We start from the raw sequence: 144,179 nt of genomic DNA, 5'->3' as shown, positions 1-144,179 counted from the left end.
CTATGTCATCATTTGTAGTAGTCTCAGACTCCCTTAGTGCTCTACAGGCTATACGAAAATTTGATACATCTCATCCCCTAGTTCTCCGTATCCAACTTTGGCTACGCCGTATCTCTACCAAACATAAAGATATTGTTTTTTGTTGGGTCCCTGGTCATGTCGACATACAGGGCAATGAACAGGCAGACACTGCTGCGCGGTCAGCAGTACATGACCTACCAATTTCCTATCGAGGTGTCCCATTTCTTGACTATTTTGCTACAATAGCTACCCACCTTCGCACCCGTTGGCAACAACGTTGGTCAACTCTGCTCGGTAACAAACTTCATTCTATTAAACCGAGCATAGGTTACTGGCCGTCTTCTTGTCATCAGTGCCGAGGTTGGGAGACCACTCTCTCCCGCCTTCGCATTGGCCACACTCGTCTTACTCATGGGTATCTCATGGAAAGGCACCCTGCTCCTCTCTGTGAGCAGTGTCAAGTTCCAGTATCGATTAGCCACATTCTGTTAGACTGCCCTCTCTATCAACGAGCACGCAGAATTTACCTCCAACGTCGTCTTCGTTCTACTACTCTCTCTTTACCTTCCCTTCTTGCTGATGGACCCTCCTTTAATCCTGACTCTCTCATTGACTTCTTGACAACGACTGATTTACTCCACAAACTCTGATGATACTTTTCGCACTCCCCTCAGCCCTTTCTAGTTCAGTCTCTTGCTGCCCTTTACCCTTTCACCATCCACTGCCCCGCTGTTATCCGTAACCTATTACTCATTCATCTCCCTTTTGCCACCTGATGCCCTCGCTTCCTTCCTGCCCTGCAGCGCTGTATAGTCCTTGTGGCTTAGCGCTTCTTTTTGATTATAATAATAATAATAATTGTCCCGGGATGCGACCCACACCAGTCGACTAACTCCCAGGTACCCATTTTACTGTTGGGTGAACATAGCCGGTGTAAAGAAACACGCCCAATGTTTCTACCCTCGCTGGGAATCGAACCCAGACCCTCACTTTGTGAAGCGAGAACTTTAGCTACCAGGCCACGGGAGTTTATCGCTAAGTGATGGCACTGGCAAGCGACCTCTTTGATATGCGCCCCAGACTCATCCATGGGTGGTCGTTACCTCGTACCCATCTTGTGGGTAGTAATTACTTCATACCCATACTGTAGACGGTAGTCAAGGAATTACAAAGGCACGTGATGGGTCCAGGGCAGAGACGTCTCCAACATTTGTTTGCTAAGCAGATTATAGTGGTAATGAATTATTTATAAAATTTATTGGATTCACAGCTATATTAATGATGTTAGTCATGAAATCACCGGGTCACCATCTGGAAAAGACCCGGACCGGTATATGTGCCTGCGAATCATTCAGGTCATGAAATCAGTCATATAGTGTAGTTATATGTTTTTATCTGTTATTCACGAGTTATTTACAAAAGGCAAAGTCGATATTTTTTCCAGAATGGCTCGTAATATACCGCCGTGGATAAAATATGTACTTAAACTAAACTTCTTGGACATTTGTGAGCGAGTTGTCTGTTTTTTTTTTCGGTATTCCAGCACATAATGACGCAGGGTGTGACAAAAGTATCTGTGGTAAGGTTTACATTTACCTAGGTTTGTATCAGCTAGTGTTGCAAACTCAGTGAGTTGCTGTTCCTTTACCCCAGCTGAAGCCGGGGAGTAAGTTTATTTAGGTACAGGTATACATAAGTACAACTGTCATACATAGTGACAGTAGTGACATCCTAAAGAGTTTACTGATTTTCTAATAATATTGGTAGAATTACCGACAAGATGCTTGTAACAGCTTGGCAAAACTCCTGGACAGCAAAACGTTTTCACAACACAATATCGCATTAGTTGCACATGTATCCTTATTTCCTGATTTTGTTGGATACACTATAGATATGTGACTCATACTGCATGAGAGAATGATGTTAGTGAACTGGCTGGCTGGTCTCAGTCTCCGAATAACTATCTATATAAGTAAGTTTGTTCAGATATACACAAATACAGTTACATAGATTATCATACATAGCAGCATATGTGTAAAGTACCTAGGATAACCCAAAAAAGTCAGTGACTTATTTCCACGAAACCTAAATAGATCACAATCAAAGCTTCGTCTTCAAGCTGAACGTGATGCCTTAAGCTGTAATGATGCCATAATCACAACATTTTCTTCCACAAATTATGTAAGTTTATGGCTCTGTTCACAATGGACATTCATGCAGCAAAGAACATTTACAGATGACAGGGAACCACTTACAATTAAAGTATCAACTTTAGATACACGGACAATTCACTTCGTTAGGTGGAAACCAAGTTGTTGATGCTTGTACCACTTCTATATAAGAACCATGACTCTACATGACCAGCTGCACCAGTGGGTTCGTGAACAGAGCTATCAACATGATTCGTGGAACTGATGTGACTAAGGAATCAATACAACTTAACGTATCATGTTTAGCTTCAAGAGAAAGCTTTGATTGTGTACTCCTCAAGGAAGGTTCCTTGATGTTGGTGAGGGGCTCTTGATTTAGGGAATTGGATCTGTGCTCCAGTTCCCCGAATTAAGCCTGAATGCCTTCCACATTCCCCCCTCCAGGCGCTGTATAATCCTCCGGGTTTAGCGCTTCACCCTTGATTATAATAATAATTTGATTGTGTTCTACTAAGCTTTTTGGGAGAAAAGTGAGGAATGGCAGTTTGGAGGAGGTAATTTCCCCATGGTGCAGGGAAACATCATTGTTGCCTTTCTTGACATAACTGGTTTATCTGATTCATTGGAAGGTTAGTTTCAGTTTCGACGTTACCCCATACAGGAGGCATATGGCATTAGCCCATACAGTTATATGGAATTAATGTATCTTTTAATTCAGTTGCAGGCATACATAATGAAGAGAAACGTGTTGCAGAACAAGTTATCGGTTCAGCATTTCGCTCTGTGAACAGTTTTGTCAAGTCATGACTTCTCGGGGTGAACACACCCCCTCAAGGAAGGCTCCTTGACGCTGGTGAGGGGCTCTTGATCTAGGGAATTGGATCTGTGCTCCAGTTCCCTGAATTAAGCCTGAATGCCTTCCATCCCCCCATAGGCGCTGTATAATCCTACGGGTTTAGTGCTTCCCCCTTGATTATAATAATAATAATCGGGGTGAACACTGACGAGTCAGTGATCCTGAAAAGTATAAGTCACAATACGATGGCTGGGCCACTTAACAAATAACTCACACTTTAAACTTTGTTCAAAGTTTCCTCTGGAAAGTGTGCGTTATATGTGAGTCAGTGATCCTGATGTGTCTACCCTGTTAGAAAGTCAGTGATCCTGCTGTGTCTATCCTGTTAAAAAGTCAGTGATCCTGCTGTGTATCCTGTTAGAAAGTCAGTGATCCTGCTGTGTCTATCATGTTAGAAAGTCAGCGATCCTGCTGTGTCTATCCTGTTAGAAAGTCAGTGATCCTGCTGTGTCTACCCTGTTAGAAAGTCAGCGATCCTGCTGTGTATATCCTGTTAAAAAGTCAGTGATCCTGCTGTGTCTCTCCTGTTAGAAAGTCAGTGATCCTGCTGTGTCTATCCTGTTAGAAAGTCAGTGATCCTGCTGTGTCTACCCTGTTAGAAAGTCAGTGATCCTGCTGCGTCTGTCCTGTTAGAAAGTCAGTGATCCTGCTGTGTCTATCATGTTAGAAAGTCAGTGATCCTGCTGTGTCTACCCTGTTAGAAAGTCAGTGATCCTGCTGTGTCTATTCTGTTAGAAAGTCAGTGATCCTGCTGTGTCTACCCTGTTAGAAAGTCACGATGCAAACATTAAAAGCTATTGTTATGTCTCCAGTCGACATAACTCTCGTGACTTTACATGGACATGAAGCCTTACGACGTGAAGCCTAAGGTAAACCTGCCTCCCACTTACCCTGACTCACCACCATCTATGGGGACCCAGCCATATCGCCTAGTTATCACAGGATATATACTGAGTATATATGCCGAGTTTCATTTAATCCCTATTTTAGAGATTATAGTATTCTTTTCTAGTGGCGAAAAGGTTATCGTGCAGCCTTCATGACACTCGTGTACTGATAAGTTTTAAACCCCCGTTAACCAACCAACATTCCAGGCCTACTTGGTGCAATCTGGGCGACTGGTTTATTGTGCACTCGCAGCTCATCCTATGAGCGTAGTGCAAAAGAGCAGGATTACAGAGAGCGCAATGGGTCCCCTAGGCATAGTTACATCTTTAAAAATATTGGTCATGGCATATATTACATTTTTTTAAATAGCTCAGTGCCCCAAGGCACTGTCCTGGCACCTCTGCTGTTTCTCATCCTCATAGCAAACAGATAAAAACACTCGTCACACTTTTGTATCATCATCTGCAGATGACACTAAAATAAGCATGAAAGTCACTACGGTAGAGGACACTGAAAAAATTACAGGAAGACATAAGGAGGGTTTACCAGTGGGCAGTGGAGAACAACATGACGTTCAGTGGTGATAAGTTCCAGCTGCTAAGGTATGGAATGAATGAAGAACTCAAAAGGAACACTATATACAAAACTCAAGGGGGGCACCAAATAGAACGAAAGGAATACGTAAAAGACCTGGGAATAATTATGTCAGTTGACCTTTCTGTTAAAGACCATAATCTTAATCTTAAGAAGACAAAGATCACGACAGCCAGGAAGATGACGGGGTGGGTACTGAGAACTTTCAGAACAAGCGAAATAATGCCGATGGTGACACTCTTCAAATCGCTAGTGCTCTCTCATTTATATTATTGCTCAGTGCTGACGGCAATGTTCAAAGCAGGAGAAATATCGGAGCTGGAACAAATACAGAGATCGTTTACGGTTCACATTGAGCCTGTAAAGCACCTTAATTACTGGGACCATCTTCAAGTCATGAACATGTACCTCATTGGAGGGGAGGAGAGATACATGGTAATATATACCTGGAAAGTACTCGAGGGCCTGGTCCCAAATCTGCACACTGCCATAACAACATACTGGAGTGCTCACCAGAATCAGGCTCGTTCTTCCAATTCGGGGGAATTCGAGCGCCCCAGTCAAACCGCCCCATGGTGACGGTAGGTGATAATGAGTACACCATCCCCGTTCACAACTCCTTTGAAGCCTTAAGCAGTCTCGAGAATGACAACCCTGCCGAGGTTGTTGCTTCACATGTCTCTGACACAGATGATTTTGGGGATGGAGTTGAACAAGTCTTTTCTGATGACAATCCACCTTTTTGTTTGCACATAACTTCCAATGCAACCATAGGCCCTATAGTGCAAGCATCTGTTTATAATGCGCCCGTTCAATTGTTCATGGACTCTGGTGCGCAAATCAATATTATTAGGTCTAGTTTGTTTAAGGATAAGAAGTTACGACATGTCCTTCTCGTAGAACCGACTCCTGTGTCCTCCCTTAGTGGAGTATCTGGTTCTCACCTGCGTGTCCGAGGTACGACTGCCCTAACCTTTTCTATCCAAGGTAGAGACTTCACTGTTTCCTTCCTTGTTGTCGACCAGATTACTTTCCCTGGTGACCTTCTACTGGGATTTGCTTCCATGCGAGACTTACGCATTGTGCTCGACCCTTATCGATGGCATGCACAAATTGACGACTTGATCGTTCCATTCTGGGGTTACCAGCTTGGATCAGAAATCTGTTATACTGCTGCAGAGTATGATGTACGGATTAAGTCCTTACAAGCTAATGCATTCTCCAGTAGCGTACCCAAGCGGTCAGGCACTGGTAATTCTGTCACTCCCATCAGTGTTCCACCTATACCTTCAGAATTGCTGGATAGTCCGATGCCTCAAGTGTCCGAGGACGCTCAGATTGCCTTGAGTGCTCAACCTATCCCTGCAATGCCTGCTAGTTCGAGTAGTAGTTTCTCCACAGGGGACGCCTTGTCGGAAAACAATTACTTGCAACTAGTAATGCCATCTCTTGTTGACGTCACATGCCGTCTGCAGAAAGACGTTTCTGTTGCGGCTAGTGCTCTCACTAGAGTGTCTGTAGTTGTTCCTAGTGTTCCAGATGGAGATAACGTCCTAGTTGACAGTGATTCCTGCAAAGTAAAAGGTCTATTTGTTGAACCATCCTTACATGTTGTAAGAGATAGTAAGATCCATTTCTACCTGGCCAACACTTCTGGTCACAGTGTTCGCCTTAGAGCAAATACCAATCTTGTTGACCTTGTTCACTATCCTTACCCTGTTCAGGTAGAGGATGAGTTGTCACCTGACCAGTGGGTCGGTGCTATTTCTGCCGGGGAGACCTCATCCACTTCACTGGATCAATCTATTCCACCAGTTGAGGAGAAAGACTTAGCTCCCACTGACTTCCCAGATGAAGTCAAGCGTTTGTTGACTCTGTTGAACAAACGTCGTAAAGCCATTGCTTTACCAGGTGAGAAGATGGGTATAACGAACTTATTGTCCCATCGTATTCCACTTGAACCTGGTACTAGACCTATCTACATACCTGCGTACAGAATGCCTCATTCACAAGTTGCTGTCGCAGAAGAATTGATCAATCAAATGCTTGATGATGGAGTTATTGCACCTAGCAATTCCCCTTGGAATGCACCATTGATACTAGTACCTAAGAAGGATGGTACTTGGCGTCCAGTAATTGACTTTAGGAAGTTAAACGCAAAAACCATTCCAGATCGCTTTCCACTCCCTGTACTGGGTGATCTTTTACGTAATATTGGAGATAACAAAGTCTTTTCAACCCTAGATTTGTTACAAGGTTTTTGGCAAGTCCCTCTTCACGAGGACAGCCAAGAACTAACTGCATTCTCCACTCCTACAGGTCATTATCACTACCTCCGAATGGCATTTGGATTACGATCTTCCCCTATCACGTTCTCAAGGCTCATGACTAATATCTTTAGAGGTCTCATAGGTAATGCACTTATGGTGTACTTAGATGACGTAATCGTCATGTCTAAAGACGTGGATACACACTTGAAAAGACTTGATGTAGTACTTGGTAAGCTTGAAGAAGCCAATTTAAAGATCAAACTGTCAAAATGTCAATTCTTCAGATCAGAAATTAAGTTTCTTGGTCACGTAGTCACTCCTAGAGGGGTTACGACTGACCAAAGTAAAGTAACTGCAGTACTAAATTTTCCAACTCCCAAAACTGCTGATGCCGTAAGATCCTTTGTGGGCTTAGCAGGTTTTTATAGATCTTTCATTGCCAATTTTTCTTCCATAGCTGCTCCTCTAACTGAGTTGCTTAAGAAAGATGCTCCTTTTGTTTGGACCTTCCGTCAAGAAAGAGCATTCCAAACTCTAAAAGAAAAGCTAACATCTGCTCCAATTTTGAAATTTCCAGATTTTTCTAAGCCTTTCTATCTGACAACTGATGCTAGTTCAATTGGCATAGGTGCCGTACTAGCTCAGAAGACCGATGGCAAGTACAACGCAGTTGCATTTGCTAGCCGAGTCCTTACGAAGGCTGAACGTAATTATACAGTAACTGAGCAAGAAGCTTTAGCAATAGTATGGTCTTTAAAGCACTTCCGAGATATTATTTATCAGTACTCTGTTCATGTCTTGACAGATCATGCTCCACTGATACCCTTATTCCAGAACAAACAACCTACTGGAAGGTTAGCTAGATGGACCTTGACTATCCAAGAGTTCAATCCCACCTTTGAGCATTTACCTGGCAAGTCAAATGTAGTCGCAGATGCCTTATCGCGACATGTTAGTATAGTAACTGCAGACCCTCCATTTAGTGCTGAAGATGTAAAGAATGCTCAACGAACAGATCCCATGTGGTCTGGTGTGATTCGATTCCTGCTCCAGGAAGATCTTATTCTGACTGTGAAGCCACCAGCTCCCATCAGTGACTTTCTCATGAACCAAGAATTACTGTATCGAACAGCCGAGCTGGGTACTCCAAGCAGAAGAGTATACCAGTTAGTAATTCCACAGTCACTAGTGAATGTAGCCTTACAGCTAGTTCACGATGTACCAGGTGTTGCACACCCTGGTATGGATCGTTCAGTAAAACAAGCCAGATTGAAATACTTTTGGCCTCGTATGGCAACTGATATTTCTGAGTATGTTAGGAAATGTAGTGTCTGCATGCAACATAAAGGCAATGCTAATGGTCCTAATCCAATCCAAGTGTATCCAACTACTAGCGAACCTTGGGAAAGAGTTGCGCTAGATTTGTTAACTAATTTCCAATGTTCCCTCCAAGGCAACAAACATCTGTGTGTTATGGTAGACCATTTCACCAGATATTGCGAGTTAGTTCCTATTGCAGACAAGACTGCCGAGACAGTAGCTAAAGCGTTTAAAGAACGCATTATCTGCAGGCATACCACCCCTAAGTCCCTAGTAACAGATAATGGAGGTGAATTCTGTAATGAAATTCTTGAAAATTTGTGTACCTTGTACAAGATCACTAAATCCACCATTGTTCCTCATCATCCTGCCAGCAATGGGTTAGCGGAACGAACCAATAAGAAAGTACTTGATGTCTTGAGAGCCACTATCAATCCCAACAGTGAAACTTGGGATGAAGTTATACCTGATGTGCAGTGTGCTATAAATTCTGCTTACAATGTTTCTATAGGTGACACTCCACATTATGCACTGTATGGTGTAGATAAACGTTTGCCTTATGAGTTGTTATATTCTAATCCGAAACCAAATTACAACCCTGATGATTTCGTAGCAACTCGTACCAGCTTAGCTCAAAGTGTTTTTAGAAGAATCCGTGAAACACTTCATAAATCAACAGCTGAATTCACAAGAGTCGCAAATACTCGAGTAAAGCCATCCAAAATCAAAGTAGGTTCGAGAGTTATGCTGACTAATTTTAACAAAACGTCTGCAATGCCAAAGCTTGATCAAAGGTTTGTTGGTCCTTATCGAGTAGTTGAACATATCACTGGAAATAAGTATAAGGTTAGAGAGATTAGTACTGGTCAGTATAAAGAATCGCATTTGGATCATATGAAGTTAGTATGTGATGATAATGATGTTCCAACCCAGACTAATGTGACAGACTCTGACAATCCTCCTGATCTTCTTCACTTAACGCTACTAGGTCCTCTCTCTCCCTGCTCCATGAGCTTTATCATACCTCGTCTTAAAGCTATGTATGGTTCCTGCCTCCACTACCTCACTTGCTAGACTATTTCACTTCCTGACTGAAGAAATACTTCCTAACATCCCTTTGACTCGTCTGAGTCTTCAACTTCCAAGTGTGACCCCTTGTTTCTGTGTCCCCTCTCTGGAACCTCCTGTCTCTGTCCACCTTGTCTGTTCCACGCAGTATTTTGTATGTCGTTATTATGTCTCCCCTAACCCTCCTGTCCTCCAGTGTCGTGTGTGTGTATGTGTGTGCGCGCGCGTGTGTGTTTGACCTAATTAATGTTTGCATAAATAACTCATTGAGATTGTGACCAGATATGAACATGTAAGTGGTTCATTACCTTTGTAACTTGTTCAGCTGTTAAACTAACTATATGGCCAGTTGTTTGGAGACTTCTGAAGATACTGCCTTGCTTTACTGTAGCAGTGACAAAGTTTTAAAATTCTAGAGATTTTGTTACTTTTTCTATAGATACGTTTTACTATTCTACCTTTCTCAAACTTTCTTAATGATTGTTTTTTAACAATTATGTTTTTAAACTTGTTTGAGCAGCCAAAACTATATTCTACTTTCTTTATTAAATGCAAATTTAGTCAGGTCATCCATTGTAACTTGCTTCCGGAGTCCTATACGAGAGGGAATCCATAAAAGCTTCATTCGATTTTTTTTTTAATAATTTGTGCATATTTGTGTATGGCTTCATAAACAAGCATTTTATATTCAGATTTCAGGCTATTTAGAACAAGTACTGTCTTACTGCAAGAAACCCCTTTCAGTGCCTTAAATATTGTATGGAGAGGGAGCATAGATACAGGGGTAATCCCACAGTCACTAAAAACAACAGACACAGCCCCGCTCCACAAAGGTGGCAGTAAAGCACCTGCATATAATTATAGACCGACAAAACTTGCAAGTCGCTCCTGCCTCTCACAACTACTGGACCGCCATGTCGGTCTTGGATGCACAGGATAAACAACAGGCAGATGTAGACTGGGAAAGCCTTCGACATGTGCGATCATGGCACACAAAATGCTTGATAAACGAATAGCAGGAAAAGTGGGTAGATGGATCTATAACTTCCTGAAAATAGAACCCAAAGAATAATAAACGGTGTAAAGTCAGAGGCGACTACAGTAAAATACTCTGTTCCACAAGGTAAAGTACTATCTCCCATCCTTTTCCTCGTCCTCATAACTGACATAGAGATTTAAGTCACAGCACCGCGTCCTCCTTTGCCGATGATACCAGAATTTTCATGACAGTGTCGTCCATCGAGGATACTGGAAATCTCCAAGTCTTTAAATGGGTTTCAGAAAACAGTGTAAAGTTCAATGAAGACAAAATTCAGTTACTCCGATATGGAAAACTCGAGGAAATAAAAACTGTATCGGAGTATAAAACAAATTCCAACCACACAATAGAACGAAAATTAATGTGAAGGACCTGGGAGTGATGTCAGGAATCTCACTTTCAAAGATCACAACAATGCTTCTACGACATCTGCTAGGAAAATGATAGGATGGATAATGATAACTTTCAAAACTAGGGACGCCAAGCCAGTGATAATTCTCGTCAAATTGCTTGTTCTTTCTAGGCTGGAATGTTGCTGCACACTAACGGCCATTTTCAAGGCAGGCAAAATTGCAGACCTGGAAAATATACAGAGAACTTTCACTGCACTTATAAGCACAATAAAACACCTAAATTACTGGGAACGGAAAATCTTAGAGAGACTAGTTCCAAATCTGCACACGGAAATCGCTCACTACGAAAGCAAAAGACTCTGCAGGCGGTGCAACATCCCCCCTCCCATGAAAAGCAGGGGCGCCATGAGCACGCTAATAGACAACACAGTAAGTGTCAGGGGCCCATACGTAAGTGGGGATTACCAAGTTACCCCTGGCTGTCTTCAAGAGGAAGCCTGACAGGCACCTAATGTCAGTTTACCTTCTCTTCATCAATCCTCTCTTTATTTTCCCTCTCAATATACACTATCCCTGTACCCACCAAACCTTTATCTACTGCATCCGAGTAAGATACAGCTGCATTAATTGTTTATTATTTTTATTTAAACGGTTCGCACCTGATCAGCCGTGCTGTGATTCGTATGTCAGTATGCGTGTAGCCAGCAGCAACAGCCTGGTTGATTAGGCCCTGATCCACCATGAGGCCTGGTCATAGACCGGGCCACGGGGGCGTTGACCCCCGGAACACCCTCCAGGTATACTGGAAGTCATAGTCTGAGAGATCACGCCAAAAGGTGTGTATCGTTGTGTATATATGCGGAATGGATACTTAAATCCCTATTTTAGGGATTGAAGTATTTTTGACTGATGGTGTATATGTTGCACTGCAGCCTTAGTGGTGGTCCTGTGGTGCAGCCCAGGCATTGTTTGACACAGCTCCACACCTGTTTGACACAGCTCCACACCTGTTTGGAAAATTCAAGTGTTGGGTCTGCATAATGCGGTATATTTAATGCTAAAAAGGTCAACAACACGCGCAATAAAACCTCTACAGAACGGCTTATATAACGAAAAACTAATATTTTCCTTAAATGCCACATACTTAATACCGGTTGGCAAAACTGCGCAACATTTGGAAAAACCTATTTTCTGATGAGAAGCTTAATGGATTTCATAATCATATTCATTAGACACAATATATTACGTAGATACTTTCTACCCAACACTTGAATACTTCTGCTGACTTCGGAACTTTTGTCACATATCACTCTTTTGTCCGTAATATGAATTCCAGCTGGAGTAAAGTTTCTCACATTTTGCATTGCATTTTTTCCTGGTTGTGACCCACATTGACCCACTAACACTTAACACTTAACACCCAGGTACCTATAAGTAAGTAAGTAAGTTTATTCAGGTATACACAAATACAGTTACATAGAATTATCATACATAGCAGCATATGTGTAGAGAACCTGGGATAACCCAAAAAAGTCAGACAGTGACTTATTTCCATTGGGGTCCTTACTTATTTCTATTTTTACTGATGGGTGTAAGAAGACTTGCTCGTGCGTTTCCCTTTATGCAAGGAGTGTGGGAGTATTGTGTGTGGGGAGTGTGGGAGTATTGTGTGTGGGAGTATTGTGTGTGGGGAGTGTGGGAGTATTGTGTGTGGGAGTATTGTGTGTGGGAGTATTGTGTGTGGGGAGTGTGGGAGTATTGTGTGTGGGGAGTGTGGGAGTATTGTGTGTGGGGAGTGTGGGAGTATTGTGTGTGGGAGTATTGTGTGTGGGAGTATTGTGTGTGGGGAGTGTGGGAGTATTGTGTGTGGGAGTATTGTGTGTGGGAGTATTGTGTGTGGGGAGTGTGGGAGTATTGTGTGTGGGGAGTGTGGGAGTATTGTGTGCGGGGAGTGTGGGAGTATTGTGTGTGGGGAGTGTGGGAGTATTGTGTGTGGGAGTATTGTGTGTGGGTAGTGTGGGAGTATTGTGTGTGGGAGTATTGTGTGTGGGAGTATTGTGTGTGGGGAGTGTGGGAGTATTGTGTGTGGGGAGTGTGGGAGTATTGTGTGTGGGAGTATTGTGTGTGGGGAGTGTGGGAGTATTGTGTGTGGGGAGTGTGGGAGTATTGTGTGTGGGGAGTGTGGGAGTATTGTGTGCGGGGAGTGTGGGAGTATTGTGTGCGGGGAGTGTGGGAGTATTGTGTGCGGGGAGTGTGGGAGTATTGTGTGTGGGGAGTGTGGGAGTATTGTGTGTGGGGAGTGTGGGAGTATTGTGTGCGGGGAGTGTGGGAGTATTGTGTGTGGGGAGTGTGGGAGTATTGTGTGTGGGGAGTGTGGGAGTATTGTGGGGTGGGGAGGGGAGATGAGTAAGGAGACAGTGGGGAGGTGGAGGAGTTGTGTGGGGAGGAGCATTGAGACGTGTGTGGGGAGTAGGAGCATTGTGTGTGGGGAGGGAACAGTGGGGAGGAGCATTGTGTGTGGGGGTGGGAGCATTAGCGGGGAGGGTGGAGAGATGAGGACAGTGGGGAGGTGGGGAGACATTGTGTGGGGGAGGGGGGAGCATTGTGTGTGGGGAGTGGTGACATTGGGGACATTGTGTGGGGTGGGGAGTGGGAGTATTGTGAGGTGCATGAGGTGGGAATTGTGCAGTGGGGAGTGTGGAGAGCCATTGTGGGTGGGGAGACAGTGGGGTGGGGAGGTATGGGGAGCATTGTGGGACGGGAGTGGGAGCATTGTGTGGGGAGGTGGGAGATCATTGTGGGGTGGGGGAGGAGCATTGTGGGGAGGTGCTGGGGAGGTGGGGAGGAGGCAGTGCGGGGAGGTGGGAGCATCAGTGCGGGGAGGAGACCTCACAGCTGGCTACAAGTCGATATTGCACCAGCATATCGATGCTTCTGTAGCCTTGCACTCCTCTCTACCCCCTCACTTCTCTCACACAGCAAATAATGGATAAGCCAGTGCAGTTGCTCCGGTGTATGGTGTTATGCAATGGATATACAGGAGGTAAAACGTGTGGCGTTTAGTACAGTGACTTAGATAACAATAGTGGGTATCAGCCCCTAAAGGCAGTATGTGCTTCAGTAATTTGTCTGAGATGCTCTTCATAACCAAGGGCTATTGAAAATGTATGAAATAAATATCACCTAATTTTGTAAGAATCTTAAAAATGAAATTTATTTGTTTATTTGACTACCTCTAACAGTACGGATGAAGAGAACCAAGTGCTCTACCACTGATACAACATTAAAAACTGATGCCGCGTTTTCAACATGATCTTAATGTAATAAAGTTGGTAGAATTACCGACAATATGTAAAGTAAAAGGACACAAGTGCAACTAATGTGACATTTATTGTGGCAACGTTTCGCTCTCCAGGAGTTTTATCAAGCCATTACGTAATGGCTTGATAAAACTCCTGGAGAGCGAAACGTTGCCACAATAAATGTCACATTAGTTGCACTTGTGTCCTTTTACTTTACATGATCTTAATGATTCACTGAGAGGATCATCACATAATTAAGACCATCGGCAGATGATTTTTCCCTGACAAATAAATTAACAACTTCCCTAGCTATGGGACTGTCCTCTGCTTCTTCCAAACCCCAGAGTATTTTGTTTTGACCACTCAAGGTGCAGACGCGAATTCACATGGTGTTAAAAGTATATGTCACTTAGATATATGGGTAAAATTAATGGCGATATATTTCTTTCATGGCTCTAAGACGAGATATATTTCTTTCATGGCTCTAAGACGATCCTTTAGTGTCCAGAGCCTGAATGCTGGTCGAGGGGTTTGGATCCAAGGAATTATAAATATCCTCCTTTTCCTCTGAACAAACCTGAATAATTCCCATTCCCATTTAAATCCTGACAAGATCATTTTTTTATAGTTCAGTATACAGGCTAAGAGTTGTCATCCTACTTGACCTCACATAAAGTTTAAAACCGCGCCCCCCACATCCTACAAACACCCAGGTACCTATGTACTGCTGGCTGAACAGGGGACCCAGGTACCTATGTACTGCTGGCTGAACAGGGGACCCAGGTACCTATGTACTGCTGGCTGAACAGGGGACCCAGGTACCTATGCACTGCTGGCTGAACAAGGGACCCAGGTACCCCTGTACTCCTGGCTGAACAGGGGACCCAGGTACCTATGTACTGCTGGCTGAACAGGGGACCCAGGTACCTATGCACTGCTGGCTGAACAAGGGACCCAGGTACCTATGTACTGCTGGCTGAACAGGGGACCCAGGTACCTATGCACTGCTGGCTGAACAAGGGACCCAGGTACCTATGTACTGCTGGCTGAACAGGGGACCCAGGTACCTATGTACTGCTGGCTGAACAAGGGACCCAGGTACCTATGTACTGCTGGCTGAACAGGGAACCCAGGTACCTATGCACTGCTGGCTGAACAAGGGACCCAAGTACCTATGTACTGCTGGCTGAACAAGGGACCCAGGTACCTATGTACTGCTGGCTGAACAGGGGACCCAGGTACCTATGCGCTGCTGGCTGAACAAGGGGGCCAGGTACCTATGTACTGCTGGCTGAACAGGGAACCCAGGTACCTATGCACTGCTGGCTGAACAAGGGACCCAGGTACCTATGTACTGCTGGCTGAACAGGGAACCCAGGTACCTATGCACTGCTGGCTGAACAAGGGAGCCAGGTACCTATGTACTGCTGGCTGAACAAGGGACCCAGGTACCTATGTACTGCTGGCTGAACAGGGAACCCAGGTACCTATGCACTGCTGGCTGAATAAGGGACCCAGGTACCTATGTACTGCTGGCTGAACAGGGGACCCAGGTACCTATGCACTGCTGGCTGAACAAGGGACCCATGTACCTATGTACTGCTGGCTGAACAGGGAACCCAGGTACCTATGCACTGCTGGCTGAATAAGGGACCCAGGTACCTATGTACTGCTGGCTGAACAGGGGACCCAGGTACCTATGCACTGCTGGCTGAACAAGGGACCCATGTACCTATGTACTGCTGGCTGAACAGGGAACCCAGGTACCTATGCACTGCTGGCTGAACAAGGGACCCAGGTACCTATGTACTGCTGGCTGAACAAGGGGCAATAAGTGTGAGGAGATTTAACCGTACGTATCCACCCAGACTTGCAATAACTTCTAATTTATGGTTAAGCAATTGCTGTAACTCAAGAATATGAGACGACGTTACACTTCTTGAGGTTGTTGTTGAAGTTTGTTCAGCTGCGTTCCATGATACTACAACAGTCATTGTGCACAAACAAACAAAAACACAGCAAACAACTTTATTTCTGTAAAGTGGGGTACACTATAAAATTGCCATTGGGGTAATCGACATGTATAAACTATATAACATGATCACCCTTAACAGGTCTTGATAACACTGTTCCATCGTACACAGCCTAGAATAATACAGGCAACTGCAGCTACTTGCTGTATTAAGGAACACAATGCATAGATATTACATGTAGTCAATTACAACAATATACAATGTTTACTAACACAGCCGTAAACGTTACAGTTGTTGTATACATTAGTTAACATACTGGCAGTATCCCACCGAGGTACGTGACCCAAAAAAGAGGAAGCACTTTCACCGTCATTCATTCAGTCACTATCTTGTTAGAAGAGTGTTAACATCACAGTTCATATGGCCCACCGAACTGCAACATCTTCACCCCCATAGTATGCAGGCACTGTTCCTCATCTTCGTATCTGACATAGACAGAGATGTAAGCCATAGCTTCCTGTCTTCCTTTGCAGATGACACCTGAATTTGCATGATGGTGTCATCCATCGAAGACGCTGCAAGACTCCAAGCGGACATAAACCAAATCCTTAAATGGGCCGCAAAAAACAATATGAAGTTAAATGAAGAGAAATTTCAATTACTCCGATATGGAAAACTCGAGGAAATTCAAGCAATATCGGAGTATAAAACAAATTCTAATCACACAATTGAGCAAAAAACTAATGTGAAGGACCTGGGAGTGATAATATCAGAGGAACTCACTTTCTAAGATCACAACAATGTATCTACCACATCTGCTAGAAAAATGATAGGATGGATAATGAGAACCTTGAAAACTAGGGATGCCAAGCCTATGACGATTCTCTTCAAATCGCTTGTTCTTTCTAAGATGGAATATTGCTGTATACTAAGGGCCCCTTTCAAGGCAAGTGAAATTGCAGACCTGGAGAATGTACAGAGAACTTTCACGGCACGTATAAGTACGATAAAGCACCTAAATTACTGGGAACACTTGAAATCCCTTGATTTGTATTCCCTGGAATGCAGGCAAGAGAGATACATGATGATATACATTTGGAAAATCCTAGAGGGACTAGTCCCAAATTTGCACACGAAAATCACTCCCTGCAAAAGCAAACGACTCGGCAGGAGATACAACATTCCCCAAAAGAAAAGCAGGGGCGCCAGGAGTAAGCTAAGAAACAACACAGTAAGTGTCAGGGGCCCAAGATTGTTCAACTGCCTCCCAGCATACATAAGAGGGATTACCAATAGACCCCTGGCTGTTTTTAAGAAGGTGTTGAACAAGCACCTGAAATCAGTACCTGACCAGCCGGGCTGTAGTTCGTACGTCGGTTTGTGTGGGGCCAGCAGTAACAACCTGGTTGATCAGGCCCTGATCCACTGCTAGGCCTGGCCACAGACAGAGCCGCGGGGGCGTTGATCCCCCCGAAACCCTTCCCAGGTATACTCCAGGTAATCATTCCTGTTTTTGTATTTGTTATCTCCTAAATTATATTTGAAAAAATACTGCTTTTAATAAAACTTGATTATTCAAAGTGAATTGAGATTGTTTGTGCTGGAAACTTCTTCCTCTGTAAATATTAAGTCTAATATTGATGGCGTGTTTCATTAGTGTGTGTGTTAGTTAAATCATTAATCCATCCATACCATATACACAGAATTTTTCAGTACAGTATTTACTTGTAGTTAGACCAATCCTAAATTCTTTTTCAAGCACCATAGTTTTTTTTATATTTTGGTATTTTCTACCAAAACATCTCATTTTAAATAGCCCAACGTCTGAATAAATGTGAAAAAAAAGGTCACTTCTATTGGCTTAAACAGCGTCTTTGTCTGCGCCAGGTTGGGTTTAAGGAAACATGGCACAAGTCCTGACATAGACGAGTCCTACCCTCTTTTGGCAGCAGAGTGGGTATCAAGGTGCCACAGTGATACAAGAGATTTGTAAATATGCATGTATAAATAATTTGTGAGCGTCATGTTCAGAGTGGACAAGCGTGGCCCACTTAAAGCTGGCTGCTGCTCCTTGCTGGAGGTGGTGCAGAAGAAGAACTTGCAGGAGAATATGAATTTCATTTTCTTATGAACTCTTCAGAAACGGTCATTATTGTTTCTGTTTACTTTCATGATCAATCATATTCATTCTATAGTAATCTAACTTCATAATCCAAATCAGATTTCGCAAGAGCAAAATATAAATAATAATATACAAACAGAAAAATCGCTTTCTCCTGCCACCGCCATCAAGCCAGTCAAACCTGCCACCTATCTACAAAGGAAAGCGGAAGCCTTGATGCTGACTGGTAAAGGGATCATGATCCAATGAATTGGAGCTGCTCACCACTTAGCTCAAAACTGATTACCTTTGACCCCTATGGGGTTCAGTACTTACCAGTGAATATAATAGTAATAATAATAATGCCGTGAATGATCCAGGAACGCTCATACATATATTAACTGCATATCGACCCACAGTATAACCCCTGGCAGTAAAGAAAACCAAGAGTTAATCCACGTATAACACACTCCTCTGGAGTGATACTGTAATATCTAGACAGAACTGATAAAGCAAATAATATGATAAACCCTTCACGAACCTCTTCAGGAGGCGTTGAAAAGATTTTATTCGGATTAATAACCCAAAATAACCTAAGAATCAATCCAAAGAGGTCCTTTGACCCTCTTCCCCAGGATGTGACCCCCGATAGTCAGTTAACAATAAAGTATCTATCATACTCAGGAAATCCTAATAACACCATTGCGAACAAACCACGGTACGGATGGAGGTTGAACCCATGGATGAATCTTATTTTAGCTGGCCGAGTGGCTTACGCACTGGCCTGGAGTTTTATGACTCGCCATGTGTTCAAGCCCCCACCCATACCGTGGTTTCTAAGGTACCTATTTAGTGCTAGATAATTCTCTTCAAATCGCTTGTTCTCTCCAGGCTGGAATAACTGCCGCCTTCAAGGCAGGAGAAATTGCTAACCTGGAGAGTGTACAAAGAACTTTCACGGTACACATAAGTATGATAAGGCACCTGAATTACTGGGAACGGTTGAAGTCCCTTGATTTATATTCCCTGGAATGCAGGCGACAGAGATACATGATAATATACACTTGAGAAATCCTAGAGGGATTTGTACCAAACTTGTACACGAAAATCACTCCCTATGAAAGCAAAAGACTCGGCAGGAGATGCAGCATTCCCCCAATGAAAAGCTGGGGCACCACGAGTACACTGAGAGACAACAAAATAAGTGTCAGAGGCCCAAGACTGTTCAACTGCCTCCCAGCATACATAAGGGGAATTACCAATAGACTCCTGGCTGTCTTCAAGAAGGCACTTGACAGACACCTAAAGTCAGTGTCTGACCAGCCGGGCTGTGGTTCCTACGTCAATTTGAGTGCGACCAGCAGTGACAGCCTGGTTGATCAGACCCTGATCCATCACGAGGCCTGGTCTCAGACCGGGCCGCGGGGGCTTTGACCCCCGAAACCTTCTCCAGGTATACTCCAGCATAAACGGGTAGTAGGTGTTAGGAGACTCGCCCACGTCTCGTCTCCGCCCAGGGTTGAACCCGAGTCCGCTGGCTGTGAATCGAATGTGCTACCACTGAGAGGGTCATATGAGCAATATCCGCGTCAATTTGTTATTACAGACTAATAAAGTAGCAAAAAGCCAATAGAACATGCAGGCAGGTCCTGCTCACACTGCCTCATCTCCACTCACGGATCTAACTTTTGTTTTGCCCTTGTAAAGCCGCCAAAGTAATTGCTTCAGCGGCGCTACCTGGCAATATGTTTCATTTATCTATTTTTTTTATTATCAAGTCATTGTCGCTGTTCTTTTCTCTCCCCGAGATTAAGATCCTACATGTGTCTTAAAAAAAACTACATTTGCTCCTTTTGTCAACAGAATTATTCATCTATCTTGATCACCCGGGGGTCCGTTGAAATTTATTTGCTGGCCTATTATTGTGGTGTCAGAGAACCTGTTTATATTTATTCCCCCATCTGGGATATTTATGTAAGGCTGTGAATAACAAGCGGCCCAATATTGAGCCTAGTGGAACGCCATTTTGAGAATGGTCCCACCAATTCTGATTTCTTCTCATTAATATAAAATCTCTGCTAGCTATCATTCAACCATAACTCAGTCCAAGAGAGAATTTCTTTTCCAATACAGTGCGCGACAGCTTATATATATATATATATATATATATATATATATATATATATATATATATATATATATATATATATATATATATATATATATATATATATATATATATATATATATATATATATATATATATATATATATGTCGTGCCGAATATGTAAAACTGGTCAATTAGCAAGAACTCATTTAAAATTAAGTCCGTTCTAAAATTTTCTCTTATACGTTTAAAGATATATTTTTTTCATTAATGTTAATGTAAAAATTTTTAATTTTGCACTAAAAGAATCTTAGAAAACTTACCTAACCTTATTATAACAAGAACAATTTATTTTAGCCTAACCCAACTATATATATTTTAGATTTGCTTACAGTAATTTAATACTAAACAAACACAGTGAAATATATTTTTTTCGTTAGGTTCAGAATGATTTTGGCGAAATTATTGCATACACAAATTTTCACTTGTCCTATATGGCAAGATGAGCGTTGCTATTTAAGCCAAGATCGCAAGTTCTGCCTATTCGGCACGACATATATATATATATATATATATATATATATATATCTATATATATCTATATATATCTATATATATATATATATATATATATATATATATAGGTCGTGCCGAATATGTAAAACTGGTCAATTAGCAAGAACTCGTTTAAAATTAAGTCCTTTCTAAAATTTTCTTTTATACGTTTAAAGATATATTTTTTTCATTAATGTTAATGTTAAAAAAATTAATTTTGCATCAAAAGAATCTTAGAAAACTTACCTAACCTTATTATAACAAGAACAATTTATTTTAGTCTAACCCAACTAAATATATTTTAGATTTGTTTACAATAATTTAATACTAAACAAACACAGTGAAATACATTTTTTTTGTTAGGTTCAGAATGATTTTGGCGAAATTAATGCATAAACAAATTTTCGCTTGTCCTATATGGCAAGATGAACGTTGCTATTTAAGCCAAGATCGCAAGTTCTGCCTATTCGGCACGACATATATATGTATATATATATATATATATATATATATATATATATATATATATATATATATATATATATATATATATATATGTCGTGCCGAATAGGCAGAACTTGCGATCTTGGCTTAAATAGCAACGCTCATCTTGCCATATAGGACAAGTGAAAATTTGTGTATGCAATAATTTCGCCAAAATCATTCTGAACCTAACGAAAAAAATATATTTCACTGTGTTTGTTTAGTATTAAATTATTGTAAACAAATCTAAAATATATTTAGTTGGGTTAGGCTAAAATAAATTTTTCTTGTTATAATAAGGTTAGGTAAGTTTTCTAAGTTCCTTTTCGTGCAAAATTATAAATTTTTACATCAACATTAATGAAAAAAATATATCTTAAAACGTATAAGAGAAAATTTTAGAAAGGACTTAATTTTAAATGAGTTCTTGCTAATTGACCAGTTTTACATATTCGGCACGACATATATATATATATATATATATATATATATATATATATATATATATATATATATATATATATATATATATATATATATATATATATATATATATATATATATATATATATATATATATATATATATATATATATATATATATATATATATATATATATATATATATATATATATATATATATATATATATATATAATTTTTATGAGTGGAACCCTATTAAAGTCATTAATGAAATCCGAATAAACAGAGTCATACTTTTTATCACAGTTTTTGAATAGACTGAGACGTACATATAGAATGTCAAATAGACACTTGTTCCTTGTATTGTGTCGCCTGTGTTGTGTCGCAACTCTCCTGTAAAGAGCCTGCACAGTAGAAAGTGTGAATATTTTGTGTTAAGCAAATTTAAACGTTTGAATAAGAGTGGTGTTTGTGGCCTGTAGCTACATGAGTGATTATTTTGAGAGTTGATTTTTGTCGAGTAACAAGACGTTTAAGGTGGTTAGCTGTTGCTTATTCCAATACAGTTACCATAGGTGAGATAGGGATCGATTAGAGAGCAATACAACGTAAGCAGGGATGACTCACGAAATCGTAATGACACGATTGCAAACAAACCATACCACGAGTGGGGTTTGAACCTGCGGTCAGAGACTCTGACCGCGGGTTCAAACCCCGCCCGTGGTATGGTTTGTTTTTTAAGCAGGGATGTTTGGGGGTTATAATAGCGTATTTCTGAGAGAGCGACAGCTGCTTTGGATGTTTTATAGAAATGTTCAGGATGTGTGTGTGTGTTGAATTCTAGTTTGCTCTCCATGTGTATTCCAAAGAATTTACCCACATCCTCAGTTCCCAGACATTATATAGATCCTCTTGTCTGTATTGAAAGTGAGCGTGTTAGTTGTCATCCAAGTAGATATTTCTGCAAGTCCTGTGTTCAGTGTTAAATTGAGTCGTGTCTATATTTGAAGTTACAGAAGTTGTCATCTGCAAACAGAATTGGTCGAAGTCCCTGTGAATGGTCAAGAAGGTCAGAGGACCTTGTGGAACCTCTCTGTTGATCGATCGGGTTGCTAAAGAACCATCATTAATATAATTAATGGTCACATGTTGATGTCTGTCGCTCAAATACGATTTCATGTATGAAAGAGCATGTTCTCTTGTTGGTATAGCACATCCATTTTGATTTCTTTATGGGCTTTGTGAGAGGAATAGTATATCTCCGGGGAAGTCCTTTAGGTATCAAGAGGCAAGTAAGTTTCCGCTTGTTCTAACAACATGTTCATTTTTCCACTATTATTTACATTGTCAATAATTACTATCACATTTGCTTTGTCTGAGGTCTTAGCTGTGCTCACACCTCTGCAACTCAATTATTATACCAACTGAATTAAGGAAAGACCCTAGACTTACGAAGCAGACAAAGCAAATGCGATAGTAATTGTGAACAAAGTAGATTACAATGGAAAAACGAACATGTCATTAGAAAATAAGGGTACTTACGTGCCCCTTGATCCTAACCTGTACTGCTTATTATAGTTATGCTTTTTGTCAATGGATCCGAGGATGCCATGGGTTAGCTATGGGCGCTTAGTTGTCACCTGTTTGGTTTTTAATAGGTAATGTCTATTGAAGAGGTCTTGCACTGTGTAAAGAAATATGTGAACACTAAACTTTAATGTTTTGATAATTGTCAGTCAGAGCTGCTGGCTGCCACTCTGAAGTTATTCATTGATGCCTCATATAGCCTATAGGAGAGTTTATTAGTTTCATGGTGTTATTTTGATAAGTTGGTGATTAGGAAGGTGAGGTAGTGATCAGTAACATTGTAATAATACCTGTTGTTTGAGGAGCTGGAATATTTGTCTGTACGTGGTCAAGCGATGTTGCACTAGTCTGTTATTCGTGTAGGCTTAGTTTTCTTGAGTATTAGTAAGCAAATGTTCCTATTATTAAGAAGTCTGTTACTTGGGGAGTCTCCTTATTGGATGAGGTTGATGTTGAAGTCACCAGGATGTTTCAAGTGATGTTTCATTTTGGATTTTGCTAATTATTGGGTCTTTGAGGCTTTCTTAAGGAGAACGCTAAATCAGTAGGGGTCATACATCGCCCGGGGAAGTGGGAAGTAATCAGATTAGATCTAAGGAAGGGGAAGGTAGCTCCAATTCCTTTGATCAAGAGCCCTTCAGCATCAACAAGTATGATGAAAAGTAGGGGCGCCACGAGTCCATTGAGAGACAACATATTAAGTGTCCGGGGCCCAAGACTGCTCAACTGCCTCCCAGCATACATAAGGGGGATTACCAGGAGACCCCTGGCTGTTTTTAAGAAGACACTGGACAGGCACCTGAAGTCAGTACCTGACTTGCGTGCGGCCAGCAGTAACAGCCTGGTTGTTCAGACTCTGATCCACCAAGAGGCCTGGTCTCAGACCGAGCCGCGGGAGCGTTGACCCCCGAAATCCTCTCAAGGTAAACTCCAGGTAAGTGCTGAAGTCCGATTATCTGCCGAGGACTGTCTACCTTCCTTGATTAAGGTTGTCCAATCAGTTTTTATCATTTAGCTGATAATCAACCAAGTGATAATTTCCTTAGTATCTTCGAGCGTTATTTATAGAAATGCTTTAATCCAGAAACAAAGTTTACATACACTTCGACATGCGCTTTACATACATATTTTTACTTATAAGCGATATTACTATTATTATTACAACCATAATTAAGCAGTAAACCCACTAGGGTCATATAATGCTGCCTTAGAAGGGAGAATCAGCATCCTAGAGTTCCTTCTGCCTCTGCTGAGTGGAAATACCGTGTTATTAATTGTATTCAAATATTGTCCAGATATTGATGAATCAACAACTAATCACATCAGAACTGGTGCAGTCATCAGGGAAGTGAACCTCTAAGCTGTACGTAACCTGCCCCTCAAAGGAGGTTCCTTGATGCTGGTGAGGGGCTCTTGATCCAGGGAACTGGATCTGTGCTCCGGTTCCCTAAATTGAGCCTGAATACCTTCCATCCCACCACATGCGCTGTATAATCCTACGGGTTTAGCGCTTCCCTGTGATTATAATAATAATGTACGTAACCTGAAGTAGCCATGGTTCCATTGTTGTAGTTTTTTGGGGTAAAAGGACATAAGAGCAATTAATAAGACATTTATTACGGCTTATTTAGTTCTCCGAGAACTTTATCAAGCAAATAATAATATGTAGTTTTAGTTCTAGTCTTAATTTAAGTCTGCCAAAAACGGAATTTTTGAGAAAATTTAATTGTGAGGTCTGTCACTCAAAAAAAGAGTAATTTGAACTTAAAACAGTGAGATAATTCAGATAACGTCAGTCTACGTGCGGCCAGCAGTAAGAACCTGGTTGATCAGGCCCTGATCTACCGCGAGGCCTGGTCACAGACCGGGCCGCGGGGGCGTTGACCCCCGAAAACCTCTCCAGGTACACTCCAGGTAATAAGAATACTACTCAGACTAGACCTACTTTTTTTTACCAGGAATAATCGACATTCCGAACTTAATTTAGTTGGACACCGCCTCTAAAACCAGGACGAATGAAATCCCCAGCCAAAGATGAAGATTTTTTTCGGATTATTAATGATGATAGTAACCCAGGAAAACACAATAAAGCTAAACAGAGACTTTATTATAGAGTAATTGACAAATATAAACTATGGAAAGCCCCTTATTATGAAAGACCCACGTCAGGAAAAACCTTTCCTGTTTCCTAACAAACCTACCTAATTATGCAAAGCATTTCGGGTCTTAAATCTAAATTATGATTACTAGTATATGAGAAGAAGAATACTTGGTTTTTATTATATTGGAGGTATTTAGTAATTCAATGAAAAATCTAATTAGTGATATATTAAGGATGAAGCTAGGTACATGAGTTTCAGTAATGCTGGACAAGAACAGGGTTCCTTAATTCTCTCCCCAGGATGCGACCCACGCCAATCCGCTAACACTCGGATACCTACTTAATCCTAGACACGGTCCTTCAGTTATGACCTGAGGCTGCTACCAATTGAGCTGTGCATATTTTAAGCTCAAAATCTGTATCACATGTACGCTTTTTATGAGGATAAATTACCATTTTTATATCATATATACAAAACACGCCACAAACCTCCTGTCATTGATTACAATATATAATGAAAACTGAAACTAGGCAAACTTTTACCTCTTTTATTTACTGATCTATAGGATTACTCTACAAATTAACATAGAAACTGTTTAATATACAAATAATCACGTTAAACTAGTTATGAAATAGCTAGCGTGACGGAATGTATATTTAAAGTTAGCGCCAGGACTCTACTCTAGTTATCCATGGTCAAGGATATTGTCTTCCATCCTCGATACTACGAACTCCTGCTGGGCTCTCATCGTGTCGTGTATTCTTTTAACGGCATTTTATCTGTAATCTATAAACATTTATAAATCTTTTGATGGAGAAGTCATTTATTGTTAGATAAGGATAGCATAAAAAATCGAACGAGTAAATCTAGTGCTAAGTTCCAGCGCCATTTTCCTATTTGTTTGCAGCACTTCGTCATTGGTTCCAACACGATATGCAAAGAGAAAACACTTATTGTGAAATTCAATCAATAGAATGCTATTCGTTAGAGTTAAAATTTAATTTAGGGCCAGATTATCAAGACACGAGGCAAAAATTGGAAAATTATACAGTGAAAACTGCGCAAATAAGAATAACAGGAGTTAGTATTGGTTGTTTTAGAAGACTGCAGCCAAGAGTGGAGAAGCAGTTGACAAGTCTTGGTGAATGGAGCTCTCCACCGGTACCCGATGTAATATAATTGTGACCCAGGGTGGTTTGTAAACTGGGCTACAAGTTTGTTGTTGGTTGTGGAAGCCTCGCGTCTATATGTATGTGCGGTTGCCCCTGGTGACGGGGGTGGTGGCAAGCTGCAGACATTGGGCGCATAGCGAGCAAGCACGCTCTCAAAGTTCCCGTGTCTGGCAAGAACGGCTGTGCTGGTAGTCGTGATCGCGGCGGCCGTCGAGCCAATAAGGGTTCTGGAGGAGGAGGAGGGGCAGGAGGAGGAGGAGGCCCCCGTGCCGACCTGGTAGGCCTACCAGCCTCGACCAACCCGCCAGCGCCGCCCGTCATGAACCACGTCACTGAGCCACCCACCCCTGACAAGGACCTCGAGCTCATGGATACCCAGGAAGGTATAAATTGACTATTTGATGTCCAACAGCTATAATGTAATTTCGTTATGATGACACTTCATCTGTGTCTTCCATAAATTATAACTTTCAGTGTAGGTCCTGATGCCAAGAACCCCAGTGGAAATCAGTCAAATTGACTTTTTGGGTTATTCTAGGTAATTTACACTATGATTATTGTACTTTGGTGTACCTGTGCCTAAATAAACTTACTATGGTCATAGTACAGATATTTGCATTTCTCTATATATTCATTGAGAAGTTTATATATGCACTGATAGTTTACATCTCTCTCTCTCTCTCTTAGGAGTAAATTATTTTCAGTGTTGTGTAGATAAGTAACCTGACAATTCATACTGACCAATGAATTTTGTGCTTGCTGTCATATTTATACTATAATCTTAGATTCTGTTCTAAAATTGTATTTTTCTAATATAGCAATTCATTGAATCACTTTTCTTTTAAAAAAAATTGCACTACTGTATTAATGGGTACTTGCATCAGTATTCAGTTGAAAAGATTGCTGTGTTTTTTCTTAGCTTAATAAATTATGGTCATTTAGTTAGCTTGTCAGATTTCAGCCTAAACATAGGTTACGTAACTTCTATGATATTAAGTGGGTTTTACAGTGGAGACAGATCATAAAGAATAAAAAGGCAGAATACCATGACTGGAACAATACACTGGGGCGTTGACCCCCGAAGCCCTCTCCAGGTATACTGCAGGTAATAACCTGCATGTAGGAGACTGAAATGTATAAAGACATTTCAGTCAAACATAGACTATTAACTAGTCACACATGACCAGTTAATGGTTCAGGTCTTACCAAAATATCGTCATAACTTTGTCTTCTATGTGCAGGTTATTTTTGTATATAGATAATAGCTGATGTCTGCTACTCATCAAATTTTGGTCATTAATTATAGTTTCAACTGTAAAATATTAAATTGGTTTTGTAGTCAAGATTGTATGGCATGCAAATAATTAAAAAATGTAACCAGTCCTAACATAGCTATTATAACCTAACCTAACTTATAGTAGCTTAACCTTGTCCCATTCCATCAATCCTGGCAGGTCTTTGTTTATATTTAGCTGGCAAAAGATTCTCCTCAGTAGTAAGCATTGATTGGCTGAGACATGCTGCATAACCATAATTAATGGTGTTTTTGTTAAAATCTCCCAAAATAACAGTTTGCACAAGAAATATTTATTTTGTGATGTACATAGGTTGCATGTACTATATTGTAAAATGTAAACTAATGCCCGTGTTTTGCCAGGCAGTAGTCTGTAATTATAATCAATTTATATTTTTAATGTATTGGAAAAAAATATCTGGTTAAAAGAAAGAAGGGGAGGAACTCAACCAAACTTAACCTAGATTCTGGCTTATATTCTAGGATAGCTGTTAACCTAGAAGTTAGTTATTTGTTATGAGTTACAACTATGGGGAGGATTTAAAAACAGGATCTCAGTGGCATATATCCTGAGTCCATTAATCTTAAAAAAAAAAAAAGTCTAAATACATTTGTAACAAACCAAAATCATCGATGTGAATCTTAACAGCTTCCATCCACACTCCTGATAATAGTGGCAACTACTGTGGAAATATTTGATAAAAATATGTTAATAAATAATAAATTAATTTTTTTTCACTAAGGAAGTGGCAGGCATTGTTTTGATTTTTAAGGTTTAACAAGTGGCTAAACCTTCCAGCTGGATAACTCACTGCTTTGAACATATCTTGAGAGCTAAGGAATGCATATTCCACTATGCCTTTTGCATAAAAATTATGATACTGCTTGTAGACTTGTTAACCCATGGTAAGGAGGTCAGACGTACATCCAACCATTCCCACTTGTGTATCTGTAACAATAGTAATCATTATTTCTACAAGTACATGTACAACGTATACAGGCCTAGCTGACATCATTGATATACTACTATATAGAAAGCCCCTAGTTATGCAGAGCATTTTGGGCAAATTAGGTCAGTGTTGTCTCCAGGATGCAACCCACACCTGATGGCTAACACCCAGGTACTTATCTACTAGGTGAACAGGGACAGCAGATGTCTTAAGGAAACATGTCCTGATGTTTCCACCTGTACTAGGGATCGAACCACAAACCTCAGTGTGTGAGCTGAGTGCTCTAGTAGTCGAGCTCTGTAGTACATACACTGGTAATTACTTTTTTCATTGTATGTTATTTATCTTGAGAGCTAAGGAATACATATTCCATTATATCTTTAATGTAAAAACTATAACACTGCATGTAGACTTGTTGACCCAGGGAAAAGAGGTCATATGCACATCCAACCATTCCCACTCATGTATCTGTATTAATGAGAATTTTGTAATACATTGGTAATTACTTTTTTCATTGTAGGGTATATTCTAGCGTTTTGTGTACTGTTCGTTACATCAGAAGGCACTGTGAAAAAGCAGTGCATGCTCTACTGTAATTTTTTTTTTTCTGTGTAGGTAAATTACCATCATTGACTATCCTGTACCTGTAGCGTTTGTGTTCAAGATAAAAACAATGTAGGTATATATTAAGCATTATATTTTAAAAGCCCATACTGTGCACAGTATTTTCACAGAGCTAAAGCTAATATGGTAAATCTGTACAAATTTTCATTTAAAAAATTAGTCTGGTTACAGGTATTAGATAATGGAGTACTGAAATGTGTGTCAGTGAGAGGCTACCAATACTGTTCCATGAAGGTAATGTCATAAAATATGGGATGGGTAACAGTGTAAGGGCTATTATATAGTGTACTTTAATTTTATTAATAATGTACAGTATATAATATTGTTAATAGGCAGTGAGTTATGACAGCAATAGGGCTGAAAGTCTCGCAAGACACTAAAGCAATAGCAATGAGCATCATATCCCACCACTGTATCCCTAAATCTGCAGGGTGGTAAAAGTGAGGGCTAAAATAGTTTGGCAATTCTAAGGACAAAACCCTACTCCTGTCTGTATGCCATAAGTGCACATATTTTAATTTTTCAATTATATATTTGTAAATGTTGTAGTAATAAAGCAGTATGGTATGTTTTGCATTTTCCAGTTAAATTATTTTCATTTAAATATTGTTCTAGAGAATTCAGTACCATTAAATGTTTTTATTATTTTTATTTTAGAAGCGTATAATGTATCTGTTTGATAATATCCGTGGATAAGTTTTTTTTGTGTTTCATCTTGACTTTCATTTTTCTTAAATTTTTCTACTAATCAATTGTAATTTAATTACTGCTGTCCCTAATACGTATATTTATTTATTTACAGAGGAAGTGGCAGAAGAGGGTGGAGGGGATGGAGGAGGCGGAGGTGGAGGCGGAGGTGGTGGGGGTGGTGGTGGAGATGATGGAGGAGGGGTAACAATAGCTGAGGGCGGTGAAGAAGAACAAATGAATGGAGATACACAAGAAGTATCCTCCTCAACGACACCACATGACACTGAGATGGACGAAGGTACAATACTACACAAAATGATATCTAAAAGGAAAATTAATTAACTGAATGCTAGATATGAATACAGAGAACTCGTATCTAAAATATATTTTTATATCAGCACCTGTCTCTGTCCCGTTCTTATTTTTGTACAATGCTCTATAATGGGGAGTTGCCTTGGTGGGTTTAATTTCAAGCTTCACACCAGACCTTGCACACAGATATTGCAGGAAACAAATACATTTGCATCAGTGCTACAGCCTTGTCCTAAATTGATGTCAAACCCTAGGGCCAAATTTGATTCGAGTAGGGAGAGTGCAGAAGGAGCAGATGGGTGAATCTTTTTCACACTAATTTTTCTGAGAATAAGAAACAGTTTTGGAGAGAGATTAATAAGATGAGAAAATCTGGGAAGCACATGGGCTTGGCAGTAGAGAATGAGAAATGTGAGATATTATATGGGAAGATGCAGATACTGAGTTTTATAGAGAATCTCAAAAGTTATTAAATTTTAATTAAAGGGAGGTGGTGATTTTGTTCATGGTACAGGGAGGAATGTTAGAAAGAGGTGTGGGCTTAAAAGATAACAAATTTCATATGAAGTGGCATGACTCACGAAATCGTAATGACACGATTGCAAACAAACCATACCACTCTCTGACCGCGGGTTCAAATCCCGCCCGTGGTATGGTTTATGAAGTGGCAGTTTTCATATTATCTTTTCGCCAATGACACGGTTCTTTTGTAAGACTTTGAAGCAAAGTTAAAAAAAAGTTGGTGGAGGAGTTTGAAAAGTATATACAGAACGATATTCAAAGTGAATTATTATTTAAATACACTCTTAGCTGTCTTAGATGTCCTCATTTCAGCTAATTTGCTTTTTTTCTTTCAGTATTATTGGTTCCCTAACACACCTGAATGTATACTATACAATTTTGAATTTAATGGTTATAAAATAGTGATTATATACATAGGTACTGTACTTGATAAACAGTTTTTATATTTTAATGAGCCAATGAGTTTTTTTGTCATATACCAGTATTGTTAGGATCATTATAGAAGATTGCAGTATTTACTTTTAAATGGTGCTGTGTTCAATAAATTTGTCTCATATTTTCATATTATTGCTTATGTTCTCTTCAACAGATGATGCACGCTCAGAAGCAAAATTTCAGTATCGTGTTAAAGATTTCAGCAAGTTGAAGGACACAATGTTGTCACACCCATGTTATGTTCGTAATTTGCCTTGGAAGATTATGGTTATGCCAAGGACCAGTCAGTCTCAAGATCGTCAACCTCAACGATCTCTTGGATTCTTCCTGCAATGCAATGGAGAGTCAGAATCAACCTCTTGGTCGTGCAATGCTGTTGCAGAATTGCGCCTCCTCTCAGTGCGGGAGGGCGTAGCACCATTTACTCGAAGTTAGTGTAAAAGAATAAATTTTTCATGTAAGAACTGCTGCTTTTTAATTTGTTAACAGTGTGAAAAGCTTGAGAAATAGTTAGCTTTAAAGTTACTGATTGTTTTGTTTTTGTGTACCATTCCAGAAATTCAGCACTTATTTTACAGTAAAGAGAATGACTGGGGTTTTTCCCACTTCATGGCATGGAATGAAGTCCTGGACCCAGAGAAAGGATATATCAAAGATGATACAATTACGTTAGAGGTTAGTGCAACTCAGTATGGTTATTATTATTATATATTGGGACATGATTTTAGATAGCTGTGCAGCTTTCCAAGCATCAGATATTGTAATTGTGAATATACTTCCAGGTATGGGTCTCTGCAGATGCTCCACATGGTGTGTCATGGGATAGTAAAAAACATACCGGTTATGTTGGACTCAAGAATCAGGGTGCCACATGTTATATGAACTCCCTCCTTCAAGTTCTTTATTTTACAAGCCAGTTAAGAATGGTAAGTAATTGATAAAAAGTGATTTTAGAAGCCAGCACCTTGACTCATACAGTGTAGTATGGTTGCCAGGCGAGTTATGCATCACAGTTTAAGAACGAGCTACTCTACAGAAATGCAGTTTGCATGAATTTTTTATAATTGTAATTTTCATAATTATGATAAATATTTTTGGTTAAATAATCCTCGAAGTGCAGTAATCTGGATGACAAATAGCCATAAGCTTGTGAGTAGCTTTAAGCAAGGCCTAAAACTTTTCAATTTGTTTTTAATTTTCAATTATTGGATGAAAACGGAAATATAATACTGTATTCTTTGAATACCATAGTGTATTTGATTGTTATTTGTGAAGTTATTTACATTTTTCCCAACTATATTGTTAATCAGTAATGCATAAACTAGAGCAATGCTTTTAACACTTAAAGTTTAAGGCGCCGTGGAGTACAAATATTATATTTTATATATTGTCTGATGTCTTTAATTTTTTTGTCTTTTTTAGAAGAAGCATTAGAGAAAACTCAAGAAAAAAGTTTGGCAGAAATTGGAAGTCATTCAAATTAATGAAAAACATATTATAATTTTTTTTTATTTGGACAGTAACTTCCCTAATATGGGTAGTGTAAAAGTTTTTTGGGCAGTCTTTACTAATAAAGTAATGCATAATAAATTTTTCACTATTCAGAATTCTAAGTCATTTTTGTCCCCAACACACTTACATGGATGTGAAGCTTGGGTTGTGAATGCAGCAGCGAGGAGGAGGTTGGAGGCAGTGGAGATGTTCTGCCTAAGGGCAATGTGTGGTGTAAATATTATGCAGAAAATTCAGAGTGTGGAGTTAACCCTTGAACTGCCCAAATAGATCTATGTTCACATGCTTAATGCTCCAAAAGTAGATCTAAGTTTTTTACACATTTTCAAATGTAAAAAAAAAAAAAAAGTCTACATTTTTTTACATTCAAATGTCGAAAAACGTAGATTTACGTTTGGACAGTTTAAGGGTTAATAAAAGTATTAGTCAGAGGGCTGAAGAGGGGTTGTTGAGGTGGTTTGGTCATTTAGAGAGAATGGATCAAAGTAGAATGACATGGAGAGTGTTTAAATTTGTAGGGGAAGGAAGGCAGGGTAGGGGTCCTCAAAAAGGTTGGAAGGAAGGGGTAAGGGAAGTTTTGTGGGCAAGGGGCTTGGACTTCCAGCAGGTGTGCGTGAGCGTGTTCGATAGGAGTGAATGGAGACGAATGGTATTTGGGACCTGATGATCTGTTGGAGTGTGAACAGGGTAATATTTAGTGAAGGGATTCAGGGAAACCGGTTATTTTTATATAGCCGGACTTGATTCCTGGAAATGGGAAGTATAATGCCTGCATTCTAAAGGAAGGGTTCGGGATATTGGCAGTTTGGAAGGATATGTTGTGTATCTTTATACGTATATGCTTTAAACTGTTGTGTTCTGAGCACCTCTGCAAAAACAGTGATTGTGTGTGAGTGAGTTGAAAGTGTTGAATGATGATGAAAGTATTTTCTTTTTGGGGATTTTCTTTCTTTTTGGGTCACCCTGCCTCGGTGGGAGACGGCCGACTTGTTAAAAAAGAAAAAAAAAATTTTTGTCCCCCAAAAATAAAGTTGGTGGTTTTTGATGAAATAAATTTATGGGTGGCAACCCATAAATGCAAAAATATTGAGGATATGTAGTAAAGGCAATAGTGGGATTACAAAACATATGTTGATGAATGCTTACTGTGAAATTAGTGTCATTTCATTCATTATTTATAGAGATAAATAGGTCAATAACTTATTTTTGAAATTGACAAAAATGGCAGCATCATCCCCTTGCAGGAAAAAATAATCATTTTTATTTTTTTGAGAGTGATTGACATTATTGATGTGTAAAAGTATACAAAAGGAGTGTAGTTCAACTCATCTTGTATAGTATACCCTAGTCACAGCACGTTTTCTCAAGTGGCAATGGGTTAGAGAGACCATAATATTCATATACTATACTTTTACTGTAAAGTGAATATATACACAGCCTCTCCTCACTTAGCGATGTACTTGTTTATCGATGACTTGTACTTAGGACGGACTCTCTGACCAGTATGCACACTTAAATAATGTATATTAGAGCTGATTGCCTCTATTCTGTTTATTACAATATGCAGTACACTGCTGTATTTTTTTTTTTTTTTTTTTTCAACAAGTTGGTCGTCTCCCACCGAGGCAGGGTGACCCAAAAATGAAAGAAAATCCCCAAAAAGAAAATACTTTCATCATCATTCAACACTTAAAAATATACTAAAAATTTTATAAATGGTTCTAAGGTGATATGAAAAATATCAAAGATGGTTGACACAAACCCAGTACCATGGTCTTAGGAATGGAACCCCGTCGTTAAGTGAGGAGAGACTGTACAGTGACATTAAACGGTTGTATCTGGGCACATTGGCAAAGAGAGTGATTATATGTGAATGATGGTGAAAGTTTCTTTCTTGGGTCACCCTGCCTTGGTGGGAGACGGCTGTTGTGTTGAAAAAAAAAGAACTCATTAGCTATGTGGTGAATATCTTCACTTGGTAATATTAAGGAATGGATTTTAGGAGTTTATTACATACCTATATGTAATAGTTTTGTCATGAAAAAACTGATATGCCCTCTGCCCCATTATACTCTCTTCTCTTGTATGCCCACTTCCCCCACCATCACTCCTGTGTCATGCCCACACCTGTGTGCAAGGGGCCTGGACGTGCAAGAGGCACATGTCAGTGTGTTAGGAGTGAATGGCGACAAATGGTTTGTAGGACCTGACAAGCTGTTGGAATGTGAGCAGGGTAATATTTTGTGAAGGGATTCAGGGAAACTGGTTAGCTTGACTTGAGTCCTGGAGGTGGGAAGTACAATGCCTGCACTTTAAAGGAGGGGTTTGAGATATTGGCTGTTTGGAGTGACGTCTAAACTGTCATATCTGGGCACCTCTGCAAAGACAATGAGCATGTGTGAATGATGGCAAAAATGTTGAATGATGGTGAAAGTGTTTCTTTTTTGAGTCACCATGCCTCATTTTAAGATGGCTGGCATGATAAAAAAAAAACCACAGTATATGTATGTATGTACTTATGCAGTATTTTAATAAAGGCATAGGTATATGTAGATAATGAGAGTAATCTTGTTTAATAAATGACACTTTCTTTAGGCTGTTTACAAAATGCCAACTGAAAGTGACGACTCTACCAAGAGTGTGGCATTGGCACTTCAGCGAGTGTTCCATGAACTCCAAACAAGTGACAAACCAGTGGGTACTAAGAAGCTCACCAAATCCTTTGGTTGGGAGACCTTAGATTCCTTCATGCAGCATGATGCTCAAGAATTTTTGAGAGTGGTAAGCTGAACTTTTCCATTAAACTCTTTTAATTAAAGAAAGTTTATCAGAACTCCTCAAAAATGCTTCCTTGACATCAGTGAGAGGCTCTTGCTCCAAGGAATTGCACCTAACTTCCCATTCCTTGGATTAAACTTAATTGTTTCTCGTTGCCCCAGGTGCAGAATGACTCCTAAGGATTTAGTGATCTCCCTCATAAATATATTTATAATAATCATAAACTGTTTGAAAATAGATCAGAAACTATTTGAAAATAGAAACTATATGAAAATTCCAGTTCCTTTAATTTTTCTGTAAATTGAAATATTTTTCCTGTTATCAGTGAGTAGAGTATTTCATATTTCATCTGCATGTTACATCACGTGTGCAGTTGTTTTATTCCTAATGGTAGGATTAATAATTCTTCAAAAAATACAGGTTTGAAAAAGTGTGTGAAATTAGAAACACTTAACCCTTTCACTGTTGGTCCCCTAATATTACGGCTTGCAAGCCAGTGTCAGTCCTGTAATAGTACGCCAAAATTCTAGCGGCTTCCAATCTTGTAGGAGAAAGCTGGTAGGCCTGCATATGAGAGAATGGGTCTTAAGTGGTCAGTGTGCGCAGTATACAAAAAAATCCTGCAGCAAACAGTGCATAATGAGAAAAACTCCTACAGTGTTTTTCGTTTAAAACAGCGACTTTGCGGTGTATTTTCATATGGTATTTATGGTTGCATTCTCGTTTTCTTGGTCTCATTTGATAGAATTGAAGATATATTATAGAAATTGATGATTTTGAATGGTTTACACACTAAAAGTAACTTGAAATTGAGCTCAAAGTCGCAGAAATGTTCAATTTTTACTGATTTTCGAGTAAACAGATCATGTCAGGGGTCCAATACATGTTACTTGGTGGGTCAGATATGCTTTCACAAATGCACTGATATTATTTATACCATTTTTACAGTAATGCAATAGTTTGCATAACAGTAAGTTTTCAATTTTTTGAGTGAATAAAAATTCAAAATGGAAAGCAAGCATAATGTAAGAGAGGCCTGGAAACATTACTAATGAACAGAGAAAATATTTTTTTAGTGCCATGAATGTTTGCATTGTTAATTCTGGACCCTATTTTGAAATTGGCCGTCCTTGAATTGTGTATGAAATTGGCCAAATTACCAATTTCTGATCACTATTGGGTAGTTGAAATTGGTAAATGGGCAGTTTCGTGTGCTCAGTCAGTAGTAGAAGAAAAGGAGTTCTACCGAAATAGCTGTGAATTCAGTCGACTGGAACAATTGAATTGGTCAAAAATAGGGCTCAAGTTTTGCAAAATAGGCGATGCGTAAATATATTCGTAAATATATAGATCGCTAACTCCGTAAGTTTTCCTTCAAACATCATACTTTTGGTATCATTACCATCGGGAAAAGATTCTCTGTCATTTCCTAAGACAAAATAATTTTTTTCTTTAATTCTTCAACACTGAGAGCAAGTTTATGAGCAGGGGTCTCAACAGTGAAAGGGTTAAAAAAAATTGCATGGATTTTATGTATTGCTTGAGTGTGAGTAAGGTAAGGTTTGTGAAGGAATTCAAGGAAACTGGCTAGCAGGACTTAAGTTCTAGAGGTGGGAAATATAGTGTAATCTGAGTGTGAGGTTAGTGCACTTGTTAACCCTTTCGGTGTTCGTGCAACAATACTACACCATGAGCTCAGCTCACTTAGATAAGCTGTGAGCAGTAAATCTGGGTCTAGATGTGAGAAAATGGGTCTGCATGGTAAGTGCACGCTATATAAAAAAATGTTGCAGCATGTGCAAAATGAGAAGAAAGTGTGACTTTTTTTTAGTTTAACCCTTTCAGGGTTTCGGCCGTACTAGTACGGCTTACGTGCTAGGGTCCTTGACGTACTAGTACTCATAAATTCTAGCACCTTTAAATCTAGTGAGAGAAAGCTGGTAGGTCTACATATGAAAGAATGGGTCCATGTGGTCAGTGTGTGCGATATAAAAAAAAATGCTGCAGCACACAGTGCGTAATGAGAAAAAAAAAACTTCGACCGTGTTTTTGGATTAAAACAGCGACTTTGCACTGTATTTTCGTATGGTATTTATTGTTGTATTCTAGTTTTCCTGGTCTCATTTGATAGAATGGAAGACATATTACAGAAATTGAGATGATTTTGACTGGTTTTACAAAGAAAAGTACATACCTTGAAATTGAGCTCATAGTAGCAGAAACGTTTGATTTTTATCAAAGTTTAGAAATAAACAAATCATGCTAAGCGTCCAATACACTTCAACTGGTGAGTCTAATGTTCTTTCACAAGTGTGCCAATATTATTTATACCATTTCTACACTAATGCAGTAGTCTGCATAACAGTAAATCATCTATTTTTTGTGAGAATAAAAATTCAAAATGGAAAGCAAAAGAATGTAAGAGGGGCATTGGGACATGACTAATGAACAGAGGAAATGTTATTTTAGTGCCAGGAATGTCTTTCTTGTTTTTCTGGACCCTATTTGGAAATTGGCATCTTTTGAAATTTGTGTGAAATTGGCAAAATTGCTAAATTCTGACCACCCATCGGTAAATGGGGGGTTTCTTGTACTCATTCGATAGAAAAAAATGGAGTTCTAGCTACATAGGTATGTTTTTTGTTGACTAGTACAGTGGAATTGGCTGAAAATAGGGCTCAAAGTGGGCAAAATCGCCGATGCGTAAACATCGTCGAGACCGCTAAATTCGCGAGAGCATAATTCTGTAAGTTTTCCATCAAAATTCGTACTTTTGCTGTAATTATGATCAGGAAAAGATTCTTTTCATAAGATTTTTTTTTTTTTTTTTTTTTTTTAATTTGGGGGACCCTGAGAACAAGTCTCCGAGGGGGCCTGTGGACCCTGAAAGGGTTAATACAGTGATTTTACGGTGTATTTTTGTATGGCTTTTATGGTTGTATTCTTGCTTTCTTGGTCTCATTTGATAATGGAAGATATATTACAAAAATATAGGTGATTTTGATTGGTTTCAGGACTGAAAATTGTACTCAAAGTAGTGGAAATGTTTGATTTTTGCAGATTTATTATTATTTTATTATCACACTGGCCGATTCCCACCAAGGCAGGGTGGCCCGAAAAAGAAAAACTTTCACCATCATTCACTCCATCACTGTCTTGCCAGAAGGGTACTTTACACTACAGTTTTTAAACTGCAACATTAACACCCCTCCTTCAGAGTGCAGGCACTGTACTTCCCATCTCCAGGACTCAAGTCCGGCCTGCCGGTTTCCCTGAATCCCTTCATAAATGTTACTTTGCTCACACTCCAACAGCACGTCAAGTATTAAAAACCATTTGTCTCCATTCACTCCTATCAAACACGCTCACGCATGCCTGCTGGAAGTCCAAGCCCCTCGCACACAAAACCTCCTTTACCCCCTCCCTCCAACCTTTCCTAGGCCGACCCCTACCCTGCCTTCCTTCCACTACAGACTGATACACTCTTGAAGTCATTCTGTTTCGCTCCATTCTCTCTACATGTCCGAACCACCTCAACAACCCTTCCTCAGCCCTCTGGACAACAGTTTTGGTAATCCCGCACCTCCTCCTAACTTCCAAACTACGAATTCTCTGCATTATATTCACACCACACATTGCTCTCAGACATGACATCTCCACTGCCTCCAGCCTTCTCCTCGCTGCAACATTCATCACCCACGCTTCACACCCATATAAGAGCGTTGGTAAAACTATACTCTCATACATTCCCCTCTTTGCCTCCAAGGACAAAGTTCTTTGTCTCCACAGACTCCTAAGTGCACCACTCACTCTTTTTCCCTCATCAATTCTATGATTCACCTCATCTTTCATAGACCCATCCACTGACACGTCCACTCCCAAATATCTGAATACATTCACCTCCTCCATACTCTCTCCCTCCAATCTGATATTCAATCTTTCATCACCTAATCTTTTTGTTATCCTCATAACCTTACTCTTTCCTGTATTCACCTTTAATTTTCTTCTTTTGCACACCCTACCAAATTCATCCACCAATCTCTGCAACTTCTCTTCAGAATCTCCCAAGAGCACAGTGTCATCAGCAAAGAGCAGCTGTGACAACTCCCACTTTGTGTGTGATTCTTTATCTTTTAACTCCACGCCTCTTGCCAAGACCCTCGCATTTACTTCTCTTACAACCCCATCTATAAATATATTAAACAACCACGGTGACATCACACATCCTTGTCTAAGGCCTACTTTTACTGGGAAAAAATTTCCCTCTTTCCTACATACTCTAACTTGAGCCTCACTATCCTCGTAAAAACTCTTCACTGCTTTCAGTAACCTACCGCCTACACCATACACTTGCAACATCTGCCACATTGCCCCCCTATCCACCCTGTCATACGCCTTTTCCAAATCCATAAATGCCACAAAAACCTCTTTAGCCTTATCTAAATACTGTTCACTTATATGTTTCACTTATATGTTTACAGATATTCAAGAATAAACAAATCACGTCACTCATCCAATACACATCCAACTGGTGGGCCTAATATGCATTCACAAATGCACTGGTATTATTTATACAATTATTGCAATAACAGTAAATCTTCTTTTTTTTATGGCGAATAAAAATTCTTTGCGAAGAAAAAATCAAAATGAAATTCATATGTAAAGCCTGGGAACATAACTAATGAACAGTGGAAATGTTAGTGCAAGGAATGCCTGCACTGTTTATTCTGGGCCCTATTTTGAAATTTGTGTGAAATTGGCCAAATTACCAATTTCTGATCACTTTATTGGATACTTGAAATAGTTGATTGGGCAATTTCTTGGGCTCAGTAGATAAAATGGAAGACATACTAGTGAATTAACTAAGAATTTAGTCTACTGGAATAATGTAATTGGCCTTAAATAGGACTCAGTGGCCAAAATCGTCAATGCATAAATATCGCTACACAGCAAAATTTTCGAAAGCATAATTTTGTCAGTTTTCCATCAAATTTCATACTTTTTGTTTTATTACTTTCAGAAAATGTTTCTCTGCCATTTCATAATAAAATTTGTTTTTGTAAATTCTTGAGGTTGGTAGACAGCAACTGCCTAGGGAGGTTACCTGGAGGTTATTCCGGGGATCAACGCCCCCGCGGCCCGGTCCATGACCAGGCCTCCCGATGGATCAGGGCCTGATCAACTAGGCTTACTGCTGGCCGCACGCAGTCCAACGTACGAGCCACAGCCCGGCTGATCCGGCACTGACTTTAGGTATCTGTCCAGCTCTCTCTTGAAGGCAGCCAGGGGCTTATTGGCAATTCCCCTAATGCTTGATGGGAGGCTGTTGAACAGTTTTGGGCCCCGGACACTTAGGGTGTTTTCCCTTAGTGTACCAATGGCGCCCCTACTTTTTATTGGGGCATTTTGCATCGCCTGCCCAGTCTTTTACTTTCGTAGGGAGTGATTTCTGTGTGCAGATTTGGGACCATTCCTTCCAAGATTTTCCAAGTGTAGATTATGATATATCTCTCCCTCCTGCGTTCCAACGAGTACAAGTCAAGTGCTTCCAAGCGTTCCCAGTAGTTAAGGTGCTTGACAGAACTTACAGGTGCAGTAAAGGATCTCTGCACACTCTCTAGATCTGCGATTTCACCTGCTTTGAATGGAGATGTTAATGTACAGCAGTATTCCAGCCTAGAGAGAACAAGTGATTTGAAAAGGATCATCATTGGCTTGGCATCTCTCGTTTTGAAAGTTCTCATTATCCATCCTATCATTTTCTTTGCACGTGCGATCGTGGCACTGTTGTGATCCTTGAAAGTGAGATCCTCAGACATTACTACTCCCAGGTCCCTTACATTATTTTTTCGCTCTATTGTATGGCCGGAGTCAGTAGTATACTCTGTTCTAGTTATTATCTCCTCCAGTTTTCCATAACGGAGTAGCTGGAATTTGTCCTCATTGAACATCATATTGTTTACCGTTGCCCACTGGAAAACTTTGTTTATATCTTCTTGGAGGTTAACCGCGTCCTCAGCAGATGACAGCCTCATGCAGATCCTAGTATCATCCGCAAAGGATGATACGGTGCTGTGGTGTATATCTCTGTCTATGTCTGATATGAGGATTATGGGTATTAGTGCTATAACTGGGGAATGGGTGTGGCTTAGCACCATGTGGGTGACTAGATAGTTTCGAGTCATCTGTTGTGGTATGGACATTCTGCATTTTTTGATACACTATCTCTTGCTCCCATGTTTTATATATTTTTGGTAGACTATCCAAGAGGTCATCCTTGTTTTCTTGTTTATTTTTATCATTTATTACTCTCCTTAGTACCTTTATGATACCTGCCCAAAGTTCTACATTTTTATTGCACAACCAGAAGCACCTTGCTAGTTCGAGGTCATTTTTTGAGGCTGTATTTAGTCTAGTACAAGAGATATGGTGTTTGGAAGAGCATAGATTGCATGTGATTCTGGATTTCCTTCCAAGGATTTTTTTTACATGTCCCATAGATATGCTGTGCTGACATCCTGTCTGTATCCTACTACACTCTGTATGCCACAGAAGAAAACTGATTTCCACTTTACCTTTCTCTTGCTGGTGCCGGTAATATGCAAGATGTATTTATATGAACCAAGTTTGCAGTATGTGGGTGGTGGTGTAGGGTGGGTGGTGGGTGTAGAGTGGGTGTGAGCTGGGCAGGACTTACCCACACTGCCACACTTCACTATTATTTTATTACTATTATTATTATTATTATTATTATTATTTAAATTCCTTTTATGTAGTACTGTACACTGTTTATCTCAAGGATATACACTGTATTCTTTCAAAATACACTTTTCACTGCGCTATACTGGGATCATTGTTTTATTATTTACACAGCAGCTAGGCCTACACTAACTTTCCCCTACACTTCTAAGGAAAAGATTATTTCCTGTTTAGTAGAGGTAACGGTTGTATGCTCAATTTATGTATGCTGTGATTCCCTGCACCTCAATGCTACCACCACTCGTTTTATCTCTTATGACTATAGTAGTTACTTATCCGTTATTAACACTTAACTGGACCTCTGGCAATAGTTCGCTAGTGCCAGTCGCTTGTAAGATAATTCCCTATCTACACTATATATTGTATGCTATACTGGGGGATAATTAAGACTACTCTTATCTACAATTTAGTTCACTATGTCACTGCACATATATATCCTTGTCACTCACTATATTACTTATAGATAGATCAATATTTGTTTATTTCCACTTGTGTCAACATCCGGCAATAATTCACTAGTGCTGGTCAGGTCTATTTCCCACGGTAACCGTTTCTCCACCGGCACTCTCCATGTGACACTATAATCCATATTTTCCTATTTAGTGTTCACTGATATTCCTTTTTTGTTTGTTCAAAGGAGTATATGCACTTTATGGTTGCACACGCTTATTTCCCGCATTCTGTTCCCTTTGCTACTATCAAGACACACAGTTTTTGACTGAGCACAAACGCGCGCGACTGTCCCCTCTGTGATGCCCAGATTTTTTTTTTTTTTTTTTTTTTTTTTTTTTTTTTTTTTTTTTTTTTTTTTTTTTTTTTTTTGGTAGGTAGGTAGGTAGTATTGTTCAGCTTTTGGGTAAATGACAGCTTGGATGCTGTGGACAATTTTCAGATCAGGGGTCTGCACAGTGAAAAGGTTAAAAAAAATTAAAGGCAATTTGAATAATGGTAAATGTGTTTTCTTCTTTGGCAGGAGACAACCATTGAGATTAAAAAAAAAAAAAAAGTATTTTTTAATACCCTGAAAGTAGGGTGACAAAAAAAAATAAATACATTCTCCATTCAATAGCTGTCTTGCAAGAAGTGGGCAGGTGTTGACAATTCAAATAATCCTCTTAACTGCCACATCCCTGCCTGTCTTTGATAGAACATAAGAACATAAGAAAGGAGGAACGCTGCAGGAGGCCTGCTGGCCCATACTAGGCAGGTCCTTTACAATTCATCCCACTAACAAAACATTTGCCCAACCCAATTTTCAATGCCACCCAAGAAATAAGCTCTGATGTGAAAGTCCCACTCAAATCCAACCCCTCCCACTCATGTACTTATCCAACCTAGATTTGAAATTACCCAAAGTCCCAGCCTCAATAACCCAACTAGGTAGACTGTTCCACTCATCAACTACCCTATTTCCAAACCAATACTTTCCTATGTCCTTTCTAAATCTAAACTTATCTAATTTAAATCCATTACTGCGGGTTCTCTCTTGGAGAGACATCCTCAAGACCTTATTAATATCCCCTTTATTAATACCTATCTTCCACTTATACACTTCGATCAGGTCTCCCCTCATTCTTCGTCTAACAAGTGAATGTAACTTAAGAGTCCTCAATCTTTCTTCATAAGGAAGATTTCTAATGCTATGTATTAATTTAGTCATCCTACGCTGAATGTTTTCTAACGAATTTATGTCCATTTTGTAATACGGAGACCAGAACTGAGCTGCATAATCTAGGTGAGGCCTTACTAATGATGTATAAAGCTGCAGTATGACCTCTGGACTTCTGTTGCTTACACTTCTTGATATAAATCCCAGTAATCTATTTGCCTTATTACGTACGCTTAGGCATTGCTGTCTTGGTTTAAGGTTGCTGCTCACCATAACCCCCAAGTCCTTTTCGCAATCTGTATGGCTAAGTTCTACATCATTTAACTTATAAGTACTAGGGTTATGGGCACTCCCGAGCTTCAGAACCTTGCATTTATCTACATTGAACTGCATCTGCCACTTTTCTGACCAAGAATAGAGTTTGTTTAAATCCTCCTGAAGTTCCATAACATCTACGTTTGAATCAATTATCCTACCTTGTACTTCTCACCTCCAGAAATCAAGTTCAGCTAAATAATTTCCCCAAAACCCTTCATAAATGTTATCTTGCTCATACCCAGACAGCACATCATGTCATTAAAACCACTTGTCTCCACTCCAGTCCACCAGTCTTACACAAGCCTGCAAGATACTCAAGCTGTCAGTGTAAAGTGTGTGTGAAAAAGTGACAGTTATTAGGATGGGTTGCCAGGATCATACCACTGCACGTATACTAAGCTAGTACTTGAAGAAAATATTCTTTGACATCCAGCTCTCTTCACGGGTGACCAGACCACAAACTGAAGACTGAGAGCAAAAAAAAAATAAATAAATAAATAAATGGGAGATTAAATAAAATAAAAATGAAGGCCAATGTACAAAGCAGTACTTAACAAAACAAAGTTTGGAACTACTTAGAGCCTTCAACAAACAGAATAAAAGAATTTTCCAGTATATTAAATAATCCCTCAAGAACTGTACAATGCAGCCTGTCCTCACATAATGACAATTCCGTTCCTAAGACCATGTTGGTAAACGAATTTGTTGCTAAGCAAGAAGCATACTATAATGGTAGTGGGTTTGTGTCAGCCATCTTTGATATTGTTTTAATATCACCTTTGCACCATTTATAACATTTTTAGTACAGGAAGGCCCCACTTATACGGCGGGTTAGGTTCCAGGCTACCGCCGTAAAGCGGAAATCGCCGTAAAGTGGAACACCCTTTTTTTCCACTTATAAATGCATACAAACACTAGATAACAAGTTTACACTAACATATATTAAGTTAGCAATAGAACCAGGCATCAAAAAACAATAAAAAGGTACAATACACACATAGTGCACTCATTACTTACCTTAAAATATTTATAGTCATAATCTAGGGTGAGACAAGTAGTATTTATTGTAAGAAATCAAGTGTGGTATGTATTGTAATAGCCAGGCTATTTCACCAGGCCACCCCACCCACACATACTATTCTATGATATTTAAGCATCCCAGAGCGATAAAATGTATATACAGTTCACTCATTACTTACCTTAAAATATTTGTAGTCTTAATGTAGGGTCAGGATTAAGTAAATGAGATAAAACGAATAAATGAGAGAGAGAAAGAATGAGTACATGAGAGGTGACAGGCCAGGCACAGAGTAAACAAACCAGGCTCCCACATCTTATATTTATGTTTATTTATTCTATTGTGGGGTGTATTTATCATCTTTTTATGTTATGTATCGTGTTTATTATATAATTTTGAAAAAAATATCATGGCTGGATTAATGAAAATGTGTATATTACCGTAATATACGACATTTAATGAGACTCCGTGACTATTGTTATTATCACCACTTGTGGAAGTCGTCTGCTACCACAGATCACATTTATGTTTATTTATTCTACTGTGGGGTGTATTTATCTTATTTATATGTTATGCATCGTGTTTATTATATAATTTTGAAAAAAATATCATGGATGGATTAATGAAAATGTGTATATTACCGTAATATACGACATTTAATGAGACTCAGTATTGTTATTATCACCACTTGTGCAAGTCGTCTGCTCACATCTCACATTTGTTTATTTATTCTACTGTGGGGTGTATTTATCTTATTTATATGTTATGCATCGTGTTTATTATATAATTTTGAAAAAAATATCATGGATGGATTAATGAAAATGTGTATATTACCGTAATATACGACATTTAATGAGACTCCGTGACTATTGTTATTATGGCGTCACTTGTGGAAGTCGTCTGCTACCACAGATCACATTTATGTTTATTTATTCTACTGTGGGGTGTATTTATCTTATTTATATGTTATGCATCGTGTTTATTATATAATTTTGAAAAAAATATCATGGATGGATTAATGAAAATGTGTATATTACCGTAATATACGACATTTAATGAGATTCAGTATTGTTATTATCACCACTTGTGCAAGTCGTCTGCTCACATCTCACATTTGTTTATTTATTCTACTGTGGGGTGTATTTATCTTATTTATATGTTATGCATCGTGTTTATTATATAATTTTGAAAAAAATATCATGGATGGATTAATGAAAATGTGTATATTACCGTAATATACGACATTTAATGAGACTCCGTGACTATTGTTATTATGGCGTCACTTGTGGAAGTCGTCTGCTACCACAGATCACATTTATGTTTATTTATTCTACTGTGGGGTGTATTTATCTTATTTATATGTTATGCATCGTGTTTATTATATAATTTTGAAAAAAATATCATGGATGGATTAATGAAAATGTGTATATTACCGTAATATACGACATTTAATGAGACTCAGTATTGTTATTATCACCACTTGTGCAAGTCGTCTGCTCACATCTCACATTTGTTTATTTATTCTACTGTGGGGTGTATTTATCTTATTTATATGTTATGCATCGTGTTTATTATATAATTTTGAAAAAAATATCATGGATGGATTAATGAAAATGTGTATATTAACGTAATATACGACATTTAAATGACTCGATGTATGTAAGTTTATTTAGGTACAGGTATACATAAGTATAATTATCAGAGTATATATAAAATATGAAATAACTTTTAAAAACATTTGAAATTTTGGAGTTTCCAGACAAAATGGAGAGACTTAGTGCTTACTGAGCTCATGGAGAATGTTAACAAACAGGGTGGGGCACGGTGACCGTATTAGAAAGTCAGGTGGGGGGAGCCATATAGCGAGTTTTGGTCATAATTTGAAATGTCCGTATTAGCGGAACGCCGTAAAGTGAAACGCCGTAAAGCGGGGCCTTCCTGTATATTTTTAAATGTTAATATAGTAGTGTACCATATATTGTAATAAACAGAATAGAGGAAATTAGCTTTAACCCTTTCAGGGTCCAAGGCCCAAATCTGGAGTCACGCACCAGTGTCCAAGAATTTTCAAAAAAAAAATTTTTTATTTTTTCTTATGAAATCGTAGAGAATCTTTTTGTGAAGGTAATAAAACAAAAAGTACGAAATTTGGTGGAAAATTGACGAAATTATGCTCTCGCGAATTTTGATGTGTCAGCGATATTTACGAATCGGCGATTTTGCTGACTTTGACTCCCATTTTAGGCCAATTACATTATTCCAATCAACCAAATTCTTTGCTATTTCACTAGTATTACTTCTATTCTATCGATTGAGCACAAGAAATCGCCAAGTCAACTGTTTCAACTACAAAATAAAGTGATCGGAAATTGTTAATTTGGCCAATTTAACACAAAGTTCAAAATATTCCAATTTCAAAATAGGGTCCAGAATAAACAATGTAGGCATTCCTGGCACTAAACTAACATTTCCTCTTTTCATTAGTTATGTTTTGAGGCTTTACAAATAAATTCCATTTTGATTTTTTATTCACATAATGAATTTTTATTCACACCAAAAAATAGAAGATTTACTGTTATGCAATACTGTAATAATTGTATAAATATCATCACCATATTTGTGAATGTATATTAGACCCACCAGCTGGCGTGTATTCGATGTGTGAGGTCGTTTGTTTACTCTTGAATATCGGCAAAAATTTAACATTTCCGCTATTTTGAGCTCAGTTTCAAGCCATTTCCAGTGCTTAAACCAATCAAAATCATCTCTATTTCTGTAATATGTCTTCCATTCTATCAAATGAGACCAAGAAATCCCAAATACAACTATAAAAAACATACGAAAAAACACTGCAAAGTTGCTGTTTTAATCGAAAAATCATGATTTCAGTTTTTTTCTCTCATTATACACAGTGTGCTGCAGGATCTGTTTTATGTGGTGCACACATACCACATAGATGTATTCTCTCATATCTAGGCCCAAATGTACCACTCACAGTTTATCAGAGTGAGCTGAGCTCATGGCGTAGATCTACGGTTTGGACACTCACCGTAAAGCCGTAGATCTACGGGACGGACCCTGAAAGGGTTAATATACAGTGGACCCCCACATAGCGAATTTAATCCATGCAAGAGGGCTGATTGTTATGCGAAATGATCGGTATGCGAATGAATTTTCCCCATAAGAAATAATGGAAATCAAATTAATCCGTGCAAGACACCCAAAAGTATGAAAAAAAATTTTTACCACATGAAATATACATTTTCCTACACACAAAGAGAAGGATACATGCACAATAGTAGAGTAGTACATGCACAATATATATTGTACATGTACTACTCTACTAAATGAAGAATAAATGACACTTACCTTTATTGAAGATGCAGCAATGACTGATGAGACACTGTGTCCTGGGAGTGCCTTTTCCTCCTGAGTACTGTAGGTCCTGTTTGGCATTTTCTTCCAGAACAGGCCTTATCACACTGTGTATGCCACTACGATTCTTAAAACTCTCAAACCAACCTTTGCTGGCTTTAAATTCACCAATATGAGCACTAGTTCCAGGCATTTTTCCCTGTTCACCTGGGTGTTAGTCGACTGGTGTGGGTTGCACCCTGGGAGACAAGATTAAGGACCCCAATGGAAATAAGTTAGACAGTCTTCGATGACACTGACTTTTTTGGGTTATCCTGGGTGGCAAATCCTCTGGGGTTAATTGTTTCTTGGTATTCTCAGTAAGCCACACCAACAACGGTGCTACAGCAGCAGCAGCTGACAGTGATACAGCAGCAGCAGACGATGCTACAGCAGCAGCAGCTGACAGTGATACAGCAGCAGCAGACGATGCTACAGCAGCAGCAGACGGTACTACAGCAGCAGCAGACGGTACTACAGCAGCAGCAGCAGCTGACGGTGGTACAACAGCAGCAGCAGCTGACAGTGCTACAGCAGCAGCAGACGATGCTAAAGCAGCAGCAGACGGTACTACAGCAGCAGCAGCAGATGGTACTACAGCAGCAGCAGCTGACGGTGGTACAACAGCAGCAGCAGCTGTACCACCAATAGTAGCGATGGTTGATTGGGGTTTATTATACAACCTGGCCAGCTCGGAGACACGCACTCCACTTTCATACTTATCAATGATCTTTTTCTTCATCTCTATAGTAATTCTCACCCTTATTGCTGTAGGGTTGGCACTAGAAGCTTTCTTGGGGCCCATGGTCACTTATTTTCCAGAAAAAATCACCAAAAACACTGTAATATTACGAAATGTTCCGATTGTATGCTTGGATGTTACCGCGGAGGCTGGCTGGTAAACAATGCCACCGGCGGCACATGTGAGGCTGGCTAAGGGCGCACATTGGACGCGTCTCGGACGAAGAGCGGTGAGCGGGTTTTTGGGCGGTATGCGAGGCAAAATTTTTGCGATAAAAGCGAGCGGTATGCGGATTGAACGGTATGCGATGCGTACGGTATGCGGGGTCCACTGTACATTATTTAGGTATGCACTGGTCAGAGATCCCATTGTGAGTCCGAGTTGTCGGTAAACGAGTACGTCACTAAGTGAGGAGAGGCTGCACTTAGGTGGACTGACAAGAAAGATGTGGAAAAGGAAAAAACTTAAGAGTAGATAAAAATTTCAAATGACAAAATTTATGAAAGGTACACAGTCTTCCTATTAGATAGTGCCCCATGCAGCCCCTCACAGGGAAGCTGAAGACCCTAGCAACCATACCACCACCACAGTTCATAAAGAAATACTGGATCTGCCCTTTTGTTGTTGAACAGGAATGGGTGAGAGAGAGAGAGAGAGAGAGAGAGAGAGAAGAGATTTAGTAGTCATTGTATACAGCTAACAGGCACCAAGCAATTTTAAATAAGTAATTTTAATGCATATCGAATACTATATAAAGGTATCAAAGTGGGCTTCATTGCTGACCACTGAAAATTTCCATTGGACAAAATCATATTTGCTCTTAACCAAGCTGGTCAGAAAAGTAAAAGTAAAGGTAAAAGTATTTTTTTTTTCTCTTTTTCAGCTCTTAGACAAATTAGAAACCAAAATGAAGAGTACCTGCGTTGAGGGAGTAATTCCAAGGTTATTTGAAGGCAAGACTGTGGTAAGTACTGATCCTTAGATGTGGATGAAGTCTCATGCAAAATACTGATGTAAGACTGACTGTAATACTTTATTGGAATTCTTTTTAGTTTGCTCCATGATATAAATGTTTGTAAAATGTATTCATAAAATATTTATTGTTGTAGTAAGTAGTGATTGCTTCTTTTCCAGTCTTACTTCAAGTGTAAACATGTAGACTACACTTCTTCAAGAACAGAGACCTTTTATGATATCCAGCTAAATATAAAAGGAAAGAAAGACAGTAAGTACAGGTTTCTGAGAAAAGGAAAGTATTGTATTGTATGTTTAGTTAAAACATTAAACAATATTGTTTTAACTGAACATTCTTCATATTCGTTACTTTCCATAGACTATTGAGACTTTGAATTCCATAATTACAACTTTATTGTTTATGCAGGATGTCCACAATATTGTACTCAGTGTTTAACATGTGCTGTTGTTAAAAATACTTTATCATTATTGATCATGTTTATTGTCTGTGCAGTAGGCTGATTTTTATTTTTGTTTCTGTAATTTTTATGTATTTATGTAGTTTATGATGGTCATTTTCCCACAGTATATGAATCGTTTAAGGATTACGTCAGTGTAGAAACATTGGAAGGTGACAATAAATATGATGCTGGTGAGCATGGCCTACAGGAGGCAGACAAGGGTGTCATATTCCAGAGCTTTCCACCTGTGCTGCATCTTCACCTTATGAGATTCCAGTACGACCCCATCACAGATTCTAATGTCAAAATAAATGACAGGTAAGGATATACATGCTGCTTCTCTTTCTATTCTCTGTTTTTCTCTATTGTATATTTGTTTTTGTATCATTTAATATATAAAAGGTTAGGTGAATCTTTAACCCTAATATTAAAAACAAAAATCCTGGCAGTAGTCTACCAAATCCATGATGGGAATTGAGTAGTGGTTAAAAAAATAAATACTTTCGGAGAAAAGTGTTTACATTGCCTAATTGTCATAAATTGTCAGGTGTCATCATTTGATTTCAAATATTTTGATGTTGAAAATTTTTTGAGCATACTGTTTGAACTCGAGTATAACCCAGTAATAATTCCTTTACTACCTCTTCTAGTTATTTCAGTATCTAATGACTCGGTTATCTGCTTTTGATTTTAAATACTGTCATTTTTTTTTTTTTTTAAATTGTGTAACTTTCTGTTTAGTTCCTCACTTATTTCTTGCTCCACTAAAGTAATTTTGTCATCCTTAATTCTTTGTATTTTGTCTTTAATATATTTTTTATGTATTTTTTTTAACACTTTGGCCGTTACCCACCAAGGCAGGGCGACCCAAAAAGAAAGAAAAATAAACTTTCGCCATCATTCAACGCTTTCACCATCACTCATACATAATCACTGTCTTTGCAGAGGCACCCAGATACGACAGTTTAGATGTCCCTCCAAACTACCAGTATCCCAAACCCCTCCTTTAATAACCCTTAAACTGTCCAAACGTAGATCTACTTTCACGTGCGTAGCGCTCCGACCTTGATTTTCCCCATTTGAAAGCATGTAAAAAAAAAAAGTAGATCTATGTTCAGAGCCCCTGCATGTGGATGTAGATCTAGGTTTGGACAGTTTAAGGGTCAAAGTGCAAGCATTGTACTTCCCATTTTCAGGACTCAAGTCTGGCTATCCGGTTTCCCTGAATCCCTTCACAAAATATTACCCTTCTCACACTCCAACAGTTTGTCAGGCCCTAATAACTATTCGTCTCCATTTACTCCTATCTAACACACTCATACACACTTGCTGGAAGTCCAGGCCCCTTGCCCACAAAACCTCCTTTACCCACTCCTTCCATGCTCTATTTATTTATTTTAAAAATTTTAAGTCTTGTCTTCAGACAAATTCCTACTTCATTCATTTTAAATTTTGAGACTTTGTTGTATCTTCTATTAGTTTTGAAAAATATTAAATTTCTGGTCATTTCTCATGCCTAAAAAGTGGAGTGTTTCAGTGTATTCAGGAATTAATTTTGATGCATCTCTTAAAACTTTTTACTAATGGAACACTATTTCTTAAAATGCAAATACACGTACACGTTTGTATATTGTCAACCAAACTGTTGCCTAAATAGTTATTAAACATCTAAAATAGGACAAGCCAACATTTGACTGACTACAGTACCCTGGTAATTGTTAACTTTAAATATATGGAAAGAGTTTAAAAAAAATGATACCTTTTTTCAGATACGAATTCCCAGAGAAGTTAAACATGGACCAGTTCCTGCAGAAACCCGACACTACACCAGCCACTTATGTTCTTCATGCAGTTCTGGTTCATTCAGGAGATAATCATGGAGGTCACTATGTTGTCTTCATCAACCCTAAGGGAGATGGCCGGGTAAGGCCTTTTGTTGATTTTTTGGTATTTCTATTGTTTATAGAGCTCCTCTCTGTAGGGTGATTTTATGTAAATGCAATTAGAAAAGTACCTCCAAAATTAAATAGCAATTTTAGATGCAATTTTTTTAATTGCATTTGCAAAAAATTGCACTATGTACAGTAGCTAAATAATAGAGGTTGCTTTGTTTATATTATGCCTGTTCTTATAGTTGAGCGTATTGAAAGGTATCACTAAGTTACTATTTCTAATTCAAAGAATTTATGCATCATTATTGTGAAGGTAAGGCCAGAAATAGACTGTACCACTGTTGTAGATGGCATAAGATTTTCCTAATTTAATTTAGTGTGGTAACAGTGTCATTGAATTTTATAAAGGGTGGCAAGTCATTTGTCCCAAATTCAAACTTCTTTATGATGGGGTTGATGCAGTTTTTATACAGTTGGCTCACTAGGTTGTAAAAAAACAACTTTTAGCAAATATCCAAATAAGGAAGATGTGTGCATACATTAGGGAAGTTTTTATTGCATTTATGGATTTAGAAAAGGCATATGATAGAGTGGATAGGGAAGCAATGTGGCAGATTTTGCAAGTATATGGAATAGGTGGTAAGTTACTAAATGCTGTAAAGAGCTTTTATGAGGATAGTGAGGCTCAGGTTGGGGTGTGTAGAAGGGAGGGAGACTACTTCCTGGTAAAAGTAGGTCTTAGACAAGGATTTGTAATGTCTCCATGGTTGTTTAATGTATTTATAGGTGGGGTTGTAAAAGAAGTAAATGCTAGGGTGTTCGGGAGAGGGGTGGGATTAAATTATGGGGAATTAAATACAAAATGTGAAGTGACAAAATTACTTTTTGCTGATGATGCTGTGCTTATGAGAGTGTCTAAAGAAAAATTGCAAAGGTTAGTGGACGAATTTGGGAGTGTGCGTGAAGGTAGAAAGTTGAAAGTGAACATAGAAAAGAGTAAAGTGATGAGAGTATCAAATGAGTTAGATAAAGAAAAATTGGATGTCAAATTGGGGGGGAGGAGTATGGAATAAGTGAATGTTTTCAGATATTTGAGAGTTTGACATGTCAGCAGATGGATTTATGAAGGATGAGGTTAATCATAGAATTGATGAAGGAAAAAAGGTGAGTGATGGATTGAGGTATATGTGGAGGCAAAATAATGCTATCTGTGGAGGCAAAGAAGGGAATGTATGAAAGTATAATAGTACCAACACTCTTAATGGATGTGAAGCTTGGGTTGTAAATGCTGCAGCGAGGAGGCAGTTGGAGGCAGTGGAGATGCCCTGTCTAAGGGCAATTTTTTTTTTTTATCACACTGGCCGATTCCCACCAAGGCAGGGTGGCCCGAAAAAGAAAAACTTTCACCATCATTCACTCCATCACTGTCTTGCCAGAAGGGTGCTTTACACTACAGTTTTTAAACTGCAACATTAACACCCCTCCTTCAGAGTGCAGGCACTGTACTTCCCATCTCCAGGACTCAAGTCCGGCCTGCCGGTTTCCCTGAACCCCTTCATAAATGTTACTTTGCTCACACTCCAACAGCACGTCAAGTATTAAAAACCATTTGTCTCCATTCACTCCTATCAAACACGCTCATGCATGCCTGCTGGAAGTCCAAGCCCCTCACACACAAAACCTCCTTTACCCCCTCCCTCCAACCTTTCCTAGGCCGACCCCTACCCCGCCTTCCTTCCACTACAGACTGATACACTCTTGAAGTCACTCTATTTTGCTCCATTCTCTCTACATGTCTGAACCACCTCAACAACCCTTCTTCAGCCCTCTGGACAACAGTTTTGGTAATCCCGCACCTCCTCCTAACTTCCAAACTACGAATTCTCTGCATTATATTCACACCACACATTGCCCTCAGACATGACATCTCCACTGCTTCCAGCCTTCTCCTCACTGCAACATTCATCACCCATGCTTCACACCCATATAAGAGCGTTGGTAAAACTATACTCTCATACATTCCCCTCTTTGCCTCCAAGGACAAAGTTCTTTGTCTCCACAGACTCCTAAGTGCACCGCTCACCCTTTTCCCCTCATCAATTCTATGATTCACCTCATCTTTCATAGACCCATCCGCTGACACGTCCACTCCAAAATATCTGAATACATTCACCTCCTCCATACTCTCTCCCTCCAATCTGATATCCAATCTTTCATCACCTAATCTTTTTGTTATCCTCATAACCTTACTCTTTCCTGTATTCACTTTTAATTTTCTTCTTTTGCACACCCTACCAAATTCATCCACCAATCTCTGCAACTTCTCTTCAGAATCTCCCAAGAGCCCAGTGTCATCAGCAAAGAGCAACTGTGACAACTCCCACTTTATGTGTGATTCTTTATCTTTTAACTCCACACCTCTTGCCAAGACCCTCGCATTTACTTCTCTTACAACCCCATCTATAAACATATTAAACAACCATGGTGACATCACACATCCTTGTCTAAGGCCTACTTTTACTGGGAAATAATTTCCCTCTTTCCTACATACTCTAACTTGAGCCTCACTATCCTCATAATAACTCTTCACTGCTTTCAGTAACCTACCTCCTACACCATACACCTGCAACATCTGCCACATTGCCCCCCTATCCACCCTGTCATACGCCTTTTCCAAATCCATAAATGCCACAAAGACCTCTTTAGCCTTATCTAAATACTGTTCACTTATATGTTTCACTGTAAGCACCTGGTCCACACACCCCCTACCTTTCCTAAAGCCTCCTTGTTCATCTGCTATCCTATTCTCAGTCTTACTCTTAATTCTTTCGATAATAACTCTACCATACACTTTACCAGGTATACTCAACAGACTTATCCCCCTATAATTTTTGCACTCTCTTTTGTCTCCTTTGCCTTTATACAAAGGAACTATGCATGCTCTCTGCCAATCCCTAGGTACCTTACCCCATACATTTATTAAATAATTGCACCAACCACTCCAAAACTATATCCCCACCTGCTTTTAACATTTCTATCTTTATCCCATCAATCCCAGCTGCCTTACCCCCTTTCATTTTACCTACTGCCTCACGAACTTCCCCCACACTCACAACTGGCTCTTCCTCACTCCTACAAGATGTTATTCATCCTTGCCCTATACACGAAATCACAGCTTCCCTATCTTCATCAACATTTAACAATTCCTCAAAATATTCCCTGCATCTTCCCAATACCTCTAACTCTCCATTTAATAACTCTCCTCTCCTATTTTTAACTGACAAATCCATTTGTTCTCTAGGCTTCCTTAACTTGTTAATCTCACTCCAAAACTTTTTCTTATTTTCAACAAAATTTGTTGATAACATCTCACCCACTCTCTCATTTGCTCTCTTTTTACATTGCTTCACCACTCTCTTAACCTCTCTCTTTTTCTCCATATACTCTTCCCTCCTTGCATCACTTCTACTTTGTAAAAACTTCTCATATGCTATCTTTTTCTCCCTTACTACTCTCTTTACATCATCATTCCACCAATCGCTCCTCTTCCCTCCCACACCCACTTTCCTGTAACCACAAACCTCTTCGATCCCATTTCCTATGCTCTCATTAGCCCATCTATCCTCCAATAGCTGTTTATATCTTACCCTAACTGCCTCCTCTTTTAGTTTATAAACCTTCACCTCTCTCTTCCCTGATGCTTCTATTCTCCTTGTATCCCATCTACCTTTTACTCTCAGTGTAGCTACAACTAGAAAGTGATCTGATATATCTGTGGCCCCTCTATAAACATGTACATCCTGAAGTCTACTCAACAGTCTTTTATCTACCAATACATAATCCAACAAACTACTGTCATTTCGCCCTACATCATATCTTGTATACTTATTTATCCTCTTTTTCTTAAAATATGTATTACCTATAACTAAACCCCTTTCTATACAAAGTTCAATCAAAGGGCTTCCATTATCATTTACACCTGGCACCCCAAACTTACCTACCACACCCTCTCTAAAAGTTTCTCCTACTTTAGCATTCAGATCCCCTACCACAATGACTCTCTCACTTGGTTCAAAGGCTCCTATACATTCACTTAACATCTCCTAAAATCTCTCTCTCTCCTCTACATTCCTCTCTTCTCCAGGTGCATACACGCTTATTATGACCCGCTTTTCGCATCCAACCTTTACTTTAATCCACATAATTCTTGAATTTACACATTCATATTCTCTTTTCTCCTTCCATAACTGATCCTTCAACATTACTGCTACCCCTTCCTTTGCTCTAACTCTCTAACTCCCCTACCCCCTTCAGCTTTGTTTTGCTTAGGGCCAGGACGTCCAACTTCTTTTCATTCATAACATCAGCAATCATCTGTTTCTTGTCATCCGCACTACATCCACGCACATTCAAGCATCCCAGTTTTATAAAATTTTTCTTCTTCTCTTTTTTAGTAAATGTCTACAGGAGAAGGGGTTACTAGCCCATTGCTCCCGGCACTTTAGTCTCCTCATACGACACGCATGGCTTACGGAGGAAAGATTCTTTTCCACTTCCCCATGGACAATAGAAGAAATAAGGAAGAACAAGAGCTATTTAGAAAAAGGGAGAAAAACCTAGATGTATGTATATATATATGCATGTGCGTGTCTGTGAAGTGTGACCAAAGTGTAAGTAGGAGTAGCAAGATATCCCTGTTATCTAGCGTGTTTATGAGACAGAAAAAGAAACCAGCAATCCTACCATCATGCAAAACAGTTACAGGTTTCTGTTTCACAGTCATCTGGCAGGACGGTAGTACTTCCCTGGGTGGTTGCTGTCTACCAACCTACTAAGGGCAATGTGTGGTGTAAATATTATGCAGAAAATTCGGAGTGTGGACATTAGGTGTGGAGTTAATAAAAGTATTAGTCAGAGGGCTGAAGAGGGTTTGTAGAGGTGGTTTGATCATTTAGAGAGAATGGATCAAAGTAGAATGAAATGGTTACCTGGAGGTTATTCCGGGGATCAACGCCCCCGCGGCCCGGTCCATGACCAGGCCTCCCGATGGATCAGGGCCTGATCAACTAGGCTGTTACTGCTGGCCGCACGCAGTCCAACGTACGAGCCACAGCCCGGCTGATCCAGCACTGACTTTAGGTATCTGTCCAGCTCTCTCTTGAAGGCAGCCAGGGGTTTATTGGCAATTCCCCTAATGCTTGATGGGAGGCTGTTGAACAGTTTTGGGCCCCGGACACTTATGGAGAGCGTATAAATCTGTAGGAGAAGGAAGGCGGGGTAGGGGTCGGTCGTCCTCGAAAAGGTTGGATGGAGGGGGTAAAGGAGGTGTTGTGGGCGAGGGGTTTGGACTTCCAGCAAAGCATGCGTGAGCATGTTAGATAGGAGTGAATGGTGACAAATGGTATTTGGAACCTGACGAGCTCTTGGAGTGTGAGCAGGGTAATATTTAGTGAAGGGATTCAGGGAAACCGGTTATTTTATATAACCGGACTTGAGTCCTGGAAATGGGAAGTACAATGTCTGTACTCTAAAAGAGGGGTTTGGGATATTGGCAGTTTGGAGGGATATATTGTGTATTTTTATACATATATACTTCTAAACTGTTGTATCCTGGGCACCTCAGCAAAAACAGTGATTATATGTGAGTGAGGTGAAAGTGTTGAATGATGATGAAAGTATTTTCTTTTTTGGGATTTTCTTTCTTTTTGGGTCACCCTGCCTCGGTGGGAGACTGCCGACTAGTTAAAAAAAAAAAAAAATTCTTCAAGGTGAAAACAAATTTTACATATGCTCATATTCCTTAGTAGTACAATGGTAAAATTATATCATTACATGTTCGTAAGATACGAGTTTATATATTTAATTTTAAATTTGTATTCTTTACAGTGGTGTAAATTTGATGACGATGTTGTATCGAGGTGCAGTAAACAGGAAGCCATTGATCACAATTTTGGTGGTCATGAAGATGACCTCAACCTAACAGTGAAGCACTGTACTAATGCATACATGCTTGTGTACATAAGAGAGAGTTGTCTCAGAACTGTTCTACAGGAAGTAACAGAGGAGGACATTCCCCAAGAGCTTATTGACCGACTACAAGAAGAAAAGCGTATTGAAATGATACGTCGCAAAGAGAGAAATGAGGCTCATTTATATATGAATATCCAGGTTAGATGTGTTTTGTGTTTTTGACTATTTTTCAACCTACTTTTTTATTTTCATATATTATGTAGAGAATTCTCAATGTGAAAACTAAGAGGAAGTGCAGAGTTATTAAAAGTATTATTCACAGGGCTGAGGAGGGGTTGTTGAGGTGGTTTGGTGATTTAGAGAGGATGGAGCAAAATAGGATGACTTGGAGGGTGTATAAATGTGCAGTAGAGGGAAGGTGGGGTAGGGGTCATCCCAGGAAAGGGTGGAAGGAGGGGGTAAAGGAGGTTTTGTGTGCAAGGGCTTGGACATACAGCAGGCACGTGTGAGTGTGTTAGGAGTGAATGGAGGCATATGGTTTTTAGGACTTGATGAGCTGTTGAGTGACCAGGGTAATATTTTATGAAGGGATTCAGGGAAACTGGTTAGCCAGACTTGTCAAGGAGAAAGGAAAGTACAGTACCTGCACTCTAAGGGAAGCTTTTGGGATATTTGCTGTTTAGAGTAACATTTAAACTGTCATATCTGCGTTCTTCTGGCAAGACAGTGATATTGTGAATGATGGCGAAAACGTTTCTTTTTTTGGGTCACCCTTACCCCAGTATTTCCATAAATCATTCATTGTCACTGCTTATTTTCCTCAGTGAAATTTATTTATGTATACTTTATACTATAGGCAATATATTGAAAAAAGTCCTTAAACGAGGGGCTGATTGTTAGTTTTCCTTCACACAGTTCATTAAAAAAAAAAAAAAAAAATTCTAAGATAGGCTTCTGAATATAGACGAAATTTATACGATTGTTTCAAAAGAAATGGTTGTTGATGTTAGGGCTGAAAGAAAATTGAATGTTTTAGCACTAAGTGACATTAAGCTAAAGGGGATGAGGGAATTGCAATGAGTAGGAGATAAAAGAAAATGAATGAACTTCTGTTAAAAAATTCGTGTTAGATATTATTAATTTAAAAAACTGTGCAGCCAAAAATGCAACAAAAAATTTATATATTTTTGGTTGAAGATAAAAAATTGATGGAGTAGTTAGAAATTTTGTAATTCACAAAATGTATGATGACGATTGTAATGTTTTACTATTATAAAAGCAAAGGATCTTTGAATGGGAAGTTGATTTTTGTTGGACTGTTTATATTAAATATATTTAGTTAAAAATATATACAGTAATTGTAATTTTACAGTTTGATATAATTCTGTCAAGCTTGCTTTCTATTTGCAGGTCATCCTGGAGGATTCATTTTCTGGTCATCAAGGAAATGACCTTTATGATCCAGACAAGGCCAATTATAGAATATTCAGGGTAAAAAAAAATGCCACGTTGCAGGATTTCCTGGAGCAAGTTGCAGATAGCCTTGTGAGTAGTATTTGAAAGTTTCTATCATAATTTTTTTTTTTAACAAGTTGGCCGTCTCCCACCGACGCAGGGTGACCCAAAAAGAAAGAAAATCCCCAAAAAGAAAATACTTTAAATCATCATTCAACACTTTCACCTCACTCACACATAATGACTGCTTTTGCAGAAGTGCTCAGAACACAACAGTCTAGAAGCATATACATGTACATATAAAGATACACAACATATCCCTCCAAACTGCCAACATCCCAAACCCCTCCTTTAGGGTGCAGGCATTGTACTTCCCATTTCCAAGACTCAAGTCCAGCTATATAAAAATAACCGGTTTCCCTGAATCCCTTCACTAAATATTACCCTGCTCACACTCCAACAGCTCGTCTGGTCCCAAATACCATTCGTCTGTATTCACTCCTATCAAACACGCTCATGCACGCTTGCTGGAAGTCCAAGCCCCTTGCCCACAAAACCTCCTTTACTCTCTCCCTCCAACCCTTTCGAGGACGACCCCTACCCTGCCTTCCTTCCCCTACAGATTTATATGCTCTCCATGTCATTCTACTTTGATCCATTCTCTCTAAATGACCAAACCACCTCAACAACCCCTCTTCTGCCCTCTGACTAATACTTTTATTAACTCCACACTTTCTAATTTCCACACTCCGAATTTTCTGCATAATATTTACACCACACATTGCCCTTAGACAGGACATCTCCACTGCCTCCAACCTCCTCCTCGCTGCAGCATTTACAACCTAAGCTTCACACCCATATAAGAGGGTTGGTACCACTATACTTTCATGCATTCCCCTCTTTGCCTCCATAGATAACATTCTTTGTTTCCACATATACCTCAATGCACCACTCACCTTTTATCCCTCATCAATTCTATGATTAACCTCATCCTTCGTAAATCCTGTATTTTTTTTTTTTTTTTTTTTTCAACAAGTCGGCTGTCTCCCACCAAGGCAGGGTGACCCAAAAAAGAAAGAAAATCCCCAAAAAGAAAATACTTTCATCATCATTCAACACTTTCACCACACTCACACATTATCACTGCTTTTGCAGAGGTGCTCAGAATACAACAGTTTAGAAGCATATACGTATAAAGATACACAACATATCCCTCCAAACTGCCAAAATCCTGTATATATTACTAAATTTAAAAGGAGAAACTTTCGTTTTTTCCTTTTGGCCACCACCTCAGTGGGATATGGCTGGTACGTTGAAAGAAAGAAGAATATATATATTCTAGGTAGTAGGTTTGTAGACAGCAACTGCCCAGGGAGGTACTACCATCCTGCCAAGTGAGTGTAAAACAAAAGGCTGTAATTGTTTTACATGATGATAGGATTGCTGGGGTCCATTTTTCTGTCTCATGAACATGCAAGGTTTCAGGTACGTCTTGCTACTTCTACTTACACTTAGGTCACACTACACATACATTTTTTTTTTTTTTAACAAGTCGGCCGTCTCCCACCGAGGCAGGGTGACCAAAAAAATAAAGAAAATCCACAAAAAGAAAATACGTTCATCATCATTCAACACTTTCACCTCGCTCATACATAATCACTGTTTTTGCAGAGGTGCTCAGAACACAACACCTTAGAAGCATATACCTATAAAGATACACAACATATCCCTCCAAACTGCTAGTATCCTGAACCCCTCCTTTAGAGTGCAGGCATTGTACTTCCCATTTCCAGGACTCAAGTCCGGCTACATAAAACCCCTCGCCCACAAAACCTCCTTTACCCCCTCCAACCTTTTCGAGGACAACCCCTACCCCGCCTTCCTTCCCCTACAGATTTATAAGCTCTCAATGTCATTCTACTTTGATCCATTCTCTAAATGACCAAACCACGTCTACAAACCCTCTTCAGCCCTCTGACTAATACTTTTATTAACTCCACACCTTCTCCTAATTTCCACACATCGAATTTTCTGCATAATATTTACACCACACATTGCTCTTAGACAGGACATCTCCACTGCCTCCAACCACCTTCTCACATCCATATAAGAGTGTTGGTACTATACTATACTTTCATACATTCCCTTCTTTGCCTCCATAGATAACATTTTTTGTCTCCACATATACCTGAACGCACCACTCGCCTTTTTTTCCCTCATCAGTTCTATGAATAACCTCATCCTTCATAAATCCATCTGCCGACACGTCAACTCCCAAGTATCTGAAAACATTCACTTCTTCCATACTATTTTTTTTTTTTATTATCACACTGGCCGATTCCCACCAGGGCAGGGTGGCCCGAAAAAGAAAAACTTTCACCATCATTCACTCCATCACTGTCTTGCCAGAAGGGTGCTTTACACTACAGTTTTTAAACTGCAACATTAACACCCCTCCTTCAGAGTGCAGGCACTGTACTTCCCATCTCCAGGACTTAAGTCCAGCCTGCCGGTTTCCCTGAACCCCTTCATAAATGTTACTTTGCTCACACTCCAACAGCACGTCAAGTATTAAAAACCATTTGTCTCCATTCACTCCTATCAAACACGCTCACGCATGCCTGCTGGAAGTCCAAGCCCCTCGCACACAAAACCTCCTTTACCCCCTCTCTCCAACCTTTCCTAGGCCGACCCCTACCCCGCCTTCCTTCCACTACAGACTGATACACTCTTGAAGTCATTCTGTTTCGCTTCATTCTCTCTACATGTCCGAACCACCTAAACAACCCTTCCTCAGCCCTCTGGACAACGGTTTTGGTAATCCCGCACCTCCTCCTAACTTCCAAACTACGAATTCTCTGCATTATATTCACACCACACATTGCCCTCAGACATGACATCTCCACTGCCTCCAGCCTTCTCCTCGCTGCAACATTCATCACCCATGCCTCCCACCCATATAAGAGCATTGGTAAAACTATACTCACATACATTCCCCTCTTTGCCTCCAAGGACAACGTTCTTTGTCTTCACAGACTCCTAAGTGCACCACTCACTCTTTTCCCCTCATCAATTCTATGATTCACCTCATCTTTCATAGACCCATCCGCTGACATGTCCACTCCCAAATATCTGAATACATTCACCTCCTCCATACTCTCTCCCTCCAATCTGATATTCAATCTTTCATCACCTAATCTTTTTGTTATCCTCATAACCTTACTCTTTCCTGTATTCACCTTTAATTTTCTTCTTTTGCACACCCTACCAAATTCATCCACCAATCTCTGCAACTTCTCTTCAGAATCTCCCAAGAGCACAGTGTCATCAGCAAAGAGCAGATGTGACAACTCCCACTTTATGTGTGATTCTTTATCTTTTAACTCCACGCCTCTTGCCAAGACCCTCGCATTTACTTCTCTTCCATACTACTCCTCCCCAATTTGATATCTAACTTTTTTTTTTTTTTTTTTTTTTTCAACAAGTCGACCATCTCCCTCATCACCTTACTCTTTTCTATGTTCACTTTCAACTTTGTACATTTACACACACTCTCAAACTCATCCACTAACCTTTGCAATTTTTCTTTAGAATCTCCCATAAGCACAGTATCATCAGCAAAAAGCAACTGTGTCAATTCCCATTTTGTATTTGATTCCCCATAATTAAATCCCACCCCTCTCCCAAACACCCTAGCATTTACTTCTTTTACAACCCCATCTATAAATATATTAAACAGCCATGGTGATATTACACATCCCTGTCTAAGACCTACTTTTACTGGGAAGTAGTCTCTCTCTCTTCTACACACCCTAACCTGAGCCTCACTATCCTCATAAAAACTCATTATAGCATTTAGTAACTTACCACCTGTTCCAAAATACTTGCAACATCTGCCACATTGCTCCCCTATCCACTGTATCATATGCCTTTTCTAAATCCATAAATGCAATAAAAACTTCCCTACCTTTATGTAAATACTGCTCATGTATATGCTTCAATGTAAACACTTTATCTACACATATCCTACCCACTCTGAAACCTCCTTGCTCATCCACAATCTTACATTCTGTCTTATCTCTAATTCTTTCAATTATAACCCTACCGTACACGTTTCCTGGTATACTCAGTAAACTTATTCCTCTATAATTTTTACAATCTCTTTTGTCCCCCTTCCCTTTATATAAAGGAACTATACATACTCTCTGCAAATCCCTAGGTACCTTCCTCTCTTTCATACATTTATTAAACAAAAATACCAACCACTCCAACACTATATCCCCCCCTGCTTTTAACATTTCTGTCATGATCCCGTCATTTCCAGCTGCTTTACCCCCTTTCATTCTACGTAAGGTCTCACGCACCTCCCCCACACTCGCATCCTGTTCTTTTTCACTCCTAAAAGATGGTATACCTCCCTGGCCAGTGCATGAAATTACTGCTTTCCTTTCTTCATCGACATTTAAAAGTTCCTCAAAATATTCTCGCCATCTACCCAAAACCTCCATCTCCCCATCTACTAACTCCCCTACTCTGTTTTTAACTGACAAATCCATTCGTTCTCTAGGCTTTCTTAACTTGTTTAACTCCAAATTTTTTTTCTTATTTTTATTAAAATTTCTTGATAGTGCCTTTCCCACTCTATCATCTGCTCTCCTTTTGCACTCTCTCACCACTCTCTTTACCTTTCTTTTACTCTCCATATACTCTACTCTTCTTATAACACTTCTGCTTTGTAAAAACCTCTCATAAGCTAGCTTTTTCTCTTTTATCACACCCTTTACTTCATCATTCCACCAGTCACTCCTCTTTCCTCCTGCACCCACTCTCCTATAACCACAAACTTCTGCCCCACATTCTAATACGTGTACTGTGCTGCATTTTTAAAACTATTCCAACCCTCTTCAACCCCCCCCCCACTACTCACACTTGCACCAGCCCACCTTTCTGCCAATAGTTGCTTATATCTCACCTGAACTTCCTCCTCCCTTAGTTTATACACTTTCACCTCCCTCTTGCTTGTTGTTGCCATTTTAATCTTTTCCCATCTACCTCTTACTCTAACTGTAGTTAAAACTAAATAATGATCCGATATATTAGTTGCCCCTCTATAAACGTGTACATCCTGGAGCTTTCCCATCAACCTTTTATCCACCAATACATAATCTAACAAACTATTTCATTACATGCTATATCATACCTTATATTTATCCTCTTCTTCATAAAATATGTATTACTTATTACCAAACCTCTTTCTACATATAGTTCAATTAAAGGCTCCCCATTTTCATTTACCCCTGGCACCCCAAATTTACCTACTACCTCCACAACATTTTTGCCCACTTTAGCATTGAAATCCCCCAACCACCATTACTCTCACACTTGGCTCAAAACTCCCCACGCATTCACTCAACATTTCCCAAAATCTCTCTCTCTCTCTACACTTCTCTTCTCCAGGTGCATATACACTTACTATAACCCACTTTTCACATACAACCTTTATTTTACTCCACATAATCCTTGAATTAATACATTTATAGTCCCTCTTTTCCTGCCATAACTTATCCTTCAACATTATTGCTACTCCTTCTTTAGCTCTAGCTCTATTTGAAACCTCTGACCTAATCCCATTTATTCCTCTCCACTGAATCTCTCCCACCCCCTTCAGCTTTGTTTCACTTAAAGCCAGGACATCCAGCTTCTTCTCATTCATAATATCCACAATCATCTCTTTCTTATCATTTGCACAACATCCACGCACATTCAGACTTCCCACTTTGACAATTTTCTTCTTCTTATTATTTTTAGTAATTATTACAGGAAAAGGGTTTACTAGCCCATTGTTCCCGGCATTTTAGTTGACTTTTACAACACGCATGGCTTATGGAGGAAAGATTCTTATTCCATTTCCCCATGGATATAAAAGGAAAAGTAATAAGACCAAGAACTATTAAGATAAAATCAAAGAAAACTCAGATGAGTGTGTATAAATAAACATGTACATGTATGTGTAGTGTGATCTAAGTGTAAGTAGAAGTAGCAAGACATGCCTGTAATTTTGCATATTTATGAGACAGACAAAAGACACCAGCAATCCTGCCATCATGTAAAACAATTACAGGCTTGCGTTTCACACTCACTTGGCAGGACGGTAGTACTTCCCTGGGTGGTTGCTGTCTACCAACCAGTTTGGCAGGATATGTTGTGTATCTTCATACATATGTGCTTCTAAACTGTTGTGTTCTGGGCGCCTCTGCAAAAACAGTGATTATGTATGAGTGAGGTGAAAGTGTTGAATGATGAAAGTATTTTCTTTTTGGGATTTTCTTTCTTTTTGGGTCACCTTGCCTCGGTGGGAGACGGCCATATGTATATATATGCATGTTTTTACCAGGTGCCAATAAGGCAACCATATGGGTGCTCTCATCATCACGACATTGGTAAATAAAAGGGGTGATGATAGCCAGATATAAACAAGTATCATTATAACTTTTTATCTCTATTGACAAAGTACAGTGGAACCTCAGTATTCAAACAGCTCCGTACTTGAATAATTCGGTATTCGAGCGTTTTGTTCGGTAAACAAATTGCTTGGTAGTTGACCATTTGCTTGGCACTCAACCAAACAAACACAACCTGCCAGAACTTCGCTGTAAACTTTTTCATATTTAGTGATAACAGTCAACCAGAAAGAAAATTGGTTGGGAAAAATTCATTCTGTACTCAGATCAGCACTCGAACAGCCTTCTGGAACCAGTTAATTTCTAGTGCTGAGGTTCCACTGTAGTATATCCCGACAGGATTTTTTTTCCTCTAAGGTTTTTGTTATTACTCAAGAATGCCAAATCTGATGAGCTTCAAATTTTCATTGCTAATGAATTATAAATAGAGAACAGTTCCTGCAAGTATATTGGGATGGGAAAATGCTTTTGTCAGTTTTATAAAAATATTCCTGATTTTGATTTCGATTTGATAACTTAAAAGAGCCTCTTCTGCTTGGCTTTGAACTTCAAATGCTGGTGTATCCTACATAGGAGAAGGTTCAGGTTATTGACTAATTACGACCTCTTCGTTTTTTTTTTTGAAAAAAATCAAATACCAGATGGGTCCCTGCAGTGCATCATGGGGTAACTGCTATGTTAGCATAAGTGAATAATGTTCCAGACTATAGACTAAAGTCTGGCTGAAAAGGTTTCCTGAATTTTTTTTTTATTACTAACACGTCTGCTGTTTCCCACCGAGGAAGAACGACCCATAAAAGAAGAAACCCTTATTCACTACATCACTCTTGCCAGAGGCATGCTTACACTACAGTTAAAAAACTGCAACACGTCAACACCCCTTCTTCAGAGTGCAGGCACTGTATTTCCCACCTTCAGGACTCAAGTCAGGCTAATCTCTTCATAAATGTTACTTTGCTCACACTCCAACAGTATGTCAAGTCATAAAAACCATTCGTCTCCACTTGTTCCTGTCTAACATGTTCATACACCCTTGCTGAAAGTCCAAGTTCCTTGCAAGCAAAACTTCCTTTACCCCCTCCAGCTTTTCCTAGGACGACCCCTACCCCTCCTTCATTAAGTTACAGATTTATGTCTTCTAAGTCTTTGTTTTGTACCATCCTCTGAGTGTCCAAACCACCTCAGCAACATTCCCTCTGCCCTCTGGATAATACTTTGAGCCCATACCACCACCTAAAATGCTCACACTCCAACAGCACATACATTTTCCATATCATTTATGCTAAATTAGGCTAGTTTATCAAAGAAATTTTTTTTGATGTCTAAGATTATGCAAAATATTAGATGACTTCAAGGTTTTCATTACCTGTGAACTTAGGGGAGAAGCGTATCTTAACATAGCCCCACATGAAATACTATATATAATATGAATTGGCCCAAATAATTGTACTTATTTCTTATGATCACTTCCCTCTTCTAACACTGTGCAAGGAAATCCCGTGGTATTACAATGGTTTCAAGGTGTTATACCCCTCAAAACATGGAAATTAGTCACACTGTTTGATTTTATTGGGTTAGACCTGTAGTACTTTTTTTTATTATTTTTTTTTTTATTATCACACTGGCCGATTCCCACCAAGGCAGGGTGGCCTGAAAAAGAAAAACTTTCACCATCATTCACTCCATCACTGTCTTGCCAGAAGGGTGCTTTGCACTACAGTTTTTAAACTGCAACATTAACACCCCTCCTTCAAAGTGCAGGCACTGTACTTTCCCATCTCCAGGACTCAAGTCCGGCCTGCCGGTTTCCCTGAACCCCTTCATAAATGTTACTTTGCTCACACTCCAACAGCACGTCAAGTATTAAAAACCATTTGTCTCCATTCACTCCTATCAAACATGCTCACACATGCCTGCTGGAAGTCCAAGCCCCTCGCACACAAACCCTCCTTTACCCCCTCCCTCCAACCTTTCCTAGGCCGACCCCTACCCCGCCTTCCTTCCACTACAGACTGATACACTCTTGAAGTCACTCTGTTTCGCTCCATTCTCTCTACATGTCCAAACCACCTCAACAACCCTTCCTCAGCCCTCTGGACAACAGTTTTGGTAATCCCGCACCTCCTCCTAACTTCCAAACTACGAATTCTCTGCATTATATTCACACCACACATTGCCCTCAGACATGACATCTCCACTGCCTCCAGCCTTCTCCTCGCTGCAACATTCATCACCCATGCTTCACACCCATATAAGAGCGTTGGTAAAACTATACTCTCATATTTCTCCTCTTTGCCTCCAAGGACAAAGTTCTTTATCTCCACAGACTCCTAAGTGCACCACTCACCCTTTTCCCCTCATCAGTTCTATGATTCACCCCATCTTTCATAGACCATCCACTGACACGTCCACTCCCAAATATCTGAATACATTCACCTCCTCCATACTCTCTCCCTCCAATCTGATATCCAATCTTTCATCACCTAATCTTTTTGTTATCCTCGTAACCTTACTCTTTCCTGTATTCACTTTTAATTTTCTTCTTTTGCACACCCTACCAAATTCATCCACCAATCTCTGCAACTTCTCTTCAGAATCTCCCAAGAGCACAGTGTCATCAGCAAAGAGCAACTGTGACAACTCCCACTTTATGTGTGATTCTTTATCCTTTAACTCCACGCCTCTTGCCAAGACCCTCGCATTTACTTCTCTTACAACCCCATCTATAAATATATTAAACAACCACGGTGACATCACACATCCTTGTCTAAGGCCTACTTTTACTGGGAAATAACTTCCCTCTTTCCTACATACTCTAACTTGAGCCTCACTATCCTCGTAAAAACTCTTCACTGCTTTCAGTAACCTACCTCCTACACCATACACCTGCAACATCTGCCACATTGCCCCCCTATCCACCCTGTCATATGCCTTTTCCAAATCCATAAATGCCACAAAGACCTCTTTAGCCTTATCTAAATACTGTTCACTTATATGTTTCACTGTAAACACCTGGTCAACACACTCCCTACCTTTTTTAAAGCCTCCTTGTTCATCTGCTATCCTATTCTCCGTCTTACTCTTAATTCTTTCAATAATAACTCTACCATACACTTTACCAGGTATACTCAACAGACTTCTCCCCCTATAATTTTTGCACTCTCTTTTGTCCCCTTTGCCTTTATACAAAGGAACTATGCATGCTCTCTGCCAATCCCTAGGTACCTTACCTTCTTCCATACATTTATTAAATAATTGCACCAACCACTCCAAAACTATATCCCCACCTGCTTTTAACATTTCTATCTTTATCCCATCAATCCCGGCTGCCTTACCCTCTTTCATTTTACCTACTGCCTTACGAACTTCCCCCACACTCACAACTGGCTCTTCCTCACTCCTACAAGATGTTATTCCTCCTTGCCCTATACACGAAATCACAGCTTCCCTATCTTCATCAACATTTAACAATTCCTCAAAATATTCTCTCCATCTTCCCAGTACCTCTAACTCTCCATTTAATAACTCTCCTCTCCTATTTTTAACTGACAAATCCATTTGTTCTCTAGTAGTACTTTTTATGAACCCATTAAGTGTGTGCCCTCAAGACACTATTTCCAAGTAATTTTTATACTGTGATATGATTGTTTCAAGGCATTACGTATATGCCTCGAAACATGGAATTGTCACATAGACACAGAATATCATATGACAGTGTTTTTTCTTTTTTTAACACCAGCCATATCCCACCGAGGCAGGGTGACATAAAAAGAAAAGCTTTTTTTTTTTTTTTTTTTTTTTTTTTTTTTTTTTTTTTTTTTTTTAATTTAATAATTTATCAAAGGGAAGGGGTTACTAACCCCTTGCTCCCAACATTTCAGTTGCCTCATACAATACGCTTGACTTTTGGAGGAAGAATTCTTTTCCACTTCCCCATAGAGATAAAAGGAAATAAAGAACAAGAACTATTAAGAAAATAAAGAAAACCCAGTTGGATGTGTATATGTGTGTGTACATGCATGTGTGGGACATGTAGAGAGAATGGAGCGAAACAGAATGACTTCAAGAGTGTATCATTCTGTAGTGGAAGGAAGGCGGGGTAGGGGTCGGCCTAGGAAGGGTTGGAGGGAGGGGGTAAAGGAGGTTTTGTGTGCGAGGGGCTTGGACTTCCAGCAGGCATGCGTGAGCGTGTTTGATAGGAGTGAATGGAGACAAATGGTTTTTAATACTTGACGTGCTGTTGGAGTGTGAGCAAAGTAACATTTATGAAGGGATTCAGGGAAACCGGCAGGCCGGACTTGAGTCCTGGAGATGGGAAGTACAGTGCCTGCACTCTGAAGGAGGGGTGTTAATGTTGCAGTTTAAAAACTGTAGTGTAAAGCACCCTTCTGGTAAGACAGTGATGGAGTGAATGATGGTGAAAGTTTTTCTTTTTCGGGCCACCCTGCCTTGGTGGGAATCGGCCAGTGTGATAATAAATAAAAAAAAAAAATAAACATGCATATGTAATGTGACCTAAGTGTAAGTAGAACTAGTAAGACACAGTTGTTATCCTGCATATTTATGAGATAGAAAAAAGACACCAGCAATCCTACCATCATGTAAAACAATTACAGGTTGTGACATACCTTGTTAACAAACATATTAAAGAAGCACTGTTACCCATGATGCACTGCATGGACCTGCATCGTCTTATATTTTTTCTTGATTGAGAGAAGGTAGTAGAGCACTTAAACAATTGAGCTGAGGCATAATGTCAGTGGGTGGCAAGTTTTAAGATGCAGATATTAAGTGTTATATATGTAGAACATAATTTGGTTCCCTGAACAAGTTTGTGAAACTGAGCTAAACCAATTTGGGAGCCAAATTACAGTCTCAAGTCTAATAATCTATCTATTTAAAATGCTCCAGTGTTACTAGGTAATATTCTCATAGACTATAAGATTCATGGAGGAGATTGGAAAAGTTTAATATGGAAAAATATAGATTTTATTTGGCACTCAAGTTTATGACTTATTACATGCTTTTTTTATTCTTCTGTAAGGTCTTAATATATAAGGAAAGTCATTTATTCATCAATATTTTTTCATGAGAGATTTACTTGTTTTTTGCTGTAGTGGTAATTTGAGAATGCATTAAAATAATAAATCTTTTAATTGATTTTTAGAAGTACCCCGTCGAGCAAATTCGACCATGGCCACTAAATCTCCGGACAAATCAAACAAACAGACCCACACTCCTAGACCTTGAAACTGATCTTCATAAACCTTTACTTGAGGTTTGTTGATTATAGTTATTTTGTGCTGGGAGATCTCTTATATTTTGGAGAAAAATAAGGTGTCAGGTGTAAATGCTTACTTAACTATATTTAGAATTTATTGGTTTTAGGACTAAGTCATGCCCATAGATATCTAGAACATGTGATCTTCATATGTTGTTTCTCCTACCCTCCTCCATGTTATATCTTCTAAAGAAATCTATATTACACATTAATATATTGAAAAAAGTTTGGCAAATTCTGAATTTATCCTCCCAAAGTCCTTTAACACTTCACAGTTGCTAATTATTATTTTTTATTTGCTTATAATGTCTTGAAGTATACACACACATGTTTAGTATATATCCTAATACAGTACCAGATTCCTTCAACATAATTTGGAGAGCCAGTTATATATCGAGTTGCTGCCAAGTAGTTTCACTTTTTAAGACTATGTGAATATGGTTTTGCTGGTTAAAACAGTTTAAGATATAGACTAATAGAGAACAACCAGTGGATTACTTACATTGTTAAATTTTTCTTTTCTCAGATTAGTGATAATGCTAATCCTTGGACAGTGTTCATTGAGACAGTGTCTCCAGATTCAGGGTTAAAGGCCCTGACGGCATTCGACAAGGATTCAGATGTTCTACTTTTCTTCAAGTATTATGACCCACGCCATAAGCGGTTACACTACTGTGGACACCACTACATGCACATCTCCTTTAATGTCCGTAAGTAACTTGACCTTAAAATTGCACAGGGTTTTTGTTCTGTGGACCTAATAAGAAAAACTAAAAGGTATGAGTGAGTAGGCCACACAAGTACAGTGGAACCTCGTTTTTCACCTGCTGCATTTATTGGCCATTTTGTATTTAGACTTGTTTTTGGCAGAAATTTTGTTCTATATTTTGGCCGTTGCTTCATTTATTGGCCATATTAGACGCATGTCAGCCTACCTCCCAGCAGGATGCCGCACATAGGCGAGTCAGTCTTCCTTTGTCTGTCGGCGAGTGAGCATATACTTCATGCATTCATTCAAACATTTCCTTAAAATCCATTTTTTTGTTGGTTTTTTATTAAGTGCGACTGTGAAATAAATCACCATGGGATATATGACAAAAATCAACAATCACTTTTATCCTGGCAAAGAAAGAAGAAATCAAGGAAGCTGATGTGGCTTGTTTATTAAGTGCGACTGTGAAATAAGCCACCATGGGCAGGGAGTGTAGCAGGCAGGCAGGGAAACAGGGAGTGTGGAAGGCAGGCAGGGTGTGTAGCAGGTATACAGGGAGTGTAGCAGGCATGCAGAAAGTGTAGCAGGCATGCAAGAAGTGTAGCAGGCATGCAGGGAGTGTAGCAGGGAAACAGGGAGTGTGGAAGGCAGGCAGGGAGTGTAGCAGGCAGGCAGGGAGTGTAGCAGGCAGGCAGGCAGGGAGTGTAGCAGGTAGGCAGGGAGTGTAGCAGGCAGGCAGGGAGTGTAGCAGGTAGGCAGGGAGTGTAGCAGGCAGGCAGGGAGTGTAGCAGGCAGGCAGAGAAGTAACTCCAGAGAGGGCTTTGATACCTGAAGTCCTTATGGAGGGGGATTTCCCTTCCAAACAGTAATTGGTCCACTATTTACCTTAAAATATGTGTAGTCTTAATGTAGGAAGAAAGGTGAGTAGTATTTATTTGTAGGAAGTCAGTGTAGGTACTCGTCCTCGTTGAATCGACGGACAAACAACAACAACACAACACCTTGTTCACTGAATTTAATCATTTCTAACAACTACCTTTAGATGCCATCATAAACGAAGGGAGAAGTAATGAATAATTCATGCCAAAAATTGTAAACAAAAGCGGAGTGGGGGAGTGGCTGGGCCAAACGCAGATTCGTACACATTTTTTCTGGTGCCTGACCAGAGAAAACGTAATGTTATCCCACTGCCCGGCTACCACACAGATCCACAAGTATTATTATCAGAGTATTATCATCAGTATGGATTTGTCAGTTAAAAACAGAGTAGGGGAGTAGTAGATGGGGAGAGGGAGGTATTAGGTAGTTGGCGAGAATATTTTGAGGAACTTTTAAATGTTAAGGAAGAAAGGGAGGCGGTAATTTCATGCACTGGCCAGGGAGGTATACCATCTTTTAGGAGTGAAGAAGAGCAGAATGTAAGTGTGGTGGAGGTACGTGAGGCATTACGTAGAATGAAAGGGGATAAAGCAGCTGGAACTGATGGGATCATGACAGAAATGTTAAAAGCAGGGGGGGATATAGTGTTGGAGTGGTTGGTACTTTTGTTTAATAAATGTATGAAAGAGGGGAAGGTACCTAGGGATTGGCGGAGAGCATGTATAGTCCCTTTATATAAAGGAAAAGGGGACAAAAGAGATTGTAAAAATTATAGAGGAATAAGTTTACTGAGTATACCAGGAAAAGTATACGGTAGGGTTATAATTGAAAGAATTAGAGGTAAGACAGAATGTAGGATTGCGGATGAGCAGGGAGGCTTCAGAGTGGGTAGGGGATGTGTAGATCAAGTGTTTACATTGAAGCATATATGTGAACAGTATTTAGATAAAGGTAGGGAAGTTTTTATTGCATTTATGGATTTAGAAAAGGCATATGATAGAGTGGATAGAGGAGCAATGTGGCAGATATTGCAAGTATATGGAATAGGTGGTAAGTTACTAAATGCTGTAAAGAGTTTTTATGAGGATAGTGAGGCTCAGGTTAGGGTGTGTAGAAGAGAGGGAGAATACTTCCCGGTAAAAGTAGGTCTTAGACAGGGATGTGTAATGTCACCATGGTTGTTTAATATATTTATAGATGGGGTTGTAAAAGAAGTAAATGCTAGGGTGTTCGGGAGAGGGGTGGGATTAAATTATGGGGAATCAAATTCAAAATGGGAATTGACAGTTACTTTTTGCTGATGATACTGTGCTTATGGGAGATTCTAAAGAAATATTGCAAAGGTTAGTGGATGAGTTTGAGAATGTGTGTAAAGGTAGAAAGTTGAAAGTGAACATAGAAAAGAGTAAGGTGATGAGGGTATCAAATGATTTAGATAAAGAAAAATTGGATATCAAATTGGGGAGGAGGAGTATGGAAGAAGTGAATGTTTTCAGATACTTGGGAGTTGACGTGTCGGCGGATGGATTTATGAAGGATGAGGTTAATCATAGAATTGATGAGGGAAAAAAGGTGAGTGGTGCGTTGAGGTATATGTGGAGTCAAAAAACGTTATCTATGGAGGCAAAGAAGGGAATGTATGAAAGTATAGTAGTACCAACACTCTTATATGGATGTGAAGCTTGGGTGGTAAATGCAGCAGCGAGGAGACGGTTGGAGGCAGTGGAGATGTCCTGTCTAAGGGCAATGTGTGGTGTAAATATTATGCAGAAAATTCGGAGTGTGGAAATTAGGAGAAGGTGTGGAGTTAATAAAAGCATTAGTCAGAGGGCAGAAGAGGGGTTGTTGAGGTGGTTTGGTCATTTAGAGAGAATGGATCAAAATAGAATGACATGGAAAGCATATAAATCTATAGGGGAAGGAAGGAGGGGTAGGGGTCGTCCTCGAAAGGGTTGGAAAGAGGGGGTAAAGGAGGTTTTGTGGGCTAGGGGCTTGGACTTCCAGCAAGCGTGCATGAGCGTGTTAGATAGGAGTGAATGGAGGCGAATGATACTTGGGGCCTGACGATCTGTTGGAGTGTGAGCAGGGTAATATTTAGTGAAGGGATTCAGGGAAACCGGTTATTTTCATATAGTCAGACTTGAGTCCTGGAAATGGGAAGTACAATGCCTGCACTTTAAAGGAGGGGTTTGGGATATTGGCAGTTTGGAGGGATATGTTGTGTATCTTTTTATGTATATGCTTCTGAACTGTTGTATTCTGAGCACCTCTGCAAAAGCAGTGATAATGTGTGAGTGTGGTGAAAGTGTTGAAGGATGATGAAAGTATTTTCTTTTTGGGGATTTTCTTTCTTTTTTTGGGTCACCCTGCCTCGGTGGGAGACGGCCGACTTGTTGAAAAAAAAAAACATATAAATTATGCAGTAAATGCCAGACAGTAAGTTTACACTAACTTATATTAAGTTAGCAATAGAAATAGGCATTAAAAACACAATAAAAGATAAGGTACACACAGAGTACACTTATTACGTACCTTAAAATATTTATGTGTGAGAGGTAAGTGGCAGGGTGTTTATTGAATAAAATCAGAATGGCCCACCATCATCCTCTTAACTTGGCACTTTAAGCAAGAGGGTTACGACTCCTCTTTTTATCACAGCTAAACTTAGACGCCATCGTCAGTGAGAGCCAACTAGTTAACGAAAGAGTAAACGAGAGAGAGAATGAGATACAGAATTCAGACAATGTAAGAACACAAACTGAACAGGTAATGGGCGATCACTTGGTCAGGCGAAATAAATGTGTATTAATATGTCTGCTTTTAGTTCATTCACGTACGTTTGTAAGAGTTTGTAAAACTTTTACCTCACAATACAAATACTCGTAAACTGTGTACAAGTTGTACAAATTAGTACAGAATAAACAAACAGCAACACTCCCATTCTCATGCAACACACCATTTTTAGAGTGAATGAAGATGATGATATTATTATCATCATAAAAAGCGCTAAACCCACAAGGGTCGTGAATTGCTATATATAGAGTGAAGGCATACGAAAGGAATATTTTTCTACAGTTATCCCCCAGTGTTTGACTAGAGAAAACGTAATTCTTCCGACACTACCTACACAGCCGCTCTGTAAACAAATCTCATATTTATGTCAATTTTTATTCTGTGAGTGTATGTATACTGTATATGCTATGTAATGTGTTTCTCATACAATTTTGAGGAAAATATCATAGATGGATTAATAAAAATGTCTATATTAATGTAAAATAAGACATTTTATGTGCCCAAGAGTGATAATTATTACTTACTATTGACGTCATGAGCGGAGAGAGACTTAGCGATTTTAATGTGTACCTGCACACCAGCACAGTGTGTAAGTATATTTAGGTACAGGTACACATAAGTATTATTATCAGAGTACATATAAATATGCAATAACTGTAAAACACTTGAAAGTTTCCGGACATAATAGATGTGGCCACGGAGAATGTAAACAAACCGAGTGGGGTGAGCAGTATTTGAAAGACCGCTTGCCGTATAGCAAATTTTGGTCATAATTTGACATCGCTGTATTAGTGGAATGCCGTAAGGCGAGACGCCATAAAGTGGGGCCCTACATATATAAGGAATAGATTCATTCATTTGCCCAGATTTTGGCTATGATGGCTCTTATTCTTTTCTGTCAAGTAGTGCCTTTTATCATTTGTCACAAAGCAAAATTAAGTGAATTTTGCAAGGGGTTACTATATGTGAGGTTCCTACATTAGGGAAGGTTCTTAATGTAAATAGGATGTTAGAAATAACTATGTAAATTGCCTGTAGTTTTACATGACCAACATCTTTTGTTGATACTTTTTTGCTATAATTTGTGCAGAAGAGTTGGTACCTCTGTTGAATGAGCGTGCAGGACTGCCTCAAGGCACAGAATTAGCACTCTTTGAAGAGATCAAGCCTAATCTGGTAGAGCGGCTGGCCGATCTTGACCGACCATTAGAAAAGGTAAGGATCTTTATTAGTAAAAATTCAATTTTTATAAGGTGTATATTTTTTTGTTGACTGGTTTTACAGACAGGTGTGGGGATGTCACAGTTCTAAGAGTCATTTGATGTGATATCTACACACTTTTGATGAGGGTTGGATGTGAAATGTAGGTTACAGTAAGAATTTATGCACCTGGAGAAGACAGAAGTGTAGAGAAGAGAGAGAGAGAAAGATTTTGGGAAATGTTGAGTGAGTGCATGGGGAGTTTTGAACCAAGTGAGAGAGTACTTGTATTTGGGAATCTCAATGCTAGAGTGGGTAAAAATGTTGTAGAGGGAGTAGTAGGTAAATTTGGGGTGCAAGGTGTAAATGAAAATGGGGAGCCTTTACTTGAACTGTGTAGAAAGAGGTTTGGTAATAGGTAATAAATATTCTATGAAAAAGAGGATAAATAAGTATACAAGATATGATATAGCATGTAATGAAAGTAGTTTGTTTGATTATGTATTGGTGGATAAAAGGTTGATGGGTAGGCTTCAGGATGTACATGTTTATAGAGGGGTACAGATATATCATTTCATTAGTATTTAGTTGTAGCTACAGTTAGAGTAAGAGGTAGATGGGACAAAATGAAAATAGCAACAGTAAGTAAGAGAGAGGTGAAAGTTTATAAACTAAGGGAGGAGGAAGTTAGATGAGATATAAGCAGCTATTGGCAGAATGGTGGGCTAGTGCAAGTATGGGTAGTGGGGGGTGGGGTTGAAGAAGGATGGGATAATTTAAAAAATGCAGTATTAGAATGTGGAGCAGAAGTTTATGGCTATAGGAGGGTGGGTGCAGGATGAAAGAGAAGTGGTTGGTGGAATGATGAGGTAAAGGGTGCAATAAGAGAAAAAGGTAGCTTATGAGAGGGTTTTACAAAGCAGAAGTGATATAAGAAGGGCAGAGTATATGGAGAGTAAAAGAAAGGTGAAGAGAGTGGTGAGAGTGCAAAAGGAGAGCAAATGATAGAGTGGAAGAGGCACTGTCAAGAAATTTTACTGAGAATAAGAAAAAAATTTGGAGTGAAATAAACAAGTTAAGAAAGCCTGGGGAATGAATGGATTTGTCAGTTAAAAACAGAGTAGGGAGTTAGTATTTGGGGAGCTGGAAGTATTGGGAAGATGGCGGGGATATGTTGAGGAACTTTTAAATGTCGATGAAGAAAGGGAGGCAGTAATTTCATGCACTGGCCAGGGAGGTATAACATCTTTTAGGAGTGAAGAAGAGCAAGGTGTGAGTGTGGGGGAGGTGCATGAGGCATTACGTAGAACAAAATAGGGTAAAGCTGCTGGAACTGATGGGATCATGACAGAATTGTTAAAAGCAGGGAGAGATATAGTGTTGGAGTGGTTGGTAGAGGGTAATATTTTGTGAAGGGATTCGGGGGAACCAGTTAGCTGGACTTGAGTGCTGGAAACGGGAAGTACAGTGCCTGCACTTTTTAGGAGGGATTTAGGATATTGGCAGTTTAGAGGGACATCTGAACTGTCGTATCTGAGCGCTTCTGCAAAGACAGTGATTATGTCTGAGGGATGGTGAGTGTTGAATGATGAAAGTTTTTTTTCTTTTTGGGTCACCCTGCCTCGGTAGGAAACAGTTGACGTGTTAAAAAAAAAGAAAGTATGAAAGAGGGGAAGGTACCTAGAGATTGGCAGAGAGTGTGTATAATTCCTTTATATAAAGGGAAGGGGGACAAAAGAGATTGTAAAAATTATAGGGGAATAGGTTTATTGAATATATCAAGTAAAGTGTATGGTAGGGTTATTATTGAAAGAATTAGAGGTAAGACAGAGAGTAGGATTGCAGATGAGCAAGGAGGCTTAAGAGTGGGAAGTGGATGTGTAGATCAAGTGTTTACATTGAAGCATATATGTGAACAGTATTTGGATAAAGGTAGGGAAGTTTTCATTGCATTTATGGATTTAGAAAAGGCACATGATAGTGGATAGGGGAGCAGTGTGGCAGATGTTGGAAGTGTATGGAATAGGTAGTAAGTTAATAAATACTGTAAAGAGTTTTTATGAGGATAATGTGGCTCAGGTTAGGGTGTGTAGGAGAGAAGGAGATTACTTCTCAGTAAAAATAGGTTTAGACAGGGATGTGTAATATCACCATGATTGTTTAACATATTTATAGATGGGGTTGTAAAAGAAGTTAATTTGAGGGTGTTGGAGAGAGAGACAGGATTAAATTGTGGGGGAATCAAATACAAAATGGGAGTTGACACAGTTACTTTTTGCTGATGGTACTGTGTTTTTGGGGTGGTCTCAACAAAAGTCAAATGTTAGTGGACGAGTTTGGGTGAAAGAGGGGGTGTTGAGGTGGTTTGGTCATTTAGAGAGAACGGAACAAAGTAGAATGACTTGGAGAGCATATAAATCTGTTGGGGAAGGAAGGCAAGGTTGGGGTCGTCCCCGAAAAGGTTGGAGGGAGGGGGTAAAGGAGATTTTGTGGGTGAGGGGCTTGGACTTCCAGCGAACGTGCGTGAGCGTGTTAAGAGCGAATGGAGACAAATGGTTTTTGTGACCTGACAAGCTGTTGGAGTGTGAGCAGGTTAATATTTTGTGGAGGAATTCAGGGAAATCGATTAGTCGGACTTGAGTCCTGGAAATGGGAAGTACAATGCCTGAGTTTTAAAGGCGGTGTTCTGGATATTGGCAGTTTGGAGGGACTTTTAAACTGTCGTATCTGAGTGCCTCTGCAAGGATGGTGATTACATATGAGTGATGCTGAAAATGTTGTGATGATGAAAGTTTTTTCTTTCTTTGTGGGTCACCCTGCCTCAGTGGGAGATGGCCAGTGTGTTAAAAAAAAAAAAACTTGAATAATGGGAAACACTGGTGAAAGTGTTTCCTTTATTTTTTGGATCACCCTTTCTTGGTGGAGATGACTGGATAAAAAAATTTTTTTGTAAATAAGATCCTTAAATTTTGCATTAAAATAAGTAAATGAGGAAAGATTATCATTGCATTGTACTTGTTTCTCCTGCAGTAGTGTATATAGTGGTAAGAAAATTCATATTTTTTTTTTATTAAGAAAAAGTTCTTAACATGTTGTGACAGTCAAGTCAAATTATTTTTTATAGTACTTAGAATCAGTGCAATATATGTACAAACAAATTAAAGAAAAGGAAATCAACCTTTCCTTCCAAACTTTATTGTTTCAGGAGTTTGGAGGAGGAGATGCAGAAAGAAGTGAAAAAAAGGCAATAGATATATCAAGAGTTGGGTTTAAGAAGGATGTGAGATAGTAGAAAATGTCAGAGAAAAAGCAATTGCAATAGTATTGAGGAAGAATTAAAAGGCACAATACTGTGACTGGAACAGTACACGAATAATCCACACATAGATTGAAACTTATGATGACATTTCAGTCTCACACAGATTGAAACTTGTGATGATGTTCCATTCTCCTATGTGCGGGTTATTTGTGCAGTATTGAGAAGTCTGTGGAAAGAAAGAAGTCATTATTGTGTGCCAAATTGGGAATATACCAGAGTATAGTGATCTCAACATTAGCATATAAGTGTGAGGAATGATTTTGAATATTGCAGCAAGGAAGAGGCTAAAGACAATGGAGACATGTCTGAGATTAATGTGTGGTGTGAGTATTGTGCAGAGAATATGAAGTGAACAAATTAAAAGACTGTATAAGGGTTTGAAAAGTATAATTCAAGAAAAAGGGGTTGAGCTGGTTTGGTCATTGAGAAGTAATGCTGGGAGATAATTTGGCCAAGTGAGAGTATAAACTTAGGGTGGATAAGGAGATGTATAAGGTGAGGACTAGAAGTAGGGTGTAATGAGGGTTTAAGAGCATCCAGCAGGCATGTGTGCTCACCTATATGTGGTTGCATTACAGCTCGTACATATGATTGTCATTCAGAAAACAGTCTGTTTCAATCTTTTCCTCCAACAAATTTAATTAATCATCTTTGAATAATTGTGTTTCTTGCTGTTTAGGTGCTCGATGAGCTGATGGATGGAGACATCATTGTGTTCCAGCGTGACGACCTCCTGGATGATCCCAACCTTGAGCTTCCGTCCTGCCGTGATTACTTTAGGGACCTCTTCTTCAGGGTGGAGGTTTGTTGAGATACTTAATGACTTTTCTGTGATTTACTCTAAACTCATTACAGTGGAACCTCAGTTTTCGTGATTAATTCGTTCCAGAAAGTCTGATGAAAACTGAATTGTATGAAAAATGAAGCAATATTTCCTGTAAGAAATAACGTAAATCTAATTAATCCATTCCAGACACCCAGAAATATTAACAAATACATTTTATAGAGAATAACTGTAGTTTTACATACAGAAAACAATGAGAAATAAATATAAATGACTAATGAAATGGATAAATGAACATTTAACCCTTAAATGGTCCAAACGTATATATACGTTTTTCCAACATCTGAAAGTATGTAAAAAAATTTAGATCTTTTTTTTTTTTGTTTTACATGTGAAAACGTGTAAAAAAACTTTTATCTACATTTTTTTTTGTTATATTTGAAAATATGTAAAAAAAGTAGATCTACTTTTGTAGCACTATGAATTTGAACGTCGATCTGTTTGGACCGTTTAAGGTCCAAACTTTACCTTTATTGAAGACACTTGTTGGCATATGGAAGACGGCGAGGAGGGGAGAGGGAGGAGGAGAGGTTATTGTTCGGAAGGGTAATCCCCCTCCATAAGGACTTAAGGTATCAAGACCCTATCTGGAGTTACTTCCCTTTGTCTTTTATTGGCACTAGGACCAGCTTGAGAGTCACTGTACTACTGTCGCACAATAAATCTGTCCAGAGAGGTCTTTCTGGCGTCTCTAAGATTTGCCTAAAATGGGACAAGGCATTGTTATTGAGTATGTTGCAGACATGGCTTGCAACAGTTTTGTTAGGGTGATATTTCTCCACTAAACTTTGCAACTCATTCCATTTTGCACACATCCTTAATCACTGAAGAGGGCACATTCTCCCCTCTCTCTTCCTCCTCTGAAGCAATTTCCTCAGCTGTGGTCTATTGCTGTTCCAGTTGAAGGTCTTGCAGCTCTTCAGTAGTTAGCTCTTCTCTTTGGTCATCCACCAACTCTTCCACATCCTGGCCACTCACATCCAACCCCATGGACTTCGCCAAAGACACAAGATTCCACAGTATGCATAGGGTCGTCAGGGTCGGCCCCAGACACTTCAAAATCCTTCTCGAGGACACATTCCGGCCACAGTTTCTCCAAGCAAAATTCATCGTCCTGGAAGCCACTCCCTGCCAAGCCTTATCTATAAAGCTTACGCAATTGAGGATATTGAAATGGAGTTTTTTGAAGTTTGAAATGATCATCTGGTCCATGGGCTGGATGAGAGGAGTGGTATTAGGGGGCAAGAACTTCACTGTGATGAAACTAAACTCCTCCAACAATTGGTCTTCCAAGCCTGGAGGATGAGCAGGAGCATTGTCCATTACCAGGAGGCACTTGAGTGGCAAATGCTTTTCCAGGAGGTATTTCTTTGCGCTCAGGCCAAACACTTCATTGACCTCCTTAATGAAAATTCACCTCATGACCCATTCCTTATTGTTAGCCTTCTACATCACACACATTTTACTCTTGATGACATTGTTTTTCTTGAACACTGGGGGATTTTCAGTGATACATCAGTAAAGGCTTCACTTTGAAATCCCCATTAGCATTACCACAGAACAGAAGAGTTAGCCTATCCTTCATAGGCTTGTATCCTGGCAGTGCCTTTTCCTCCTGTGTGATGTAGGTCCGCTTTGGCATTTTCTTCCAAAAGAGGTCTGTTTTGTCACAGTTGAAGACTTGCTCGGGGAGGAATCCTTCAGCCTCTACGTACTTCTTGAATTCATCAACGAATTCTTCGGCCCCATGTTTGTCCAAACTTGCAGCCTCGCCCTGCCTTACAACACTGTGTATACCAATTCGCTTCTTGAATTTGTCGAACCAGCCTCTGCTGGCCTTAAATTCACTAACAGCAGCACTCGTTCCAGGCATTTTCTTCGTGAGATCCGCATGCAACTGCCTTGCCTTTTCACAAATTATCGCCTCTGAAACACTGTCTCCTGCTAACTGTTTTTCATTGATCCACACCAACAACAACAACTCAACATCTTCGACTGTTTGCGATCTCTGTTTCATTAGCACATTTACCCCTTTCGCAACGTCATCTTTCTTGGAACTGATTGTTGATACGGACTTCCCTTACATCCTGGCGAGATCGGCCATGAATACGCCACTTTCGTACTTTGCTACGAGTTCTTTCTTGAATTCTATCATGTTTCTTGCCTTGTTTATCAAAGGGCTGGCACTCGGAACTTTCTTTGGCCCCATGGTGGCTTATTTAGCAGTCGCACTCAATAAACAAGCACAAAAAACAATGGATTATTACGAAATGTTATCCAAACGTGCTGGATAATGCTCACTCAAAGAGAAACAAAGCCAGACTGAGTCAAAACGTGTGGGATGCTTTGTGTGGGCACAGGCAAGCGGACGTGTTTGGTACGAACCATTGTCAACTCTACGAAAACCGAGCGGATGTACGAAAACTGGGACAAAATTTAGACAAAAAAAGGCGTTGAAAGTCGAATCCTACGAAAACCAGGGCATATGAAAACCGAGGTTCCACTGTATCTGTTGGTGCATAGTGTTCCTCTGGTGCGTACCTGTGACTGGTTTCGAGGGTTCTTTTATGTTTAAAGCCCAGCCTGTATCCAGGTTTTCTGGTTGACTGCTTAGTCTACCAGGTATAAAAACGTGATGTGTGGAATTAAGAATATAAGGGAGAAATTAGGATACATTCATGACAACTCCAAAGAAGCCAAACACATTTTTTCATTTTAATTTTTAAATTGCTCTCAGGTTAGCTTGCAAAATAAGCAAAGCGCTTGTTATTTTACACCTAAAATTAATTGATGTATTGCTGCATAAAAGCAATAAATCCAGGTAGCAGTAATTGAGGATCGGTTATGGAAGAAGAGGGAATATAAATGCATAAATTCAAGGATTATCTGGATTAAAATAAGAGTCAGATGCAAAAAATGTTATAATAAATGTGTATGCACCTGGGAAAGAGAGAAGTGTTGAGAGAGAGAGGTTTTGGGAGATGTTAAGCAAGTGTTTAGAAACTTTGGAACCAAGTGAGAGAGTAATTGTGGTAGGGGACCTAAATGCTAAAGTGGGAGAAATGGTTAGAGAGGGTATGAGGGGGCCTTTGAACTGTGCATAGAATAAGGTTTGGTCATAGGTAATACATAAAAAAAAAAAAAAAAGATAAGCATACAAGATATGATATAGGGGGTATGTAAACCAAGTGTTTACAGAGAAACATATAGGTGAACAGTATTTAGATAAGGATAAAGAGGTTTTTTGTTGCATTTATGGATTTGGAAAATGTTAATGTGACTGATAGGGTGGATATGGGGGCAGTGTGGCAGATGTTGCATATGTATAGAATGTGAGGTAAGTTACTGAAAGCAGTGAAGAGTTTTTACAAGGATAGTGAGGCTCAGGTTAGAGTATGTAGGAGAGAGTAGGCCTAAGACAGGGATGTGTGATGTCACTATGGTTGTTCAGTATATTTATAGATGGGGTTATAAGAGAAGTGAATGCTTGGGTGTTGGCAAGACATGTGGGATTTAAAGGTAAGGAATCAAACACAAAGTGGGAGTTGTCACAGTTGCTTTTTGCGGATGATACTGCTTTTGGGAGATTCTGAGGAGAAGTGCAGAGGTTGGTGGACAAGTTTGGTAGGGTATGTAAAAGAAAGAAATTAACCCTTTCACCGTTGAGACCCCTGCTGAGAAACTTGCTGTCATTGTTGAAGAATTTAAAAAAAAAAAAAATTGTATGAAATGATAGAGAATATTTTCCCGATGGTAATGAAATCAAAGGTACAAAATTTGATGGGAAACTTGTGGAATTATGCTCTTGCAAAGTTAGCAGTCTCAGCGATATTTACGTATTGGTGATTTCACCCACTTTGAGCCCAATTTTGGACAATTCCATTGTTTCAGTTGATCAAACTCATAGCTATTTCATGAGAACTCTTTTTGTTTTATCGATTGAGTACAAGAACCCGCCCATTTACCGATTTCAACTACCCAATAAAGAGATCAAAAATTGGTAATTTGGCCAGTTTCATACACAATTCAAGGAAGGCCAATTTCATACACAATTCAAGGAAGGCCAATTTCAAAATAGGGTCCAGAATTAACAATGCAAACATTCCTAGCACTAAAATAACATTTTCTCTGTTCATTAGTCATGTCTCCAGGCCCCTCTTACATTATGCTTGCTTTCCATTTTTAATTTTTATTCACACTAAAAATAGAATGTTTACTGTTATGCAGGCTCCTGCATTATTGTAAAAATGGTATAAATTAATATCAGCACATTTGTGAAAGCATATGAGACCCACCAGTTGACGTGTATTAGATGTTTGACATATTTGTTTACTCTTGAACATCATCAAAAATCGAGCATTTCTGCTTTGTGCTCAATTTCAAGGTACTTTTAGTGTCTGTATTTCTGTAACATATCTGCCATTCTATCAAATGAGACCAAGAAAACGAGACTACAACCATAAATACCATATGAAAATACACTGCAAAAACGCTGTTTTAAACCAAAAACACGGTCAGTTTTTTTTTATGCACTGTGTGCTGCTGGATTTTTTTTTATACTGTGCACACTGATCACTCAGACCCATTGTCTCGTATGTAGGCCTACCAGCTTTCTCCCACAAGATTGGAAGCCACTAGAATTTTGGCGTAGTATCGTGGGACCGACACTGGCTTGCAAGCCATAATATTACGGGACTGACAGTGAAAGGGTTAAAAGTGAACATAAGAAAAACTAAGGTGTTGGTAAAATATTTAGGTAATGAAAGATTGGATATCAAATTAGAAGGAAGGAGTATGGAGGAAGTGAATTGACTTATCAGCAGATGGGTCTTTGAAAGACTAGATGAATCATAGAATTGATGAGTGGAAAATGATGAATGGTGCACTGAAGAATCTGTGGAGACAAAGAGCATTAACCATGGAAGCAAAGAGGGGATTGTATGAGAGTATAGTTATACCAATGCTCTTATATGGGTGTGAAGCATGGGTGGTGAATGTTGCAACAAGAAGGCTGGAGGCAGTGGGGATGTCTGAGGGCAATGTGAAGTGTGAATATAATGCAGAGAATCTGTAGTTCGGAAATTAGGAGGAGGTGCAGGGTTACAGAGAGTATTATCGAGAAGGTTGAGGAGGGGTTGTTGAGGTTGTTCAGACATTTAGAGAGGCTGGAATGATATAGTGACTTAGCGTATAAATTTGTAATGGAAGGAAAGTGAGGTAGGGGACAACCTAGGAAAGGTTGGAGGGAGGGGATAAAGGAGGTATTGTGTGAGGGGCTTGGACTTCCAGCAAGCATGCATAGATAGCAATGAGTGCAGACAAGTGGTTTTTATGACTGGACGTGCTGTTGGAGTGTGAACAGAGTAACATTTACGAAGGGATTCATGGAAACCAGCTTTAGTCCTTGAGGTGGGAAATGCAGTGCCTGCACTCTGAAGGAGGGATGTTGATATGTTGCAGTTTATTAACTGTAGTGTAGGCATGCCTCTGGCAAGACAGTGATGGAGTGAACGATGATGAAAGTGTTTCTTCATTTTTGGGTCACCCTGCCTTGGGGGGAAAGAGCCGATTTGTTAATAAAAAAAATAATGTTGAATTGTATTTTAGATAACTGCTGCTTCAATATAATTCTGTTTCATCACCTGATTTGTAGCCACCCGTAAAAATAATTTCTTGCAGTTCAGTAGAAAAATCCTCCACAACCATGTGGTCAGCAAATACACTTTTTCCCACTGAACTTTGTCATGCAGATAACTAGGCACGTAAAAGAGTTTAACCATCCAACTTTCCTTCCTGCTCTCTCACAGTTTTATAGTATAATAGGGCTTTCTTCCTTATTATGCAGCTCAGTATGACCCTTAGGGATTAGTACTTAATCCTTTGACTGTCGCAACCCCCAATCCTGAGGTGTCTCCTGGTGTCACAAAATTTAAAAAAAAAAAATTATTTTTTTCTTATGAAATGATAGAGAATCTTTTCCCGATTGTAAAGACACCAAAAAAAACGAAATTTGATGGAAAACTGACGGAATTACACTCTCACGAAGTTAGCGACCTCAGCGATATTTACAAATCGGCGATTTCACCCACTTTGAGCCCTATTTTCGGCTAATTCCATTATTCCAGTCAACCAAACTCATAGCTATTTCTTCAGAACTCCATTTTTTTCCATCGATTGAGTACAAGAAACTGCCCATTTACCGATTTCAACTACTCAATAACGTGGTCAGAAATTTGCAATTTGGCCAATTTCACGAAAATTAAAAAATATGACAATTTCAAAATAAGGACCAGAATAAACAATGCAGACATTCCTGGCTCTAAAATAACATTTTCTTTGTTCATCAGTCATGTCTGCAGGCCCCTGTGATATTACTCTTGCTTTCTATTTTGAAATTTTATTCAAACAAAAAAATAGAAGATTTACTGTTATGCAGACTTCTGTAATACTGTAATAATTGTAAAAATTACATCAACCCATTCATGACTGCATATTAGAACGGCTGTTTGGACATTTATTGGACAGTGACATCATTTGTTTACTTTTGAACATCGGCAAAAATCAAACATTTCCCATACTTTGTGCTCCATTTCCAGGTTCTTTTTATAGTAAAATTAATCAAAATCACCTCTGTTTCTATAATATAGTTTCCATTCTGTCAAATGAGACCAAGAAAACGAGAATACAACCACAAATACTATACGAAAATAGACCACAAAGTCGGCATTTTAATTAAAAAAACGGTCTGAGTTTTTTTTTCTCATTATGCACTGCGTGCTCCAGGGTTTTTTTTATATGGTGCACACTGACCACATCGACCCATTCTCTCACATGTGGGCCTACCAGCTTTCTCCTGCCTGATATGAAGCCGCTAGAATTTATGAGTATATATTCGTCAAACACGGTACCTCGTAAACGTATATATACGGCCGCGACAGTCAAAGGGTTAATTATAATTTCCCTTATCATAAGGAAATTTAGTGGGGCACTTTTCTTTTTTCTCGGCTGAATCCATGCATTCAAATGCTTGGTATGCGTTTATAATGTAACTTAGCACTTGGAGTGTGGTAGGTGTTGTTTATACACAGGAGTGATGCTAGGTCTCCCCCCCCCCACACACACGCACACAAAAGAAAAAAAAAAGTGGAGGCCTGATGCACAAGAGAAGAAATATTCCATCTGGCACTGGTGCTAAAAATGGTCACTTTACAACAAAATGTGATAAGACACAAAAATTTCAATCGTGACACAACATACTGGCTATTATTGCCACATAGCATGAAAAATGGTGGCCTGCTGTACTAAATATGTTCTACACATCTCTTGTTGTATTGGTAGTTTTAGCTAGATCACCTTTGTAGTGGTCAGTGTTTGTTTCCGGATTTTAACAATACTGTAAATTCTATTTTAGTTTTTTTTTTTTTTTTTTTTTTTTTTTTTTTGGCAACTAAATTATAAAATATTATTTTGTAGATTAGATGGTTTTCTATTTGCTTTGAGTTTAAAGACTTTACAATATGTTCTGTTAATTATCTCTGGTTAATTGGTGCCCAAAACTCTTCATTCATAGTTTCCATTTAACAAGCCACACCATGTGAATAGATAGCCTTGTCAATTATAGGCTCGCCCCAAATATATTTCTTACTTCTGATTTCTGCATGAATATTTTACAGGTAACATTCTGTGATAAGACTGTTCCAACAGACCCTGGGTTTATTATGGAATTGTCACAAAGGATGAATTATGATCAGATGGCAAGAGCCGTCGCCCACCGTTTAGATACAGATCCATATCTATTACAGTTTTTCAAGTCACAGAGGTTAGTGATTCACCAGGAATGTCTTTCTCTTAAAAAATTATTCTTTGCAAATTTAATGATATTTAATTTCAAAAGAGTTTATTATAAAAATACTGTGTAAATTTTTTCCCCACTGGCCATTTCACACTAACGTAGTTTGACCCAAAGAAGGAAACATTCACCCTCATCTAAATTGCTGTCTTCCCAGAAGTCTTTAGACATTAGAATTCAAATGACCCTTTAAACTGTAAGATGACTATGCCTCCTTCAAAGTGAACGCACCATGGTGGTTAAATAATGAAATTTTCTTTGAAATGATGAGAAAAGTGATGTAGTGGTGATATGTTGGATTATGTATTGGTAGATAAAAGACTGTTGAGTAGACTTCAGGATGTACATGTTTATAGAGGGGCCACAGATATATCAGATCACTTTCTAGTTGTAGCTACACTGAGAGTAAAAGGTAGATGGGATACAAGGAGAATAGAAGCATCAGGGAAGAGAGAGGTGAAGGTTTATAAACTAAAAGAGGAGGCAGTTAGGGTAAGATATAAACAGCTATTGGAGGATAGATGGGCTAATGAGAGCATAGGCAATGGGGTCGAAGAGGTATGGGGTAGGTTTAAAAATGTAGTGTTAGAGTGTTCAGCAGAAGTTTGTGGTTACAGGAAAGTGGGTGCAGGAGGGAAGAGGAGCGATTGGTGGAATGATGATGTAAAGAGAGTAGTAAGGGAGAAAAAGTTAGCATATGAGAAGTTTTTACAAAGTAGAAGTGATGCAAGGAGGGAAGAGTATATGGAGAAAAAGAGAGAAGTTAAGAGAGTGGTGAAGCAATGTAAAAAGAGAGCAAATGAGAGAGTGGGTGAGATGTTATCAACAAATTTTGTTGAAAATAAGAAAAAGTTTTGGAGTGAGATTAACAAGTTAAGAAAGCCTAGAGAACAAATGGATTTGTCAGTTAAAAATAGGAGAGGAGAGTTATTAAATGGAGAAGTAGAGGTATTGGGAAGATGGAAGGAATATTTTGAGGAATTGTTAAATGTTGATGAAGATAGGGAAGCTGTGATTTCGTGTATAGGGCAAGGAGGAATAACATCTTGTAGGAGTGAGGAAGAGCCAGTTGTGAGTGTGGGGGAAGTTCGTGAGGCAGTAGGTAAAATGAAAGGGGGTAAGGCAGCCGGGATTGATGGGATAAAGATAGAAATGTTAAAAGCAGGTGGGGATATAGTTTTGGAGTGGTTGGTGCAATTATTTAATAAATGTATGGAAGAGGGTAAGGTACCTAGGGATTGGCAGAGAGCATGCATAGTTCCTTTGTATAAAGGCAAAGGGGATAAAAGAGAGTGCAAAAATTATAGGGGGATAAGTCTGTTGAGTGTACCTGGTAAAGTGTATGGTAGAGTTATAATTGAAAGAATTAAGAGTAAGACGGAGAATAGGATAGCAGATGAACAAGGAGGCTTTAGGAAAGGTAGGGGGTGTGTGGACCAGGTGTTTACAGTGAAACATATAAGTGAACAGTATTTAGATAAGGCTAAAGAGGTCTTTGTGGCATTTATGGATTTGGAAAAGGCGTATGACAGGGTGGATAGGGGGGCAATGTGGCAGATGTTGCAAGTGTATGGTGTAGGAGGTAGGTTACTGAAAGCAGTGAAGAGTTTTTACGAGGATAGTGAGGCTCAAGTTAGAGTATGTAGGAAAGAGGGAAATTTTTTCCCAGTAAAAGTAGGCCTTAGACAAGGATGTGTGATGTCACCGTGGTTGTTTAATATATTTATAGATGGGGTTGTAAGAGAAGTAAATGCGAGGGTCTTGGCAAGAGGCGTGGAGTTAAAAGATAAAGAATCACACACAAAGTGGGAGTTGTCACAGCTGCTCTTTGCCGATGACACTGTGCTCTTGGGAGATTCTGAAGAGAAGTTGCAGAGATTGGTGGATGAATTTGGTAGGGTGTGCAAAAGAAGAAAATTAAAGGTGAATACAGGAAAGAGTAAGGTTATGAGGATAACAAAAAGATTAGGTGATGAAAGATTGAATATCAGATTGGAGGGAGAGAGTATGGAGGAGGTGAACGTATTCAGATATTTGGGAGTGGACGTGTCAGCGGATGGGTCTATGAAAGATGAGGTGAATCATAGAATTGATGAGGGAAAAAGAGTGAGTGGTGCACTTAGGAGTCTGTGGAGACAAAGAACTTTGTCCTTGGAGGCAAAGAGGGGAATGTATGAGAGTATAGTTTTACCAACGCTCTTATATGGGTGTGAAGCGTGGGTGATGAATGTTGCAGCGAGGAGAAGGCTGGAGGCAGTGGAGATGTCATGTCTGAGGGCAATGTGTGGTGTGAATATAATGCAGAGAATTCGTAGTTTGGAAGTTAGGAGGAGGTGCGGGATTACCAAAACTGTTGTCCAGAGGGCTGAGGAAGGGTTGTTGAGGTGGTTCGGACATGTAGAGAGAATGGAGCGAAACAGAATGACTTCAAGAGTGTATCAGTCTGTAGTGGAAGGAAGGCGGGGTAGGGGTCGGCCTAGGAAGGGTTGGAGGGAGGGGGTAAAGGAGGTTTTGTGTGCGAGGGGCTTGGACTTCCAGCAGGCATGCGTGAGCGTGTTTGATAGGAGTGAATGGAGACAAATGGTTTTTAATACTTGACGTGCTGTTGGAGTGTGAGCAAAGTAACATTTATGAAGGGATTCAGGGAAACCGGCAGGCCGGACTTGAGTCCTGGAGATGGGAAGTACAGTGCCTGCACTCTGAAGGAGGGGTGTTAATGTTGCAGTTTAAAAACTGTAGTGTAAAGCACCCTTCTGGCAAGACAGTGATGGAGTGAATGATGGTGAAAGTTTTTCTTTTTCGGGCCACCCTGCCTTGGTGGGAATCGGCCGGTGTGATAATAAAAAAAAAAATAATTTAATTTCAAAAGAGTTTATTATAAAAATACTGTGTAAATTTTTTCCCCACTGGCCATTTCACACTAACGTAGTTTGACCCAAAGAAGGAAACATTCACCCTCATCTAAATTGCTGTCTTCCCAGAAGTCTTTAGACATTAGAATTCAAATGACCCTTTAAACTGTAAGATGACTATGCCTCCTTCAAAGTGAACGCACCATGGTGGTTAAATAATGAAATTTTCTTTGAAATGATGAGAAAAGTGATGTAGTGGTGATATTTATTAAGATCATAGTACAATACAGTTAACAAATTGGCCATTACTAATTCTAATGAAAAACTAAAATTTATTGGCAGTAATAAATGAATAGCACTAGGCACTGTACAATACACAATGTAATGATATTAGGGTTGGGTAATAGTACACCACATCCTCCTTGGCTATAAGTGTTATTATGCTGCGTATAATATAGACATAGTTGGAGGGAAGGGATAAAGGAGGCTTTGAGTTGTAGGGGCTTGAGCATTCAGCAGGCTTGTGAGAGCATATTAGATAGGAAGGAATGTAGACAAATGATAGGTTGTCTTATGAAGGTATTCAGGGGGCGGGGATGTAGCAGTTACAGGTTAATGTTAATTATGATGTCAGCACACTTCTGGCAAGATGGCAATGGAGTGAACATGTTTTCTTCTTTGGCCCACCTTGCCTTGGTGAGAGACAGCTATTGAGTTAAAAAAAAAAAAATAATAATAATTTTTTGTGACTTTTCAGCTACCGAGATGGGCCAGGAAACCCGGTGAGATGTACCTATGAAGGAACTCTCAAAGATATGCTAGTCTGCATGAAGCCACGGCATCCTAAAAAAATATACTACCAGCAGCTTAGTATTAGAATTAATGAGCTTGAAAATAAAAGGCAATTCAAGGTAATTTTCTTTATAAGTCAGTTTAGTACTTGAAATTGTAGTTGCAGTGATAAGAATGGTAATTTGAGATGCATTCTTTACCTGGGAATTCATTTTATTTTTTGAATAATACTAGAATGTGCAAAGGTTGTGAAAGTGTAGCAGTCTGACAGCAAATACTGTAATAAGAAAATAAAGATGTCTCAGTAACATGAATAAAATTTTGCAGTCAAGACAGTTTTATAATGCACTATAAAGGTAGGAAAATGATGGCAAAATCAGTTTGCAACTTATATTTACATAAACTCTACTGTCTTATTAAGCACAGCCATAAGCAAATGAGTAACAACCAGCAGAAGTAAAAAAGCTTTCAAATTTTATCTTAAATTTCATGGCATTGAATAAGAAAAAAAGAATCAAAACCTCTACAGACATACTGAATACTTTTAACATTCATTATAATTTTATTCTTTATGATAGAGCTTTCTCCATTATGTTATCAGCATTTATTTCCCTTATCATTTCTGCATACACCAGAGAAGAAAGATATTGCATATCATAATTTATATTTGGAAAATACTGGTGAGGTTTTTCCACAGTCTGTATGTCAAAATTATTCATTATTAATTGCTTTTCTATTCCACCATTTTTTTATCCACCACTTCTTCATTTTGCTTCTGGTTTTCATATTTCTCTACTCCTACTTTCTCATTTGTATTTTCTTGTTGATGACAAGCTACTTTCTTTTTCCACAGTTTTGTAACTGCAAACAAGAGGTTTCCGTATAAATTTTTCATTGGGGATCACTGCCCTCACAGTCTGGGTGAAAATTCAAGGTCGCTCAGTATTTGAAGGCATTTAAAATGTCTGGAAAAGAAACTGCTTAATATTAGCACCCCTTAGCTAGGTGCATATACAGCAGTTATTTTATATCTCCAGTGCAATAAATGTTATCTGAGTAGAAATCATCTTTTGATCTTTTAATATCTTTATGCCTCGACTAATAAATTGATTTTACATCTTTTTCTCCATAAAGGTTTTCGTTAGATTTAACAAAGACATATTTGTCTAAAAATCTTTAAAACTAACTACAGTTGTGTTAATTTGGTTCTTGTCTGTGTTGGTTTTTTTTTTTATTATTTTTTTTTTTTTTTATTATCACACCGGCCGATTCCCACCAAGGCAGGGTGGCCCGAAAAAGAAAAACTTTCACCATCATTCACTCCATCACTGTCTTGCCAGAAGGGTGCTTTACACTACAGTTTTTAAACTGCAACATTAACACCCCTCCTTCAGAGTGCAGGCACTGTACTTCCCATCTCCAGGACTCAAGTCCGGCCTGCCGGTTTCCCTGAATCCCTTCATAAATGTTACTTTGCTCACACTCCAACAGCACGTCAAGTATTAAAAACCATTTGTCTCCATTCACTCCTATCAAACACGCTCACGCATGCCTGCTGGAAGTCCAAGCCCCTCGCACACAAAACCTCCTTTACCCCCTCCCTCCAACCCTTCCTAGGCCGACCCCTACCCCGCCTTCCTTCCACTACAGACTGATACACTCTTGAAGTCATTCTGTTTCGCTCCATTCTCTCTACATGTCCGAACCACCTCAACAACCCTTCCTCAGCCCTCTGGACAACAGTTTTGGTAATCCCGCACCTCCTCCTAACTTCCAAACTACGAATTCTCTGCATTATATTCACACCACACATTGCCCTCAGACATGACATCTCCACTGCCTCCAGCCTTCTCCTCGCTGCAACATTCATCACCCACGCTTCACACCCATATAAGAGCGTTGGTAAAACTATACTCTCATACATTCCCCTCTTTGCCTCCAAGGACAAAGTTCTTTGTCTCCACAGACTCCTAAGTGCACCACTCACTCTTTTTCCCTCATCAATTCTATGATTCACCTCATCTTTCATAGACCCATCCGCTGACACGTCCACTCCCAAATATCTGAATACGTTCACCTCCTCCATACTCTCTCCCTCCAATCTGATATTCAATCTTTCATCACCTAATCTTTTTGTTATCCTCATAACCTTACTCTTTCCTGTATTCACCTTTAATTTTCTTCTTTTGCACACCCTACCAAATTCATCCACCAATCTCTGCAACTTCTCTTCAGAATCTCCCAAGAGCACAGTGTCATCAGCAAAGAGCAGCTGTGACAACTCCCACTTTGTGTGTGATTCTTTATCTTTTAACTCCACGCCTCTTGCCAAGACCCTCGCATTTACTTCTCTTACAACCCCATCTATAAATATATTAAACAACCACGGTGACATCACACATCCTTGTCTAAGGCCTACTTTTACTGGGAAAAAATTTCCCTCTTTCCTACATACTCTAACTTGAGCCTCACTATCCTCGTAAAAACTCTTCACTGCTTTCAGTAACCTACCTCCTACACCATACACTTGCAACATCTGCCACATTGCCCCCCTATCCACCCTGTCATACGCCTTTTCCAAATCCATAAATGCCACAAAGACCTCTTTAGCCTTATCTAAATACTGTTCACTTATATGTTTCACTGTAAACACCTGGTCCACACACCCCCTACCTTTCCTAAAGCCTCCTTGTTCATCTGCTATCCTATTCTCCGTCTTACTCTTAATTCTTTCAATTATAACTCTACCATACACTTTACCAGGTACACTCAACAGACTTATCCCCCTATAATTTTTGCACTCTCTTTTATCCCCTTTGCCTTTATACAAAGGAACTATGCATGCTCTCTGCCAATCCCTAGGTACCTTACCCTCTTCCATACATTTATTAAATAATTGCACCAACCACTCCAAAACTATATCCCCACCTGCTTTTAACATTTCTATCTTTATCCCATCAATCCCGGCTGCCTTACCCCCTTTCATTTTACCTACTGCCTCACGAACTTCCCCCACACTCACAACTGGCTCTTCCTCACTCCTACAAGATGTTATTCCTCCTTGCCCTATACACGAAATCACAGCTTCCCTATCTTCATCAACATTTAACAATTCCTCAAAATATTCCTTCCATCTTCCCAATACCTCTAACTCTCCATTTAATAACGCTCCTCTCCTATTTTTAACTGACAAATCCATTTGTTCTCTAGGCTTTCTTAACTTGTTAATCTCACTCCAAAACTTTTTCTTATTTTCAACAAAATTTGTTGATAACATCTCACCCACTCTCTCATTTGCTCTCTTTTTACATTGCTTCACCAAATAGATTTGATTTCAGTTCATTATCCCATAATTCATAAGGCTACCAGTATATCATCTTACTGCAGTAATGTACCACACTACAAGTCACAAAATTATGACTCTTTACCTTTCAGTGTATGTGGCTTGGGGAAAGAATGAAAGAAGAGCTAGAGTTAGTACTCTATCCAAATAAAAATGGAACAGTAGCTGACCTATTGCATGAAGCAAGAAAGCAGGTCACCTTAGCAGAAAATGGTTCTGGTAAATTAAGGTGAGCATTAATAATGGATTGAATTATACTTTTTTATGTTATTAACTTGATCTCACAGAAAAATATAAAGTGGAGCTCCAAGCTCTTGTTTATTTTCCAAGATTTTTCCTGTTAGGTATTTATGCAGACTGTTGGGCCAGCAAGTTGCTAGGCTACTGATGATAGTGAAGTGTTATAGTTATAAACCTTGTTAAAACATTTGAGCAACTGTACTCATATTGTAGTTTTTGAGCTACATGAAATAAAAAAAGTTATCGTGTTTACATGCACTACACGTTAATACTTTTTTGTGTGATTATTTGTTAAGTGTAGTTGTGTTATAGTATGAGTAAACCAGTAGTGTAACCATGATTTACTGAAAGGCCTCTAAGCAGAGTGCCATTTTAACAGTAGATCATTCCAGTAATGATGGTTCTTCAAAGTATTAGCTTATACAGTGCCAAACAAGATGACATGGAGTCTTAAGTAGAAAAGAATGAAGGCAAGGTGTACAAGAGATAAAGAAGAAATGATTGGGAAGATGAAGCTGTAGACATGGTGCAGTGACATGCCTTGGGTATACACGTGGTCAGTAAGTACCATTACCCCAGGAGTAATGCAGTAGTCGTTGAGATATTAATGGCGGCAGATGCATCTATGAAAGATGAGGTAAACCATTATGAATTGATGGGGGGGTGGAAGTGGATGGTGCATCAAGGCATTTGTGGAGACAAAGCATGTTATCCATGGAGGCAAAGGGGAGAATGGATGAGAGTATAGTGGTACCAACACACTTATATGGGTATGAAGAATGGGTTGTGAGTGTTGCAGTGAGGAGGCTTCAGGCAGTGGAGATGTAGTGTCCGAGGGCAATGTGCGGTGTAAACATTATGCAGAGAATTCATAGCTTGAAAATGAGGAGGTATGGGGGTTATGAAAAAATATTATCCAGAGGGCTGAGGAGGGGTTATTGAGGTGGTTTGGACATTGAAAGGATGGAGCAAAAGAGGATGACTTGGAGGGTATATAATTCTGTGGTGGAGGGAAGGCAGGGTAGGGGTTGCCCTAGGAAAAATTGGAGGGAGGGGGTAAAGGAGGTTTTTTTTGTGCAAGGGGCTTGGACAGCCAGCAAGTGTGTGTTAGCATGTTAGATAGGAGTGGAGGCACATTGTTTTAGGGATTTGACAAGCTGTTGGAATGTGAGGAAAGTAATATTTTGAAGGGGTTCAGGGACACCGGTTAGCTGGACTGAGTCCTGGAGGCATGAAGTACAGTGCCCACACTCAGGAGTGGGTATATTTGCAGTTTGCAGGGGCATTGGACTGTAGTATCAGCATACTTCTAATAAAGTTGGTAGAATTACCAACAGTATATAAAGTAAAAGGACACAAAGCTTGACAAAGCTCCTGGAGAGCAAAATGTTGGCACAATAAAAATGTCATATTAGTTGCATTTGTGTCCTTTTACTTTACAGCATACTTCTACTAAGATAGTGATAGTGAAAGTGTTTCTTCTTTTTTGGGTCACCCTACTTTGATGGGAGACGGCTGTGTTAAAGAAAAAAGTACAGTGGTCCCTCGTTTATCGTATTTAATCCATTCCTGGAGGTGCTATTATTATCGAAATTACGATTTTTGAATCAATTTTCCCCATAAGAAATAATGTAAATACAATTAATCCATTCTTGACACCCAGAAGTATTAAAACAGAAATTTTTTTTACATGAAATATAGATGTAGTACATAAACAATACAATGGAACATGATGAATGAAACATTAACAGCATAACACTTACCTTTATTGGCAGTTCTTCTTAGTGTATGGGAGACTGGAGGAGGAGAGAGATTGGATTATTTACAGTTTGGAAGGGGAATCCCCTTCCATCAACACCTCAGGTACCAATTGCTTTTCTGGGGTTACTTCTCTTCTCTGTTTCTTAATGCCACTAGGACCAGCTTGAGTCACTGGAGTCCTGTCTCGCAAAATAACTGTCCAGAGAGCTCTGTTTCTGACGTCTCTTTAACCACTTTCATATTGTTCAATGATGTTTTTCTTAAATTCAGTCGTATTTCTCACCTTCTTTACCAAAGGCTTGGCACTAGGAGCTTTCTTTGGAGCTATGGTAGCTTATTTAGTACTTGCAAGCACTAAAATGAATAGAATATTATGAAATATTTTGTAGGAGCAAGTGAGGGGACTGTCGCTCGCTGGTAAACAATGCCACACTGGCTGGGAAGGGAGGCCGCCCCGGCTCACAGTGTGCGTGCGCGTCCCGGACGAACTACTATTCGCGAGTCGATCTACGATTAGCGAGCCCATGTTTATACGAAAATATCGCTATGATTTCCGAAATCTACGACTCGAGCCCTACGATTATTGAGGGACCACTGTATGTGTATATGCTAGAAATGAGTTTTCAAAATATAAATCATGAATGGTTCTTATGAATTTGATATGGTTTATCACATTTGGGAAGGAGGTATATTTACTCAATAAGTTTACCAGATATTGACTACTGGTTTTGGGAAAACATTTTCAATTCTTGATTGATTGATTGCATAATTTGTTCCTGTATTATTAAATTTGCACATTCCATTATTCGAATATCCTTTGCAAGAAAATTTGTTGAAATTCATGTAGTCACGCAGGAGAAAATCTACAAAAGAGTCATTGCAGGTAGTCTCAACTGGGTCAGACTCCAGTGCATTGTTTGTTAAGTTGTCTAATTGCTCATTGTACCTTGTAAAATGTTTTACCCCTTCCCTGTCCATGACAGGCTTATTTGTACAGTCTTGTTTGATAAATACAAATAATATGTTTGATAAATACAAATAATAATATGAACATGAATGATATAATGTAGTGTTCATAATTTAACAACACAACGTGTGTATAATCAAACACGTGGGAAAAGTATTACGCATTCAGCATTTGGCAAATTGTTCGGTAAAAGTTTTATATACAGTACCCCATTCTCTTGGGGTCAACCCTAGTCCCCCTTTATTTCCTCCTCCTCCTCTTTTTTTTTTTTTTTTAGCTCCCGAGAAAGTCTTTGAGTATGGGTGAAAGCTTGGAACTCGTATTCTATAATTTTGTGGTATTATAGTAATTACATAAGTAATGTGTATTTAAGGAATTTTTTTAATTAACCATTTCAAGAAACTTTCTTTCAGGCTTGTAGATATCTCTTCATATAAAATTGCCTCTACACCTCCTGAGAGCATGAGCTTGGATAGCCTCAGCACAGCAGGAACCAGATCTTATCGAATAGAGGAATTGCCAACAGAGGAACTCCACATCGCAGATGATGAAATGTTAATACCAGTTGCGCATTTCCATAAAGAAATATTTTCTACATTTGGTATACCATTCCTCTTCAAAATAAAACAGGGCGAGCTGTTCTCTCATGTCAGAGATCGCATTCAGAAGAGGCTGGATGTACCGGATAAGGAATTCGAAAAGGTGAGAGCTATAAAAGATGTTCTGAAAATAGCATCATTTGATAATGCAGATTTTTTATTTGTCTCTTCTTGTGCCAGTTAACTGTCAAAATAAAAGTATGCTTTCATACTAATAATAACTGAATATCAAACATTAATGTTTTTATCTCAAATTTATTATATTTTCTTTGGACATGGATTTTTTGTAATTACAATACTATTTTAGTTTGCATTTTACAGGTATGTAACTGTACAATATAAAAACAGTGGGGCGGGTTGGTTGTGTTATGATAGGGCAGCACAAGATCTCATTATCTGTTCTCTTCAAGAAAGGGAGATAAATCATAATTACTTATTTGAGCTGACAAGAGGTAAGCTTCAGCTCTTGTCAACTAACTGTCAACTGACCAACATGTTTGAGCCCTGTTGTATAATCAACTCTTATACAGCTCATCTGTGTAGTGCAGTTTTTTGTAAATCCATTGGAAAATGTACATCTAAAATTAAATAGTTCATGGAAATGTGATAAATGGTTTAAACCCAACATGTTGAAGATTGAGACACATATGCCACATATTGGAATCTTTATTGAAAAAATGTTTAGCCACACACTGGCTTCATCAGTCTAATACAAAGCAGAAAGGTGTAATGAGAGGAGGAGTTAGAGGTAATCAGTCCCTAAGCCTGGAGTCGTATTCAGTCCATCAATCTTGTAGAAGATTGATAAATGGTTTAAAACCAACAAGTTGAAGATTGAGACACTTACGCAACATATGGAAATCCTTATTGAAGAAACGTTTTGCCACACAGTGGCTTCATCCGTTCATTACAAAGCAGAAAGGTGTGAGGAGAGGAGGAGTTTGTATTGGACTGATGAAGCCACTGTGTGGCGAAACGTTTCTTCAGTAAAGATTCCCATATGTTGCAGAAGTGTCCTAATCTTCAACAGTTCATGGAAAGCCTTCACTGTACATTCTGTCAGTTTTTGATGTACTTTTTCATTTGCATTAATGAAAAACCACTAAATAGAGGAGCCTGATAAGAGAGCATTGTTTCTTTGGTATATGTGTGGAGGAGAGTAAATATATGTTTGGCATAGTTTGGTAAGGAAACATGGCTTTTGTTTTTATGTTGACATGTACCAAGTGTGTCAGCTGATAGACCTCACTGTATCCAGTTTTGTCCAATAGACTCATGTTAAATCCTCCCCAAACTCATCAAATGTTTCAAGTAATGACTAACAGAATGGAAGGTGAGGTAAAATGCAGTAAGTTTTGTCTAGTAGAATATTATAAGAAAAAAGTTGTTCAGTAAATTTGTCCATAATGCTATTTTCCCTGATTCTTTTTTCTTCATAATGCTAATTTTGGTAGGGCACTGCTTTTCAGGAATGTATCACATGCATTATGAAAAGGTTTACTGAATGTACCACAGAATTTTCTGCCAGCAAACTTTTGCATTTAAGTTTGTAGGAATATTTTATTGCAGTTAAGAAAAAAATTTCACTCCTTAACTATTTCATAAAACAGTTCTTGTCAAGAAAAAGCATCTGTTATAGTGGTAGATAAATTAAAGTTTGTGAATCATTAGCTGCATATGTAGCTTAACACTTAATTTGTGTTTCAGTATCGCTTTGCCATTGTTATGATGGGAAGGCCAACTTTCCTTACTGATGATGACATAGTTAATCTACAAGACTTCAAACCACATCCAAACCAGAGTAAGCCACTTAATTTTTATCATTTCATCACAGATTGACATAATTACTCTAGCTTATTGAAAAAGTATTGACAAAGGATGATTTCAAGGACATATTTCACATTTATGGGCTTTTAGGTGAACATTATTTGTATAGCATTTATAAAATATTTTCACATCAACTATAGTTAATATAAAGCTTCATGCAGATCTCATATAAAAATGTAGAAAAGTATCTTAAAATGTGAGCAGATGAGAGTATAATGCAGCATTTTTATGAATAGCTCAAATTTTTATAGTATTCTGGGATTAAAAATTTGTATAAATATTTGATGACCCCTGTATTACCTTTTATAGGATATTTTACAGTTTTAAGGAAAGTCTTTTTCAATGTGGTTTCAGAGTCCTCACAGATAAATAGGTATGGTTTTAATGTTAAGTGTAATGAATATTTTTTTTTTTCAGCTGAAAAAAAAATATTCATTTTTGGATTTTCAGAAATTTTCTCTACTCTAAAACTTTGTTTATTGATCCCTCACTTAGTACGTAAGCTGTGTATGAGATACTTGTATACCTAATTTTCATGCCTTGAAATATGCTGCCTGCCACCATTTTAGGCCCCAGCTCAACCATTTCTTTCCCACCCAAAGAAGAAAACACATTGACCCTCACTCATTTAATCGCTGTCTTGCCAAAAGTGTGTTAGCATTACAGTTCAGATTACCCTCGAACTGCAACTTTCCTATGTGGGTTTGTGTCAGGCTAAAAACCTTAAAACTCGTCTAATAGCATGAGAAACTATCACAACTCTTGTTAGATATTGAAAAAATGGAAAACAATCATAATTTAACATCATTAACTGTACAATATGTACAGATGGGTGATTATCTTTTGCCAACCTCAACACACCACAAAATTAAGTGGTTTTTTTTTTTTTTTTTTTTTTTTTTCTGTTTAGAAGACTGTTCTCTTATTTTTATTATTATTTTATTATTATCACACTGGCCGATTCCCACCAAGGCAGGGTGGCCTGAAAAAGAAAAACTTTCACTATCATTCACTCCATCACTGTCTTGCCAGAACTCCTTCAGAGTGCAGGCACTGTACTTCCCCATCTCCAGGACTCAAGTCCGGCCTGCCGGTTTCCCTGAACCCCTTCATAAATGTTACTTTGCTCACACTCCAACAGCACGTCAAGTATTAAAAACCATTTGTCTCCATTCACTCCTATCAAACACGCTCACGCATGCCTGCTGGAAGTCCAAGCCCCTCGCACACAAAACCTCCTTTACCCCTCTCTCCAACCTTTCCTAGGCCGACCCCTACCCCGCCTTCCTTCCACTACAGACTGATACACTCTTGAAGTCACTCTGTTTCGCTCCATTCTCTCTACATGTCCAAACCACCTCAACAACCCTTCCTCAGCCCTCTGGACAACAGTTCTCTCTTTTTTTTCCATAAAAGCTCTTGAGGTGGCCCTGATGCAGTCTCAAAAAATAGACATGGACAGTTTCCCATATAGTATAAATTTTTCTTAAATTTAAGAATTAAAAAGTATACTTGCCAAAGTCCATAACTCTTCATTTGTTAGTTATGTCTGACTTTTGTTCAAGGATGGCCACTGATTGAGGTAAAAAATTTGCATCCAGCAAATCTGATTTTAAAAAAGATGGATCCGGTTGTTAAATGGAGAAAGGGTCCTTGGATTTTTGGGGGTGATTGTTATTCAGAATTCTGGCAAGTGAAAATTTAAGTGGGGAATCACTATACATCAGAAACATAACTTGTTACAGAATTAATATTTAGCAATTTCCACTGAGCGTTTGTATATTTTATGCATTACTTTTTTTTTTTTCCCCAACAAGTCGGCCGTCTCCCACCGAGGCAGGGTGACCCAAAGAGAAAGAAAATTCCCAAAAAGAAAGTACTTTCATCATCATTCAACACTTTCACCTTACTCACACATAATCACTGTTTTTGCAGAGGTGCCCAGAATACAAAAGTTTAGAAGTATATACGTATAAAAATACGCAATCTATCTCTCCATTACTTTGTATGAGAATAAAATGGCCTTTTGCAATACAATATTTAATTATATGGTATATTTTAATTTGTAATATTCATAGCTCATAACTTTAATGTTCCACTACTAAATGAATTTTGTGGAAATGCTGCTTCTAAACTGGAATAGTGTAAATTGCTTATTAGTTATGGTTTAGACTTGAAATTATCATTATTCCAGTGTTCTGAGTGTGATTTATGCCTTTTTTTTTTTTTAATTAGTAACATGGAATGTGTAAACCAGTTTCTTTAATGATGAATTCATGTTGTAATCTCTTGGCTGGAACAATTCACAAACAGCCTATATTTTGGAGAGGAAGCTTTAAATGTTGATTCAGTCCATCCTTGGCAATTATTTAGTTGTAACTAGATAATGATTCATGAGAGAATTATTGTCTAAATTTCCTCTATGCAGTGTGGGTTATTTGTGAAAAGTTTCTCAAAGAATGTCATAATCATTGTAATTAATTTACTGGACTTACGTTTGCAGCTTCTATACCTGCAAAACCATGGTTGGGATTGGAACATGTCAACAAGGCTCCAAAACGCTCCCGGTACAACTATCTAGAAAAGGCCATCAAGATATACAACTGAAAGTCAAGTTACTGGAATGAGAGCATCGTAACTGGAGTCAATAGGCAAACAGGAAGTGGGTGGTGGCTTCCTTGTTCCTGTGTGTGTGGTGTTGCTGCTCTGTGCTGTGTCTCGATTGGAGTTGGTCTGTCATCCCCTAACCTTCAGCCTCCTTGTGCAAGTCTACATGGTGATCCAGATTGTCGTATGTTCATATGACAGGTATCATGTGATAAGACTCCAAAGGTCCATATCTGTGTACAGTACCAGTGTATATGACAGTAAAGCTTGACATAAGTGCTTCATATGCCAAAGTGTGGTACAAGTGGGCATTGTCGGAGACTTTAGTGTTTTTTATTATTATTATTTATTTTTAGAGAAAGCCGAATCGACAAGGATGAGCCTTATTATATGCATTGTGGAGCATTGCTATACAATTCAAGTTACAGAAAAATTAAGGCATTTCTTAATGGTTGTTGTCTGACATTTTAGATGGTTTAGGTATCTGAATGTGCTTGAAGGCATTATTTGACTTGTAGCCACGTTGTTTTATAAGTCTGTGATAAGGTAGTAGTAGTAACAGTGGAGGTGAATGAATATGGTGCATTGCATTGAACAGCTGAAGTGTGATGCAAGCTGCAGTTCACAGGCATAACTGATCTGAAAGAAGCAGAAATCCTTGCTGCCAAACTCTAAGCTGATGTTACAGGTCCTACAAGGTACTATTGATGAACAAGTTTAACAGGACCTGTATTTGTAATGAGAAAATAGTGACCTGAACCACGTGTAAAGTTAAGGGGCAGTGGTTACATACGGCTTTTATTGATTGGTGACTTGTGTATATGGTGTGTGTTTTCTGGAGTGGATATGTTCTTACCTTGTTTCAAAGCCTATGAGATATACAGTACTACTTTTCCCTCCTGAGTGTTATTCTAGGGGAAGCTTCATGCGCAACCTTTATGACCTTGTGTATTGTCATACCCAGCCATTTGGCATTAAGTAAGCTGATGTATTCTCACTTCCCAAGATCTCTTGTGACTAAATGGCAATATCACTAATTCATTCAGTTTAACATGTCATTGAGGTTTTTTATTATACTCTTTGAAAAGCTTCACATACTAAATATGTTTTAATTGACAAAGTATATCTTCAAATTTGATGATATTCTTCTTAAGATAAGTAATGATGTTTTGCACTAATTTTATCCAGGATGAGGTAGTGTTTACTTTATAACTATACATTAAAAAGAAGCTTAGCAAGCTCGAATTATTTGATTTAAAAAGACACATGAGCCAACACTAGCATGTATTTTTTTAGAAATTTTTTCGGTCCTGGGATCTTTATTACGTCTAACATGCAAAGGGTCAAGAATGTCATAGACATAAAGTAGGGTGTGAGAGACAATTAGTGACCGGAGGTAAGTGCATAATACGAGTGAAGTTTTTGAGATTGCATCAGGTAGCCTGTGAGATCACCTGAGACCAATGTTGTAAATTGGGCAGGACTTAACTTGATCAAGTATCATGTATATCAGTGTTTTTGACATATTGTTGCTACCAGCATTTTGTTCCAGGGAATCAATGATGGTAATCGTGGAAGCTTCCAGGCGCCTTTGACATCTAAGGCCAGGCTGAGTGACAAGTTGTGCCTCTTTCCAACTTGTCAAATGTCTCAGAATTTCTGTGGATGACATGGGTATTATTTAGGTCCATGTTCCAAGCACCTCGATGATCACTCAGGTTGATGTATAGACTTCTGCTTGTCTTCGCTACGTATTTCTTGGAAGTGTGTGTCCACAGAAAATGGTGTAAAGATGCAGGACTATACCTTGTAGCAAGGTCCTTGATAGAGGTTGTAAGCCATATTGATGTTGTTTCTCATAAGTACCTGTTGGGTATTCTTGGCAACATTACCTTGTAGAAGCACTAAGAACTGCTAAGTGGAATATTCCATGGGGATTTTAAGGATGGCTTCAGCCTTAAACCTTCATTCCCAGTTGAAGGAAAAGGGGAAAGAAAGAAGTGTTAAGTCTTCTGTTATGTAAATACAATCCTCAAGATAACTAAGGGCTAGAGATATGACTAGCTCTCAAGAAGAAATCAGTAAGGACACTGCTTTTGGTGCAGTGTCATTGTGCAAATAGAAGTGTATAAAATCCTTTTTAGTAGGTTTCATGTACACTTTGAAAGGAAGGTTGTTGCTGTTGGGTGAACTGCTCAGTTAAACATTGAGGAAAGGTAGTCTGGCTAATTTCTGTGGGGTTCCAGCCCTTGTGGCTTAGCGCTTCTTTTTGATTATAATAATAATAATAATGTGGGGTTCCAGTGGGAGCTATATAGCTAGCTTCTCAGTTTTGACCTTGTTGAGAAGGGCCTGAATATTAAAACATCTATGACAGAATACCAACATACCTTAGCAAGGAAGCAGTGTTAGCAGTTAGGGTGCTGAATTTCTCAGTCTCCAAGTTCTCCACGAATTAGCAAGCTCAGCATTGAAAGGGTTGCTTAGTGCCATCCCATGTTTTTGCTTGTATCAGTTACCTTGATACTATCAAGCCATTTATAAAGTTCACATTGGAACCCAAAAAAGAGGCCAGACTACCTTTTCCGGATGTCCTGTGCAGGTCTCTTGACAGCTGCACCCTTATTTATGAAGTGTATAGAAGACCCACCAAAAAGGGACGATCTTGTACACTGCTATTCACATAATGATGCACCAAACTAGGTATCCTTCGCATGTCTTCATCCCCCCCCCACCCCCCTTTTTTTTTTTTATTATTATTATCCTCCATCAACATCTCACTACAAAGAATCCTACACCTCTTACTTCCATGGTAGGCATCTACACCATTATCTGTGGAGACACATTTTCAAGAAATATGTAGGGGGAGAGGCAGAAGTCTACATATCCACTTTAGTGAACATCAATGCACCTGCAACAGGGATGACTTAAGCAACACCAATGTCCTCCCATAGTAAACCCAACAGGACAGTTGATGAGTTGGTAAGAAGCATAGCTCACCATCACTGAAATCAATTATTGCCATCAGAGACAATGGAACAAAAAGCTGGAAAGTTTAAACCCATAAAAAACTCAGATATACATGATATTTGAAAGGTGAAGCCCCTCCCACCTCAAAACATAGGAATCAGGTGACCCCTGGGCTACTTGATGCCATCTCAAAAACCTCATTCGTACTAATAATGTGACCTAGTGTTTGTTTGCGTGTCTTTTTAAACCAATTCTCAGTATCTATTACCAAGGCTTATTGTACCTTGAATTTTTTGTTAGCTGGTTTTATGAGTTATTGCAATATGTGACTGTTAACCATAATGAATTCCTATGCAACTGAAAGGGTAGTTTTGTTGCAATATAATAGTTTTTGTACTTTTTTTTTTATGGTTGAGCATGGTAAAATAAATGAGCAAAATTTTACTGCTGTAATATGGTTATTTATTTGTAATAGCTTCATGTTTTTTAAAACTTGTGTATAAAAATGTGCACGCTACTATGTTTGTCTCAAAAAGTCCAGTTGTATATCTTATAAATATGCAGTATATATTTATATTTATAAAAAAAAAAGTTTATGGTAGGTTAGAGGGCTGGGAGCACTGCATCGATGAATATGGAGGACATCACACCAGCACATCACCACCACCACCACTACTGCCGCTGCCACCATCACCACCACCACCACCACCCACAAGTTTCCTTCTGCACTGTGACTGTGATACTACTCCGGCAGTGATCCATTTTGTACCAGGCACCAGTTGCACTTTGGTATTCACTCGTAATGGATCAGTCAAGTAATCCTTCAACACACTTATTATGCAGCATGAGAATTGTACAGTTGTGGGCAGAAATTCACCTTAAACTTTTGTGATTGCTTCTTAAACAGTGATCTTCATTTTATAATTTATTCATTATCTGGGTACTGAATCATTAAATAAAAGAATTATATTTAGTGATGAAGTATGTAAATCAATGCAGTGTATATTGTTAGATGAATATTTTGTACTATACATGACCCATGCTGTTACAGGATTTGACAACTGTGAATGGTTAAGTGTAACTGTTGCCTCACTTTAAAGGGATGTTGACTTATTGTGGTCATCATTAACAAAGTATCTGACTTTGGAAACTTTTTATTTAATTCTTTATCGGTGCACTCCATACGAAATTATTTTGTATATAAGTAATATTCAGCCACAAGCAGCTGCATCCCCACTGTTGGATGAATAAATGGCAGTTAACATCCCTGGTGCCTCCCATGATGAGATTGAGTAGATGCAGACTAAATGGTAAGATTGGCTAATCAACAGCTACCTGCATGTGAGCTGTATTGGGGAGCCAGAACAGAGGGGCACTACATGCACTACCATTATAAGGGAGGGATCTGCCACTAGGTAAAGTTTTCCTTTTAGCCCTCCCCTATATTTCTAGCCTTTCATATTCTGTACAGTTGATATATTTAGTTATATTTTACGGGTGTCCATATTAAAAGTTTTACAGAACATGCTTTATTGCAACATAGGTGAGCAACGTAATGAGTGAGTGTTATGGTCTAACCTGTACCATTGCTTCACGGACACTTTTTAGCCAGACACAATCTGTACTTCTGTTAATAAATCAATCATAAGTAATAATATGTAAAAAGATTCACCTTAATTAAGTGTATGATTATCCTTTATAACTACATTTTATTAGGTATCCTTCATAAGGATACTTTATGGTTTTCTTGTTGATTTTTGTCCTTTGTTTCAATGTGAGAATGGCTCTTCACACTGTCCTAATATCAGAGCTGCTGCTACAGGGTTGGTGGTTTGCTTATTCATGAAGTAGCAGATCAGTACTGTTAGTCGTGGCCCCCCCCCCCCCCCCCCTTTTTTTTTTTAAGACTTAAGTGTTCCCAGTCTACCTGAGTTTTCAATAGTCACTACTTCCACCTACCTGATGCTCCTGCTGTCTAATTCTTTCCTTGGGTCAATCTCAATTACCTCTCATTTGCCCGATGCTGCATGTCCCATTGGGGTTTAGCACGTTTTATAATTCAATTTAGTGCTTTCCATGAATATGTCCTTTAAGGGGTTCCTTGCTGCTTTTGAAAGGGCTCTTGATTCAAGGAATTGGAGCTGCTTTCCCCTTGGATCAAAAGTTATTACTTTCTATTTTCCAGGTGCTCTATGACCATTATGAATGTAGTGCTTAGTGAATGAAACAATATTGTTGAAGCTTAATAAGCATGTAGTCCAGTTGATACGTAGAGCACTTACCTGATATTCTACTTGTGCAAACGACACTAGCGATTACTGTTACTCATTTAAGTGATAAGTATTTCAACAATTGTTGATCCTTAGTTCTGAATGTCCTATGGAGGATCACTGGCAGTTTATATCTGCCATTTCTCCCACTAATAGCTATCTTGATTGGAAGTAACAACTTTGACCTTGATGCTGGTGAAGGTCGGTGGCAATAAGGAACTGGGGCCATACTCCTTTTCCTTAAATAAAACCTAATAACTTCAAGGCACTGCATAACCCCAACAAGTTTAGGAATTCCTCATGAAAATATAGCACCTTACTCTTTTAGCCCATCAGTACCTCTCATCTTTGACTGCATCACCCATATGGGTTTAGGGATTTCTTGTGAATATAACTTCATATACACATTTGCTCTCCCTGGCCTTTGTCCAAGCTGAAGGTGTCCCACAGGGATGTGTCCTTAGCACCACGCTTTTTTTGTTTTTTCTCCTTGCCATAAGTGATCTGGCCTCTGTTCTCCCATCTAATATTTGGTCATTACTTTGATGATGGCTTTGCTATACCCTGTGCAGGCACTGTCTGTCACCTAGCAGCAGCCTCACTCCAGAATGCTGTCAACAGGATGGTAACGGTTGTTAGAAGAGGTCCATTATTTGTTCTCCACTCCTGTTTGCTCCATCTTCATTTGCTCTTGACTTCTCTTCAGCTGCTCCCCCATCCCTTTTATACATACATCTTGCATCAAACTCGTCTCTTTTCCCTTGGGAGGTTCTGACAGTTTGTCTGTGTTCTTCCCCACTGCTGTGTGTGTAAGCTCAAATACCTACAGTGGCTTCTCACGCCCTTGTTCTTAAAGCACTTCTGGTCTCTTTCTCAGGCCACTGCAGTTTACGCTGATGGTTCTAAATCCTGATGGTGTCGGGTTTGCAGCAGTGTTCCGAGACTGTGTTGTACGAGGTTATTTATTAGACTTGGCTAACACCTTCACAGCTGAACTGTATGCAGTTCTCATGGCAATTATCCATATTGCCTCCATGCCTCGTCATTTGTGGTAAGCTCAGGCTACCACAAAAAATTTGTCACCTCATCCCTTAGTTCTTCATACACAACTTTATTTGTGCCACATTTCTAGGAAAACAAAGAAATAGTTTTCCGTGGGGTACCTGGGTTGTTGATGTTCAAGGCACAAGCAGGCAGACTGCTGAGCGATTAGCGATACACGACCTTCCAGTCTCGCATACTGTAGAGGTATTCCATTCTCAGATTATTTTGCTGTAATCTGTAGCCACCTTCACAACCTAATGGTAGTGAATGTCTGAATTGATTCATAACAAGTTATGCTATCAAGCCAGGTTTAGGAACCTTGTCTTCTTATCAGTGATGTGGCTGGGAGATTATGCTTTCCCTTCTTCACATCTAGCACACATCTCACTCATGGAGAGGTGCCCATTCCACTGTGTGATTCTGTTGGACTGCCCACTCTATCAACGAGCACACGGAATTTACCCTTAACGGTGTCACCGCTCTACTGCCCTTACTTTACCTTCCCTTCTTGCTGATGGACTCTTTTAATCCACACTCTCATTGACTTTTTGACAGCAACTGATTTACTGCACCAACTCTGATGATGATGCCTCTAGTACTCCTCGTGGCCCTTTCTACCTCAATCTCTTGCTACCCTCTACCCCTGCAGTATCCACTGCCCAACTGCACTCCATGCCCTAATAATCATCCCTCTCTCTTGCTACCCATTACCCCTGCATCCTTCCCAGCCCAGCAGTGGTGTATGACCCTTCTGGGTTTAGCACTTCATTTTGATTATAATAATCCAGTGTGTGAATTGTCAGGTTCCAATTTCAGTTTGCCCTATTTTATTGGACTGTCCAGGCTATTAGCGAGCACTTAGAATTTACTTTCAATGTCGCCACCTCTAACGTTCTTGCTTTATCTTCCATCCTCGCTGACAGCCCCACCTTTGACACACTCCCTCTTTGATTTTTGACAGCAACAAATTTATTACACAACCTCTGATTGTACTTCCTTTTGCACTCTTCACCGACCTTACAACGCCTACCCTGCAGTGCTGTATGACCCTGGTGGTTTAATGCTTTGTTTTGATTATAATAATTTCATATACGTAGTTTTACAACATTTCGGGGGGTATAGTGAAAGGGTTATGATCCACAGAATTGAAGTAACCTTGTTCCTGGACCAAATCTGATTGTCTATCATTCTCCAATTACTACTAGACCCTTTCCTTCAGGAGGACGGGGTTTCCTTAGCATGGTGAAGAGTTCTTGACCCAAGAAACTGAACTGCTTGTCTCTTTCTTGGATCAAATTTAGTTACACCCCTCTCCTTTTGGCCTCATTATTTAAGGATATTTCACTCTTGCGAACTTCAGCTCCTAGACAAAGGGAAGAGGGATTGTAATCCAGCCCAAGGGCCTCGTGATCCAAGGAATTGTATCTAATCTCCCTTGGTCCCAACCTGATTGCCTCCCATTATCTAAGGCACTGTCACTAATGGGTTTACTTCTTTCCCTTGAATGTAATAATCTACCAGAAACTGTAGAAATCGTATGGGTTCTACAGTTCCACACCCCTCAAGGAAGGTTCCTTGATGTTGGTGAGGGGCTCTTGATTTAGGGAATTGGATTTGTGCTCCAGTTCCCCGAATTAAGCCTGAATGCCTTCCACATCCCTCCCCCCAGGTGCTGTATAATCCTCTGGGTTTAGCGTTTCCCCCTTGATTATAATAATACAGTTCCACATGAATAGCATGCTTGACACCTCAGCTACTGTAGCTTCTCTATTGTATATTTCCATTCTCATATGCAGTACTCTATGACCCTAGTGGGTTTAAAGCTTCTTTGATTATAATACCCTATTCTCATATTGCAGTGTATATACTGATGGTATTTGTTATGTAGTAGTTTTTCCTGAGAACCCCTCATGGAAGGTTCCTTGATGTTGGTGAGGGGCTCTTGATTTAGGGAATTGGATCTGTGCTCCAGTTCCCCGAATTAAGCCTGAATGCCTTCCACATCCCCCCTCCCCTGGGCGCTGTATAATCCTACGGGTTTAGCGCTTCCCCCTTGATTATAATAATAATTTTCCTGAGAAACTGTCAGAAGTCATTTACTGAAATCGGCCAGTGTTTTCACAGTAAATTTACATACAAGTCTCACTACTGTCATTAACATTGCATCGGTCTGCCTTACCCTTAACAGTTCTTTAGGATTTCTACAGTGCATTGCAGGCTATACACAGAAATTCAACTTCCCTCATCCCTTCATGTACAACTTTGGTTTTTGTCTCATTTCTAGTGAATAGTTTTTTTTTTTTTTTTTTCCCCGAGTCCCCAGACACGTCAATGTTTGGGCCAATCAACAAGCTGCTCGGCCACTTGTTAATGACCTCCCAATTTCCCCTGGGTATTCCTTTCTTGGACTGTTTTTCAATGATCTCTCGACAGCTCCATGACATCTGGAAGTAACAATGTTGGTTCGAGTTGTACCACAACAAATTGTTTTCTGTTAAACCACGTACATATAGGATTCTGTCCACCTCCACCACTGCTGTTGTGTTCACGAGACAGCACTCTTCCACTTACGTATTGGCTACACGCTCCTCTCTCACATGGATACCTTATGGAAAAATGCATGGCACTGCTCTGCAAGGACTATCGGGTCACACTGTCAGCTAAACATATTTTAACAGATTGTCCTGTCTTATTAACGGGCACTCAGGATTCACTTCCGACGTCTCCGCTGCCCCAACACTGACTTACCCTTCCTTGATGCTGGTGAGGGGTTCTTGATCTAGGGAGTTGGATCTGTGCTCTGGTTCCCTGCCCCTCAAGGAAGGTTCCTTGATGCTGGTGAGGGGCTCTTGATCTAGGGAATTAGATCTGTGCTCCAGTTCCCTGCATTAAGCCTGAATACTTTCCACATCCCCCCACATGCGCTGTATAATCCTATAGGTTTAGCGCTCCCCCATGATTATTATAATAACATGACTGCTGAAAGTCTCACAGTTGACGCAGGTTCTCTGACTTTTATCCGAAACTAACCTATTGTACCAACTTTGATGTAGATTTTTTTTTTCACTTCCTTGCCCCCACTAACCCCTACTCTTACACACTCCTTCCCTTCACTAAGTAACTCCTCGAGAGGTTCCTTGATTTCAGCCCCTCAAGGAAGGTTCCTTGACACTGGTAAGGGGCTCTTGATCTAGGAAATTAGATCTGTGGTCCAGTTCCCCGAATTAAGCCTGAATGCCTACCACATCCCTCCCCCCACAGGCGCTGTATAATCCTACAGGTTTAGCGCTTCCCCCTTGATTATAACAATAATGCTGTATAGCCCTTGTGGCTTAGCGCTTCTTTTTGATTATAATAATAATAACAATATAACAATAATCCTTGATTTCGGTAAGGGTCTCTTCATATAAGGAACTGGACCTGTGCTTTCCCTTTTTGGATCAAACCTGAATGTCTTCTATTATCTCTAGGTGCTATACAACTCCCGTCTATGTAAAGTAAAAGGACACAAGTGCAACTAATGTGACATTTATTGTGGCAACGTTTCGCTCTCCAGGAGCTTTATCAAGCCATTACACAAGCCATGTCACATTAGTTGCACTTGTGTCCTTTTACTTTACATATTGTCGGTAATTCTACCAACTTTATTACAACTCCCCTGTGCTCCAGTTCCCCGAATTAAGCCTGAATGCCTTCCACATCCCCCCCCCCCAGGCGCTGTATAATCCTCCGGGTTTAGCGCTTCCCCCTTGATTATAATAATAATAATTACAACTCCCGTCTAACATCGCCGCCTCAACACTCGCTGAAAAATCACACCTCTGACATTTTAACAAACTAACCTACTGCACTTAACTTCAACCTCCGCTAGTCATACCTTCTCACACCCCTGCCCTTCACTCTTGTCCTTCGCACATACCTGCTTTCACATCCCTACCCTGCAATTCTATATGACCCTTTCGGATTTAGCGCTCAACCTAGCAGCAGCAGCAGCAAAAAAAAAAAAATGGCGACGATGAACCCCATGAAAGTAATTATAATAATAATAATCCCAAAGGTGCTGTTTGGTCCTTACAGGTTTAGCGCTCCATTCATTAATGCACTAATAATTTACTTACAGCAGACCATCTGTTTAATTACTTTTAACCTAGGAGGCAACTACAAGCCCAGCTAAATAATTAAATGTGAACATTAATTTTTAATTAGAGAGCAGCACCATGAACCTCACTGAGTCACTTAGCACAGCGTAATGAGGCTTCAGGATAAGCTTTACTAATTTCTCAACGCCGTATGACCCTGGTGGGTTTAGCGCTTAGTTTTTTATTACAATAATTATTTACTAATTTCTTTGAGCTCTTTTTCTTTATTGACCTGATACCGGTGAGTTGCTGTTGATACTAGGAATTGGATTTATCCTCCCCCTTCCTAGGATCAAAACTAATAGTCTCCCATTTCCCAAGGCACTGTATGACCCCTACTGGCACCATGGCACCAGTGAGGTGCTCTTGATCCAGGAAATAGTAGCATCAATGTACTTTCCTGGATCAGACCTGATTCCCTCCCATTCATTTTTCCCTACCTGTTGTACGATCCCTACGTCTTTAGAGCTTCCCCATGAATATAATAATTCTTGCTGTTTAAATTCCATTTAAAGAAATGTTAGGTACATACCACATTGCCCTTCTAGGGGAGGGTGCATTGTTGTTGAAGCGCTATTGATCCAAGGAACTGGATTCACCATCTACCTCGGATCAACCCTGATTACATCCCATTCCCCAGGTACTGTATGAACCCCCCCTCCTGGGAGAGTCCTTGATTCTGACGAGCTGCTCTTAATCCAAGGAATTGGACTTGTCCTCCCATTCCTTAGATTCAACCTGATTCCCTTCCATTCTTTAGGCGCTATATAAACCCCAAATGGATTGAATGTTTTTCCTAAATAAGGTATATGAATTCTACTGGCAAAGCGTTTACTCGTGGGTAGAATAATCACCAGTGTCTGACTACGCGTCGTGAGGTACACACCATTGTTGTGTTTTTGTAGTGTTGAATTTTAGTTAATATGTGGATTTTATACCCATCACCACCTCGCCCAGGTCACCTGCCAACATCATCTTATATTTAACGTTTCGGTTGTACTTATTGACTACTACTCTGCGGCACTCGGGCATTAGTTTATATTTTACAATATATACAACCTTAGTACGTCACGGAGTAAGTATTGCTTTTCAAATTGTTATTTTGAGAAATATTAGCGAAAACAGTATATTTATTTGGGTTGTGCAACATGTTTTAGCTAATCAACGTTTAGTATTATGTCACATGTCAGCTGAGTGTAATCAAAGATGCTTCAGTGTTAATGGCAGGGGTAAGTTTAAGTTAGGTTATTTTAGGTTGGGTTAGGTCGGCTCCGGTAGGATTGGTTATGTTTTTTACCATTTGGATAACAAAATATTGTCTCAACTACGAAATCAACATAATATTTTACATTTCAAACTATAATTAATGGCCGAAATCGGCCGAGTAAGCAGTCGTTGATTACTTAAAGATTAACTTCCAAAAGCATTTCTCTCCTTCATGGGATAGGTGTGGAAATTTTTCCACAAGAGATTTCGAAAGTGAACACTTGAACTCTTGTATCCCCTCGTTACACTACCCGGGGAAATGGATAAACGAGATCACAAGGCTGCCTTGAAAACCCGAAAGTCCATGGGTAGGATCTGTTGGAGTGTGAGGTATCAGAGACGATTGTTACCAGTTGTAATTACTGCTGGGGATGTTGGCTGTTCCTCAGTATTTCTAAAATTTAGTTCCCTACTGTACATGTTGACGTTTACAGAATTTATCGCTCCCAGCCCTTTCCTCATCGTCATATTTGACATAGGCAGAGATGTAAGCCACAGCAACGTGCCCTCCTTTGCTGACAATAACAGAATTTGCATGACAGTGTCATCCGTTCAGTGGACATTAGCCAAGTCTTTAAAATGGGCCTTGGAAAATAATATGAAGTTCAGTGACGACAAGTTTCAATTACTCCGCCGGAGAACTTATGGAAATAAAAACTGGATCGGAATATAAAACAAATTCCAACCACACAATACAGTGAAAAACCTGGGAGTGATAATGTCAGCGAATCTCACTTACAGAGCTCACAGCAGTGTCTATATCACATCTGCTAGGAAAATGGTAGAATGGATAATGAGAACCTTCAAAACTAGGGATGCCAAGCCAGTAATGATTCTTTTCAAATCGTCTTTTCTCTCTAGGCTGCAGTACTGTTGTACACTAACGGCCCCTTTCAAGGCAGGCAAAAACTGTAGACCTCGAAAATGTACAGAGAACTTTCACTGCACTTATAAGTACAATAAAAACACCTAAATTACTGGGAACAGTTGAAATCCCTTGACCTGTACTCCTTGGAACGCAGGCCAGAGAGATACCTGGAGTTTACCTGGAGAGAGTTCCGGGGGTCAACGCCCCCGCGGCCCGGTCTGTGACCAGGCCTCCTGGTGGATCAGAGCCTGATCAACCAGGCTGTTGCTGCTGGCTGCACGCAAACCAACGTACGAGCCACAGCCCGGCTGATCAGGAACTGACTTTAGGTGCTTGTCCAGTGCCAGCTTGAAGACTGCCAGGGGTCTGTTGGTAATCCCCCTTATGTGTGCTGGGAGGCAGTTGAACAGTCTCGGGCCCCTGACACTTATTGTATGGTCTCTTAACGTGCTAGTGACACCCCTGCTTTTCATTGGGGGGATGGTGCATCGTCTGCCAAGTCTTTTGCTTTCGTAGTGTGTGATTTTCGTGTGCAAGTTCGGTACTGGTCCCTCTAGGATTTTCCAGGTGTAAATAATCATGTATCTCTTCCTCCTGCGTTCCAGGGAATACAGGTTTAGGAACCTCAAGCGCTCCCAGTAATTGAGGTGTTTTATCTCCGTTATGCGCGCCGTGAAAGTTCTCTGTACATTTTCTAGGTCGGCAATTTCACCTGCCTTGAAAGGTGCTGTTAGTGTGCAGCAATATTCCAGCCTAGATAGAACAAGTGACCTGAAGAGTGTCATCATGGGCTTGGCCTCCCTAGTTTTGAAGGTTCTCATTATCCATCCTGTCATTTTTCTAGCAGATGCGATTGATACAATGTTATGGTCCTTGAAGGTGAGATCCTCCGACATGATCACTCCCAGGTCTTTGACGTTGGTGTTTCGCTCTATTTTGTGGCCAGAATTTGTTTTGTACTCTGATGAAGATTTAATTTCCTCATGTTTACCATATCTGAGTAATTGAAATTTCTCATCGTTGAACTTCATATTGTTTTCTGCAGCCCACTGAAAGATTTGGTTGATGTCCGCCTGGAGCCTTGCAGTGTCTGCAATGGAAGACACTGTCATGCAGATTCGGGTGTCATCTGCAAAGGAAGACACGGTGCTGTGGCTGACATCCTTGTCTATGTCGGATATGAGGATGAGGAACATGAAAAATCTTAGAAGGACTAGCCCCAGATTTTCACAAGGAAATCATTCCCTATGAACGCAAAAGACTCGGCAGGTGGTACAACATCCCCCAATAAAAAGCAGGGGTGCAATGAGACAACATATTAAGTGTCAGTTGCCCAAGACTGTTCAACTGCCTCCTTGCATAAGTAAGGGGAATTATCAGTAGATGAATAGGCAAAACTTGCGATTTTTGGCTTAAATAGCAACACTCTTCTTGCCGAATAAGGCAAGCGAAACTTTGTGTATGCAATAATTTCGCAAAAAATCATTCTGAAGCTAACGAAAAAAATATATATTTCATTGTGTGTGTTTATTAAATTATTGTAAACTTATCTAAAATATATTTAGCTGGATTAGGCTAAACTGAATTTCGCTTGTTATAATAAGGTTAGGTAAGTTTTCTAAGGTTCTCTTGGTTCAAAATTATTAATTATTACATTAACATAAACGAAAAAAATATATATTTAAACGTATAAGAATTTTTTTTAGAAGGGACTTAATTTTAAATGAGTTCATGCTAATTGACCAGTTTTACCTACTCGGCACACACACACACACACATAGTAGGAAGTATTTCTTCAGTCATAGAGTTGTAAGGCAGTGGAATAGCCTAGAAAATGACGTAGTGGAGGCAGGAACCATACACAGTTTTAAGACGAGGTTTGATAAAGCTCATGGAGCGGGGAGAGAGAGGGCCTAGTAGCAACCGGTGAAGAGGCGGGGCCAGGAGCTAGGACTCGACCCCTGCAACCACAAATAGGTGAGTACAAATAGGTGAGTACAAACACACACACACACAGACTAGTGTCACTGACATGTATAGTATGCAAAATCATGGAGAAGATTATCAGGAGAAGAGTGGTGGAACACCTAGAAAGGAACGATCTCATCAACAGCAGCCAACATGGTTTCAGGGACGGGAAATCCTGTGTCACAAACCTACTGGAGTTCTATGACATGGTGACAGCAGTAAGACAAGAGAGAGAGGGGTGGGTGGATTGCATTTTTTTGGACTGCAAGAAGGCGTTTGACACAGTTCCACACAAGAGATTGGTGCAAAAACCGGAGAACCAAGCAGGGATAACAGGGAAGGCACTACAATGGATCAGGGAATACTTGTCAGGAAGACAGCAGCGAGTCATGGTACGTGGCGAGGTGTCAGAGTGGGCACCTGTGACCAGCGGGGTCCCGCAGGGGTCAGTCCTAGGACCAGTGCTGTTTCTGGTATTTGTGAACGACATGACGGAAGGAATAGACTCTGAGGTGTCCCTGTTTGCAGATGACGTGAAGTTGATGAGAAGAATTCACTCGATCGAAGACCAGGCAGAACTACAAAGGGATCTGGACAGGCTGCAGACCTGGTCCAGCAATTGGCTCCTGGAGTTCAATCCCACCAAGTGCAAAGTCATGAAGATTGGGGAAGGGCAAAGAAGGCCGCAGACGGAGTACAGTCTAGGCCTAGGGGGTCAGAGACTACAAACCTCACTCAAGGAAAAAGATCTTGGGGTGAGTATAACACCAGGCACATCTCCTGAAGTGCACATCAACCAAATAACTGCTGCAGCATATGGGCGCCTAGCAAACCTCAGAACAGCATTCCGACATCTTAATAAGGAATCATTCAGGACCCTGTACACCGTGTACGTTAGGCCCATATTGGAGTATGCGGCACCAGTTTGGAACCCACACCTAGCCAAGCACGTGAAGAAACTAGAGAAAGTGCAAAGGTTTGCAACAAGACTAGTCCCAGAGCTAAGAGGTATGTTCTACGAGGAGAGGTTAAGGGAAATCAACCTGACGACACTGGAGGACAGGAGAGATAGGGGGGACATGATAACGACATACAAAATACTGAGAGGAATTGACAAGGTGGACAAAGACAGGTTCCAGAGATTGGACACAGTAACAAGGGGACACAGTTGGAAGCTGAAGACACAGATGAATCACAGGGATGTTAGGAAGTATTTCTTCAGCCACAGAGTAGTCAGTAAGTGGAATAGTTTGGGAAGCGATGTAGTGGAGGCAGGATCCATACATAGCTTTAAGCAGAGGTATGATAAAGCTCACGGCTCAGGGAGAGTGACCTAGTAGCGATCAGTGAAGAGGCGGGGCCAGGAGCTCGGACACTCGATCCCCGCAACCTCAACTAGGTCAACTAGGTGAGTACACACACACACACACACACACACACACACACACACACACACACACACACACACACACACACACACACACACACACACACACACACACAGATAGGATGTTCCAGAGATGGGACACAGAAACAAGGGGTCACAACTGGAAGCTGAAGACTCAGACGAGTCACAGGGACGTTAGGAAGTATTTCTTCAGTCATAGAGTCGTCAGGAAGTGGAATAGCCTAGCAAGTGAAGTAGTGGAGGCAGGAACCATACATAGTTTTAAGAAGAGGTATGACAAAGCTCAGGAAGCAGAGAGGGGGAGGACCTAGTAGCGATCAGTGAAGAGGCGGGGCCAGGAGCTGAGTCTCGACCCCTGCAACCACAATTAGGCGAGTACAATTAGGTGAGTACACACACACACACACACACACACACATATATATATATATATATATATATATATATATATATATATATATATATATATATATATATATATATATATATATATATATATATATATATATATATATATATATATATATATATATATATATATATATATATATATATATATATATATATATATATATATATATATATATATATATATATATATATATATATAGCTGTGTTAGGAACGCGAGGCACTTATCCTCTCATAGCGAGTGTTTGTGACCATCACACTGAAGTCAATAGTCAGCCAGCAGGTCTGTTGCTGTTAATACTGCAGCTGTTGGACGCTATGCTGTTTATAATGCTGCAGCTGACTGGGAGTTGTGCTGTTTAGTGCTCCAGCTGCCCGGCCAAACATTGCTATGACTGCACTTTATGTCTTACTGGCTGTGTTCCACTTCATCTTGACTCCGTGCAAGGGGTGTAGGAGTAGTTGAGTCAACCTGGGCTTTCTCTGGCTTAGATAGGATTTTCTTGTTCTTTCATTTCTTCGCATAATATATATATACAGTACCCATCATTATACCGCCCTTATAGAAAAAAAGCACTTCGTAGCCTAGCTGTAAATTATTATTATTATTATTATTATTATTATTATTATTATTATTAGTAGTAGTAGTAGTAGTAGTAGTAGTAGTAGTAGTGGTAGTAGCAGTAGTAATAGTATTAGTAGTAGTAGTAGTAGTAGTTGCAATCGTAGTAGTAGTATATTTATAAGAAAGAGCTAAATCCGAATGAGTTAAACATGCATATCTAAATAGCCTTGAATAACTCTCGCAGGTTTAACTCTTTTCAAGAATATTGTTATTGATGAAGCAAAAGTTTCTTTGATGAAAAGCTACTTAAAGAATATTACGTTTTCATATATATGAAGGTAAGTGCTACTGTATGTTCTAGGCTCACAATGATTCTCCTGTGTATGGGATAGGCTGTCCTGAGAGATAACAATTCCCATGTGATAGTAACTCCAGGTCTGCTGGAAGGAAGCCTTGAAGCTCCCGTGGCTGATGAACCTTTGATGGAATATTTGGAATACTTAACGATATCCTCATTGCCTTACTGAACTTTCCCAGCTCGGGCTGACAGATTTCAACACCTAGTATAAGCCCCATCTTGCGTGCTGGAAATGGACGGGGCAATATAGCTAGCTTTTGCTCACACTGAGTAATTAGCATATAGAATAGATGAGCAGCACGCAGCTGATGTATCCAATTTGTTAAGTTAAAAAGAAAAACCATGTATGAAGAGGTACACGTCCTCACTTGAGAGCAAGAGCTTGACCCATGACCCGCGCCAGACCCATTCTCTGCCCCTCTTCCCCCACTTCCCCCACCCACCCATAGAGACTCCGAGGGAAGTGGAGGCCGAGGTTGTTTTCCCCGTCGTGGAAGGTGATAAATTGTGAGCGATGGTGACACCTGCCCGTAACACCTGCAACCACTGGCCCAGGAACCACCGCCGTCATCAACACCGCCGCCGGTCTGCCAGAACTTCCTCTCAGCCCAAGGTTCAACAGAAAGCAAATATTCTAGAACGCTTAAAACCGAGTTGGACAATTATTATGGCAGCATAACTTGACTATTATTATTATTATAATCAAGGGGGAAGCGTTAACCCGTAGGATTATACAGCGCATGTGGGGGGATGTAGAAGGTATTCAGGCTTAATTCAGAGAACTGGAGCACAGCTCTAATCTCCTAGATCAAGAGCCCCTCACCAGCGTCGAGGAACCTTCCTTGAGGGGGTCAGCATAACTTGAACCTGGCTAGCAGAACGTATTACACCGCTCTCTTTTTTTTTTTTTTACCATGTGCTTCTAACAACTCGATACCAGTCTCCTAAATTAGGAAAGAAACACTACGGGAATAAAAACTAAGTTGAAACCATAAAAGTAAAGATTAAGATTAAAAAACTAAAGAGTAAATATTAGTGTGTGTGTGTAAGTCTGCATGATTTACCTGTCATCTTATATGAGACAGAACAGACCAACAGTTTTGCTAGTGCATCATTGCTGCTGCTTTCCTTCGAAAGCAATTTGAGAATTTTTATGAATGTTATACAAAACAAAAGAAGTGGTCAGGTGTAAGTTAGATCTGCCTAGCAAAATCAGTAGACCTAAGGCAGTGCTCCATTGTACTCCGAATACAATGACTCCTGTCATTATATATAATTATCTTATAAGTGACCTATCATTGTTAATTTGTTTATGCACATAACACATAATTACCTATATTATAATAAATTGAAAATTCGACAGCTACTGACGCAGTCATGGCTTGCTCCCAGGGCCTTCCCTCTGAATGAGGTCTGTACTCTTGCCTCACTGGGGCCCATGCTAACCTCCTTATGGTGTATAAATATAACCAGTTGGATGAATCTTATTGTAGCCAGCTGGCCCAGTGGCTAACGCGCCGGTGTGGAGTTTTATGACTCACTTACCTTGGGTTCTAACCCCACCCGTTCCCTGGTTTATTTGAAATAGTATTATTACGATTTCGTGAGTCAAGAATAAATAATACTGTAGAGTTGTTTGGGAAGCAAATAAATAGCCATGGATATTTTTTCAACACTGTCATTATAGATCATTCTGGGGAAGTGCCTAGATGCAGGTGAAGTTGTATATCAACTCCGTTAAAACTGTACTTAATTACCGTTTTTTCCGGCATATAAGGCGCTCCTTTTCCCCCACAAAAGTCTTGGAAAATCCCCCCGCACCTTACATGCTCAAGGTCAAGGTCAAGAGCAGGCTTTCGGTTACGCTTTAGCGTAAAGTATGAGGGTAATTAACCCTTGAATATGATTACTGATTGACTGTTATGGTACTTCTGTCGTGCGCCTTATATGCCGGAAAATACGGTACGTGGCTCAAGTACCCATTAACTCAGATATGAATGCATATAGGCTTGATTAATGCTTGGTTCAATAATGTCACCATTAGTAATGCCAGATTTCGAGTTCAGAATTGCACGGTAGAGTTATTTGCAGTTTACGGGGAGAAATTATTACTTATTTTATCGACAGGAGTTTGGGGGACCACTGAGTAAGCATGTGAGCGACTCATAACATTATATTCTGTCTTGACTGACTTACCTCGTGACGCGCTCATGTAAACAGAGGAAGGTAAGCCCGAGACTGTCAGCTGCGAGAGACGTGGAAAGAGGTTATTAGTGGGGTGTAACACAAGGTGTAATACAAGGAGGTGTAAACACAAGGAGGTATACCACTAGGAGGTGTAACACAAGGAGGTATAACATAAGAAGGTATAACACAGCTCTAACACAAGAAGGTATAACATATGAGGTGTAACACAAGAAGGTATAACACAGGTGTAACACAAGAAGATATAACACAAGGAGGTAAAACACAAGGAGGAATAACACAAATAGGTGAGTACACACACACACACACACACACACACACACACACACACACACACACACACACACACACACACACACACACACACACACACACACACACATACACACACATACACACACATACACACATTTAACACCCGTGATACATGTAGTCTGGGTACATCAGAAGGTAGTCAACAGGTAGTCAGAAGATAGTCAACAGGTAGTGAACGAGCCCTTGGTGGGCGGTGCAGCTCGCTCCAGTTATCTGGTCAGTGTGTCTTTGATGCTCACAGAGTTGAACTCCCACAGATTGAGTCAGCGGGTAGCTGGGTCAACCCAGTGCTTGTGAAAGCAAAGGATAGTGAAACAACCAATGCTCTACTACCTTCTAGAGATGATACAGGTGTCTTGTTCCAAGGAACTATGGCTATCCTCCCCTTCCTCTTCATAGATCCTCTCTCAGGCTACGACCACAACAGTCGACTATCGCCTTGGTTGTCATATTTGCTGGCAGGTAACTGGTGGCAGGTGTTAGGGGACTTGCCCATGTGTCTTCTCAAGCCCAGAATTCGAACCTAGGTCTTTTGGTTGTGAGTCGAACGCGCTGCCACTGCACTAAGAGCTGAGTGCACTACGTCGTCGTATGAGAGGGTACGCATCCTTCCTCAGTAAGGCTTATTGTCTGATATAAGAAGATAGAGGTTTTCTAAGGTTCTGAGCTGCTAACAAAACGGGCACTCATCGAGCACCTTAGAAACATCTACGTCACACAATCACTGTTTAAGGCTCGTTGAACAGTCACCTATTTGACTGTCTTCGCAATAGTGAAATACTGTCTGTTATTAATAAGTTAAGCCGTTAACTCCAACCCATCCTCGGAAATTCCTAAATCATGTTTTGCATATTTTAAAATCACCTGTTTACTGTGATCTTATTGCATATATATATATATATATATATATATATATATAGTATATATATATATATAGTATATATATATATATATATATATATGTATATATATATGTGTATATATATATATTGTCCATGGGGAAGTGGAAAAGAATCTTTCCTCCGTAAGCCATGCGTGTCGTATGAGGCGACTAAAATGCCGGGAGCAATGGGCTAGTAACCCCTTCTCCTGTAGACATTTACTAAAAAAGAGAAGAAGAAAAACTTTATAAAACTGGGATGCTTGAATGTGCGTGGATGTAGTGCGGATGACAAGAAACAGATGATTGCTGATGTTATGAATGAAAAGAGGTTGGATGTCCTGGCCCTAAGCGAAACAAAGCTGAAGGGGGTAGGGAAGTTTCGGTGGGGGGAAATAAATGGGATTAAATCTGGAGTATCTGAGAGAGTTAGAGCAAAGGAAGGGGTAGCAGTAATGTTGAAGGATCAGTTATGAAGGGAGAAAAGAAAATGTGAATGTGTAAATTCAAGAATTATGTGGATTAAAGTAAAGGTTGGATGCGAAAAGTGGGTCATAATAAGCGTGTATGCACCTGGAGAAGAGAGGAATGCAGAGGAGAGAGAGAGATTTTGGGAGATGTTAAGTGAATGTATAGGAGCCTTTGAACCAAGTGAGAGAGTATTTGTGGTAGGGGACCTGAATGCTAAAGTAGGAGAAACTTTTAGAGAGGGTGTGGTAGGTAAGTTTGGGGTGCCAGGTGTAAATGATAATGGGAGCCCTTTGATTGAACTTTGTATAGAAAGGGGTTTAGTTATAGGTAATACATATTTTAAGAAAAAGAGGATAAATAAGTATACAAGATATGATGTAGGGCGAAATGACAGTAGTTTGTTGGATTATGTATTGGTAGATAAAAGACTGTTGAGTAGACTTCAGGATGTACATATTTACAGAGGGGCCACAGATATATCAGATCACTTTCTAGTTGTAGCTACACTGAGAGTAAAAGGTAGATGGGATACAAGGAGAATAGAAGCATAGGCAATGGGGTCGAACAGGTATAGGGTAGGTTTAAAAATGTAGTGTTAGAGTGTTCAGCAGAAGTTTGTGGTTACAGGAAAGTGGGTGCGGGAGGGAAGAGGAGCGATTGGTGGAATGATGATGTAAAGAGAGTAGTAAGGGAGAAAAAGTTAGCATATGAGAAGTTTTTACAAAGTAGAAGTGATGCAAGGAGGGAAGAGTATATGGAGAAAAAGAGAGAGGTTAAGAGAGTGGTGAAGCAATGTAAAAAGAGAGCAAATGAGAGAGTGGGTGAGATGTTATCAACAAATTTTGTTGAAAATAAGAAAAAGTTTTGGAGTGAGATTAACAAGCTAAGGAAGCCTAGAGAACAAATGGATTTGTCAGTTAAAAATAGGAGAGGAGTGTTATTAAATGGAGAGTTGGAGGTATTGGGAAGATGGAGGGAATATTTTGAGGAATTGTTAAATGTTGATGAAGATAGGGAAGCTGTGATTTCGTGTATAGGGCAAGGAGGAATAACATCTTGTAGGAGTGAGGAAGAGCCAGTTGTGAGTGAGGGGGAAGTTCGTGAGGAAGTAGGTAAAATGAAAGGGGGTAAGGCAGCCGGGATTGATGGGATAAAGATAGAAATGTTAAAAGCAGGTGGGGATATAGTTTTGGAGTGGTTGGTGCAATTATTTAATAAATGTATGGAAGAGGGTAAGGTACCTAGGGATTGGCAGAGAGCATGCATAGTTCCTTTGTATAAAGGCAAAGGGGACAAAAGAGAGTGCAAAAATTATAGGGGGATAAGTCTGTTGAGTATACCTGGTAAAGTGTATGGTAGAGTTATTATTGAAAGAATTAAGAGTAAGACGGAGAATAGGATAGCAGATGAACAAGGAGGCTTTAGGGAAGGTAGGGGGTGTGTGGACCAGGTGTTTACAGTGAAACATATAAGTGAACAGTATTTAGATAAGGCTAAAGAGGTCTTTGTGGCATTTATGGATTTGGAAAAGGCGTATGACAGGGTGGATAGGGGGGCAGTGTGGCAGATGTTGCAGGTGGTAGGTTACTGAAAGCAGTGAAGAGTTTTTACGAGGACAGTGAGGCTCAAGTTAGAGTATGTAGGAAAGAGGGAAATTATTTCCCAGTAAAAGTAGGCCTTAGACAAGGATGTGTGATGTCACCGTGGTTGTTTAATATATTTATAGATGAGGTTGTAAGAGAAGTAAATGCGAGGGTCTTGGCAAGAGGCGTGGAGTTAAAAGATAAAGAATCACACATAAAGTGGGAGTTGTCACAGTTGCTCTTTGCTGATGACACTGTGCTCTTGGGAGATTCTGAAGAGAAGTTGCAGAGATTGGTGGATGAATTTGGTAGGGTGTGCAAAAGAAGAAAATTAAAAGTGAATACAGAAAAGAGTAAGGTTATGAGGATAACAAAAAGATTAGATGATGAAAGATTGGATATCAGATTGGAGGGAGAGAGTACGGAGGAGGTGAATGTATTCAGATATTTGGGAGTGGACGTGTCAGCGGATGGGTCTATGAAAGATGAGGTGAATCATAGAATTAATGAGGGGAAAAGGGTGAGTGGTGCACGTAGGAGTCTGTGAAGACAAAGAACTTTGTCCTTGGAGGCAAAGAGGGGAATGTATGAGAGTATAGTTTTACCAACGCTCTTATATGGGTGTGAAGCATGGGTGATGAATGTTGCAGCGAGGAGAAGGCTGGAGGCAGTGGAGATGTCATGTCTGAGGGCAATGTGTGGTGTGAATATAATGCAGAGAATTCGTAGTTTGGAAGTTAGGAGGAGGTGCGGGATTGCCAAAATTGTTGTTCAGAGGGCTGAGGAAGGGTTGTTGAGGTGGTTCGGACATGTAGAGAGAATGGAGCGAAACAGAGTGACTTCAAGAGTGTATCAGTCTGTAGTGGAAGGAAGGCTGGGTAGGGGTCGGCCTAGGAAAGGTTGGAGGGAGGGGGTAAAGGAAGTTTTGTGTGCGAGGGGCTTGGACTTCCAGCAGGCATGCGTGAGCGTGTTTGATAGGAGTGAATGGAGACAAATGGTTTTTAATACTTGACGTGCTGTTGGAGTGTGAACAAAGTAACATTTATGAAGGGGTCCAGGGAAACCGGCAGGCCGGACTTGAGTCCTGGAGATGGGAAGTACAGTGCCTGCACTCTGAAGGAGGGGTGTTAATGTTGCAGTTTAAAATTGTAGTGTAAAGCACCCTTCTGGCAAGACAGTGATGGAGTGAATGATGGTGAAAGTTTTTCTTTTTCGGGCCACCCTGCCTTGGTGGGAATCGGCCAGTGTGATAATAAATAATAAATATATATGATTGGAAATTCCTGGTGTAGTGATGGCTGATGTGTGGTATTGTGGGTGCACTTGTGCAGTGATTCTAGATGTACACTGATGGTAGTTGAGAAGTATAATGATGATAGACATGCTATATATATATATATATATATATATATATATATATATATATATATATATATATATATATATATATATATATATATATATATATATGTTTGTGTAGTATCATTTATGCTGCAGGGTGGCTCTTCATCCAAGTATTTGGAGCCAAGCAACGCTTTCCCTGAATCAACCCTGATTGTCTTCCAATCCTCAAGTGCTGTATGACGCCTATGGGTTTAGCGCTTCCAAGTGAATATAATAATAAATAATAATAATTATTATTTTATTATAATGATAATTTACGTGTAATAGTAGTATCAACAGCAACGGTAACAAAAACAACAACAGTTACAGCAGGAGCAACAAAAACAATCATAATAACATCAGCAACAACAACAGCAGCAGCAAACCACACTGCATGATACACAGGAGTGTTGATACTGTCTATGATCCTTGTTTCGTAATCGACAAGTCTGCGTGATCTGTGTTTAGTACAGTGTCGTTACTCTTACCTCCCCGAGGCTTTCTCTGTGATCCTTCCTTTCCCGTGGCTTTCTCTGTGATCCTTCCTTCCCCGTGGCTTTCTCTGTGATCCTTCCTTCCCCGTGGCTTTCTCTGTGATCCTTCCTTCCCCGTGGCTTTCTCTGTGATCCTTCCTTCCCCGTGGCTTTCTCTGTGATCCTTCCTTCCCCGTGGCTTTCTCTGTGATCCTTCCTTCCCCGTGGCTTTCTCTGTGATCCTTCCCCGTGGCTTTCTCTATGATCCTGGGTGTTAGTCTCCTTACACCTGCTGTCCCTGTTCACCTAGCAGTAAGTAGGTACATGGGTGTTAGTCGACTAGTGTGGGTCGCATCCTGGGAGAGATGATTAAAAGTCCATAATAGAAATAAGACAGAGTCCTCAGTGACACCCTGACTTTACTGAGTTATCCTGGGTTACTTAAACTCTTGGTTAATAATCCAAAGTCTTCTTCTTTCTTCATCTTCTTAACGAGGATCTTCTTCCCCTGAGTCTCATTCCAAGATATTCCCTCTCTGTTTTATCCTAAATAACTATGTGAAGATTGCAAATAAACCATACCCCGGGCGGGGATAGAATCCGCGATCAGAGAGTCTCAAAACTCCAGGCCGTCGCGTTAGCCACTGGAGTCATGTTAACGGCTTTGAGGGGACTTGAGCTAGAGTTCGTCACGGCCACGCTAGCTGGAGATTCGTCTGTAAAAACTTGCATTTGTGGTCACAGTGGTGCCTATGCTAACCTTCCAATGTTGTAGAAATATACCTAGTTGGACGAATCTTATTGTGACTAGCTGGTCTAGTGGCTAACGCGACGGTCTGGAGTTTTGAGACTCTCTGATCGTGGGTTCTATCCCCACCCGTGGTATGGTTTAACTATGTCAACAAACGTTGTATATAGCGTATGGCAAAATTTTGAGAAACGTTGTCTCCTGGAGCTCAAATTGTTGATAATGAAGCCTTTGTTATTCACTTGCATTCTCAACCTCAAAATGCATGGAACATAGGCTCTAAGATTATTATTATTATTATTATTATTATTATTATTATTATTATTATTATTATTATTATTGGTAGTAGTAGTGGTAGTACTGTTACTATTATAATTATTATTAATTATTACTATTATTATTATTATTAAAATATTTATTATTATAGTTAGGGAAAGCATTAAACCCGTAAGGGCCATACGGAGCCTGATAAATGGAAGGCAATCAAGCTTTATCCCAAGAATGGGAGGAGAGGCCCAGTTCCTTGGATCAGGAGCTCTTCACAGGCATCTGGGCACCTCCCTTGAGGAGACGAATACCTGAAGTCTACCTGGAGGAGGGGGTTCCGGGGGTCACCGCCCCCCGCGGTGGATCAGGGCATGATAAACCAATGCTCACAAATAAAGAAAATAAACTAGAATAAGAGAGAGGGAAAAAAAACGAAAAAATAAGTGAAGGGTGAAAATTTTGGTTCTAAAACTGTATTTATTAATGAAAATGTTGGTCAGGGCGTATTTTTCACAGTGGCAAGCACAGGACAACAATGGCAAGAAAATGAGGAAACTCCCAAAATAACTTGTAGACAACACTTTCAATCAGTGGAGGCGGGTGGGGACATGTGGGTGGGAGGTGTGGATGGGAAAGTGTGGGAAGGAAGGTGTGGGTGGGAATGTGTGGGATGGGAGGTGTGAGTGGGTAGGTGTGGGTGGGAAGGTGTGGGTTGGGGTGTGGGTTTGTATGTGTGGGTGGGAGTGTTGGTAAGGTGTGGGTGGGAAGGTGTGGGTGGGAGTGTTGGTGGGAAGGTGTGGGTGGGAAGGTGTGGGTGGGGAGGTGTGGGTGGGTAGGTGTGGGTTGGGAGGTGTGAGTGGGTAGGTGTGGGTGGGAAGGTGTGGGTGGGAAGGTGTCGGTGGGAAGGTGTGGGTGGGTAGGTGTAGGTGAGGTGTGGGTGGGAAGGTGTGGATTGGGAGGTGTGGGTGGGTATTTGTGGGCGGGTATGTGTGGGTGGGGAGTGTGGGTGGGAAGGTGGGGTGGGGAGGTATGGGTGGGGAGGTGTGAGTGGGAAGGTGTGGAATGGGAGTTGTGAGTGGGGAGGTGTGGGTGGGAAGGTGTGGGTGCTAAGGTGTGGGTGTGTAGGTGTGGATGGGTGAGTGTTGGTGGGTAGGTGTGGGTGGGGAGTTGTGGGTGGGTAGGTGTGGGTGGGCAGGTATGGGTGAGAAGGTGTGGGTTGGGAAATGTGGGTGGGTAGGTGTGGATTGGGAAGTGTGGGTTGGGAGGTGTGGGTGAGTAGGTGTGGATTGGGAGGTGTTGGTGGGAAGGTGTGGGTTGGTAAGTGTGGGTTGGTAGGAGTGGGTGGGGAGGTGTAAGTAGGGAGGTGTGGATAGGAAGGTATGGGTTGGGAGGTGTGAGTGTGTGATGGAGAGAGTGTGTGATGGAGAGAGTGTGTGATGGAGAGAGTGAGTGTGAGGAAGAGTGTGCTCACTTATTTACACTCACCTGTTCGTACTGCAGTTACAGGATTGCTGAATTTACTGGTTTCTATCCTCGTGTGCCTGTCATAGTATGTACGAAGCTTACTTCCATCGCATCGTCAGGGTCTTTCCACTTCCTGACCACTCTGAGGCTGAAGAAATACTTCCTGACATCCCCGTGATTCATTTGTATCGTGAACTTCTAACTGTACCCTCGAGAACCTGTTTTCACCTCTCGTTAACTACCGATTTTATTCAGATTCCTGAAAGCTAATCAAAATTAGATTCGTCAAATTAATCAATGCTACAGAGATTATTTCAGTGTTGTACCCCTCAGGTGATACACTCAGCACTATGCTCACCTTTAGGTTTTTCTCCTGGAGTGAGGTTAGCAGCCTCTGTCCCCCTTCGTAATACTCAGTTTCCGATCTTCTTTTCCCTTCCCCACTTTTAATAACCTTGCATTTGCTGAGGTTGAATTTCAGTAGCTACTTGTCAGACCAGTCTAGCAGTTTGTCCAGGTCCATTAGTGGTTTTTATTTAACCTTATCACCTTTTATTCTCCTCATTAATTTTACATCATCTGCAAACAGGGAGAAATCTGACTGTCTCTTCCGTTATATCATTCGTATATACCAGTAGCAGTAACTATCTCAATATTGATGATCCTTGTGGAACCCCGCTCGTTATACTTGCCCTTTTCGACTCCTTGGACAAACACTCTTTGTCTCTTTCCCTTAAGTTATTCTGCGAGGGAGGAATATGTGCGAGATTAGAGTATGTGAGATAGCACTCACTTATTTGTGGTTGCAAGTGTCGAGTTTCAGCTCCTGTGTGAGGGCGAGTCTGAAACTGAAAGTATAGGAGGGAGAGTGTAGGAGGAAAAGCGTGCGAGGCAGAGGCAGTAATGAGTGTGGAAGCAGCATCAGGTGTCCAGCAGCTCCCATCAATAACCTTAAGTGACTGGGGTCTCCACAAGGCCGTCTCCTCATACAGGATCCTTCTCAGCAAACTCTTATGACAGATAACTCACACAAATAGACTCAGAAGGTTGTCTCTCTTTTTCTTTCTCTTGTCACAAACCTCAGACCTCCTCTGCTCCTTACAATTGTTTGTTTCCATCAGGTTAATTAATAGGTGCAATAAATGGCAGTCCAAGAGACTTTAGCAACGCCTCATCCAAACTTGAAGTTTTGAAAACTGTAGTTGTCTCTAAGAACTAACTCGTCAACGTAATGAGTTGTATCATTCTAAAATGTGCACTTCAGGAACCAGAACACAGACTATTTTGTCAACACAATGACCCTTCTAGGTTGCTGCTTTGAGGCTGGTGAAAGGCTCTTCATCCAGGGAATTACAGCTATTCCTCTTCTTCCTAGGATCAAACTTTATCACCTCCTATTCACAGGTCCTGTGTGACCCTTGCAAACCTAGCGCTTTTCCACGGGAGCAAATTTTTCACCGGTGATAGACCTCTCACTTGTCTTTTGATAATTTAGTAGAAATGCTAAATAGTACAGATATCTTTCATGAGGTGATATTCTCACACACACACTAACCTAAGACCAGGTGATATTTCACATACACACACTAACCTAGACCAGGTGATATTTCACATACACACACTAACCTAGACCAGGTGATATTTCACATACACTAACCTAGACCAGGTGATCTCTCACATACACACACTAGCCTACACCAGGTGATATCCCTCATACATAAACTAACCACTACTGGCATTGCCCCACTTCACAGAGGTGTGAGTGAAGCAGTCGCACACAACACACACTGACAACGCTGACATCATACATCATCATATTTGAACATGTTTCAAGAAGATTGCAATTCGCATGGAATTCCAACGTTGGCATAACCCTGGGCAAAATGTGTTTAGAGCAAGACGCTCCTCTTTCTCGCAGATGCGTGTTCACTGACACATCGTTCTGAATGGACCTCTCACCCCCTCAAAAAAAAAAATGTTGATGCAATATATACACAGACTTGGGGAAATCTTTTGACAAACGGGATCGCGGTATAATAGCACCCAGATGGCAGTCAAAAGGAATAACTGAAGAGAAATTGAGTAGATGGATCTTACTAAAAAAAGTGTTTTTATGGAATACATGTGTTATCAACGAACACTTGAGATATCAAAGAAGACTTATTTTCTCAAGAAACACATGTGTTCTCAAGAAACACGAATACAGGGCATCAAGAGAATTACACAGGAAAGTAAAACACTTCTGGTTTATAATGGCATCCGTCATAAAGAACACACACGCCTAAATTAATCTCTTCACAAGCTAAATTGGTCTGCAGCAAGCTATCACTGTGTGACATTAATTCCTTAATAGGATTATGTTCCCAAATTGGGAGAATATCTTACTTCTGGAGAGTTTATCGTCCTCTCCATGACAACAAGTTCATGGTATAATATTCCATTTGAGAAACATGAGTCTCCTGATTAAGTAACACTTTCACTGGTAAGTTGCATCTCACAAGCACGAGAACCAATACTTCAAAAAATAGTACATGGCTTAGTACTATTAAACTGTTTTGTACATTTGATGGTGTTCGGTTTGTGGAGAGAAAGAGAGAGAGAGAGAGAGAGAGAGAGAGAGAGTCTTGGAAGACTTTATTTACTTAATAAAGGTGAATAATTTGTGTTCTTTAAAATAATTTTGATTTTATAAAATAAATCTCCTGAATATGACGGAGAAATCTTTTATGATATAAATTTCCATGAAAACATAATTGGTTTACACACAAGACCAGATTTTGTAGACTTCCTTGTTCTTTGTGACATTTCCTCATCATCATTCCTTCTTTAATCTTATTACCTGGTCTTTCACCGCCTGTTGTCTTTGTTTAGACATGTCTCGCTTGCAGTTTTGATTTTTATTTAGACTTGCACTACGTCATTTTTTTTATTTCTGCTCAGTTTCTTTCCTCACCGGTGCATATTCGTTTCTGCCTTTCTGCTCGCTTCTCTGTTTCGTCCCAACTCTCTGGGTTTATCACACATTCGTGCGTCCTTCCCATTAACACTTCTCCTTACGGGTACGAATTTTCTCTCCACCTATCAACACTTCTCTGCTAAGCGTTCCATTTCAGTTTCTTTCCACTTCAATTTTTCCCTCTCCCCCCCCCTCCTCTGTATTGTATCTCTGGCAAGTTTCTCATCCTCGTACTGTCTCCTCGTCTTAGTCAGGTTTGTCTCTACCTTTCTTTGTGCCTCCGGAGGTGTTCACCTCCACCAATGAGTAAAAACTCACGAATATTTCGACGTTTTCTGTCGCTATTGTTGTGTCTGTAACGTTGCGGCACACTAAAATTTACCATCACTTTCATCGTCTCCCACCAGGTGTCCGCTCCTCCGCAAGGTTCCTAGTTCTCGTAATTTATATGTGATTGTTGTCTCATATCATCAGTAAAGTCGAGGTGTATACTGGCAGGTTTTCTAAGATCTGCTGCCCTTGTTTTCCTCTAGCGGTAATAAGTACCTGGATGTTAGTCGACCAGTGTGGGTGATATTCGGGGGAAAAAAGATGATAGTATTCCTTAGATAGGCCTTGGCTTTGAAATGAGTCGAGGCAGGATAACAGCTTAACCTGTAAATTTAACAATGTAACAAATTAAAACGCCTTGATAATGGAAATCCCTCTTTATTACTTTTTTTTTTTTTGGTCAAAACTCCATGCAAGTCCGACCGGAAACCTTCCACTTAGAGCTTCGATCTCTTAAAAATGATAAAGAGAGTTAGTAAACAGCAGACTCCATGAATTATTGTTATATTTCCCGGGGAAATACGATCTCAGAGAAATAAAATACAATGAGGTTTGCCCCAAGAAAGGAGACAGTAGCCCTAACTTCTTGGATCAAGAGCCCTTTAGCATCCCCTTGAAGGTACACAGTGAAGAGATAATAAAGCTGACGTGTTGGTTTATTAGACAGGTGTTGACTTTTGGTGGTGTCACAGCTGAAGAATTAGATCCAGTGTTGAGTTAATTTACCTTCAGAAAGAAAGTGGCTTATTGTCTTAGTTATGAGCTAGTTAGAGCAGTCACGCCCTCTAAGACGCCTTCACAAACACTCGCATTATTAAGTGCAGACGAGTTTACCCAAGTGAGCAGTTTGTCACTACAGGATTTAAGTGATATACTTTAAGGGTTATGCTCGCCGAGAGCAAGAAGCCTGCACTATAAATATGCGAGCAACTCCGCTGAGTGCCTCTATCCTTCTCTGCGTATTCTAATTTGTCTTTTTTTACACATAAAACACAGACAAATATAGTATGTAATAACAATAGCAATTAATTAGAAACTGTGACTTTTATTTTCATGTGTCGCAATATGCCTGGGTGCAATATTAACCTAGCGGAGTTAGATATATGATTACATGTCCCACTGTTGCTAAACAAGGGGTGTTGGAGTGGAGGAAGCAGATGTTCACAACATGTGTTGGTCGTGTGTTCTGCCTTGCCCTTGTTGCCGCAGAAGGTAACCTTGAGGTGCTGACTTCAGTACTACAGGTCCTACAAACTCCTTAGTATCTAGGCACAATGTCAACTCATTGTTGTTGTTGTAGATTCGCCGGTATAATCGCCCGACCTGGGCCTTTCCAAGAGGTGGCCCAGCCTTGTGTGAACTCAAGCTGTGTGAGAGAGAGAGAGAGTGTGAGAACGCAAGAGTGAGAGGAAAAACCGAGAGGGAGAAAGAGAACTACAGACTTAACCATCAAGCAGGCGAGTTTATTTATCTTTATACATACGTGAGTCCCCAGACGAAACAGTACACCAACTCTTGCTGACAGCTTGACACGACACAGAAAAAAAAAACTACATTATACTGCAATGCTTGAGAGCTTTGTTATCAGCCGACTACAGTTTAATTTACACAAGCATAGCCCACATTCAACTGTGTAGAACTAACCAGAATGTTTTCGGTCTCACTAGAGACCCTCTTCAGGCGATACCAGACTGTGGAAATAAATGGTATAAAATACCGACACATTGGAAATATAAACACATATGCAGTATAATGTGATCCTTTATTGACAACGTTTCGCCCACACAGTAGGCTTTTTCAAGTCACAAACAGATCTACTTGGGTGGAAGGTACGAGAGTATTTATAGTCAGGTTGAGAATGCTGAGGTCAGGTGGAGAATGCTGCATCTGATGATGTACCAAGTAGGGTTAGAGTCTAAAATCTTGGGTAGCTTGGAAGAGAGATTGGATAAGTATATGAGTAGACTTACTGCGGTGTTCCTCCATTCCTATGTTCTTATGTGGGATAGCGATGAAGAAGTTTCTTGGTAAGTGGTTCAGCTATGTTATAGAAGCCATTGTTCTGGTTGAAGTTGTCGGATATAGAAATAAGCGATGATTCCAGGATTCTTTGGTATTGAGTGTTGTCTTCTCTGGCGATAAGTCTTGAGTTTCTGTAGTTGATTAAATGGTTGTGTGAATTACGGTGTTGTACACAGGCATTCCTTGGATCGTCAGATCTGTTTGCGTATTGGTTTTCTGAAATACGTGTTTGGAGGTCTCTTGATGTTTCGCCCACGTATAATTTGCTGCAGTCATTACAAGGGATTATGTATACCCCTGCAGAGGATGGAAGCTTGTCCTGTCTATTACTGGTAATGTCCTTGATGGTCGTGGTTGTGGAGGTAGATACTTGGAATGAGGTATTGGAAAAAATGTTGGAAACGTGTTTGGCAATGGAGTTGGTGGGGAGGACTATGTATCTCTTCTCGGCAGTGTCTTCTCTGGGTGTGTTGAAGATGTTTAATGCCCGACGTTTAATGCCCGATACCAGACTAGTTGGAAAGAAGCCCTTGTATATGCTTACAAGTCAAGCGCACAAGAAAACGCAGTAAAGTGGGCCTACCGCCAGTAGGCACTGGAGTAGGCAGAATGACACATGCTCACACGACAACAACTCTGTTAATGAACGAATATTTTCCAGTATTTTACATATCGGAATTAATTTAACTTAAACTCATCAAATGATTAAAGGTTGGGTGACCTACCGTAACATTTATGGATACCTACGACTTGCATTTTGCTGCTCATTTGTCAGATTTATGAAGAAGCTCATGCAACAGAGGCTCAACATTCTTCTTCAGAGCATTGACATTGACATTGGGAACATTGATAATTATAAGCGTTTCACTTGTCTTCCTCTGCTATATGTTGCTACATCACTGAAATTAATTTCACGGTTGTCTGTACATAAGTGTCGAAATGTCGCATTTATTAATTTTGATATTCCTAGTGCACACAAAGTATCTTTGTTGATAAGTCGACATTTAAAATTATTTTTTTCCCCAATGTAACACTTATTACAATCAGTGTGTGTGTGTGTGTGTAGAGAGAGAGAGAGAGAGAGAGAGAGAGAGAGAGAGAGAGAGAGAGAGAGAAAGAGAAAGACATATTGCATGGGAAGCATTACATTAGCGACTTAGGAAGCATGAGTGCCATAAACATGCATCACAGAGTGAGCATTAACTGGCCGTGGTAGTGAGGTGGGCGCCCGCCAGATATACTGGTACATGTAGTATAAGCTTGTAAATGCCACAGTAATGTACGACCTCGTACATCACACGTAATCGTGTGCTCGTTGTCACAGCTGTCACCAGACCTGTGTTGTGGCTCTTCTGCTACCCTGGCAGCCATGCCTCTCCTGGCTCCTATACAAATAGCCTCACCTGGGGCACACTCCCACCGTCTTGCCTCAGTAATCTAATTATTATTATTATTATTATTATTATTATTATTATTATTATTATTATTATTATTATTATTATCATTATTTATTATCCATCCACTAATGGCAAGTCTCACTACTAAGATATACTCACCAAGATGTGAGCTGATTACTTCTTCACTTTCGTATCGTCGTCTGTTCACTAACAAAATGTTTAATTTTAAACCAACCAAATGCATTTAGGTTACCCCTAAATGACTCGTATTAGTTAAGTGTTTAAATACATATTAATAATTGATTTGAGTTACTCAACGCAAACATACTGTAAACTTGAGGTAGGAAGTACAAGACTGACGTGACGGCTGACCAAGTCCCCCAGTAACTGTACACGATCTTATAAAATATTTGATTGCCAGTCAGCCTCTCTCTCACAGTATCCCAAACATACCCTGCGTGCACCCATAATAACTTTTTTTCAAGTAGTACATATGTACGTTTTAGCTAAAACTAAGATACGTCGGAAAACGCTTCGTACCTCACTGAGTCGTCGAAATATGCAATAAAATAACGTTCTAGCACATTTTCAATACTACGTAATTTTCGCAGCCTCAAGTGTACGTTTCTCAGTGTATTTATGTTGAAAGTTTAATTTAGTCTCTATTTTAGGGATTAAGGTAGTCTTGATCGGTGTTGAATAGGTAACAAGCACTCTTAATAATCTTCGTTTAGTGAAGAGCCTTTGAACGCAATTAACCAAGCGAGTAACACAGCCTGGCAGCCACAACTTGAGTGTGACGTTCAGAATGGTGTTGCGGTCTCTGTGACTCTTAATGTGGCATGAAGAGTGATATTTAATGTTGGCAAGCACTGTAACAATGCTTTCAGCCAGGCGAGGACACACACTGGCTTTGTAGTAACAAGATTAGTGACAACCGACAACCTGAGGGAAATGAATAGAGATTCATTCACTTGAAACATCTTTACTGAAGACGTTTCGCCCCTGGGACCTTGATCACTGGCGATACATGTTTTTAATGTGTCCTGAGGGCTTTTATTCGTGTTCATTGCCTTCTTTAACCTGCTTGGTTTTGTTTGAATACATTCTTCAAGAGGAATTCCTAAGTTCCTTGATGTTAGTGAAGGGTTCTTGATTCAAAGAATTTGAGCTACCCTGCCTTTCTCGGGTCAAACTTGATTACCCACAACTCCTAAGCAACTTATGTGTAGGGAACCTAGTATCGTAAAGGGGTTCTTAAATGGAGATATCGCAGGTTGAAAGTAGACACACTTGTAGGATGGTAACTATATTGTCAGACTGAGATGAGGGATGGAGCCCCAGCTGCCTTGCCTGTCTACGCCTGGATGGTCTGCCGCCGAGTGAGACCGGGACAGAGGGATGAGCCTCCACGAGTGCATCCCGTGACGTCACACAAAGCCACAGGCCTACAAGGGGTCTCGTGTCTAAAACACATGGATGATACTACTATGCTATGCTATATCATACAGGGAATACAGGGATCAGCAACTATGCTGACACTAGGATAACCCAAAAAAGTCAGACAGTGACTTAATTCCAGTGGGTTCCTTTTATTAATTATTATCATACCATAAAGGAGATAATATCTTATTATTATACTATAAAGGAGATGTGCAAGAATAATCTCTAAAATAGGGATTACAGTCAACTCTCAGCTTACATACACTGACAGACATGTACTACTCAGTGTATATATCCTGTGACCCGAGAGATATTGTAAACAACGACCCACTTCAAGGAAGAGTGAGCTGAAATCACACCTCACACGGCAGTGTGGAATTATTTGTATCAGCACGACCATGGGGCGGTGTTTGTCCTCTCCCGTCTTGTGCAAGAATGGTATATAATACCGACAACATGAAATTAAGACACATGTGCAACATCTGGGTATCTTTATTGTAGACGTTTCGCCATCCAGTGGCTTTATCAATACAAATTCCAGGACATAACTTGAAGACAGTAGGACTATATACAGAAGATGAGGTAATCAGTCCCTCAACCTTGGAGTAGGTGCGAAGAGCACCGTAGTCGTTGAGATTCTGAAGCAGAAGCAGGTTAGGTTAGGTAAGGTTCGTCAGGAAACAAAATAAATGTTTCGTGACGCGGGTCTTAGTCAGATGATGACCCGCCTTTGGAGCTTTGGTCATCTGACCGAGGCCTTCCCCTGGCTTACCGGTCCACCCCTTTAAAAATTATGGTCATTTATAACCATATTTTTATATATATAGCAGAAGTAAGGAGCCTGGCGTTTATATACAAACGTCAGGTGTAGCAGATGAGGGCATGGTCACTGGTAGGCAGGATTCCCCAGTGGAAGTAGGTCCTTCCCAAAGAGATGGGTTAATTGTAGTAGTAGTTGTCGTAGTCGTGAAGGTTATGTGCGAAACGTTTACAATAAAGATACCCAGATGTTGCACATGTCTTAATTTCATCTTGTCGGTATTATATACCATTCTTGCACAACTTGTCAGACACTGCAACATCATGGAATCTTGATTCTGAGGACATGTACATAACCTTCACGACTACGACAACTACTACTACAACTAACCCATCTCTTTGGGAAGGACCTACTTCCACTGGGGAATCCCGCCTACCAGTGACCATGCCCTCGTCTGCTACACCTGACGTTTGTATATAAACGTCAGGCTCCTTGCTTCTGCTTCAGAATCTCCACGACTATGGTGCTCTTCGCACCTACTCCAAGGTTGAGGGACTGATTACCTCATCTTCTGTATATAGTCCTACTGTCTTCAAGTTATGTCCTGGAATTTGTATTGATAAAGCCACTGGATGGCGAAACGTCTACAATAAAGATACCCAGATGTTGCACATGTGTCTCTCCCGTCTTCACTAATTTGTTCATCTTATATTTTTTCCAATGGTTAGTAGTAGTTACTACTTCTCATTTTAATTAATTCCACTTGTCTGGTATTATACGTGTTTCAAACAAGTGGTATATTATACCTACAAGTTGATGAGTAAGACGTAAGTGAAATATTAGGAATCTTTATTGAAGAAACGTTTCCCCCGCGCTGTTGGCGAAACGTTTCGTGTGTGTGTGTACTCACCAATTTGTGGTTGAAGGGGTCGATTCACAGCTCCTGACCCCGCTTCTTCTCTGGTCGCTAATAAGGTCCACTCTCTCCCTGCTCCTTGAACTTTATCAAACCTCTTCTTAAAGCTATGTATGGCTCCTGCCTCCACTACATCACTTTACAGATTGTTTCACTTCCTGACAACTCTATGACCGAAGAAATACTTTCTAGCATCCCTGTGACTTATCTGAGTCTTCAACTTCCAATTGCGACCCCTTGTTGTTATGTCATATCTCTGAAATATTCTGTCTCTATCCACCCTGTCAATTCTTCTCAGTACTAGTATTTTATATGCCGTTATATCACCCTTGTCCCTCGAGTACTCACCTAATTGTGGTTGCAGGGGGTCGATTCATAGCACCTGGCCCCGCCTCTTCACTGGTCGTTACTAGGTAGACTCTCTCCCTGCTTCATGAGCTGTGTGTGTGTACTCACTTAATTGTGGTTGCAGGGGTCTAGTCATGGCTTCTGGCCCCTCCTCTTTACTGATCGGTAATAGGTCCACTCTCTCCTTACTCCATGACCTATGTGCTCACCTAATTGTGCTCACCTAATTGTGGTTGCAGGGGTCGAGACTCAGCTCCTAGCCCCGCCTCTTCACCGACCGCTACTAGGTCCTCTCTCCCCCTGCTCCATGAGCTTTATCATACCTCGTCTTAAAACTATGCATAGTTCCTGCCTCCACTACATCGCTTGCCAGACTATTCCACTTCCTAACTACTCTATGACTGAAGAAATACTTCCTAACATCCCTTTGACTCATCTGAGTCTTCAGCTTCCAATTGTGACCCCTTGTTTCTGTGTCCCATCTCTGGAACATCCTGTCTCTGTCCACCTTGTCTATTCCACGCAATATTTTGTACGCCGTTATCATGTCTTCCCTGACCCTCCTGTCCTCCAGTGTTGTCAGACCGATTATCCTTAACTTTTCTTCATATGACATTCCCCTTAGCTCTGGAACTAGCCTTGTTACAAACCTTTGCATTTTCTCTAATTTCTTGACGTGTTTGACCAGGTGTGGGTTCAAAACTGGTGTGTGTGTGTGTGCGTGTGTGTGTGTATGTGTGTGTGTGTGTGTGTGTGTGTGTGTGTGTGTGTGTGTGTGTGTGTGTGTGTGTGTGTGTGTGTGTGTGTGTGTGTGTGTGTGTGTACTCACCTAGTTGTACTCACCTAGTTGAGGTTGCGGGGGTCGAGTCCGAGCTCCTGGCCCCGCCTCTTCACTGATCGCTACTAGGTCACTCTCCCTGAACCATGAGCTTTATCATACCTCTGCTTAAAGCTATGTATGGATCCTGCCTCCACTACATCGCTTCCCAAACTATTCCACTTACTGACTACTCTGTGACTGAAGAAATACTTCCTAACATCCCTGTGATTCATCTGTGTCTTCAACTTCCAACTGTGTCCCCTTGTTGCTGTGTCCAATCTCTGGAACATCCTGTCTTTGTCCACCTTGTCAATTCCTCTCAGTATTTTGTATGTCGTTATCATGTCCCCCCTATCTCTCCTGTCCTCCAGTGTCGTCAGGTTGATTTCCCTTAACCTCTCCTCGTAGAACATACCTCTTAGCTCTGGGACTAGTCTTGTTGCAAACCTTTGCACTTTCTCTAGTTTCTTTACGTGCTTGGCTAGGTGTGGGTTCCAAACTGGTGCCGTGTGTGTGTGTGTGTGTGTGTGTGTGTGTGTGTGTGTGTGTGTGTGTGTGTGTGTGTGTTTGTATGTGTGTGTGTGTGTGTGTGTGTGTGTGTGTGTGTGTGTATATGCGTTGAGTTTAAAGATCATACAGTCCCGTAATAGACAGGTATCGTTATATGCAGTATAAATAAAACTATAGACATGTAGTTTACGTATGACTAAAATAATTATAATTTTAGGTAGGACCAAAAAACATACAAATTGTTCATTAACCTTGTAATCACACTCAACTCTCATATTTATGTCACAAAATTTAAACCATCAAAAATCTAAATAACGAAATATAACAATTTACATATTTCAGATAAATATTAGTATTATACATTCCATGAAAAACAAAATGATTTAAATACAGTATTGTGAGGCTCCAGCTGATCCACCATAAAATTTAATTGTATGTGACAGCTGGATATTAAAAGTGAAATATATGGTGTTATTGTTATTGATGTGAGATGTATTGATGTACTGATGATGATGGTCTTATAGTATGGTGAAGTGTAGCAAGTCTGTCTCTCACTATACTACTGTGTCTCTCACTATACTGTGTCACTATAGTAGTGTCTCTCACTATACTACTGTGTTTCTCACTATACTGTGTCACCATAGTAGTGTCTCTCACTATACTACTGTGTCTCTCACTATACTACTGTGTTTCTCACTGTACTGTGTCACCATAGTAGTGTCTCTCACTATACTACTGTGTCTCACTATACTGTGTCACTATAGTAGTGTCTCTCACTATACTACTGTGTTTCTCACTATACTGTGTCACCATAGTACTGTGTCTCTCGCTCTACTACTGTGTCTCTCACTATACTACTGTGTTTCTCACTGTACTGTGTCACCATAGTAGTGTCTCTCACTATACTACTGTGTCTCTCACTATACTACTGTGTTTCTCACTATACTGTGTCTCTCACTATACTACTGTGTCTCCCACTATACTACTGTGTCTCTCACTATACTACTGTGTCTCTCACTATACTACTGTGTCTCTCGCTATACTACTGTGTCTCTCACTATACTACTGTGTCTCACTATACTGTGTCTCTCACTATACTACTGTGTCTCCCACTATACTGCTGTGTCTCTCACTATACTACTGTCACTATACTACTGTGTCTCTCACTATACTGTGTCTCTCACTATACTACTGTGTCTCTCACTATACTACTGTGTCTCTCA

General features: G+C 39.8%; 1 protein-coding gene across 1 annotated transcript; it reads left to right on the top strand.

Annotated features, from left to right (window-relative positions):
• Positions 1–26,120: 26,120 nt before the first annotated feature.
• Positions 26,121–109,047, top strand: Usp7 (Ubiquitin-specific protease 7). The gene is made up of 22 exons (XM_053794019.2): positions 26,121–26,748; positions 30,036–30,221; positions 31,347–31,622; positions 31,749–31,867; positions 31,975–32,118; positions 35,300–35,485; positions 50,226–50,306; positions 50,477–50,567; positions 50,883–51,075; positions 52,527–52,680; positions 58,536–58,817; positions 60,030–60,164; positions 71,703–71,813; positions 72,343–72,526; positions 77,291–77,415; positions 81,399–81,521; positions 89,237–89,382; positions 93,022–93,175; positions 96,492–96,628; positions 99,781–100,069; positions 101,674–101,767; positions 104,297–109,047. Exons 1-22 carry the CDS (start codon positions 26,685–26,687, stop codon positions 104,398–104,400), a joined length of 3,378 nt encoding a protein of 1,125 aa, XP_053649994.1. The 5' UTR covers positions 26,121–26,684; the 3' UTR covers positions 104,401–109,047.
• Positions 109,048–144,179: the final 35,132 nt, after the last annotated feature.

This window comes from Cherax quadricarinatus, chromosome 56 (genome assembly GCF_038502225.1).
Source record: "Cherax quadricarinatus isolate ZL_2023a chromosome 56, ASM3850222v1, whole genome shotgun sequence".
NCBI lineage: Eukaryota > Metazoa > Arthropoda > Malacostraca > Decapoda > Parastacidae > Cherax > Cherax quadricarinatus.
The sequence above is the reverse complement of the archived record's forward strand: the minus strand, read 5'-3'. Positions and strand labels throughout refer to the sequence as shown.

Coding starts and splice junctions, on each gene's coding strand:
- Usp7 (XM_053794019.2), top strand. CDS start 26,685: ATGAACCACGTCACTGAGCCACCCACCCCTGACAAGGACCTCGAGCTC. Junction 30,222..31,346: donor TGACACTGAGATGGACGAAG/GTACAATACTAC, acceptor TCTCTTCAACAG/ATGATGCACGCTCAGAAGCA. Junction 71,814..72,342: donor TTCATAAACCTTTACTTGAG/GTTTGTTGATTA, acceptor TTCTTTTCTCAG/ATTAGTGATAATGCTAATCC.